The 144,179-nt window shown below is 44.5% G+C and overlaps 1 protein-coding gene and 1 long non-coding RNA gene across 4 annotated transcripts; one reads left to right on the forward strand and one right to left on the reverse strand.

Annotated features, from left to right (window-relative positions):
• Positions 1–19,651: 19,651 nt before the first annotated feature.
• On the reverse strand, positions 19,652–21,294 carry LOC139438736 (uncharacterized). Its single transcript, XR_011648498.1, has 3 exons — positions 21,258–21,294; positions 20,517–20,612; positions 19,652–19,761 (listed from the first exon to the last, which is right to left on the reverse strand). It is a non-coding gene; the product is annotated as an uncharacterized lncRNA (long non-coding RNA).
• MTHFS (methenyltetrahydrofolate synthetase) lies at positions 20,689–62,933 on the forward strand. Of its 3 annotated transcripts, none has more exons than XM_071214386.1 (3): positions 20,689–20,783; positions 24,935–25,196; positions 62,505–62,933. In XM_071214386.1, the coding sequence occupies exons 1-3, from the start codon at positions 20,715–20,717 to the stop codon at positions 62,759–62,761; spliced, it is 588 nt and encodes a 195-aa protein (XP_071070487.1). In that variant the 5' UTR covers positions 20,689–20,714; the 3' UTR covers positions 62,762–62,933. The 3 variants fall into 3 exon arrangements, with proteins under 3 accessions (XP_071070487.1, XP_058150749.1, XP_004480724.1); XM_058294766.2 differs by lacking the exon at positions 20,689–20,783 and adding an exon at positions 20,971–21,215; XM_004480667.5 differs by lacking the exon at positions 20,689–20,783 and adding an exon at positions 23,996–24,103.
• Positions 62,934–144,179: the final 81,246 nt, after the last annotated feature.

The raw sequence follows: 144,179 nt of genomic DNA on the forward strand, positions 1-144,179 counted from the left end.
TAAGGTCCGTGCTACTCTATTAAATTATTTAATGTTGTTTGGTTGGGTAAGACAAAACTATACTCTCTGCTGTAATTGATAAGTACAATGTTTTCTCATGTTAATAAATTTGCAATATTGTTGGAATACTAAAACTCTTTCATCCCTCACTGAGATGTGTAAATTAGGAAATGTCCTTCATAGGAGTAGGAGGTCCTCCAGCAGGCTGCTTTAAAAAATAAAAAATGAGGGAGAAGGTGGATATTGACTTAGCCTGTGAATTGGATGTGACCCCAGGTCCAGTGGAGATGCTAAGAGCACCATACAAACTGGGAAAAATGAGGTATTTTTGACTGAGCACTGGCCTATATAGCCTTGTTGGTTGGGAATATTAAACCCATGAGAAAGTCTATTTATTAAATGTCTGCTGGTTGGAAGTCTTATTGTTTGTTGTTGCAGTCATGGATTACGTATAAAATGCTTTAATATTAATCAGAACTTTAATAATATAACATATTGTGTACTTAAGTGATTTGATGAACTGTAAGTGATCTATAAATGTACCTTGGTTGAATGTATATGTAAATCTCTTGTTTAAAGTTTGAACAATCCTGGAACCAAATGTATTGAGAAAAAATTTAATGAGTATTGTTCAAACTTAAAAGTGAAAATATCATGCAGGAAGCTTTGTTAATCAGTGAACCAATGCCTTATGGGTCAGCACATTCAAGATTCTGGTCAGTTGCTGGTTCAGGACTTCATAGCTTTAGGTTAGATGTTGTAAAGCATTGGAAAAGCATTTTATCTAGCAGAACACTTATTGGAATATATCTAGTTTTTGTGTGACCCCCTATGTGCAAAAACAAAAAGGGGGAAATGTGGGAAAAAGAGTTTAGATGGTATTTGAACTTTGTATGACCTGTTCCTTATTGTAAATGTTACACCTGTTGTATTGTAGATGTTGCAGTTGTTCCCTATTATTGTAGATGATGTTGCAGTTCAGAAGCAAACAATTGCTTGGTAGTTTCCAATAAATATGAGGTGGAAACTAGGGTCAAGGCTCTCAGTTCAAGAAGGTGTGAGTCCTCTGGTTCCAGCTTTATCTCCTCTCTTGTGTCTTTCTTTCTGTCCTTTATTTTGTAAAGTTCTGCATTGCCTTCCCTTTGAGCCAACCTATCACTGAGCTGATCTCAGTAACTGGTACCCAATGTAGGGCCTGAAGGGAAGCTCAGCACAGGTCCTTTGTGGTCACCCCTCGGGCTGAAGTGTGGTTTGCTGGCCTGGCGGGGGAGCGGCCGCGGTAGGCCTAATTCTGCTGCCCCCATAATAGGGTGGTTGGTCGGGCCCACCGCCACCCCTGAAGGAAGCTCGGCATGGGCGCAGAGTGCCCTTGGCTCCCCTTCTCGGCAGCCATGCTTCCACGGCCACCCCTCCTCCCGGGTAGCGCCACACGATGCCTTCTTTCTCCCCCCCCCCCCCCCCCCCCCCCCCCGACAGCAGCAACAGCCAGGCGTGGGCGGAAAAATCCAGTCTGCCCTTTTCCCTCCCCCGACAGCAGCAACAGCCAGGCGTGGGCGGGAAACTCAAGTCTGCCCTCCACCCCAGCAACAGCAGCCACCAATCCCTAAACCCTGCCCCTTCCCCCAGCAACAGTGACAGCCAATCCCTAACCACCACCCCTCCCCCGTCCAGTACCGCCCACTGACCTTTTGCCGGCAACCACCAATCAGAACAGGGCGTGGCTTCGACCAATCAGCCTTCCCCAGCCCCTATAAAACTGTTGCCTCTCCCTCAATAAAGTGGACTTGCGTGTTTACCTTGTCTCCGCGGTAGTTCTTCTGCCATGCGCCCCCCAGTCCTGAGAGCCCCCGACAAGGGCCTGGCCTCCCTTGTCCCCAGTTCATCGCCTGCTTCTCCGGGCGACCCCTTCGTCGCCGGCTTCGCCGGGCGACCCCGTCAGCCGAACCGCGCAACCCCTTGTGAGACCGATCCCTCGTCTGCTGCCGGACCGACCCCTCGTCCCAAGTGGGACCGACCCCTCGTCCCAAGTGGGACCGACCCCTCGTCCCAAGTGGGACCGACCCTTCGTCCCAAACGGGACCGACCCCTCGTCTGCAGCCAGACCCCACCTCTACCGACCGAGCAAGCCGCCGCAGTCCTTTATGGTCTTGGTTAAGTTTATTCCTAAACATTTGGTTCTTTTAGTTGCCATTATAAAAAGAATTTTTTTTCTGACCTTCTCCCTTCTCAGGTTTCTTCAACAGTAATGTATAGAAGAGCTGCTGATTTTTGAGTATTAATCTTATATCCTGCCACTTTGATGAACTTTATTAGTTTTAGTAGCTTTCTTGTAGATTTTTCAGGATTTTCTAGATATAGGATCATGTCATCAGTGAACAGTCAAAGTATTACTTCTTCCTTTTCTACTTAGGTGCCTTTACCTTTTCTTGCCTAATTGCTCTAGCTAGAATTTCTAGCACAATATTGAATAACAGTGGTGACAATGGGCATCCTTTTCTTGTTCCCAATCTCAGTGGGAAAGCTTTCAGTCTTTCACCATTGAGTCCAGTGATAGCTGTGGGTTTTTCATATATGTACTTTATCATGTTGAGAAATCTTCCTTCTATTTCTATCTTTTGGAGTATTTTTATCAAGAGAGGATGCTTTATTTTGACAAATGCCTTTTCTGCATCAATTGAGAGGATGTGATTTTTCTTCTTCAATTTATTAATGCAGTTTATTACACTAATTAATTTTCTTGAATTAGACTGCCATACATACTGTAGCAGTTTGATATTATTATGAATTCCAAAATTAGATACTGGATTATGTTTGTAATCTGGTCTGTAACTGGGTGTGATTAAGTTATGATTAGGGCTTTGATTGGGGCACATCATTAGGGCATTGGGTGGGTGAGGACTCACAGAGAAAAGGCATGGCAAAGGACAGAGTTAAGGTTTCTGATGTTGGAGTTTTGATGTTGGAGTTTGATGCTGAAGTCTTAAGCTGGAGCCCCAGGAAGTTAGCATGCAGAAGAAAGAGAAGCAAGCCCTGGGAAGAGAGGACCTGAGCCAGGAGAAGAACATGGAGGAGTAGAGACAGCTCCTTAGACATGGTAGAAACCCCAGGGAGAGAGGCAGGGCTGTCTACATGATAGTCTACAGCAAACCTTGTGGAAAGAGGCAAAGTCTAGAGAGGCTCATAGTCTATAGCTGACCTTATGGAGAAAAGAGAGGAGCTGAGCCCAGAGGAACCCAGGAAGCCTGAACCCTCACAGACATCAGCAGCCAACTTGCTCCAACACGTGAAAATAGACTTTAGTGAGGGAAGTAGTTTATACTTTATGACCTGGTATCTGTAAGTTCCTACTCCAAATAAATATCCTGTATAAAAACCAACCAATTTCTGGTATTTTACATCAGCACCCCTTGGCTGACTAATACATATACCTAGGCAAAAACCCATTTGATCATGGTGTATAATTCTTTTAATGTGTTTTGGGATTCAGTTTACAATATTTTGTTGAGAATTTTTGGACCTATATTCATTAAAGAAATTGGTTTGTAACTTTTTGTTTCATGGTATCTTTCTTTGGTTTTGGTATTGGGGTGATCTTGGCTTCACAGGACAAGTTTGGTAGCATTTCTTTCTGTTCAATTTTTTGGAAGAGCTTGTGCAGCATTGGTATTAGATCATCTTTGAATGATTGGTAGAATTCACCTGTGAATCCATCTGGTCCTGGGAGGTTTTTGATGGCTGTTTCAATCTCTTGTGACTGGTTTGTTGAGGTCTTCTATTTCCTCTAGGGTCAGTGTAGGTTGTTTATATGTTTCTAGGAATTTGTCCATCTCATCTATGTTGTCTAGTCTGAACAACTGCATACAGTTGTTCAGAGTATCCTTTTATGATCTCTCTTATTTCTGTGGGTTCATGTCTGGTTTTATTTATTTGCATCTACTCTCTACTTTGTCAGTCTAGCTAAGGATTTGTCAATTTTGTTGATCTTCTTGGAAAACCAACTTTTTGGTTTTGGTTTGGGATTACTTTGCTCTTCTTTTCTCATTTCTCCAGGTGTGCATTTAGGTCTCTGATTTTAGCTCTTTCTTTTTTTTTAAATTAAAAAAAAATTTTTATTGAAGTTTTAGATTACATAAATGTTACATAAAAAATATAAGGGATTCTCACATGCCCCATTACCTCCCTTCCACAAATTCCCAAATTAACATCCTTCTTTAGTGTTGCACATTTGTTATAATTGATGAAACCATACTGAAGTGAAGCATTGCTATTAACCATGGGCCACAGTTTATTTTATAGTTTACACTCTGTTCCATACAATTTTGTAAGTTATGACAAAATGTACAATGGTCTGTATCTGTCACTGCGATGTCATGCAGGACAAATCCAATGTCCCCAAAATGCCCCCATATTATACCTATTCTTCCCTCTTCCTTCTCTGAGAACCTGTGGTAACCACTGCCTTTATATCAATGTTAAGAGTTCTTCCATTGCTAGAATAATAATAAGTCTATAGTAGAATAATAAGTCCACTTTAGTCCATTGTTCATTCCCCAATCTTGAAGATTTGGGGATGGTGATGCCCACTTTGCTTCTAATTGAGAGGGAGCTTAGATCTCATGGGGTAGATGGATGGAACTATCTTGCTTGCAGTTGCAGACACTTTCTTTTTCCTTGGGATGGGCATTGTCCATCATCATCACCTTGTTATTTGTCCTGGGTGAGTCCAATGAACTGAAGAGAAGGTGGTGTAACTCTGCTGAAATTCAGGGCTCAACTGGCACATGGACAGAGCAAAGATTTAAATCTCTGGGACATATATTTATCAAGTATGGTGCTAATTATAGGTTCAAATAAAAGGGCAGAAGAGCCATGTGTACAGAACCCTTAAATGAGTCTAACTCTGTTAAACTGGGGAGCATAAATTCCAAAGTAAGGTTGACTGACAGGGTGCCATCTTTCTGAACTGTCTGCCTACTTATAGTTTCTGGATATCTCTAGAGCCCTCAAGAGCTCTCTATTTGAGGCACTGTTTAATGTGGCCATCAATGAAATCCTTCTGAGACTTGCGTTAAGTGTAACCTATGGAATGACCTCCTGACTCACTTTGAAATCTCTTAGCCATAAAAACTCATTTGTATTTACTATTTCCCTCTTTTGGTCAAGGTCTTTTTCCAGATGTATTGCTAGTTGGTGCTTGGTAATAATCCCTCAGTGCCAGAGTGACTCATTCCCAGGAGTCATGTGTCATACTGGGGGAATGTAATGCATTTATATGCTCAGTTTGGCTTAGAGAGAGGCCACATTTGAGCAACAAGGAGGCTTTCAGGAGGTAACTTTTAGGCAGCATCTAATACTTGGCTAAGTTTCAATTCCACAAGAAAAGATTCATAAGTACTATCATCAATGTCAAGGGCTGGCATAATGGTCTGTGTTCCTTCACTAGACATTTCCCTTGCACTCGGGTGATTCTTGCTGTCCAATTAGAGAATGTAGCAGAACTCCCCAGGATGGGAATTCAATATTCTTTTGGTTATTGTGTGGCTCTCCACCCACCGAGACAATGTCCAATTAACACTTGACATTATGCATCTGTCTTAGAGGCATGCCCAGGTGAACCCTTTCCTGTGCATCCCACATCACTGATACCACACACAAATGGTCCTCCCCACCATTGCTGTGACCCATCTGAGATCCAAAACCTCTCCAGGAATGGAGCCAATAAAAAAACTGAATAGAATTAATAAGAAAATGAAATAATTTTTAAAATAACCAATAAAATAAAAAGAATTAAAAGAATTTGAAATAAAAAATAGTTTTAGACATGAGTCCTTCATCACTGTAAGATCTGTTGTCTTGTATACAGTGACATCTTCCGTATAGTCCCCCAGTGTCTTATTTTTAAAATTTTATCTTCAAAAATGCTTTAGGATACAGAAAAGTCACATAGAGAATAAAAGTGATACTCATATACCCAATGTCTTCCCTCTTTTTCCCTCTCCTTTATTAATAACATTTTACATGCAGATGGTACATGTTAAAATTGATGTACAAATATTGAAGCATTGCTACTAACTGTGGTCAATGGTTTATATTATGGTTTATATTTTGGGTCATACACTTTTAAAGGTTTTGACAGATTTTGAAGTTGCCTATATCCATTATTGCAAGATCATGCTGAAAAATTCTAATGCCCTAAAAATGCCCTATGTTCCATCTATTCTATTCCTCCCTTCCCCCCCCCCCCCCCCCCCCCCGGAACTTATGGTGATCACTGTTTCAATTTTTGGAGAATAAGACTGCTAGGGTTTGACATATTGGTCTGTTTTCTATTAGGCACTACATACATATGTTCTGGAAAGATTCTTGTCCCTCTAATTGAGAACATAGCAGGACACCCCACAATGGGAGCTTGATATTTTCTTGATTATTTAGTGGGTCTCCACCCACTGATATAATACACTATGACAAGATGAACACTTACATATTCCACAGAAGCCTGCCCCAGGTGCTCCCTGTCCCACATACCCCACTACATCCAACATCCTACACCAGTAACCTCCCCTGCCATATTTGTCAAAAGAACATTCCCAACATTGTAGTTTTAACCACAGACCTGCAAATCCCCAGAGTTCACCTGCTCATTCCCCCAACTCTCCCCCTAGTTCCATGGATATTCCAACCCAAGCCCCCCCAACCTCCCCCCCCTCACAGACCAGCACTGCTGAATCCAATCACATCACTGAATCACTGTTACCTTCATCCATTGCACAACTACATCCTTCCATCTTATTGTAGTTTTGCCCATATGGGCATCAGTTCACCACCCTCTAGTCCTTTTCTTTCTCTTGTAAACCTGTCTTCCAGACTCTAGCTGTGTGAGTCTGCTCAATTTGCTTAATTCCTATCAGTGACATCATGTAATATTTGTCCTTCAGTGCCTGGCTCACTTCACTCAACATAGGATCTTCAAGATTCATCCATGTTATTCCGTGTGTTAATTCTGCATTGCTTCTTACAGGTGAGTAATATCCCATTGTATACATATACCAGTTTACTTATCCATTCATTTGTTGATGGACATTTAGGTTGCTTTCAACTTTTGGTAATAGTGAATAATGCCCCTGTGAACATTGGTGTGCATGTGTCCATTCATGTTCCTGCTTTCAATTCTTCTTGGTATATATCCAGCAGTGGGATTGCTGGATCATATGGCAGTTCTATAGTTAGCTTCCTGAGGAACCGCCGAACTGTCCTCCACGATGGCTGCACCATTCTACATTCCCACCAGCAGTAGATAAGTGTTCCCTTTCCTCCACATCCTTTCCATCACGTGTAGTCCTCTGTTTTTTAAAAAATAGATGCCAGTGTAATGGGTGTAAGATGATGTTTTATTGTTTTGATTTGGATTTCTCTAATAGCAAGTGATGCTGAGCATCTTTTCATGTACTTTTTAGTTATTTGTATTTCTTCTTTGGAGAGGTGTCTATTCAAATTGCGCATTTTTAAAATGGGTTGTTTGTATTTTGTTTTCAAGATACAGGATTTCTTTAGATATGCTGGATATTAGGCCCCTATCAGATAGATGGATTCCAAATATTTTCCCCCATTGGGTAGGCTGCCTTTTTACTTTCTTGACAAACTCCTTTGAAACAGAAGTCTTTTAATTTTGAGGAGGTCCCATTTATCTATTTTTTCTTTCATTGCATGTGCTTTGGGTGTAAAGTTTATGAAACCATTTCCTACCACAAGATCTTGTAGATGCTTCCCTACATTATCTTCCAGAAGCTTTATGGTCTTTGCGCTTATATTTAGATCTTTGATCCATTTTGAGTTAATTTTGCATAGGGCATGAAATGGCAATCCTCTCTCATTCTTTTGGGTATGGATATCTAGTTCTCCAAGCACCATTTGTTGAAGAGGCCATTCTTTCACAGTTGAGTGGGCTTAATGGCCTTGTTGAATATCAGATGACTGTATATGTGAGGATCTATACCAGATCTTTCAGTTCTGTTCCATTGGTCAGTATGTCTATCCTTGTGTCAATACCATGCAGTTTTTTTTTGTTTTTTTTTTTAAGATTTATTTTTATTTATTTAATTCCCCTCCCCTCCCCCGGTTGTCTGTTTTCTGTGTCTTTTTGCTGCGTCTTGTTTCTTTGTCTGCTTCTGTTGTCGTCAGCGGCACGGGAAGTGTGGGCAGCGCCATTCCTTGGCAGGCTGCTCCTCCTTCGCGCTGGGCGGCTCTCCTTATGGGGGGCACTCCTTGCGTGTGGGGCTCCCCTACGTGGGGGACACCCCTGTGTAGCACGGCGCTCCTTGCGCGCATCAGCACTGCGCATGGGCCAGCTCCACACGGGTCAAGGAGGCCCGGGGCTTGAACCGCGGACCTCCCATGTGGTAGACGGACGCCCTAACCACTGGGCCAAAGTCTGTTTCCCTACCATGCAGTTTTGACCACTGTAGCTTTGTAGTATGTTCTAAAGTCAGGTAGTGTGATTCCTCCAATTTAATTTTTTTCTGTTTCAATGTCTTTGGCTATTCAGGTCCTCTTGCTCTTCCAAATAAATTTCAGTTAGCTTTTCCAATTCAGTAAAAATGATGTAATTTTTATTGGAATTGTGTTAAATCTGTAAATCAGTTTGAGTAGGGTAGATGTCTTAATGATGCTTAATTTGCCTACTTATGAACAGAGAATATTCTTTCATTTATTTAGGTCTTCTTTGATCTCCTTTAACAGTGTTGTGTAGTTTTCTGTGTACAAATTGTTTACATCTTTAGTTTATTCCTAGGTATTTGATTCTTTGGTTGCTATCGTAAATGGAATTTTTTTCTTGATTTCCTCCTCTGATTGCTCGTTACTGGTGTACAGAAATGCTACTGATTTTTGTGCATTGATCTTATCCCCTGCCACTTTACTGAACTCATTTATCAGCTCTAAAAGCTTTGTAGAATCATGTCATCTGCAAATAGTGAAATTTTTACTTCTCCCTTTCCAATTTGGAGATCTTTTACATCTTTTTCTTGTCTAAGTGTTTGAGCAAGTACTTCAAACACAATATTAAATAAGATAAGAGCAGTGACAGTGGCATCCTTGTCTTGCTCCAGATCTTAGAGGGAAAGCTTTTAGCATGTCACCTTTGTATATGATGTTAGCTGTGGGTTTTTCATATAGACCTAGTGCTCATATGTTACTCTTTATTTCTGTGGCATCAGTGGTGATATCCCCTTCTTCATTTCTTATTTTATATACTTACATCTTCTCTTGTTTTGTCTTTGTAAGCCTAGCTAAGGATTTCTCAATTTTATTAATCTTCTCCAAAAACCAGCTTTTAGTTTTGTCATTTTAGTGTTTTATTTTCAATTTCATTTAGCTCTACTCTAATCTTTATTATATCCTTCTTTCTACTTGTTTTGGGATTAATTTGTTGTTCTTTTTCTAATTCCTCCAATTGTGCCATTAGGTCTTTGATTTTAGCTCTTTCTTCTTTTTAAATATAGCCATTATGGCTCTAAATTTCCCTCTTGGCACTGCTTTTGTGGCATCCCATAGATTTTGATATGTTGTGTTGTCATTTTCATTCATTTCACGGTAGTTACTGATTTCTTTTGCAATTTCTTCCTTGACCCGTTGATTGTCTAAGAGTGTGTTGCTCAACTTCCATATCTTTGGAATCTGCTACTCTGCCCTTTACTGATTTCCAGCCTCATTTCACTGTGATCAGAGAAATTACTTCGTATAATTTTAATATTTCCAAATTCAAGGTCTCTGTTTCTTTATTGATCCTCTGTTGAGATGTTCTAATGGTGATAATGGTGTACTAAAGTCCTCCATAAAGTTGAAGAGGCAACTATTTCTTCACTTAGTTTTTCCAGTGTTTGGCTCATGTTATTTGAGGTGCCCTGGTTAGGTGCACCTTTTTGATAGATTATCCCTTTTATTAATAAATAGTGTCCTTCTTTGTCTCTTACAATAGTTTTGCACTTCAAGTCTATTTTGTCCAATATTAATATAACCATTTTTTTGGTTATTGTTTGCAAATAAAATAGTTTTCCTACCATTCTCTTGCAATCTCCTTGTGTCCCTGGGTCTACAGTGAACTTCTTGTAGACAGCATATGAATGGGTCATATTTCTGTATCCATTGTACTAATCTGTTTCTTTTGATTGGAGGGTTTAATCCATTAACGTTCAATGTTATTACTGTCAAGGCATTACTTACCTTAGCCATATTTTCTTTAGGTTTATATATGTCATGTACTGGTTTAATTTCTCTTTTTATCTTTTTAGTTATTCTTTCCAATAATCTTCATTCCTACACTTTCTTCCAACACTCTCTTCTGTGCATTTTTTTTTTCCTTTCAAACTGCAGAACTCCCTTTAGTATTTCTTGGAGAGCAGGTTTCTTGTTGACAAACTCTCTTACTTTCTATTTATTTGTGAACATTTTGAACTCTCCCTCATTTTTGAATGCCAGCTTGCTGGATACAAATTCTTGGCTGACAGTTTTTTCTTTTAGTGCCTTAACTATGTCATGCCACTGCCTTCTTGCCTCCATGGTTTCAGATGAGAAATCAGCACTAATCTTATCAAGTTTCCCTTGTATTTGATGGATCTCTTTTTCTCTTGCTGCTTTCAGTACTCTCTTTTTGTCTTAAGCATTGGAGAATTTGGTTAAGTATATGTCTTGGGGTAGGCCTGTTAGGATTTATACTGTATGGAGTGCAGTGCACTTCTTGGACATGAACATCCATATCTCTCAAAAGAGCTTGGAAATTTTTAGCCATTATTTCCTCCAATACTCCTTCTACCCCATTTCCATTCTCTTCTCCCTTCGGGATGCCTATAATGAGTATGTTTGTGTGTTTCATGCTGTCATTCAAATCCCTAAGTCCCTTCTGGGTTTTTTCTATCTTTTTTATCTATCTGTTCTACTATCTGTCTGATTTCAACTATACTATCTTAGAAATCACTGATTCTTTCCTCTGCCTGTTCAAGTCTGCTGTTATATGCTTCCTGTGTATTTTTTATTTCTTGCATTGTGCCATTCAGCACCATCAGATCTGTTATGTTTTTATGTATGCTTACAATTTCTTCAGTATGTTCCCCCAGAGTCTTCTTAATAAACTTTATCTCTTTCTTCACTTCAATAAGTTGATTCATGATATTTGTTTGGACATCTCTGAGTAGTTGTTCCATGTTCTCCATCTCTTTTTTTACTTTGTTCATTAGACTGGGCCATGTCTTCCTGTTTCTTAGTATGGCTTGTAATTTTTTTGTTGGTGTCTAGGCATCTATTTATCTTGATGGGCTTATTAGATTATTTAACTTTTCTTTCTACTCTAGGGTTCTATTTTGTTGTTTGTGTGTGTGTGTGGTAAGTTTCCTTTTTGACACTTGGTTCACCTTTTTATCCTTGCAGTTGTCTGTGTTCCCTTTAAAAAAATTAGAGGCAGAGAAAAGAGGTAAGAAGAGAAAAAGAATAATAGTGAAGATAATAATAAAAGGTAGAAAAGGAAACATACAAGAAGAATAAATAATATCAGTAAAAAAAGTCATAAAAATACAAAAGAATAAGAATTAACAAGGTGGATAGAAAAAGTGAAACAAGAAACAAAATAGAGAAAAAAATTATAAAATGAATTAAAAGGCCAGAAAATGAGAAGAGTGGCAAAGAAGAAAAAAAAAAAAAAAGAGAGAGAGAAAGAGAGAAAAAAAATGAAGGCCAAACAGGAAGAGATGGAATGAAAGAAAAGCAACAGAAGATAGAAAAATGAAGGCGATAAAAGAATATAAAGTTGGTTGGAAAAATAAGTAAAAGAAGAAAAGGAAAGAGAGAAAGGGGAAAGACAACAAACAAAAAAACAACAACATAACAACAACAACAGAAAACAGCCTAGGGAAAACAGCCTTCCCTCTTAAGTTCCTAAAGAGCTTCTCAGACTGCTGGTACTCATTAATAACCCAGTAGCCTGCCCTCTGCAGGCGATGTACCTGATATTAGCAAATAAAAGAAAGAAAAAGGAAACTGAAAAATAACAGATCCAAGAAGACCTAAAACGAGAAAAAAAAATCTGTCTATATGTTCCAGCTGAGTGCCTGACAACCTGGTGGATTTCCTTCTCTTAGGATTTACCTGGAATCAAACCAGGGACTTTGTATATGTAAGGCAAGAATTCCTCCACTGAGCTACACTGGCTTCTGAAAACTTATCCGGGTCTTCTTGACACCATTCCTGCAGGTGGGTTGGGCTTCTAACAGTTTGCTGAGCTGAGCTGGTTAGGCACCTTTCTTGGCTCCCTTTCTGATCTAGTTCCCCTCTCCCAGGGTGGCTGGGTGTGACAGCCTGCTTGATCAGACCCTCCCTCCCCTCTCCCAGGAGCCACCTCAGTGCTGGGTGTGGTCTCTTTTGAGATTCAAAGGGAGCTCAGCTGGCCAAACTCAATGAAAAGAAACCACTCTATACCCTCTTCCTCTCAGGGAATGCTCCTTCCCACTCACTTCAGCACAGTTAGCCAGGGGTTTTACTGAGGCTTTTTGTCTTGAGGGTGTGGCATACCTGCTGTTTCTAGCCAGGGTGGCTTCTAAGTCAGGGTTTTCCTTTGGCTTCTTTATCTGTATCACTCCCTTCTGTATGATGTGCAGCACCTTCCCATTGTATTGATCTCCAAAGCACCTCCCTTGGGTAGTTTTTTGCCCTTTTTCCACTGTCTTTCCTGAGAGAGTTGAGCTTTACCTATCTACCTCAACGCCATTTTCCCTCTTTTTTAATGTAAGCTTCAAGGGCTATAAATTTCCCTCTCAGCAATGCTTTTACTGTATCTCATAGGTTTTGACATGTTACATTCTTATTTTTATTTGTCTTAAGATATTTATTCATTTCTCTTTCAATTTCTTCTTGACCCACTTATTTAAGAATGTGTTGCTTAATCTCCATATATTTGTGAATTTTCCCCCTTCCATCTGTTATTATTTCCAACTTCATTCTATTATGATCAGTGAAAGTGCTTTGTATAATTTCAATCTTTTTAAATTTATTGAGACCTGTTCTGTGACCCAACATATGGTCTATCCTGGAGAAGATCTATGAGAACTTGAGAAGAATGAATAATCTGTGTTTTGGGGTGTAATAATCTATAAATGTCTATTAGTTCTAGTTCATTTATCACATTATTCAAGCTGTTTCTCTATTTGTCCCCTGTCAAGATGTTCTACCCAATACTGAGAGCAGTGCAGTGAAATCCCCAACTATTATTGTAGAGAATCTATTTCTTCTTTCAGTTTTGCTGGTGTGTGCATCATTTATCTTTGGGCACTCAGCTTAGGGGGCATAAATATTTATCATAGTTATTTCCTCTTGGTAAATTTCCCCTTTTATTAATATATAATGACCTTCTTCATCTCTCATATCAGTTTTGCATTTAAAAATCTATTGTCTGATATTAGTATCACTACTCTCTTTTTGGTTCTATTTGCATGGAATATCTTTTTCCAACTCTTCACTTTCAATCTGATTGGGTCCTTACATCTGTGAGTCTGTAGTTGATAGCCTACAGATGGCTAGTATTTTTAAATTTCACTCCATCAGTCTATGTCTTTTCATTGGGGAATTCAGTTCATTAACATTCATTTACAGTCGTTATTGTAAAGGCATTACTTACTTGATTCATTTTATCCTTTAGCTTTCTGTTGTCCTATCTTATTGTCTGTCTTTTTTACCTCTTAAATTCCCCTTACCTATAATCTTCATTTCTACACTCTTCTCCAAATCTCTTGCCCTTGTTATTTCTTGTATCTCTTCTAATTCTGGCCTTCTGGTAACATACTCTCTCAGGTTTTTGGTTTTTATTTCTGTTAAGATTTTAAACTCACCTTCATTTTTGAAGGGCAGTTTTTGCCAGATACAGGATTCTTAGCTAGCAGTTTTTCTTTCAGTACCTTTAATACACCGTGCCACTTTCTTCTTGCCTCCATGGTTTCTGATGACAGATCAGCACTTAAGCTTATTGAGGTTCTCTTGTATGTGATGCATTGCTTTTCTCTTGCTGCTTTCAGAATCTTCTCTTTATTTCTGATATTTGTCATTCTGAATAATAGGTGCTTTGGAGTATGTCTATTTGGATTTATTCTGTTTGGGGTGTGCTGTCCTTCTTGGATATTGATATTTATATCTTTCACAAGGGTTGGGAAGTTTTTGGTCATTATTTCCTCAAATATTCTCTTTGCCCCTTTTCTGTTCTTTTCCCTTTCTGGAAAACTGAAAACACGTGTGCTTGTGCACTTCACATTGTCATTCGATTCCCTGTTCCATTTTTTCCATTCTTTTCTCTTTCTGTTCTCCTGTGTTTTCAAGTTCAGATGTGCAGTTCTCCAAGTCACTAATTCTATCTTTATCAATTCAAATATGCTGTTTTCTATGTCTAATGTATTTTTTAATTGAACTAATGTATTTTTAATTTCATCCATTCTGTCTTTCCCATAAGCTGTTACTGCAGGCTTTCAAATAGTTGTTTATGCTCACCCAGCATCTTCTTAATATCCTTTATCTCTCTAGTCATATTTTCCTTCAATTCTTTGCATTAACTTAAGACATTTGTATGATTATTACTGATTACTTGTCTTAAATCCTGTGTCTTGTTAAGGTTTTTGGTTTACTCTTTTGGCTGGGCCATTTCTTTCTGTCTCTTAATGTGGCTTGTAATTTTTTGCTGATGTCTAGGCATCTGAATATGCTGGTGAATTTACTGGTGGTCAAGTTCTTTATCTTGCTTAATAGTTTTGTTTCATGGCTCTTCAATTTTTTGGCTCAACTTATTCTAAGGCTTTAAAATTGCCCAGATTAATTTATCAAAATACAACCAGGGATTCGTTAATGGGGTGCAGTTCCTTTCCAAAGTACTGGAACTAGAGACTCCTAAAAGCAGTTAAGTTCTCTACAGTTTCCTGGTTGGCCAGCAAATGGTGCTTGTTGGTGAATCTTTCCATAGAGGTGTCTCTTTCAACCTCCACTTGCCCATGATTCTGGTCTGGCCGGAGGTGAGATTCAGTGTGGACTGTACTGGCCAAGTTCACTGGAGTAAAAGCACTCTCTGCCCTCTGCCTTCTCAGTTGGCTGCCTTCTCAGTGAGCCATGGGCTTTTGTGAGACTGTTTGCCATGATGACTGTTTGCCAGCTGCACAGATTAGCAACTCATGGTTTTCATTTTGGCTTCTTAGTTCCTCTGTCCCTCCCCTCCTAGAGGATATGCAGCACTCTCTTGGTCTGCAGTTCTCCAAAGCAGCTCCCTCAGATACCTTTTTTGTCCTTCCTCCATAGTTTTTGTGAGAGAATTGAGCCCTGCCTACCTTCTCTGATGCCCTGATGGCAGTTTCTAAAGAGATAGTGGTATGATCAGATTTTTTTTTTTTTTTTTTTTTTTTAAGGAGGCTCGGTTTGGCAGTTGTGGTATCAGAGAGTATGAGTGGCTAATGGCTGGGAGATCAGTTAGGAGCCTACTGGAATAAACAGTAAATGTTGTCTGAGTCAACTTGGAGTTAACTAAAATTTCTGTTTCTCAGAGGATTTCTTCTATCCCACACTCCCACAAAGTAATTTACTCACTTTGTTAATTTGTTTCCTAGGGCTGCTATAACAATTTTTTACAAATCAGGGGGCTAAAACATCCGATTTTTTCTCTCAGAGTACGTTTGAAATCAAGGTGTGGGCAGGGCCGGTTCCTTCTGGAGGCTTTGAGGAAGACTCTGCTCCATGCTTCCCTGTAAGCTTCTAGTGGCTTTCAGCAGTTACTAGCAACCCTTGGCTTGTAGACATCTTTCTCCAATCTCTGCCTCTCTTTTCACATAGGGTTTTCCCCTATGTACCTCCCTTGTCTTCATATGGCCTTCTAATAAGGACACCAGACATTAGATTTAGGGCCCACCCTAATCCAGTACAACCTCATATTAATTAAATACACCTACAAAGGTTGTCTTTAATGGTTTGGAGTTCTGTACCCCAGAAAAAAACATTCTTTTTTTTTTTTAAAGATTTATTTATTTATTTAATTTCCCCCGCCTCCCCTGGTTGTCTGTTCTTGGTGTCTATTTGCTGAGTCTTGTTTCTTTGTCTGCTTCTGTTGTCGTCAGCGGCATGGGAACTGTGGGCGGCGCCATTCCTGGGCAGGCTGCTCTTTCTTTTCACGCTGGGCGGCTTTCCTCATGGGCGCACTCCTTGTGCATGGGGCTCCCCCATGCGGGGGACACCCTTGCGTGGCACGGCACTCCTTGCGCACATCAGCGCTGCACGTGGCCAGCTCCACATGGGTCAAGGAGGCCCGGGGTTTGAACCGCGGACCTCCCATATGGTAGACGGACGCCCTAACCACTGGGCCAAAGTCCATTTCCCGAAAAAAACATTCTTAAACTTAATATATTCCTGTGGGTATGAATGCATCATAAGTAGGACTTTTTGATGAAATTACTTAATATTTAAGTTGTGGTCCATTCAATCAGGATGTGTCTTACTTAATGCTATTAAAGGAGTCTTTTAAAAGCAGAATGAAATTCAGACACAAAGAAAGCCACTGGAAGCAAGAGGCTGAGAGTCAACAGAAACTGGAAGAGAAGGGGGAGGTTGCCCTGTGCATTGCCATGTGACAGAGGAGCCAAGGATCACCTGCAGCCAACCCCAGAGTGCCACAGTCTTTGAGGAGAAAACATCACCTTGATGATGCCTTGATTTGGACTTTTCCCTAGCCTCAAAACTGTAAGCCAATAAATTCCCCTTGTTTAAGCCAACTCATTGCATGATATTTGCTTCAGCAGTCAGGAAAACTAATAACACCCTATTTCTAACTAAGATCATATCCTGGAGGTTCTGGGTAGACATGAATTTTAGGGTGCCACTATTCAATCCAGTTAACATTCATTTTATTCTTGAACTTTAATTTTGAAATAATTTTAGTATTACAGAAAAGTTGCAAAAAAGTAGAGTTCTCATATATCCTTCACATAGCTTTTACTAATGTCAACATTTGACATAATCACAGTATAATCACCAAAATGAGGAAATTAAAATAAATACAATGCTATTATCTAATATACATATGTTACTTGAATCTTACCAGTTTTCCTACTTATGTTCTTTTTTTGATTGAGGATCCAATCCAGAGCCCATATTGCATTTAGACATCTCTTAGTGTCCTCCAATCTTTGACAGTTCCTTAGTCTTTGTCTGTCTTGATTTTGAGGTTTTTAAAAATTTATTAAATTGTCTTCTTAAAAAAAATAGATCACAAAAAATGTTACATTAAAAAGTATGTTTTCTACATACCCCACCATCCCACCCCCCCACTCCTCCCACATGAACAACCTTTTTCATCATTGTGGCACATTCATTGCACTTAGTGAGTACATTTTGGAGCACTGCTGCACTGCATGGATTATAGTTTACATTGCAGTTTACACTCTTCTGCAGTCCATTCAGTAGGTTATGGCAGGATATATAATATCCACATCTGTTCCTGCAATATCACTTAGGACAACTCCAACTCCCAAAAAATGCCCCCATATCACATCTCTTCTTCCCTCCCCCTGCCCTCAGCAACTATGGTGGCCACTTTCTCCAGATCAATGCTAGTTTCTTCCATTACTAGTCACAATAGTTCCATAGTAGAATATTAGTAAGTGCAGTCTAATCCATTTTATTCTTCCATCCTGTGGACCCTGGGTTGGTGATATCTACTCCACCTCTATATTGAGAGGGGGCTTAGATCCCATATGGTTGATGGATGTGATTCTCCTGCTTGCAGTTGTAGACTCTCTCAGTTCCCTGGTGTGGTGGCTGATCATCCCCACCTCCGTGTTAGCAGACATGGGCAAGTCCAATGAACCGGACAGTAGGTGCTGCAACTCCGCTGAGGCTTGGGGCCCAGCTAGCACACTGTCAGTTCAGAGATTCAAGTCTCCTGAGCATACACCAACCTCAGAACCAAGCACAGGCTCAGTAAAAGTGACAGAAGAGGCATGTGTAGAGAGATCACATCTCAGTCCAACTCTATCACACTCAGGAGTACAAATTCCAAAGTAGGGCCCAATGGCAAGGCACTGAACTCCAGAGCCATTGGTCATGACCATATGACCTGGGTGTCTCCATAGCCCTCAGGAGCATCACTTCTTGGGGTTTTATCTACTTTGGCTATCTCTGAGATCCTGCTGAGATGTGCATAAGTGCAACCCCTGATGACCTCCTGACTCACTTTTAAGTCTCTTAGCCATATAAACTCATTTGTCTTTACCATTTCCCCTTTTATTATTAAATGTCTTTTTCTAGTTGCATCACCAGCTGATGTTTGGTAAAAATCCCTCGGCACCAGGGAGGCTTATCCCTGGGAGACATGTCCCATGTTGGGGGAAAGGTATTGCATTTACATTCTGAGTTTGTCTTAGAGAGTGGCCACATTTAAACAACATGGAGGTTCTCAGGACATTACTCTGAGGCACTCTGCAGCTCTAGGCCTAATAGAAATTTCCAGCACACAGGTTCCTAAGCATAGTCATCAGCATCAAGGGCCCATCGTTGGACCATCCTTCTTCAATGGTCTTTGCCCTTGCACTTGGAGGATTGTTGCTGCTCCATTCGGAATGCAACAGAGTTCTCCAGAATGGGAACTCAGCATTCTCTCAGTTGTCTCGTGAAACGCTACCCATTATGCCAATACCCAGCAAACATCTGAACATATCTATATACCCTATCTGCATGGGAGAACTCCCTCCCACACTTTGTTCTTTTTCAAGATTGTTTTGGCTATTCTCAGTTCCTTGCATTTCTGTATGAATTATAGGATCAGTTTATCAATTTATGGAAAAAAAAAAAAAAAAAGGCCAGGTGATAGGGATTATGTTCTATCTGTGTATCAACTTGGGAGTATTTTGATTTTAATAGTATTAAATCTAATCCACAAAGATGGGATATCTTCCCATTTATTTAGTTCTTCTGTAATTTCTTTCAATGATGTTTTGTATATTCCACGTATTTTTAAACTTTTGTTAAATTTACTTATTATTTTTGATGCTATTGCAAATAGAACTATATTTTAAATTTCATTTTTAGATTATTCATTGCTAGTCCAAAGAAATGCATTTGATTTTTGTAAGTTGATCTTATATTTTACAACCTTGCTGAACTAATTTTTCAGTTCTAACAGACTTTTTGTTGATTTAAGATTTTCTATCTATAATATCATGTCATCTGCAAAGAGTTTTACTTTTTTTCCAGTCTGGATGACTCTTATTTCTTGTTCTTAACAAATTGTCCTGCACTTCAATTTTAAGAGGACTTCTTTTTTATATTTGGCAGATGAGCCCTTTTCATGTGGTATATGTTGCAAGTATCTTCTCATAGTTTGTCAAATGTTTTGTGAATGTTTTAACGCCATACAAAAAACCAAAATTTTTAATATAATAAACCTTATCAATCTTTTATTTTATTGCCTCTGGATTTTGAGGCCTGGTTAGAAAACTTTCCCTAGATCAAAGTTAAAGACGAATTGTCCTGTTTTCCCTTAGTACTCACAGTTTCATTTTTACCCTTCAATCCCTAATCCATTTGGAATCTTTTCAATTGTGCATGGTACGAAACCTAGATACAATTATATCTTTAAAAAATGGCTACCCAGTTGTCCCAGTATCATTTATTAAGAAGTCGATCATTGGGGAATAGATGTGGCTCACGCACTTGAGCACCTGCTTCCCATGTGGGAAGTCCTGGTTCTGTTCCTGGTGCCCCCTAAAGAACAACAACAAAAATCAAACAAGCAGAAAAAACAACTCAGGGGAGCCCATGTGGCTCAGTGTTTGAGTGCCAGCCTCCCACATACAGAGGTGCCAGGTTCAATCTCCCACCCCTGATACCTAAATAAAACAACTCCATTATTACCTCATTGATTTGAGGGGCCACCTTTAACATATACTAAGTTTCCATATGGACTTGGGTCTATTCCTGGGCTTTCTAATCTTTTTCCCTAGTCTATATGTGTATTCAAGCACCAGTTTTAATTATAGAAGCTTTAGAGTGTGTTTCAATGCCTGGAAGGGCTGATTCCCCCTTGGGATCTTAGTTTTTCAGTGTTGTCCTAGCTGTTCTTAAATGTTTGTCTTTCCACAAAAACTTCGGTAAAGTTGATTCATTCATATAATAATTGTTAAATTTTCACATAATCTTGATATTCTTATCAAATTCTAGTCTGCAATTATTTGAAAGTTTAATTCCTTTACTTATCAAATAATTAACTCTCCGTTTCTCATTGCCCTGTTGGGTAGCAAAGTGTGAAGGGTAAATCTGATCTACAAGAGCCCTTCCCTATAACTGGTCAGCCCTACCATCTTCTTTTCTCCCAATCCACGGCTCTGCAAGCGCAGAAACACCGTTTTCTCATCACCCTTTTCCGAAGAAACGGATCTTTAATAATATGAGCAAGTGCCAGTTACTCTACAGCAACAATATTGCTGGATTCTGAGCCTATAATGAGCAGGGCAACTTACCTTGAGTCTTAAGTTTTTCAGGGGTGAAGATACGTCCTGAACCCACAAGGGAAAATCCCTGCATCAGTGACCAATGAACCAACTCCCTCCCACCAACTGGAAAAGAGAGAGGAAGGTGTTGGCGGAAAAAGGAAGTCATTTTCCGTTTAGCCAGTAGGAATCGAGTTCCCAGACTGCTTTCTTCTGCCTACCATATAGATGTCTCTATTTTGCCCGCCTTTTCCTATGTTTCCAGGCGCACGGAGCCCCAGCACTGTACACTACAAGGCACGTAAAGAATCAGTGAATGCCGTTATAACGCATCTCCCCAGACCTAGAGCCGAGCTGAGGAAGCTGCGGCCCGGGGGCGCGGAGCGTGCGGCGGTCACGGCCACAGACCCGCTAGGGGGTGGACAGACGGCGCGTACTCCCGTTCGCGACAACCAGTCGGGTCGGGGGCGTGGCTGGACCGCCCAGGCCACCGAGGCGAACCCGGGAACCTGCCGCCGGCGGCTCCGCCTCGCGGAGCCGGGCCCTCCCTCAGGTCGGCGGACCCAGCCGTGAGGGCAGGGGCGGGCCGTAGCGGGGGCGGCCGGCATGGCTGCGGTGGCGGCGGCCGTAAGCGGGGCCAAGCGCAGCCTCCGGGCCGAGCTGAAGCAGCGTCTGCGGGAGCTGAGCGCCGAGGAGCGACTGCGCCAGTCCCGCCTGCTGACCCAAAAGGTAACGGGCCCACACAGACCCGACCCGGCCCTGCCGACCTACCGGAAGGCCGAGCGGCGCAGCGCTCGCGCACTCGCGCAGGCGCAGACAGCCGGCACGTGCCCACGTCTTCCCCCGCGCGCTCGTCTCCCCTCGGCACGCGCACGGCTCCGCGTGCGCGCCCGTCTCCCTCCGGCACGCGCCCGTCTCCCCGGCGCGCGCGCACGTCCCTCGCGCGCGCGCACGTTCCGTTGTGAGTGTTGCGAAGCCGCTGGGAGCAATGGCGAGGAGGGGGGCGGGTGCTGGGATTGTATCGCCGGTGAGGGAGACCCCCTCCCTGCGAGGGACCTAGGTTGCCCGGGTGGCACCCGTGGTGCCTGAGGAGGTGCTCCTCATGGGGTAAAGAAGGATGGCGAGGTGAGAGGCCGCCTCGAGCGCGGGGAGAGCGGGAAGATCCGTGCTGGAGAGGCGGGGAGCCCCGGGGCAGAGGTTCCTCAGTGACTGTTAAAGATCCTGCCTCTTGAGACTGGGAGCAGGAAGGCGAGGCGTGGAGGCGCCGCAGGGCGGGCGGCAGAGGGCCACTGCCCTCCACTGAGCGCGTGGCGGGTGGGGGCGTGCCTTCGTAGCCTCAGGGCCCAGCGATTACCTGTCACATAGTAGGTGAACATTAAATTCTCCCCCCCCTCCGAATTGTCATCACTGTTGTTACTTATCTTGGATAATTAAAGAGTTAGAGGTTTTTATTGGTAATAACAGCGGCTGAAACTTGAGGCTTTGCTATGTCCGTAATCATATCATTCGATCCGGTGGCCGAGTACCGTTATTCCCACGTTGTAGCTGAGGAAGTCAGGCTTAAGGAGGTTAAGTAACTTGCCCAGGTCCTACGCATTTCGAACTCAAGCTCCTGATTTCCAGACTTTATTGCTTTGCATTTACTGATGCCCTATTGTGTGCCAAACACTTTGCTGGGAACTGGGGGTGCAAAAGTGAAAGAGATAAGTCCTCTCCCGTTGTTTGAAGGAGCAAGAGACGGAAACGCAAACACCACCTGCGTGAGGCAACTGCAGCCTAAGGAAAGCACTCCGATACCACAGAGAGAAGAGGTTTCTGTCGGGACAACCAGGAAAGGGTGCGCAGCAGAAGAGACGGAGCTGGGAGTTGAAGGAGAAAGGAGGGCTTGCCATCCAGGAGTCAGAGATGAAGGGAAGCCAGGCAGAAGGAACCGTGTATAAAGGAAGGGAAGTGGGGGAAGAAGGCAAAGGGGAAAGGACTACCCAGCGGGGCGTGGGCGGGGTGGGTGGAGGATTGGCAGGCGTTGACCTGGCTCAGACGGGATGGCAGGATCAGGCGTGCAGGCTCAACCTCGGAACTTGACCCTAAAGCTTTCTTTATTTGGCCTAAAGGAATTGCCAGCTTCGAGGCAGTTAAGTCCCCAGTACAGGGGCCCTGCAGTTAATTTGTAACCCCCAAACCCCCGCCATTCTTGCCTTCCTCTCTGCCTCCCTTCTAATTTTAAAAAACTTTTGATTAGGCTGTGGGTTTACAGAACACTCATGCCTAAAAGAGAGGATTCCCCTATACCACCCCACCATCAACAGCTTGCACCGGTGCGGAACATCTGTTACAATTGATGATAACATTTTAAAATAATTTTTTAAAACAGTAGGTAGCTTTGCTAAAATTGAAAGTTTATTAAAATAGTACTATCTACTCTTGTCCATGATTTATACTAGGTGTATTTCCCCCCATTATTATTAATATTATATAATAGTATATAATACCACCCTATTATTAACACCTTGTATTGTGTCATACACTTGTTATAATTTATGGAAAACATTCTTGTACTATTAACTCGAGCCCTCATTTTACAATAGGGTTCACTGTGCTATACAGTTCTATGATTTATCTTTTAATTTTTATTTGAATAACATGTGACCTAAAGTTTCCCCTTTTAACTACATTCACCTTTATAATTCAGTGCTGTTAATTACACTCACATTTTATGTGCTACCATCAGCACCATCTATTTCCAAACCTTTGGAATTAACTTAAATAGAAATTCTGTACAAATTAAGCATCAACTTCTCATTTTTTTAACCCCAACCTATCCCCTTGGTAACCTATTTCTAGATTCTAACACTTTGAGTTTGCTTATTATTGTTAGTTCATATCAGTGATACCATGCAATATTTATCCTTTTGTGTCTGGCTTATTTCATTCAGCATAATGTCCTCAAGGTTCATCCATGTTGTTTCATTCTCAACTGTATCTGTGTTCTCTGACTGTTGGTTGTTTTATCTGCAAATATTGTTTCATCCACCCTGTGTCTCATGAAATTAGTCAAATCTCTATCCTCTTATTCTTGATGCTCTAAGGGATTTTCCTTTTTTGTGCTTCTTTATTGTCAGATAAATAGGATTTGAAGAAGCAAGATAGATGAATGTGTATGCAGTCTCACATTGAATTTTAACTTTTAGCTCTTGATGTTGCACATTAAAGATACTTAATTTTCTCTTACAGTACTTGGGTATCAAAGTCCCAGGTCTGCCTGAGGTCTGTTTCATATTTTCATTTGCTTTGCCTATTTCAGGCCTCTTAACAGCTTTGCCATGGCGCGGAAAGAAAGGGTTAATTTCATTTCTTTGTGCTGGTTTGGTGTGCACTATCTACTTAATTTGTGTGTCCCTTTTTATTAGGAATATCTTGACTTTTCAGTACCTGTATTTCTCTGCCATATTTATAAGCTGTTTTTGCAGTATCGTTTTTTTCTTAACACTGAGTCAGGAAAGAACAAAATAGGAAGCAAAAAAAAAAAAAAAAAAAAAAGGGAGGGTGTGTGCAGAGAGCCAAGGGCAAATTTCTGACTCTGAGTAAGGAGTGCGCTCCTGATGATGTCACTTTTTTTGGTAAGTAAAATTCAGTCTCCTTCTCCTGCTTGATGAATATGAAGGGATTCTTCCACTCAGGCTCACCTCTCACAACTTGGCATCTGCTTTTGGAGGGTCTTTGCTTCTTCAGGATCTCCCACCTCCCATCTTTGTGAACATTTTTACATTCATTTGAACAGAAGAGTTTTAGAAAACAGGATAGGGGTGGGTGGAACTAAGGGAGAATTCAAGGCAAGTTCTCTGCTTCCAAGGAACTCACAGTCTGGTTAGAAATACTGCATTAAATACACAGAAAAAACAATTAGTAATCAACTCATGGTGATACATAATCAAGTGTTAAGTAGAAGTCGATTAAGAGTTCTGTGGAGTCAAGAGAAGTTACAGCTTGGGTTGGGTCTTGAAAGGGTAGAATTTAGGAAGAGAGAGGGCAGACAATCCAAGGAGTGAAGAAGCTTTTGGGATCCAAGGTTCAGAGTTAAACGAAAGAAACTAGGGGAACTGTGTGAGATGACTGAAGGCTACTAAAAATGGGAAGGTGGATACTAAGCCTCTTGGAATTCTTGAGGCAGACAGTGGTTTGGCCAGAGTGACTCTTTCGTGAAATTTTCATGCACACCAGAGTGGGTGTGCCTGAGCTAAAGGGATGAGAGAAGTAAATGTTGGATCAGAACTCGTAGTCAGGCTTTGGGACTCAACATTGAACCACTACATATCTCTTTCTCTCTCTCTCTCTGTCTTGTAGTTTTAGAAGTTAGAGAAGGCTGAGAGAAGGGAGAGATGGTTAAGGGGAGTTGCTAGTTTTAAAAAGTGTAATCTTGGAAAGTTTAATTGTCACCATTTCCTATTTAGGTGATTGCCCATAGTCAGTATCAGAAGTCCAAAAGAATCTCCATCTTTCTGAGCATGCCAGATGAAATTGAGACAGAAGAAATCATCAAGGACATATTCCAAAGAGGGAAAACCTGCTTCATCCCACAGTACCAGTTCCAGAGCAATCACATGGATATGGTGAAATTAGCATCACCTGAGGAAATTTCCTCACTTCCCAAAACATCCTGGAATATTCATCAGCCTGGAGAGAATGACATTCGGGAGGAGGCCCTCTCCACAGGTGAGCATTAGGTGTTAGGACTGGCTCCCTAGGGCTGGTTTTCTCTAGGGAAGAATTTGTGTTCCACCTAGCTTCCAAGGTACCCACATTACCTGGCTTAGGATGTGACACCGTGTGGAAACTGTGAGGTGTAAACTGCAATATATCAAAGTTTTGTTGCCTTATTACCGGCACTTACCCTAACCTCGTGGGTGAAATTATACATTTTCCCTGAACGATTTAATCGTTTCCCATGGCTTCACTGGCAGTCTGTATGTTCCTGAGCCCCACACTTACAGCTCCCCTTCAGACCTGACAGCTGCCTTCTGGACTTCTCTACTTGGAGGTCACATGGGCGTCTCAAACACCACATGACCAGACTGAATCCTCATCCCCTCCTCCCTTACCACTGGCCACCCTCTCTGTCCCTGAGCTGACCATGCCAGAGGACTCAAGGTCATCCTTGACTTCTCTATTCTCTTATGCGTCATGTGTGATCTATTTCCAAGTCCTGATGGTTTTCCCTCCTGGATGTTCATTGAACCCGGCCACTTGGCTCTGACACTGCTGCTTCCGGCAGCCTATGTCACCATGTTCTCTTGCCTGAGTTACTTTAACAGCCTCCTAACTGTTCTTCTCTCCATGTCTTGCATCTTCTCCTCCTTCTCAATCCCTTATCCACATAGCAATTGAATAATACTTCTAAAACTCAAATATGACCCCTTCTCTCCCCTCATTCAGTGACTTCCTGCCGCCCTTGGGTGGAAGTAAACACTCCCTAACAAGCTCTTCCTGACCGTGGCTCGGCTTATCTTTCCAAGCTGTTGTAGAAGTTGCTGATGCAAAGTTTTGATAACCTTTACATTTCACATCCTCCACCCCCCCATGGCCATAGTCTGCGTTCCAGCTGCTCTAAGGTCTCTCGGTTTCCCAGCCGGGCTTTGCTTTCCCCCCCTGCTGGACCTTTATACTTGCTATTCTCTGGCCAGCAGCTGCTTGAGAGATTTTATCATCCTCAAGCAGTTACAGAGATGATAGCAAAACAAGCTTAGGGTACCATTTTGTAGTACAATGCTCAAAATTGTCTTTAGAGATCTATTTTTGACTAAGACGTAAATGATTGCAAAGAAACCCCTTGCCTCAGCCCAGCTATATGTAGTCTTCTCCCAATTTCTTTCCCCTTCTGACAGAACTCCATAACTTATAGAATCAATGCCGTGGGGCGTGGGGGTGGGGCAAGAGGTGTTTAGGAGGAGAGGGCAGCGTCAAGGGCTCGTAGTAGTAGGGGCTTATCTACTTTGCTGTTTTAACCCTCCCCCATAATACCCACTCCTGGGCTTTGCCTGATGTCTAGGCACCAGAAGGACATGTCTATCTGCCTCCCTCGTGCCCTCCATGAGTAGACCAGAGGGATGCCAAAATTTAAAAACTCCTTCATAATTTAAGGGAAAAGATTATGACTATTTTAGGACAATGGGATAATGAGGGAGTACGGTCTGTCTTGGGACTAGCCCAGGTTTATACATTAGGGACTATAGGAAGCTCTGGAATCTGATGTTGCTCATACGTAATGCAGGTACTTCTCCAGACCGGAAGGCTGAAGGGCAGAGCCGGGATATTTCCAGTGCTAACTGGTTCTGCCTTAACAGCCCCTCCAATACTTGCCTCATCTCTATAACATCCCTGCTAACTGAAATTCTGCTTGGTCTCTTGTAGTACCCATTACTTACAGAGGCAGCCCAGTCCTGTGTAGAACAGCCCTGACCCTTCTAGAATGTCCTCCTGAGGTTGTGTCACCTCGGACCATCCATGCTAGCTCTGTTTAAGCGCAGCAGTGGGAAGAGTAAGAAAGAAGCGCGGTCTTTCCCTGTCAACTTAGTGCCCCTCCTGGTGAGGATAAGCTCCGAGCAGATGGATGTGTGTGCGCTTTTTAGCAGGGCACCTGGCACGGTTGCTTTCAGTGAATAGTAACTATTAGTAATTTTAAGCTGGGAAGGCACGCTTATTCCTTATATGATAAACTTATTGCTAGCCAAGTTTTTGAAATTTTGCGTTCATCATTTTAATTCCCAACAAACATTTTCTGAACATCTGGTTTGGGTCAGACAGTGGAAAGTGTGGAAGGAGCAGGCGCTGGACTTGCTGGAGAGGCAGGAGTTGTGTGTAGAATGAATATCCTAACCTGAAGTATGCGTCAAGTACAAGGGCCAATGAAAAGGTACAGGATATTGAGAATAAAGGTGGGCAGGGCTTGGGCCCGCGTACAAAGCCCACCCGTGCCTCGGGAGCTGTTCCCGGGCTGTGCCCGTGAGAACGGTACCACCCCCACGTGCTTTCCTCTGCAGATGCTTGCCCTCTGGGTTGCCAAGGGAAAGGGGTTTTACCTTTGGCTTCTTGTGACTGCATCCTGGGAATCGATGCTCCCCAATGTTTGTAGGAATGTTCCAGTAGGCAGTCTGCTGTTTAGCTTCCCGCTTCTCCCTTTGAAAGGTGGAGTTTTACTAGCATCAGCGGTTAGAATGCGGCGGTTTCGGTGCAGGGGCATAAATGGAGCTTCACAGTGTTTGGGACAAGCTGATCAGAGCTCAGACTCTCCTTGGCGTGCTCTTTGTCGCCTGTTTATCTTTCTGGTGTGCTCACATTACTGCGACTTAGGAAAGAGTGAACTTCAGTGTGTTCAGTGGCAATTATAAGTTCTTATGCAAAAATGCTATGTGGCATATTCTTATATTATGTATACGGCAAAATAAATAGATTGGTGAGTGAAATAGAGGGACACCTCTCTGTTGGCCTTATCCTCAAAGGGAAGACTGCTGGGCCATTAGATTAGCCAGGAGTTTTTCCATCGCAAGTGCAAAATCTGCTTCAGCTTGACTAAGAAAAGAGTGGGATTACATTGGCATGGACCTGAGTGCTGTGGCCTCTGCCTTTTGATGCTGCCTTCTTCTGGGTTGGCGTCTTTCTGTGGGGCCCAGTGGGGGGCCCTGGCCTCTGCCAGCTCCACGACATCTTTTTGGCTAGCATTCCCAGCAGAAAAGAGCAAGTCTGTTTTCTAACAGTACAGTAAAATCCCGGGGCTAACTCTCATGGACCCATTGAGTCAAATGGCCATCCCAAAATTATTGCTGTTTCCAAGGAAAAGGAAGAGGCTGACAGACATGGGCCTGGGTCTTACACGCCCCCCTGGAACCGCTCCCTGGGGCCCGGGAGAAAGGTTAGGCAGATGTAGGCGGAGTCTTTGGCCCGCCTCTGTAACCTCCTCAAACCAGTGAGTCGAGTGTCTCCACGGGAAAACCAGGTCCTGCTTCCAGAAGGGGGAGTGGATACCGACATTGTCTAGAGTATAAGCCTCTGCAGTCCTGACTCTGCTGAATTTTTTATTTTTGTTTCTTCTGGAGGCTCCTTTGGGAAATCATATTTGTGTGTGAGCTCCTGATAGATAATTTACATAATGATCACCAGTGACTTTCTAATCCTCAGCCAAAACATTTTAAAGTTGTCGAATGGGGCGGTGTCAAGGACAGTCTTTGAGCACAGTGTGTGCAGCTTCCTCCTCGGCTGTCCGTGGTCATTACATTTGGGAAGGCTGGTGTGGGTCACTGGCGGTAGCTCACTGCTTTCTGTAATAAGGTTGCATAACAACCTGTGGGAACACTAGAGGCACTTGACAGAGCCTTGATAGTTTTGAAATACACTGAGGATCGCAGCACTTTTTCAGAAAGTGTTAACTGAGCACCTAGTCTGTGCAGTGATGGGGAGATGGCGGCCAACACTGCTACACACTGTTCTCCCGAGGCAGGAGGTGCTGGCATGTCGGGCGTGCTCCTTTGAGCCGTCCTGCTGAGCTTTCTGTTTCTACTTAGCTGCCCCTCTCTCCCCTTAATTTCAACATGTCTCTATTCATTCTTACTATTCTTTTTGTGTTTTTTCATAGTTCTGTTAATGTTAATTCTCTTAGTAGCCAGTTTGTGAATATAGATTTAACCTTTCCACCCATCCTCTTATCAAACATTACCAGGTGTCTTTGTAATGTTTTTCTTTCCGTTTTGGGAAGCCCTTTGTTTATGATTTTAACTCTGTTCCATTCATTTCTTGGTCTGATTAATTTTCCTAAAATACCTTCCCTGCACAGGGCACCTACCCCGTTCAAACATTTCCTTCCACACTGGGTAAGTCGTATACCTGAACAGACCATGATTTCTCTTAGCTAATTGCTGCCAAAAAGAAGGGACATTGGATAAAGTCCAAAACATTCAGTCCGTTGTCCAGGCCTGGCCTGTCTTTCCCCCGAATGCCTCTCCTCCCCTTTAGTCCCTCTGCTTCAGCCAAAGCGCTCTGCTGGAAGATGGTATTTCACAGCAGTGGAGAACATAGACTTGGGAAAAGATGAACCTGGATCCAAATTCTAGTTCTGTTGCTTTCTAACTGCGACTCTGGAAGGTCACTTAATTCCTCTGAGTTTCAGTTCTGGCCTAGAAATGGATGTAATGAAACTTCCCTCTTGGGTCTGTTATGAAGCCCATGTGAGATCATGTCCGTAAAGTGTTTAGCATAGTGGCGCATAGTAGGTGCTCAGAAAGGCGGCCACTCTTGATGCTTCTGTGGCTGCTGCTGTTCTTCCAGCTATGGAGTTGTTGCCTGAGAACATACTGTGTACGTCACTGTGAAAGTGATTTTGCTTATGTTGGAATGTCTTGTGTGTTCCTTCAGAAGAGCGGTGTCTTCTAGTCTAGTGCTTGAGATCATTGGCTTTGGAGCCAGCCTGATTTGAGTTCAAACCTTGGCTTTTCCACTTGGTCAGATTATTTAGCATCTTAAAGTGCAAATTTCCTCCTCTGAAAATTGGAGATAATATAACAGTACCCTCCTACAGTGTCATTGAAAGCATGGAGTAAGGTAACGTGTGTAAAGCCCCTAGCATCGTCCCTCACGTGGTTAGGGGCCCATAAATGGCAGTTATCACTATTAGTAAACAGTGATTATCCTCCCCAGCCGTCCCTGGTTACCTCACTACTCTAGTTCCTTTCTTCTCTAATTCTCACTCCCTTGGCCCTTAACATATGTCCCCATGCTTTATTAATTTGCCTTGGGTGTATATTTCTTTTCTTTCTTTATAGATTTGGACTCTTTAGGAACAGACAGCTTTGCCTAAATCATCTTTGAGCCAGGTGCTAGCATCATGTGGTCTACACCACGGACTTTTTTTTTTAGGTACTGTGGTTTGAACCCTGGACCTCCCATGTGGGAAGCAGGTGTTCAACTGCTTGAGCCACATCTGCTCCTGCGCCATTGACTTTTACAGTAAAATCTTCTTGAGGGGAAGTCAAAATTTATTTGAATTCACAGAATATTTTTCTGTACACTAACGGATGATCAATAACTTACAGCCGTTAAAGGAAACCTGGGTTGTGAAAAATATTACAAACATGTGCAATAGGAGCACTTAAAAAATCCCCATCTTAAAGCAAAATAGAAATAGTTGTTTCATAAGATGCGGTGGCTTTTATATTTGGTGTTTGAGTTAACATCAGTCCTGGGCTGAGCAAGGCCTGCCTGGGGGAATGACCTTGGAACCTATCTTCTCCCTGCCCTGGTTTTAAAACTCTGGAATTTAGACAAAGGTGTTGCTTTGCCGCCTCCGTGGTGAAATATTACACCAGGTCGGGAGCTGTGCTTGGCAGGTGGGCCTTGGGCCTGAGGGAGCCGTTGTTAAAGAAGATTGATGGGAAAGGGCCCTGCACACCTTGGCTCCTGCCGCATCCAGTGGAATCGTGGGCAGGAGCAGCTGTGTGCTGGGGTAGCTGCTGGGCCCTGGGAGTGGGAAGTTGCTGTACCTGCTGCATCTCCTGTTCTGTATCCTTCCATAAAGCTAAGTGAATGTCGTAATAATTCGCTTGGGAGCCTGTCGAGTCCCCTGGTCTGAGTTCCAAGTCAAGCCTGTAACGATGGGCGGGTCAGCTCAGCACACTCAATCCTGTGTGTGGGTATTATCTAGTAATGTTCTGGGGACACTCCAATACCACTGCCAGCACAAACTCTCAAAGTGTGCATGGAACATTTTTTTATTGTTTCATTTTTACTAAACTGAGAAACAAGCAGTTTTGAGATCCTACATGGCTTGATGTTTTACTGTGATTTACTGCAACAGCTCATGCTGTTACTGGAAGTGTGTTTCTAAACCTTTAACACGTCTCGTTTGCTTAACAAAAATCCCCCTCTTTAATTTTATTTGAACTTTCAAAATAAATGACCATGACCAAAAATAAATTGAAACAATTATAGTTTGGAATGTGCTTTTGCAAGTTACATAAGCCTTTGCAGGAGTTTTGGCTGACCTTCCTCCCTGGCCAGCTGAGAACATCATCCCCAGAGGTAGGTGCTGTGGTAGATGGAACGCACCCTTGTGGTCCTTGCTTCATCTTCCTTATTTTCAGATGGGATAATCAAAGCTCAAGGACATCAAGTGACTTCCCCAAGGACACGCAGATAGTTAGACAACCAGTTCTCCCGTTTTCCACTCCAGCGCCTTTAAAGTGCCATTTCCTTTCCTAGCACCTCATTCATTAAGGTGGCTTCAGCACCTGGATTTCCTTTTTCTCTGCTGAGAGCAAACTGCGATGGAACCATTATTCATGGATCAGGCACCTTGGTAATCGTGGTCAGGGGAACATGTTATATGTTCCCCAGGAAAAACCTTCCTGAAGTCAAATGTGACTAAAAGTTCACTGGTCAGGAAGTTAAGCTTTTTTTTTTTGTTTCAACTAAATACACAGGGAGAACAGCCAAGGCTTTTATTTTAATAGGGCCTTTCACTTGAATGATAAGTGCACCCATGATAGACTTTCTTGGAACTGTTCCAGAATTATCTATTTTATCCTTTGCAGCAGCAACTTTAGAATATTTTCTCATTTTGGAGAGTGGTAATTTACTTTTTGTTAACTCCTAGCCCATTAAGATAAAAGATACTTCTTTAGGGGTGATGGCCTGTTATTCTTGCCAAGTTGGATTTCATGCTAAATGTTCTATTCAAGCATAATAATTCATTGAATGTACTGTTGAACATTTAAGTATCATTTAAAGGACTAACCCAGGTGACTTGAAACTCCCTACATATAGAACTTCAGGTGTTTAAAACTGCTTTTCCAATTCAGATTTTAAAATTACTTTTAATAGACATTAAGATGTCTGCTAGCTTTATGTATGCTTCTATACATGTTCAATTCAGAGAAGAGGCAAAATTTTTAAAAGGAGTTTGAATTAGGAAAAAAAATGTTTCTAGTTCTCTAACCCTTAGAGCTCAAGCCAGGGTAGTGAAAATGTGCGTGTAAACTCCACCGTGGGTTTTCATGCCACGAGAGCGTGCTTTTACTTCTCCTTCTCTCTTTATCAGCAAGCCCCCCACCACGTGCCCCCTCCCTTTCTCCAGCAAGAGTTAGTGGAATGTACTGTGGCAGGACATGTTTAAGCCCCAGACACAGGTTCCATTGTCTCATCCCATTCATCGGCTCCATGGGCAGGAGCCAAGAAGATCTATTTCTTTGAAAGCCTTCAGCATTAGAAACATCCATTAGCATTTAAAAATTTAAAAAAAAATTGCAGTAGCATATATACAACAAAAAATGTACCATTTTAACCACTTTCAATTATACAATTCAGTAGTATAATTATAATCACAATAGTGTGCTACCATCTCCACCATCCATTACCAAATCTTCCATCATCCCAAGAAGAAACTCTGTACCCATTTAGCATTAACTCCTTATTCCTTACCTCTTGCCCCCCATCCTGACCCCTGGTAACCTGTAATCTACTTTCTAATTTGGCACATCTAGGTATTTCATGGGTGAATGAAATCATAGAATATTTGAGTTTTGTGTCTGGCTTATTTAACACAACATATCTTCAAGATTTATCCATGTTGTAGCATGTATCAGACTTCATTCTTTTTAGACCTGAATAATATTCCATTAAATGTATATACTACATTTTATTCATCTGTTCATCTGATGGATGCATGGGTTACTTCCACCCTATGACTGTTGTGAGTAATGCAGGTATGAACATGGGTGCACAGTCTGTCTGAGTCCTGCTTTCAAGTCTTTTGGATACATACCTATAAGTGGGATTTCTGGGGAACCATGAAACTGTTTTCCACGTGTGGAGATACAGTTTTCCCAGAATCATTTGGTGAAGTGATGGTTTTTCCCCATTGAGTAGCCTTGGCATCCTTGGACTTAGATGTGTGGTTTTTTTGTTTGTTTGTTTGTTTGTTTATTTCCCACCCCCTGCCTTACGGCTTTTTTTGCTTGCTTTCTGCTTTCTGTTTCCATTCACTGTGTGTTCTTCTGTGTCTGTATTTTTATTTATTTATCCCCGCCCCCTTGAGGCTTACTTGCTGTCTGCTCTCTGTGTCCATTTGCTGCGTGTTCTTCTGTGTTTTTGCTTGTCTTCCTTTTTGTTGCGTCACCTTGCTGTGTTGGCTCTCCGTGGCACTTGCAGGCCAGCGGCCCTCCACGGCCCCCGGGCTGGCAACTCTCTGCAGCGTGCTGGCCAGCCTGCCTTCACAGGGAGTCCCTGGAATGCGAATCCAGGGCCTCGCATATGGTAGATGGCAGCCCAGCTGATTGAGCCATAGCCACTTCCCTGTTTGGTTTATTTCTGAGCTCTCAATTCTGTTCCATTGGTCTTTTTGTCATTATGCCATTACCTCAGTATTTTGATTACTATAGCTTTGTAGTAAATTTTGAAATTGGGAGGTTTCAGTCCTTCAACTTTGTTCTTTTTCAAGATGATTGAGGCTATTCGAGGTCCCTTACTGTGCCATATGATATTGATGATTGGCTTTTTCATTTCTGCAAAGAAGGCTGTTGGAGTTTTGATTGGGATTACATTGAATTTTTAAAATCACAATGGGTAGTACTGTCATTTTAACAATATTAAGTCTTCCAATCCATGAACACGGATACCTTCCTATTTATTTAGGTCTTCTTTAGTGGTTCTTTTTTTAAGTAATAATTTGTAGTTTTTCATGTACAAGTCTTTTACATCCTTGGTTAATTTTTTTCCTAGATACTTGCATTGGATATCAAGTTTTGAGTTATGCCTCTTTTAAACTGCATACAATTAGATTTTTGTATTTATACCCAACTGAAAGTTTTTCTTTTATTAGAAGAATTCGACCTGTCCTTGACCCACCCCCCACCCCCTTTTTTTTCTTTTTGATAACTGGTGTGTTTGACTTTCCTTCTATTACCTCTGCCATCCTGTTTTCGGATTTTGGGGGGAAAAAGGTATTTTGCTATTTCCTTTTCTTTGTATTCATTTTTCCCACTAGAATTTTATAATTAGGCATTCATTTCTACTATTTGGTTACATTAAAATGTTTTTTGAACCTCAAATTATCACTAGCATCATCAGTATAATGTCTTGTGACTTCACCTTCTGTGAGAGATAAGAAACTGAGTGTGCTTTTTCTTCCTAGTTCTTATCAAGATAAACTGGGATTTAAAGCCAATAATAATAATACTTATAAGAGGTCTCTTTTCTTTAGTTACTTGTGTGTGTGTGTGGGGGGGTACGGAGAATGGATTGAACCCTGCACCTTGTATGTGGGAAGCTGGCGCTCAGACACTGAGCCACATTGGCCTCCAGTGGCTTATTTTTAACGTTTGATTATTTTCTTACCATATTAATAAAGAACAGTTATTCAAACTGAACTCTAAATTTGCCTGGGCTCATTGTTCACTGCTTCTGCTTTTATACCTTATCTTCCTCATTCTCTTTTTTTTAACTCTATTTTTAAAGAAGTTTTAGATTACAGAAAAGTTACATCAAAAATGAAAATAAAGGTGTTTCCCATATACTCCACCATGCCTCACACTTTCCCCCTTAACGACATCTTTCATTAGTGTGGTACAATTGATGAACACATACTGAAGCAATGCTACTGACCATGGTCTATGGTTTGCATTATAGTTTATGCTTTGTACAAACAATTTTATAGATTTTGTATAATGGCCTGTATCCATCATTGCAGTACCATACAGGACAATTCCAGTGTCCCCAAAATACCCCATGTTCTATGTATTCTTCCCTCTCCCTCCCCTCAGAACCTGTGGTAACCACTGTCTTTTATCAGTGTTACAAGTTCTTCCATTACTAAAATGATAATAAGTCTACTTTAGTCCATAATTGCACTCCCCCCTTATGTTTAGTCATTCCTCAATCTTGAGGAATTTAGGACGATGTCTGCTCTGACTGCTTCAGGGCTTAGATCCCATGGCACAGATGGAAGGAACTGTCTTGCTTGTTGTTATAGATAGTCTCTGTTTTTTGGGATGGACGTTGTCCATCATCATCCTTTTGTTAGTTGTCCTGGGTGAGTCTGATGAACTGGAGAGTAAGTGTCACAACTCTGCTGAGATTAAGGGCTCTACCCTCATATGAACAGACCAAAGACTTAAGTCTCTGGGAAATATATTTAATGGATATAATACTAATAATAGGTTCATATAAAAGGGGCAGAAGAACCTCGAGTAGGAAAATTGTAAATGAGTCTAACTGTGTTACACTGGAGAAATAGGTTGGCATGTATTCCAAGGTAAGGCCCCCCGAAAGGATGCCGGTTTCCTGGGGTTCTCTTCCTTATTCTTGATTCATGTATTTTGAGTAATTTCTCAGTCAGATGCAGTATTCCCTTAAGCAATTTTTTTTAGGATGGTCTATGGGTGGGATTCTTTTTTATTTTGGAGGCTGTCTTTGCACATATCAGGGAATCCTTAAGTGGAGATAGGATTCTTGAGTCTTTTTTTTTTTTTTTAACTCAAAATTCTAGACCAGAGATTGGCAGACATATTCTTCCAGTGCCAGAGAATAAAGAGTTTAGGCCTAGTGGGCCACAAATGCTCTATCACAACAACTCAGTTGTGCTGTTGTAATGTGAATGCAGCCAGAGAGAGCAAATAATGTGTATGGCTGAGTTCCAATAAAACTTTATTTACAAAAATAGCCAACAAGCCAGTTTGGTTCTGGGGTTGTAGTTTGCTGATTTGTTCTGCACAATTGGCCCATTTTCTTGTGGCATTTAGCATTGTAAATGAGAAGTCTTGTGTCATATCCGTTTTTTCCCTCTGTGAGAAATTTGCTCTTTTTGCTACTTGGCTTCTTTTAGGATTTTTTTTTTGTTGTTGAAATTTAAAAATTTCATATCCATTAATTTTATGAATTAATTGGTACTTAGGGATCTTTTTCATCCTAAAGTTTCTTTCTTTTTCAGCTATAGGAAACTATCTTCAATTATTTTTTGATAATTGCTTCTTTGCTCTGTTTCTGCTTTTGGAAGATGTTATTATATTTACATTGTTTTTCTTGGATTTGTAGTGAAATTTTTCACATTTTCCTATCCCCCATCATTTCACTTCTTAAATCATTTGAGTTCTGATAGAATTTCCCTGTGTTGTGTCCTATTTCATTGATTGGGTTTTTCCCCACCATCTGTTTTGTTATTCCCTGCCATCATTAAATTTTTAAAATTTAACAATTTTTGGAAGTTTCTAGGCAGTTGTTCTAGATCTCAGATTATTCCCTTTTTTGTGGCTAATGACTATGTTCTACAGTTTCACAGAACCGGTGTACTCTCATATCTCACTTTCAAAGCTTTCTGCTCTAATTGTCTACTTTAAATGGAGATATTTGCTCTGATTCTTTAAATTGGTCATTTCCCCCACTGTTATTGTGGCAGGTGTATAATTTAATTTTTAAAATACTAAACATCACCACAAAATAAGGATATTTGCAGAGTTGTTTTCTCTTATAATAAGTACAGTTTCTAAAATTCCTTTGTTTACCAAGAGTCTTTCTTTTTCTTGGTTTTATGAAATCCTGTTGGCATATATTTGTCTCTCTTTATTACTTAAGACTTGATGTAGCCACAGTGCTAAATAAACTATCTATACTCATCATCCTTTTTTTCATGAAAAGAGTGACATTTTATATACCTAGAAATGATTTTTTCATCCAGTACCTCTCCTTTCCCCAAACCCTTCAAAATACAAGTTATCATTATATTTCCTTTTGAATCAAAGAAGATAATTTATAAAGAAGTAAGATACTCTACAGAGAAACCAAGCAGAGAACCCCTTCAGTGATGACTCCTTCTCAACATTGTAAAATTGTATTTGAAGTTTCGGACAATCGACTATTGTGTATTGAATACAGTGTTGAAATGGGAGAGAAAAAGTCAGTAGAAAATAAAAAATAATGACCTTTTTCGTTCTTCCTGATTGTTTTTATTCAGTGGAAATTCCTATTTGTTTAGTTTGCTTACAACAAGCGAGACCCTTGATTCTGCATGTAGCACCCTGCTTATTGCTCACTGTCACCTCCCACTGAGCCGCAGATCGCAAAGTACTTAGAGGACTCATGGATCTCAGTAGGACCAGAAGTCACAAATGCCAGAGGGTTTTACCATGTGCCAGAAAAGCCAAGCACCAGGGAACCGAGGAGCACAGCCAGCCCCAGACCAGATCCCATGGTCTTGGGGGGAAGCATCGCCTTACTGATGCCTAGATTTTGACCTCTGCTAGCTTCAGAACTATGAACCAATAAATTCCTGCTATAAGCCATGCCACGATAGGGCTTAACAGGCAGAAGTGAAAACACCATCGTTTTTTCTATTTATTTCATTTTTCACTAATTTGCATTGAAAAAAAGGTTTGGAAATATTTCTGAATTTGAAGACATAATAAGCTACAAAGGAGGAAAGATTTAGATTACAAGAAAAATCTCTACCTATAAAATATGTGACTAAAAATGATGTTATATATTTGATATTATGTATTTGTCATACTTGACATATAGAAATATACTTAAAGAGACCCACAGAAACTTTGAAGCCCCTTCACCCCCCTTTTTTTTTTTTTTTTTTCACTGTAATCTTATTTCTTTGGAAAGACTGTATTGATTTTACTCTTTTGAGAGTTTGACTTACAGGCACTTCAACACTTAACCTGATGATGGGAATCAACCAAGAATTGCATTGCAGTTGCTAACTTTCAAATTTCTGTTCAGTTGGGAAGGTAGTGATGATAGTTCCTACAGTTTACCTGAACTACCTCTAATAGGAATATTCATAAGTTGTATTAAGCTATTTTTATCCACATAAACTATATTGTAGAAGAGAAGTGAATTAGATGGAGATTGGGGTGAGGTAGAGGAAACTGAGGGAAATAAGCTAAACAGGTGATGTATAAGGTTTTGCAGATTTGCCTTTTTGGGACTTAAGAGAATATTTTTATCACTAGCAGTTCTGGAGGAAACTTGTCTTCAGGGTTGTGTGTTTGCATACAAGTTCTTGGGTGTGCATGTCCACTGAATAGATCTTCAGCCAGAGTCTTGCCTACTGAATAGATCCTGAACCCTAAAGGTTTTATGTAGCTTGCTTGGCACTTCTGTAAAGCTGCTCTCTGTCATCCTATACCAACTCCCTTTTTGTTTTGGGGTTTCACCCAGATCCTCACTTCCTAAAAGTTTTTCGTTGTGCTCTATCCTGGGCTCTCTTTCTCAGAACTGTATTGAATGCCATTGGCTTGCCTCTGGGAAGTATAGATGCAAACTTTCATCTGGGTAAATGTTTGGAAGGCATACCTTACAGGTAAATCTAATACTTGGAAGACAGAAGAAACAGTCAAGGGGAAAACGTAGGATACTAGGAAACTCTCTAACTCAAAACAGTGGTCTTCTGGAACCATGGTCGAGGCATCCCATTTTAAAACAAACATAAATCCTTTTATTCATGAGGATTGCCCATATTTCTTTTGCTGAATTTGCTCTCAGCCTTTATTCTCATATGCCATTTTAGCTATCACACATTCAAAAGGCTTCTTCTATTCTTTTTCCTCCTTAAACAAAACAAAACAAAACAACAAAAACCTTATAAATCCTCAAAGCACAGAGATTTCTCTCTCTTCACTCATTTGAAAGAAGTTTAGATTTGCTCTGTGTTATGCTTCTGATGGACTCTGCTAGATATTCTGCGGTTGTTATTCAGGCCTAGATAGAGGAAGAATTTACATATGATACAATTTAATTTGCTTTTTTAGAGATACAGTAAATTGAGGGGAGAAGGGAACAAACTATTGTTGTAGGCAGTTGCTGGAGAGAGCTTTGTCCTATGAACAGGTTGTTTTCAGTACAGTTGTGATAACCCTGTGCTAAGCACACTGTGCCAAAGACAAGTTGGGATGAGACGCCATCAAACGGTTTTCCACAGTGTTTCACCATTTTACATTCCCACCAGCAACACACGAGAGCTCCAGTTTCTCCACATTCATGTCAACACTTGTTATTTTCCATTTTTAAAAATAATAGCCGTTCTAGTGGGTGTGAAATGGAATCTCATTGTGGTTTTGATTTGCATTTCCCTAATGGCTAATGAGATTCCGCATCTTTGCATGTGCTTATTGGCCGTTTGTATATCTTCTTTGGAGGAAAGTCTATTCAAGGCCTTTGCCCGTTTTTTAATTAGGTTGTTTTTCTTTTTGTTGTTAAGTCTTTGTATAGTCTGGATACAAATCCCTTATCAGATACATGATATGCAACAACTTTCTCCCATTCTGTAGGGTGTCTTTTTGCTTTCCTTATAATGTCCTTTGATCCCCCAAAGTTTTCAGATGATGAAGTCCAGTTTGTCAATTTTTTTTCTTTTGTTGCTCATGCTTTTGGTGTTATATCTAAGAATCCATTGTTTTACACAAGGTCCTAAAGATCTTGCCTGTTTTCTTCTAAGAGTTTTATCATTTTAGCTTTTAAAGTTAGGTCTTTGATCCATTTTAGGTTAAGTTTTTTATATGGTGTGGGGTAGACCTCTACTTTCATTTTATTTGCATGTGGATATCTAGTTTTTCCAGCACTATTTTTGGAAGAGACTGTTCTTTCCCCATTGAGTGGACTTGGCACCCTTGTCAAAAATCAATCGTCCATAAATGTGTCGGTTTATTTCTGAATTCTGAACTCTATTCTATTGGTCTATTTGCCTGTCTTAATGCCACTATCACATTATTTTAATTTCTTTAACTTTGTACTAAACAAAGTCCTCCAACTTTCTTCTTTTTCGAAATGGTTTTAACTATTTGAGGCTTCTTGCCATTCCATATGAATTTGGTGATTGGCTTTTCCATTTCTGCAAAGAAGGCTGCTAGATTTTTAATTGAGATTATATTGATTTTGTAAATCACTTTGGGTAGTGTTGTCATCTTAACAATATTAAACCATCCAGTCTGTAAGCACAGGATATTTTCCCATTTATTTAGACGTCCTTTACTTTCTTTCAGCAATGTGTTATAGTTTTCAATGCACAAGTCTTTTATATCCTTGGTTAAATTTTTCCTGGATATTTTATGCTTTTAGATGCCATTGTAAATAGAATTGCTTTCTTGATTTCTTTTTCAGATTGTTCATTGCTGGTGTACAGAGACACAACTGATTTTTGTGTGTTGATCTTATACCCTAAGACTTTTCTGTATTCCTTTATTAGCTCTAGTAGCTTTCTTGTAGATTCTTTGGGGTTTTCTAAATATAGGATCATGTCATCTGCTAATAGGGATGGTTCTACTTCTTTCCAATTTTGATGTTTTTTATTTCTCTTTCTTCCTGATTGCTCTGGCCAGCACTTTTAGTACACTGTTGAATAACAGTGGTTAAAGTACACATCCTTTTCTTGTTCCTGATCTTAGGGGGAATGCTTTTTGAGTCTTTTTCTCACCTTTTAGTCTGAGTTAGCTGTGGTTTTTTCATATATGCCCATTATCATGTTGAGGAAAATCTTTAACATGTAATTCATTATAACCTGCATGGTGCTTCCCTTTTATTTTATCTTGCAGAAATTCCTCAACATTTCTAGCATAAGTATGGCATCTTTCCTTGGTTTCTAAAACGAACAAATATTTTTTCCCAAGTTTATTTCCTTTGTTCATTTCACTGGGAAAGTAGAAAGTCAAATATGTGAGCTGAGGGCCTTATCTTGAACTTTGACTTATTTCTTAATAATGACTGTTTTACAAGTTCTTTGTCTCCTTGAAATAGAAATTATGTATCTCTTTAAAATGAAGATTTTCTTTGTGACAGGGGGAATCAAATTATTGACGACATTTTGGATATAGCTGCAAAAGATTGCTAAGTATTTTCTTTCATTATGAACTCCCTTCCCTCAAACAAAAAATACATTACAATATTTGGCAATTTGCCTAGACTGAGCAGTGGACTTTTTTGCGTGTGCCAGCCATAAGAACACCCTCTATGCCATTTGCTCAAGGCTGAAGAGAACTTAGGAAGTGAACCCGTGATCAATTATAAACAATCTGCCTTTTTTCTCTTTCTAAATTGTTGTATTTGTTCACTCGTTTATAGAAAAACATTTCCTCTGCCCTACTGTGCGCCAGGCAAGTATGGAATACTTAGGAGCATAAGGCTGGGACTTGCTTCTGGGGGTTGAGTTTCTTAGACTCTAATGGAGGGGCTCAGGTACTGGAGGCTTAATCCCAGTGGATAGAGAGGGCGGTAGTGGTCTCCCCTAGAAATTTATATGCAGAGGGAGTGATACGGTTAAATGATCAGGAGCTGCCATTTATGCTAGTGTTTTTTCATATGTAAGCTAGTCATAATGACAACAATCTTATCCCAGTTGTACAGGTGAGGAAAAGAAGTCTGAGAGAGAACGCTGACTCTGGGCATTTTGTAGTTGAGAGGCAGAGCCAGGAGTTTGTGCCAGGTCCGCTTTACGCAGAGGTGTGCTCTTTGTGGCCTGGCCTCATGCCTTTCCATTCCGTCAAGTGCTGTGGATATGGGTAAGAGGGTGGCATGCTAAGGATACTACCTTCAGTTAGATTTGTCTGCATATGGCAGAAAATCCCAAAGTAGCGATGGGTCACTTGGAAAAGAAATCTTGGCATGAGTATTAGTAGTCTGAGGCTGTCCCCAAGGCCCTAGGCACTAGGGTCAAATCTTGCCGACTCTGCCATATGATCCTGGATGGCATCTCACGCTTCAGCTGTAAAGTCTGCAGGCATTCCAGGCAGCAGGAGGGAAGAGGGAAGGCTGGGGAGAAAAGAGCGCCCTTCCCTTTTAAGGCCCCTGTGCCAGGACTTAGGCACAAGGACATGCCTCACTGCCAGGGAAGCTGAGAAATGGCATCTTGCAGTGGGGTTCGTGTCCTCCTGAGTGAGTCCTGGTTCTGTGGGAGGGAAGCAGCTAGCAGCCTCTGGCACACTCAGCACGGGCAGGCTGTGAGTCTGTGGGTGGTCCTGCCATAGGTGGAGGAGGTGGGCAGGACCCATATCATGCGGGGTGCTGTATGTCTTTATTCTGTAGGTCCCAGGGAGGTACTGAAGGACTTTCATCAGCGTAGTGACATGATTAGTTCTGTGTTTCCGAAGGACGGTTTTGCCATAACTAGGTGGATGGGCTGGGGGAAATGAAGGCCAAGGAGACAAGGAGTGGGGTGTCACGACTCTGATGGAACAGAATGGATGAGAAATGGGGACCACCTGAAGAGGGGGGTGGCTTTAGGAATGGAGAAGAGGGAGTGGGTTCCGACACACACAGCACATAGCATCTCGAGGCCCTGACTCATGACCATTAGAGGTCAGTGAGGCACAGCCTGGCTTTGCCATCTGGGTGTGGAGCTATTAATTAATTGAGATGGGAATGCAGGTTTGGTGGGAAGGGGAGGTGGGGAAGATAATGAATCCAGTGGCTCTGGGGCCCCCAGGAGAGGCTGGTAAGTAGCTAGTTGGATGTGTGGATCTAGAGCTTGGGCAATGGGAGATACTGATGCAGGAGTCTTCAGGATGTGGTTACGGGGCGAATCCTGAGATTACAAACGGGGGTTGTGGGAGCAAGAAGATGAGGCATTGACTAGTACGCGTCAGGCCAGTCTTCATTTCCTTTTCTACATGAGGTTTTCTAGGTCAAATGATTTTGAAAATTATTTCCTAGACTAGTATAATTTATAAAAGTAGAGAGAAACTATAAATATAACTTAGACTTACTAGCAGAATCTTTATGTGGAAATGGGTATTAATAACTTTCTAGAATTAAGAGACCAAATACAGATAAAGGTAGTTTTTTGTGCAAACTCTGCTTTTGCAGTAGAAAGGATGGGATAAAATGAGAAAGGGATTCTGGAATAAGAAATGGTGTCCTTAGGCAAGATAGCCTTTCATTAGGCCGATATGATCGGTGAGAGCAGGAAATTGGAAATAGAAGAACTGCTCTGCTGCTCGCCCATCAGCTTTTCCAGTCTCTTCTTCCAAGGGTAGTTATTAACTTTGTATTTTCAACTACATGTTTAGTGGTAAACTGTCAATAAAAGAAGATTTCAGTAGCTGCTCCCATGAAAGACTTGCCTCTCCTGCACCCTTTGTAGGTTTAACAAATAAATTGAAAAATGTTGAGGGAAAGGCTGATTTTTATTTCTATTGTTTGCTTTTTGTGGGTAGAAAGGAGGCATACATATGTACCAGCCACCAAATATTCAGGTTAAGGGTGTAGTCTTTGAAAAAAAAACTGGTTGTCTCTGGATTGATGGGCATAGCTAGCTATCTGGACCAGTCCAAGTTAATCGCACTTCATCTCTGTCTGCCTTGGCTCCTAAACAAACAAACAAACCCCAAACAGAAGAGTAACAAATTCATATCTTCATAATTTAAGTGGTTTAAAAGGGTATAAAATGAAAGGTAAAGTCCCCTGCCCTTCTTTTGAGCCAATTCCCCAAATGTGACCACTGTTAACCTACTTGTATATCCTTCTGGGTCTATATTTGTATATTCTTTTAAAACTTACGTGGATACAGATAAGTGTTCTGTATAAAACTTATACAGAACAGATATCCTACATTCTGCTTTGCATTTTTCTTTTTCACTTGTTCATAAACCTTAGAATTCTTTTCATAGCAGCACACGTTGACCTACCATGTTGTTTTTAATGGCCGTACAATATTGATAAGCTCTAGTTGATGTAATCAATCCTCTGTTGATGAACATTTGGTTTATTTCCATTTTTTTTCACATTGCAAACAATGACAAAGAACGTCCTGATAGATATATTTTTGCATATTGGTGCAGGTAAGTCCGTATGATTAATTCTCCCATGGGAATGGCTGTGAATTTTAAATTTGTATAGGTATTTCCTTATTGCTTTCTAAAAAAGTCTTTGTCATATCTACCAACAACATATGAGAGTGTGTGAGCTTCCTTGGAATAAAGGAATTAATGAACTAATGAACACACAGTAATTGACCACCACATTGTGATGCCCTGGAAATGGAAAGATGCCTAGGGGTGGTTGGCTCAGGCCACGAGTAAGTCACAGTTTGTTAGGAAAGATGGAGGTGTGGAGAAGAAGGCTGAGGAGTGGTGAAGAGGGAGTTTCGGTCTCAGCCAGTTTTGAGAGGGGTGAGGAACCCCCCTTAATCTCTGAGCCTCTGTTTCTTCATTTGAAAATGGGGATCATAATACTTGCTTCCCTGGATTGTTGTCAAGGTTAGACATTTTATATAAACTTTTAGTACAGTGTCTACCATATTACACCTACCATGTGATGATGATGATGATGATTACTACCACACCTGAATGTAATTTCAATCCCAGTGATATGGACCCCAATGGTACGCCCAGGACGGAGGGTTGTTTGCCACAAAGAGTTTGGAAAGGCTTCAGAAGGCAGTTGTAAGTTGTATCTGAGCCAAGTCTTGACGTTTGAATAGTAGTTGGCCATGGGATTGTATCAGAAATATATTCCTTTTAATAAATTTATCCAGAAAAAGTACATTGTAATAGGACACTCATTAAAATATTGGAAAATTCAATTAACAAGGGTATCCTGTGACCCCTGAAACTTGGGTTTTCAACCTTAGAAGAAACTCAGGGGCGGTGGACTAGGCCCAGTGGTTAGGGTGTCCGTCTACCACATGGGAGGTCTGTGGTTCAAACCCCGGGCCTCCTTGACCTGTGTGGAGCTGGCCCATGCGCAGTGCTGATGCGCGCAAGGAGTGCCCTGCCATGCAGGGGTGTCCCCCGCGTAGGGGAGCCCCACGCGCAAGGAGTGTGCCTGCAAGGAGAGCTGCCCAGCGCGAAAGAAAGTGCAGCCTGCCCAGGAATGGCGCCGCACTCACGGAGAGCTGACACAGCAAGATGATGCAACAAAAAGAAACACAGATTCCTGTGCCGCTGACAACAACAGAAGTGGACAAAGAAGAACACGCAGCAAATAGACACAGGAACAGACAACCAGGGTGGGGGGGGGGAAGGGGAGAGAAATAAATAAATAAATCTTTAAAAAAAAAAAGAAACTCAGTTTTGTCTTACCAGTGTATCTTTCTGGTTTTGTTTTGAAGAATTCGTCAAAAAGAGAATTACTCAATTTTGTTTTAATTTCTTTCTTGCTTCTTTTTAAAATTACTGTGGTAATCTCTGCTCATTTCTACTTCTTTTATAAAATGCCCCATTTCTTCCAGGGAATTTATCTTTGTGTGTGTGTGTGTGTGTGTGTGTGCGTTTTCTTTCTAGTTGATAACAAATACTAACCATTCTGTCATTCATGCTGCAAATATTTTTATCCATTTTGTTATTTTCTCCTTAATTTTTTATATGTTTTTGTTTTTTGGGGGGATACAGATGTTTTAAAATTTTAATAGTGAAATCTATCAGTCTTTCTTTTAGGATTTCTGTCTGGTTTCATTTTAGGAAGTCTTTTTGGAGATTGTATAAAGTCATTTTATCCTAGTATCTTATGTTCTATTTTTTAATATTAAAATATTTAATCCTTTTTAGATTTATGTAGATTTATAGGGAGGGAATCTAACTTTTTATAAGTGATAGCTGGGTATGTTCCGTACTACTGAGTGAATACCTTCTCCCTGCTGGTTTGAAATGTCACCATATTCATGGTCTAAATTTTTGCATATGTTTGGATCTGTTTCTGGACATTTGGTCTTTCTCATTGATCTTTTTGCTTATGCTGACATTAGTGCCATAGTGTATTGATTAATACAGCTTTATAAAAGCTCTTCAGTGCATTTTAATAGCTGGTAGGATAAGTTCTACCCTATTATTCTTATTTTTTAAAAATTTAGCTGCCTGTTTTTAAACATTTATTTTTGGAAATTGTCTTTAAAATCTTTGTTCCTTTCCCTCAAAATCCCATTGAAATCTTGATTGTAATTGTGTTAAATTATAGTAGAGAAATATGTATTTCTCCATTCATTTGTGGAAATGGATTTCTCTACAATATTCGGCCTTCTCCAGGAATGTGGTATACTTCCCCACTTATTCAAGGCTTTTTCTGTGTCTTTGTAAATATTTTCACTTTTTGTCCTATTTTTGCACGTTTCTTGTTAAGTATATTCCTAATTGACTAATATTTGTTGTTGTTACTGTGATTGGAATTTTTTTCCATTATATTTTCTACTTGGTTATTTATAAGAAAGACATGCCTGGGAAGCTTCAGCTGAAATTTCCAAATGGAACCAGAAGTTTAGGTACTGGGGCAGGGATTGAACCTGGGACCTCATGTGTCGGAAGCCAGCTCTCAACCACTGAGCCACATCGGCTCCCCTGTGTTGGTTTTTCCATTTGCTTGTTGTTTGTTTTTTTAACTTTAAGGAGGTACTGGGAACTGAACCTGGGACCTCCCATGTGGGAAGCAGGCACTCAACCACTTGGGCCACATCTGCTCCCGAAACCAGAAGTCTTTGAAATAATTTAAAAGTTATTGTCTTTGAAATTTTCTTAAGTTCAGTAAAGTGAAATATTAGAAAATGTAATCTTATGAGAAACTTTCATCCTTGATAATGTGTTTCTAAAGTCAGGCATCAGTACTAGTTTTTTTTCAGTCAGCTATTAATATTTCTCAGCTGGGTTGAGTAGTTTTCCCAGTTTCCAGCAGATGTCAGTATTTTACAGATTTATTGGTTGGAGGTGGTAGTTTTGCCCCTTTAGTCTCTTTCATGCATATACGTTTTAGTCTTAATTAGCAGACTGGGGTTATTTGAGCTGGAAGGCATTTTGGAGGTTGTCCAGGTTAGACTTTTCATTTTTAGGTGAGGGGACAGGCTAGATGGGAAATGACTTGTCCAAACTCACATAGCTGCAGAGCGAGGCCGACGCCCAGGTTTCCTGAATCTTAGTCCAGTGTTCTTGTTTCTGAAAGACTGTCTGAAAGATGGTTAATAGGTACCAAAATCTGGAAAAGCAGATGCTGTTCAATTTTTTTGTTTAAAAATTCTTTATGAATAAGATGCTAGATTCATAAATCATAATAATAATTGGGCCTATCTGACTGCAAAACAGCTGACTTTTTTTTTTCACTTCACTGTAGAGTTACTGGTTGTGAAAGTGACCTTTGCTATACAGTGTCCTGTTCTGCTCACTGCCCTGGATATAACATCAGGAGCCATAGATGGCCAGAAGAATGACTGCCACCACCTTTCTCCATGGCCCATTTGCTTATGTTTGAGAGAAATAATATAAACCACTCAATTCCACCAATGTCAAAAAATACTAACAAGGAATCCGTAATCTTTTCCAATACGTAATCAAATAATAAAAAAAATTTGTTTATTCTACATTATGGTCAGGGGAATCGGCAAAAAAATTGGGGAAACAGGGATAAAGCTTTAGAAAAAATTATGAAGTGGGCAAAATGCCACTGGCAGAGAAATATCCTTCCATTTAATCACCTGACTCCACCTGTTGGAGCCTGCTCATGCATAGGTGGACGCCTTCTGGGGTGCCTGTGACAAACTCGGGGCTCACTGGAACGGGAGTAGCATAGGCCTGTGTAGGCAGGTGTGAACGTGAGGGAAGTAACTCTGCATTGAGCCTTAAAGCAGGCGTAGAGTTTACCTTGGGCAGGAGCATGGAAGTTGGAAGGAACACCTGCAGGACGCAGGAACTTAGAGTAGTTATGTGTAGAGTTTAAGGTCAGTCAGAGGAGCAGCTAAGACTGAGGGTTGGTTAGGGCTGGTTTAGTTTCAGACTTCTCTGAATTGGAGGTCAGAGTATAGAGACGCTTTTTGAAAGATTTTTAAACTTAAAAAAGTTGCAAAAATAGTACCGAGAGGGTCTGTGTGCCCTGCACCCGGCTTCGCTCGGTAGCAGTGTCTTCCGTAACTGCAGCGCAGCATCCTCACCAGGAAGCTGACGGCGGTGCCATCCAGACAGACCTTACTCAGAGTCACCAGTTTTCACAAGGCCTCGTTCATGTGTGTGTACTTGTGTGCGTATTTCTCTGCAGTCTTGTCACAGGCTTAGGCGGTGTAACCTCTCACAAGACCTAGAACTGTGGCATCACAAGGGAGCTCATTCATGCCGCCCCTTCTATAGACTGAAAAGCTCCAGAGGAAATCCAGTTTTTTTTTGGATGAGAGGGGGTGTGGCCTCTGTCCAGAGTCCAGGGACTTGTTTGCAGCCCAGAGACCTGGCCAGTAGAAGCCCTCCCAGGCTGACCTTCTCACAGATCATGGAGAGCATGTGGGAACGCAGGCAGGTGTGTATAACACGCGCTGTAAGGAGTGAAGCTGCCCAACTAAGGAGTAGTCTACGGAGAGCTTTTAAAAATGGCAGAGAATGGCTCACTGTTTCCTTTTTTTGTTTTGACTCCCCAAGTTCCCTTGTCCTATGACTTCCTTACATCCCCGGGGAATTCTGCTTTTCCTGGAGACTCCGCTCACATGCCGGATGTCCCTGGTCTTCCCCTGACTTTCCACTAGAAGACTGATCCAGGCTTCCCTGGCTCACCCTGAAGATCGAGTCACTGCCTCCCCGGCACGGAGGTTTTCTGAGCACAGCCTTAGGGACCCTGCCAGCCCCCCTGCTCCCCTTTAGATGGTTCTGCCAAGAGAACCAGTCGCGGGCCCTGCCAATGCCCGGGCGCCCGGGGCCGGCCCATGGCTGTGCCTCTGCTCAGCCAGCTTTCCTGTTTTGTTTTGTTTTTCTTCTTGCCGGTCAGTTTCTGTGCCTGGCCTTCCTCCGTGCCTCACCGTCCTCTTCTTCAAGGCCCCCCTCATCCTCTATGACCTTGACACTTAGAGTATTCTATCTTCATGGCATTATTCTACTTTTACAGCTATTTAATTTCCTATTTTTAGGAACTTAGCAGTGAATTTTTATCTGAATAGATTGTTAGATCCTGGAGGGATGGGAGAGTGGTTTAGCTCCATGTCCTCTGTAGTTCCCAGGACCCAGTCTTCCTCATAGTAGTTACTAGAAATGACTATTTTTTTTGAGTTGATAACACTGGATTTCGATTGAAGTGGAAATCTTGAGGAAATTTTTTCTGCTTCCTTTTTCCTGTCAAGCTGAGCAGGTGTTTCACCTATCAGAAGAAGTTTTATTGAAGCAGATAACAAGGGTGGCTGGAGTCAAAAAGGGCTTGGAACTCACTGGAAAAGGACATTATGTAGAAACTAGGTACTATTATTTCAAAATAATTGGTTACTTTATCTTAGGCCTGCAGTAATAGGATTTGTTACAGATGGTTCGAGGCTCATATTAGCCAAGCCCTGAGCCCTCCTAGGCTTAGAAGAAGAAAGCTAGCAGAAGAAATACAATGTACTGAGTACTTTTATTTTAGTTAAATTTACTGAACCAGGAAGGTTGCAGGACTTTCAAGTGCTCATTTAACATCTTGCTAAAACAAATGGTGGAAGCCAGGGATAAGTTTCTATTTCGCTAATCTCTTAAGGCTCAGGAAGCATGCAGCGCTAAAATTATTTAGAATAATGACTTTAAAAGCTCATCTTCCAAAAAGTGAGAAAAATAGTAATAGCTCAAAAAGCACCCTTGTATTACTATATCTGAAGAAACTGTTCTTCATTACTCTCAAGAGTAAGCCAGGTTTTTTTTTTTTCTTTCTTGTCTTCTTGAGTACAAGCCTGTGGTGTAGGATGGGTGGCCCTCCACATTCTTCCCCCAGATCCTAATTTATTTCTTAATTGTCTTACACAGGTAAACAAAACATTGTCCCTAAAATTCTCAGAATCACTAAGCTTTGATTCTAAAGATATATGAAATATTGAAGAGTTCTATCTTCCCATTTTATTGTTCTGTGATTTCTTCTCAGCTTTACTGTCCTTTTTTTTTTTTTTTTTGGTTCATCTGACTATTATTAATTACAGTGAAATTATTCCAAAGCCAACATCAGAATAAATGCAACATTTAAAAATGCCATTTGGTAAAGCTGTTGTTGCAGATCCTATTTTCTTCAAAGCATTTTTTCCATATCTGCAATAAAAGCAGTCTGATTCTTTTTTTCCCAATAAGATTTATTTTGTTAAATATCTGCTAAGATAGGATAAGTTGAACTATAGGTTTTTTAAAAAAATCTTATTGTAGATGCTCTAAAGCATGGTCAGCAAATATTTTTTCTGTAAAGAGCTAGATAGTAAATATTTGGGACTTTGTGTGTCAGAATATTTTTCACAACTACTCAAGTCTGTTTTTGTAGTGTAAAAGCAGGACATGGCTATGTTCCAATGAAACTTTATTTACAGAAGCAGGTAGTGGACCAGATTTGGCCCGTGGGCCATCTTTTGCCTACCTTTGCAGTAAAATATTGGCCCCCCCCTTTTGAAAATTACCATATATACCACACAAAGTTTCCCATACTAACCACTATTGTGTACAATTTAGTGATATTAATACATCCACAATATTGTTACCAACACCACCATCCATTACCAAAACTTTTTCTTCACCCCAAACAGACCCTCTGTGCCCATTAAGAAGTAACTCTCCATTTCCACGTCTCCCACCCCACCCTAACTCCTGGAACCTGTAATCCACTCTCTGTATCTATGTATTTGCTTATTTTTGATATTTCATATAAATGAAATCACACAGTGTCTGTCCTTTTGTGCCTGGCTTATTTTACTCCACATGGTGTGGCATGTGTCAGAACATCATTCGTTTTTGTGGTCAAATAATATTCCATGGTATGGATATGCCACATTGTGTTCATCCATTCATCTGTTGGTGGATACTTGGGTTGCTTCTCCCTTTTGGCTATTGTGAATGATGCTGCTGTGAACGGGAGTGCAGGACCCCCACCCCCACCCCCTCCCTTTTTCACGTCCTCAGCACCTAGCTGGCTCTCTTTCATATAGGAGACAGTTGTACTAGTTGTTGATGGTGATGAGGCTGATTAGGAAAATATAAGCCATTCTTTGGTAAATGAAATTATAATTTCCTCCCTGCTTATAATTTTGGAGTTATTTTCTAGACAATATTCTAACCTTAAGGTATAATAGAAAACACATTTACGACAATAGCTAACATAATTGAAGTATTATACATAATTTTATATTACATTATACATAATTTGAAGTAATACATCTTCAAAAGAAGAATGGCAGTTATTCTGAGTAGTCATAAAATATTTCTTTTTCTAAAAGAAAATAGTTTTGTTCTAATTATAAAGCTATATAGAGAAGTACAAAGCAATATAGAGACGCACAAAGACGAAAATAAAAATAAACTCAAATCCCCAAACCCAGTGGTAAGCACTGATAATAACCACGTTTAAACCTCATGCTGGACCTCTTGGCCCTCCAGGATTCCTGTCTTCCTTTCCCACGTGCCCAGGAAGGTTGAGCGGCATGGAGTACATCACCCGGGGCCCTAGCCTTTTGGTTTCTGGTGGATTCGCCCAAAAGGAGGCGCCGGCAGGAGACAAAGGGTGCGGGAGAATGTGGAGGAGTGTTTGTCCTGGGGACTGCTCCGCCCCTGTGCCTTGGCTACCAGTAGCACAGGTCTTTCGGTGCCTCTGGTACCTTCAGGCTTAGGGGCGGCAGGGCTCTAGCCATTGCTGCCTTTGAGCCCTGACCACTTTTGGTCCATGTATTAAACTTTTCTCACATACCCACTTTGCGGATGCCATCTCTTTCTCAGCACAGTCCTGATCTGATTGATATAAATGCTGTATCAAGTTTTATTCCACCACCAGAGCACATCAGTAGAGCTTTTTCTGTCTGCTTTTATTCTCCAGATAAGAAAGAATTTCATAAGAGTTTTTGCAAGACTGTGCAGTTAGGAGCCAGAAAACCTGAGTTCCAATTCCAGCCCTGGCCTTTACTAGCTTAGGGCTTTGGACAAATTACATCATCTCTTTGAGCTTTGGTTTTCTAATTTGAAATGAGAAGATAAAAATCTCTACCTCATAGGTCTATTTGGAAGATTATGTGAGGTAAAGTTTGTGAAAGTTCTTAGCACAGTGTCTGGCACATGGCTTTTTAAAAAAATCAATTTTATTGATACATATTAATAAAGCATACAATCCATCCGTGTACACTTAGTGGTGTTTGGTCTAATCACCTAGTTGTGCATTCATTACTTCAATCATTATTAGAGCATTTTCATTATTCCAATTAAAAAAAAAAACTCTACCCTTTAATAATCACCTCTTAATCTCTCTATGCTACCCCCGCTGTACATAGCTGCTATTCTGTTTCCTTTTCTCTAGTTTATTTGTATTTATATTCTGTATAGATGGAGTCAAACAATATGTAATACCTAAAATAATAAAGGCTAAAATTTTTATAAACAAATCAGTTTTATTGATTCATATTAATAAAGCACACAATCCATCCAAACTGTGCAATCAATCATTTTTGTTATAATCACATAGTTAGGCATTCAACACCTCATTCATTATTAGAGCATTTTAATTATTTCAATAATAATAATAAATGAAAAAACAGCAGACAAATAGAAAATTCTTCACCTCTCAATCTCTCTATGCTACCCCTGCTGTACATAGCTGCTATTTCTGGCTCTTCTTGCACAATTATTTATCTATTTATTAAGCAGTTTTATTGAGATATAGTCCTATACCATATGATCTATCCAAAGTGTGGAATCAATGGCTTTCAGTATAATCTCAATGTTGTGCGTTCATCACCATAAGAATTTTTTGAATAATTTTATTACTCCAAAAAGAAAAACTCCATACCCCTTAGCAGTCCTTCCCCAGCCCTACATATCCACTAATCTAACTTCATCTTTATAAATTGATTTATATTTACATTTTGTATAAATGGAATCATACAATATGCGGTATTTTGTGTCTGGGTTCTTTCACTTTGTAAAATGTGGGTTTTTTTTGTCTGATATTAACATCTTGCAGTATTAACATACATTTGTTCAGTTTCAAAGAAAAATTGTCTTATATATGCAATTTTATCTATATTCATATTTCACATGTGGTTTAACTATGCTATACAGTCCCATATTGTATTTTTTAGCTTTCCTTTTAGTAATATACATGACCTTAGACTTTCCCTTTAAACCACTTTCAAATGCACATAATAGCACTGCTAGTTACAAACCTTAGGTTGTGCTTTCACCTTTTCTGTTCATTTCCAAAGATTAACACACCTCTTTTTTACCAGTTCTGCACAAGGAAGCCCATTCTCTAACCTCATTCTATTTTGTGGTGACCCATATTCAAGTTATTAACTCCATGAGATTAATAATATATTTCATTATAGTAGTGCATTCATATACTATTTCCCCTTTTGTGTCTGGCTTGCTTCACACAACATAACGTCCTCCAGCTTCATTCATGCTGTTATGTGCTTCACGACTTCATTTCTTTTTACAGCTGCATAATATTCCATTGTGTGAATACACCACAGTTTGTTTATCCATTCTTGATGGACACCTGGGTTGTTTCCATTTTTTGGCAATTGTGAATAATGCCGCTGTGAACATGGGTGTACAGATGTCTGTTCGTGTCACTGCTCTCACTACTTCTAGGTATATACCTGGTTGTGGTATGGCACATGACTTTTAAGTGTTGGAAGAGATTGTAAAAGAGCAACTCCAATTTCCTTGTTTGTAAACGGATAATGCTCCAAATACATGATGACTTCTTTGTAAAGGGAAAGACACTTTGTAATAGGGGGAATCCTTTCCTATCACACCTGTATCTCTCCCTGCATATTTCAGAGAGCCAGCCTCACATCCTGCCCTACTCAGGGGCTGAGCATCTCTTAAGGTCCTCTCCCCTGCACATTTCTGTGTGACAGCAGGTGGTGGTAGAGCACTGGGCCCCCCTTGCAGGTAGTTGGGCTAATAGGTAATCTACATAATAACTGTATTTAGTATTACTGTTGATAGCTCAAAAAGAAATAACTTCCAGAGTCAACAGAAAAAGAAAAGTTACTATTCCTAGCCCTACTATACTAACAGCGTTTCTTAAACACTTACTATAGGGTTTTATGCACTTCCCTTTATTTATTTATGTAGTCATCCTCTAAAGTATAATAGGTTCTAGTGTTATTCCCATCTTAAAGGGAAGAGAGCAAGTTTTAAGGAGAGACTAAGTAACTGGATTCATGTTTGTTAGCTAGTAACTGGGCATATGGGATTCCAACCCTGGCAGTCAGCTCAGCTGCTGTGCTGCTGTGCTGCCTCCGAGCCTCTTGTTCTTGACATGCCAGGAGGCTGATAGTTTTAAAGGATTTCTGAAAAAATTGGTTGTATTTGAACATGGTAGAAAACTAAAACCGTACAAAAGGGTAGAGTGAAAATATAAAGTATCCTTCTCATCCAAGTCCTCCTGTTCCCCAATCCCTTTCTCCAGAAGCAGCCATTGTTTTCCATTTCTTTTATAGCCTCTCTGAGACATCCTTAAAGGAGTGTAGCAGAATTTATAGGTAGCAAGGGGTGATTGGTCTTTATAGTCCATTTTAGCTCAACTTCTCTCCTGTCATCCCTGATAATTTTCTAGGCTTTCTGAGTTATGTAGGAGGAGGGTTTTGGTGGCGAGATCCTCAGGTGCTAAGTCACTGAATGCTAGTCAGGTTTCTTTTTCTTTGCTTTCAATTTTACCTGGAGGAATCTAAGTTCCTGTCATCTCCTACTTGCTTCGTTTAAACACATAGTCACAGAATCGAATAAAAGCCTTGGACTCAAGATGGTTTTAAATATAAGGCATACAGACATTGTATTATATTCAGAATACGTCACTGGTTGATTTAGCAGAATGACCTGCCATTCCCGGGGAGAGTAGGAGATGGACTACCTTCCGTGGCACTGGAAACTTGTCCCCAGCTCTTATGACAAATACAGTCCCTGTATTTTGATGCAAACATTAGTACCTATCTTAAAAGAAAGGATTTTGTAAAAGCAGTGCAGATGCACTCCAACACGTGGTAATCGTCTTTAATAGGTGATTCTTACTGCAGTGTGCTTGGTTCCTCGTGAAGATTCCTAAATGGCAAATATGTTGTGACCAGTCATAGCAAAGGAATAAAGTGCATTTACAATGTAATTTTTTAAAAAGAACTAGTCATCTGTATTAGGTTTCATAGATGACTACTCCTTAAATACGTTGTGGATTTGCAGAGAAATATATATTCTTAAAACCCAATTTTTATATATGGTCAGAAGTTGAATTTATTTTATTACTGCCGTCGTAAAAGTGGTTTTGTTTATTACACTCTGTACTGTTTTACTATGAAGAGTGATCCAAGGGGGTTGTGGTTCAATCTGTTCTTTGAAGACAACCGTAATGCATTCAAAGCACAGAGTATTGATTTTTTGAGAGTTCTGCCACAAGGGCTATCATGAATTTCTGGTTCTATATTTTATGTCAGGATTTCAACTTCTTCAAGCTTTAGAGGTGTGTTGGAGGAGAGTGCCTGTGTCTCTATAATCAGCCACAAGGCCTAAGGAGTTGGCATGTAGAAATTGATTAAGCTGAATTTAGTATTAACAACTTAGAGACTCTGCATCCTAATATTCTTATGCAGGTTGGAGGTGGAGGCAGTTAACCTGATATTTCATAGCTCGTGAGTGGCTGTGCTGGAACTCAGCCTGTCTAGAGGCATGTACACTCAGCTGTGTGCTCTCCCGCCTCCAAGGAGCTTGTCGCCGGCCCTCTGTCCTCCTTCCCTCTGCCTAGCCCACTTGTACCTTTTGGCAGTAGGCAGTCTGCCTTGGTGAATCTTGCACCTGCGGCAGCAGGCCTCAGGCTCAGTGCTTATGAGCTGAATGGTTGACCTCTCTGAGCGTGAGATGATAGTCGGGAAACTCAGAAATGTGTCCTAGGGACCATGCAGTCCATCCTTTACTCACATTCCTCCTTTCATACAAATAGAACTGGGCCCAACGTCTGCTCCCAGAAGACAGAGGAAAGGATTCCCCCTTCTTACTGGGCCGTGGGCGTCCTTAGAGCATAGGAAAAGAGCTGCTCGCCCAAACTGCACGGACAGGGAGGAGTCGATAGGAGTTTAACTGAGGTTTGTTAGGACTGATATGCCTGGACAAGTTAATGAAAAGAGCAGGAGCACCCTACAGTCCTGAGAACTGCAGGCACGGGCCAAGGCTCCCAGGCAGGAGGTAGGGGTGGGGCTGTGGGACAATGGGTCCAACTGTTAGTGGGTATTGTCAGAGCATAGTGAGAGAGTCATTGGAGAGGTGACAGGCATGAGACAGTCATGGGTTCATGTGCCCAGCTAAGGAAATTGGAGATTTTCTTTAAGTGGCTGTGACTGACTGAAAGTTCTGCAGTAAGGGAGCGTCACGATGAAGGCCTCCTGTTAGGGTGGACTGGGAAGGGGGCACTGTGGGTGGGATAACCAGGTGGACCTGCAGGAGAAGTGGCATGGTCACAGTAGCGGTTGGCAGCAGGGCACAGGGGTATTTGGAGAAGTCGCTGCTGAGGCAGGCAGCTTCTGAAGGGAGTCTGGGGGAGACATGGTCATAAAAACAAGTCGGAAGGAAGAAGGAGCACGAAATGGAAGTATGAGCACAGCACATGTGAAAATGGGTTAAGACAGGGGTTCTTCACCTTTTTTGTTCCCTGGATCCCTTTTCCAGTCAGGTGAAAACCAGGGACCCCTTACTAAGTCCACACTGTACTGTGGATTATTTAATAAATATATCACACCCACACCAACACGTCCCCACAAGAATCATGTTGTTGTTTTTTTTTTTAATTTAAATTCAAGCTCACGGACCCCTTGTTAAGAACCCCTGGGTTAGGACAAATATTGTTTGATCTCACCAACATGAAATAATCAGAACAAGCAAATTCACGGAGCCAGAAACTGGAATACGGGTTAGGTCACCAGGCAATAGGGCGGGGCGCGGATGAGGAGTTAAGGCCTCAGATGTCTAGAGGTTCTAGTGTGGATCATAGAAAAGTCTTGGTAGTCGATGGTGGATGGTTGCACAACATTGTGAATGTAATGAATAGTTATGGATTATGTATTTGACTGTGGTTAAAAGGGGGGATTTTTAGGTTGTATATTTGTTAGTAGAATAAAGTTTTTTAAAAATCCGTGAAACAGCTCAAAGTAAACATTCAACCATAAGTTAACCATAAGCTAAACCATGGACTTTTAATAGTACAGCTTTTAAAATGTGCTGTCATCAGTGGTAACACATGTTCCACGCCAGCGCAAGGTTTTAATAAGAGGGTAGTAAATGGGAATTCCGTATTTGATGCGTGATTGTCTCTAAACCCACAACTTCTCTAATAACTTTTTAAAAAGTAGATTAGAAAGCACTACATGACTCCTGGCTTCTGAGGCTCATTATTTTCAACTCTCTCTTCATTATTAGGGCAAGGAGAGTCCACTGGCTGAACTGATTATATTCCAAAAAACTCAGGGTCAGGAGTTTGAAGGCAGGGCCTGTTGAGAGCGTCAGGGGCCTGGTTGCTGCCTTCCTGGCCAGAGTTTAAAAGGATGTTTTGTGAAGGTGAAGGAATCCTCAGTGCCTAGCTCAGCATTTCATTCTCAGAAATAAAGAACAGCATTTATAGAATCTCCTTCCCACATTTTCTTTCAAGGCCTACTTCTTGTCTTTTTTTGGGGGGGGGGATCAGTGAAGATTCTGCAGCTCAAGATCTGTCCCCATCTCTCCTTACCACAGTGCTTCCTTAGTTGCCAAATCTTTTTTTTTTAATTTCTTTCCCCTTCCCTTCCCACCCCGTACCCCCCAGTTGTCTGCTCTCTGTGTCCATTCACTGTGCGTTCTTCTGCATCCACCTGTATTCTTGTCAGCGGCACCGGGAATCTGCATCTCTTTTTGTTGCGTCATCTTGCCGTGTCAGCTCTCCGTGTGTGCGGCACCATTCCTGGGCAGGCTGCACTTTTTTCCGCGCTGGGCGGCTCTCCTTACGGGGCACGCTTCTTGCGCGTGGGGCTCCCCTACGCGGGGGACACCCTGTGTGGCACGGCACTCCTTGTGTGCATCTCTGTTTGAACCCTGGACCTTCCATGTGGTAGGTGGACGCTCTATCCATTGAGCCAAATCTACTTCCCTAGTGCCAAATCTAATAGCTGTTTTACTGTCCTTCCCTTCCTTGTCTTCTCTGCCACTTTTGACGGTTTCCACTCTCCTCTCCTTGAAACTCTCTTGTCTTATATTCTGTGACAGGGGTTAGGAAACTAGGGCCTGCAGGTCCAATCTGGCCCAGTCTGTTTTTGCAAATAAAGTTTTATTGGCATCCAACCACCCCCATTCATTTGGGTTTTGTCTATGGCTGCTCTTGTACTGTGTGTCAGAGCTAAGTAGTGGTGACAGACCATACAGCCTCCAGGGTCTAAATTATTTCCTCATCAGGAAACGTTTGCTCACCCTTGTTCTGTGACATGAACTTTTCCCTGGTTTTCTGCCTCCTGCTTGGCTGTCCCAAACCCTGGAGCAGAGAGAGCAGGGATGATCCAGTTCTAGGGTGAGGTCTTCTAGGGTGAGGTCGTGAAAGCTCTGGTTCAAAATTGCCTGCAGTAACGAAGGATCTCCAGCCCTTTCCCTGCCGGCTCCTTCAGGAAATGGTAAATAACGGTTGTTAATTAAGAAAAAAAATGCTCTTGTAATAAATGTAATTACCATGTACGGGCACTGTGCTGAGGAGTTTACAAGCATTATCTGGTTTAATTTTCATGACCATCCTTGTGAAGTAGGTACTGTTTTTAGCTCTATTTCACAGGTGAGAAAATTAAAGCACAGAGAGGTTAGTAGCTTGCCCATGGCCACACAGTTAAGAGAGAGCCCAGGACCCATGCCCCCACCCACCACACCAGCCCTCCCCCAGAGGGCACTGCTGCTTCAGGGCCAGCAGGAGAAGATGGACGAAGTGGGGCTGGAGGAGTTTTCCAAGGGCAGCCTTGGAGTTTTTGTTTTTTGTTTTTAGCTTTGGTTTTCAAGTGCACAATTCCATTAGAGCCCCAGCAAGGCCTGGAGACAAAAGCGCAGCGAGCCATGACTCTGCAGCACCAGCTGGCAACTTCCAGGGAGCGCTTTCCGAGCAGTGCTGCCGCCTTGATGCAGCAGGGCCTCTCTGATCCGTGTCACCGCCTCTGCTAGCAAGGACCTGGGAAGCAGGGACCCCCGGGAGAGAGGACAGGAAGGACGGCCGCCCTCCTTGACACTGTGCTGATGACAGCGCCCTCCACCAGGGAGCCCTCGGGTGAGAGGCGCGCCAGGCCGCGGGCGTGGACAGGAGGGTGTTTCTCCGCCCGCCTTCCTTTCTGAGCAGACCCTGTGGTCTGGCAGAGCAGGCCTGGCATCTGCCTGCCAGTGAGCGCCGGTTGAGCGCGGGCGGGGCGAGGGACCCACAGGGACGCTGCTCAGCCAGTACGTGGTTTCCAAGCCCTGTCCCCCCCCTTTGGGGAGGGAAGGCGTCCCTACAGTGTTGTGTCAGTGAGGTGCCCCTGGCGTGGGGGGGGGGCGTGCCGGGCACAGGGAGAGCCTGAAGGATGCAAAGATGGGTGCAGTGGAGCCAGACGTGCACTGTCTTCCAGAAAGCACTCGCATTTACCAAATAGCAGGAGCAGACCAAGAATGGGGATCCAAGGACGTGAAGCCGGTGGCAATAGGTGGCGGCCCATGGGTGAAGGGAGCCGTGGTGGCCTGTGGGAAGGGCCCCCCCACCATCCCAGGCACAGAGGCAGGATCCCTCCAGTGAGGGACACTTCTGAGCCCCTCGCTGCTGGACAGCCCCGAAGCCATGCTCTTTCTTGCATCGTAATTGCAGAGCTCACTTAGGCAGCTGTGCAAATGTTGTCTTCTTGTCCCACGGCGTGGCCTCCCTGAGCCCACCCACAACAGCTCTTAAAGCAGGGGGCCGCTCTGCGAGGATCGATGCATGCCGCAGGTAACGCACTGTGCGAGGATCGATGCATGCCGTAGGTAATGCACTGTGTGAGGATCGATGCATGCTGCAGGTAACGAATGCACTGTGCGAGGATCGATGCATGCCACAGGAAATGTCCTGGTCTTCCAGGTTACGTTGGCCTAGACGCCTATTAAAGTCAAGCATGGAAGATAACTTGGGAGAATTGCGGCCCTTGAGGAAATGGGCTGGCTGGTGGGGCCAGCAGAGGCAGGCACAGTCGGCGTAGGACTGCAGTGAGAGCTTCATCAAAGTTCCAGGAGGACTCCAAAGGATTGAGCGAGACGGTTCTATGTAGATGGGCATGGGACCTTTATTTTCTCACCTTTCTGTTTCCTTTCCTCGCTCCTCTCTCCCCACTGCCTAGACGTGGATTCTCTGGAATTCTACTTCTCTCCTGTGTATTGACTCCCGTGAAATCCCCTTGTGCCTCGTGGCCTCCCTTTTGCTTTTTTGCCTTTGCCTCCCAAATCCCCCAGCTGCAGCCTGAGCCACTGCACACGGGTGCCCCCTCTGTGCTCCTGCGCCTCCCCCTTGGTTCTGAAATAGCCTCGGATCCCAATCGGACACATCCTTCAACACCCAGGTCAATTTGACGCCCCTCCCGAGTCCCGTCCCCCCCGCCAGCACCCAGCTGGGGTTCTGTCACCACTGACGCCTCCAGGCCTGCTGTTCGATGGGGTGGGGGCAGCTGGCAGAGGTGCTGCTTTGCCTGGGTGTGGACGCTAGGTGCATGTGTATTTCACATTCACTGCGGGCAGGCGCTGTGGCTCTCCATAGGACTTGGCAGAGCCCCTTGCCTCCCTGCTGAGAGGCTTGATATAGGACAGGGTGTGTGAGTGTGTGTTCTGGGTGTAGGAGAAAAAGCTGAGCTCTGAACCTAGAGGGCCCCCTGGGAACAGGGAGGGGACACGGAGGGAGCCAAGTGCCCGGGCCAATGTCAACACCAGGAGAGGTGGACGACCCAGACAGGGCCAGGCAGGAGAGACCGATGCCAGGGGTGAGGATAGACAAGCAGGTTTCCAGGAAGGCCGTGCTGTAACCGAGATGTGCCCTGGGGACTTTGGCAGGTGGGGCTTGACAGGTGATGCTGGGAGCCCAGGGCAGTGCTGCAGGGAGTCAGGGCAGCTGCTGGCAGCAGGGCCAGCCTCCCCGGCAGCCTGAGCAGCTCCACTCCAGACACCCAGCTCCAGACAACCGACAGCTCCGACCTGTGTGTTCCTGCCGGGGATGCCGTGTGAGGGGTGCATCATGGCTCAGCAGGAGGTCACACATAGCCCCCGGGATAGCCTTTGGGAAGTTGAGGCCGGGGAGAGGAAGCCCCTGCGTAGCACGCCCGGCTGGACGGGGAGCGGGGCCCTTTCCTGGTGCTGGTGTGTCTGTGCCCTGCCCGGGGCTGCGGGCCTGGGCCTCAGGACATTTCTGCAGACCCTCCACCTCTGACCTTGACTGCCTTCTTCAGGGACTCCGCCCACCCTGCGAGGGAGCGGGCTGCGGGGGGCGGGGGGATCCTGTAGCCTTCCACCCTGCGCTGCGGCAGCTTGCTCTGTCCTGCTGATGCCCGGGCCAGTTCCGGTGCCTGTGAAGCTTCTTTCCAGACAGACCCCACCGTGCACCTTTGGCATGTGTCTGAGCAGGTCACAGCCTGCCCCAAGTCGGGGAAAGCTTGAAATCCTGCTGCTGCCTCTCCAGCAGGAGGGGAATGACCAGGGAGCAGGGCGGTCAGTGCCACTCGTCCTCGTACCCTTCCTGCTGGCAGGCTCTGAGGACGGCCCCCCCCTACCCAGCTCCTCCCTGCCCTCCCCTCCCTGGGACATTGGTTCCCAAGCCTGGCAGGTGTTTAGAAGCACCTGGAGGCTTAAAAATGGTTCTTACGGCTTATCCCTGGAGATTCTCCTTAATTAGGTGTGGATGGGAAATTTGGCATTTTTATACACACACGACAGAACTGCTAAAAGGATGGATGATGGAATTACTGAGCTAACTTTTTATTTCCCTTTTTGTGTAACTCTGCACTTACTGGATTTTCTTGAGTGAACATATATTATTTTAGAAACGAGAGTAAGAACCGATGTTATTAAAAAGAGAAGCCAGCTCATGCCAGGAACCAGGCACCTTAACTCTTCGGTTTGCTCCTCTCTCCCACAGGGGGCCTCGATCTCATCTTTGTGCCTGGTCTGGGGTTCGACAAAGAGGGCAACCGGCTGGGGCGGGGCAAGGGCTACTACGACGCCTACCTGAAGCGCTGCCTGCAGCACCAGGGGGTCCGACCCCACACCCTGGCCTTGGCTTTCAAAGAGCAGATTTGCCTGCAGGTCCCAGTGGACGAACATGACATGAAGGTGGACGAAGTCCTCTACGAAGACGCCGCGGCGTCTTCAGTTCAGATGACGGCGGCCAAATAACTCGTGGTTTTCCTTGTCGAAAAATAGCTGCAATTGTACATGAATGTGAATGTGGGCTCCATTTTCTTGCAGTGTAATTATAAAATATCCAACAGAACTGTCTTTAAAAATCAGTACAAGCGTGTATGGCAGAATGTTCATTAAAAGGGAAAATACCATCCTATGGTTTTAACTTCCTGGTGTTATTGTGCCAAGTTGATCTTTCTGCTTTGCAGTTTACATTGAAGTTTTAGGAGGCTGCAGCAGGATCAGAGAGTGTGGGAAGAAGGTAAATTCCTTGGGAGCTGATGCCACTCTCCCGCCTGTCACAGGCCTGGCCAGCCTCTGTGGGGCTTGTGGAGACTGGCTGGCAATTAATTGGTTTGTTGATGTTTGCTCTGAGTACAGAGCTCCCCTACTCTATTATACCACTTTTATGTTTGGAACTTTGTAGCTTTTTTGTTGGTATTTATGATTTAAAGACTTTAATTCAACTGATGGGTCCCCGACTGTCATTCTGCATGTCAACCGCTTAGAGTTTAAGGTCTGATATCCTGTAAGTCAGAAGGGGTTTCCATGTATTGTGGTTTCTGTTTTGGAAATGGAATTTGCTGTGGGCTGAATGTTGGCAGATGGCATCACAGCTAGGGAGTGGTGGTGTTGAGGGGGAAGATTTGGTTATAACCCAGGAGTCTTCCTGGAAGCTTCTCTCCCTCACACGCCGTGTCCAGCCTGCCTGTTGATTTTGCCTCCAGAATGGCCCTTACATCTGTTCTCTCCTTCCATCATCCTGTCCCCATTGCCCTGTCCCCATCGCGCCTTTTGTTCAGGCACTCAGCGTTTCTTAACTGCACCTCCGTGGCATCCCCACCTTCACTGTTGCCTCTCCAGTTCATTCTGAAACTGTAGTTTCAGATCAGCAGGAAGCTGATCACGAAACACCCTGCCTGGACCCTTTGGGTGGTTGTGCAGCGCCAACCAGGTGAAGGCCACATACCCTCCTTTGGGTGCAAAACTCTTGAAGATGGGCTGCCCACCCTTCTTTTTAATATTTTTCTAGCTGCTTCTCCCCCCATTCTGTATTCCCACAGGCATCGCTTATCCAAGCTCACGTCCGGCTCTGTAGGCTTGGCAGCCTCTGCCCCTTGCACTTGTGAGCATGCCTTTTCTCTCTGATTGAAATGCTCTTGGCTCATTTGTTCACCTGGAAAAGTCCCATTTCTCCTCCAGACTCAGCTCATCTCCACTTTCGCATGCAGAGTGAGTGTTTCTCTCATCTAAGCACCGCTGACCATTGTCTTCCTCATCATAGTGTCCTACTTACCTGTCATTAGCTGTCACGCTGTCCCCTTCACCAGACCATGCACTCCAAAGAGCAGGGGTGGTCTTTATACTTCTAATACTTAGCAGACACCCAGGCGTACAGTGAGTGTTCAGTAAATTTCTTTGAATGAATTAATTGAATACATGCAAATGTATCATTTTTATTTTAAAAAAACATGAATCCCTTGTTCTTTGGAGAATAGCATATGATTTGATGTTTTATGCACAAAAGTAAAAATAATTCAAACCTGTCAGTTAGGCTTATAGTGCAATGTGAAATGGGAGTAAAAGAGAATTTCTACAAGCTATAAAACTGCATTACTGTGTTGGCTAAATCGTGAGTGTATTTCAGTTATTAGGTTATGGTGACTTAAGACAGCTGACACCTCAGTCGGCCTGGGGTGGGGAAGCAGTGCATTTCCTAAGCCGCTGCAGATCTGGAACTAGCCCTGCTGCCTTTAGAAACTACCACCCAGCCCCTCAAGTGCGGTCAGAATGCAGTCGACTGGCTGGGAAACCCAGGGTGCCAGGGCCCTGGGGAGTCCCCGGGCCTCAGGGGCTCTCAGCGGGAATGAGAGCCCTTCCCTCCTAACAGGAATAGGTGGTGGTCTCTGGGCGTTAGAGGGAAGAAACCCTGACGACGCAGCGGATGACGGCCTGGGGCCTGGGGCCTGGGCCAGGGCATGAGCGGCGTCTGCAGCCAGGCCTGGCACCCAGGAAGTGGGCCCTCCCGGGCCCAGCGACACGAAGCAGGGATCGTGCGGGTGCCCGTGAGGGAGCGTCTGGGAGAGGAGTGGCAGCTCGGGCTGAACAGGGGCAGACCTGACGAGGAGCCTTTACCAGCTCTTAGTTTTTGGAAGTAGAAATACACCAGAACCCCAACGTACATTTTTCATGTTTGCATTCTATAGAACTGTCCTCAGTTTAGCTAGAAAGGAAACTACGTGAAGCTTCAGTCCATCTAACAGGTATCAATAAAAACAGTGCACATTTCATCAGTCTCAATAATTAATATATTGATCAGTATGTCTAGGTATGGCTGGTTTGGTGCAGAAGTCCAGTTCCTGGTCTGTTCTTTTTTTTTTTTCCTTGCAGAAATCATTGAAATTTAGTTGCTCACATTGCCTTTTAATCGTATATTTACATGCTTATTTCCTCCAATAACCTAAAATTCTAGTTAAAGTAGTCATTCCATCAGGGGCTAGACTTAAATAGCTTTTCCATAAACCAGGTTTTTATTTTAATTTTTAGGAGGTGTTGGGGATTGAACCCAGAACCTTGTATTTGGGAAGCAGGCGCTCAACCACGGAGTGACACCTGCTCCCCTGCTTTTATTTTAAATATCAGATACTTTTGTATCTTCTCTTTAACATCTTCCTTCTTGTAGCATGTAGCAGTTTGATATTGTTTATGAATTCCAAAAACAGATATTGGATTTAATTCCAAAATAGAGATTTTAATTCCAAAAATAGATATTGGTTTGGAAACTGGTCTGTTCCTCCTGGTGTGTTAAATTGTTTTAGGGTCAGAGGTTTCACTTTTACTTGATTAAATAATGGTTAAGGCTTTGATTGGGCCATGGCAGTAGGACATTGAGTCCCTGCCCACCAAAGGGTGGGGGCTCAGAGAAAACACAGGGCAGAGGAGGGAGTTGGAGTTTTGGGTGCTGGAGCCCCAGGAAGTAAGCACACAGAAGAACACAGGAATAGAGACAGTTCCATGACACGGCAGAGGCCAGGGAAGAGAGAGAGCCTGATAGTCCACAGCTGACTTGTGGAGAGACCAGAGCAGCTAAGCCAGGAAGAGAAATGAGCCCAGGGAGGAGCTGAGCCTTGTCCCAGCCTGCAGCTGATGCTGGAAGAGCTGGGACCACAGAGCCTGAAGAGGAAGAGGAAGCCTGAACCCTCGCAGCCGTCGGCAGCCATCTTGCTCCAACGTGGCAACAGACTTCGGTGAGGGAAGTAACGTTTGTTTTATGGCCTGGTAACTATAAGCTTCTTCCCCAGATAAAACCCCTTATAAAAAGCCAGCTGATTTCTGGTACTTTGCATCAGCACCCCTTTGGCTGACTAATACATAGTGATACTGTTGGAAACATCTGTCCTACCCACGCACCCACCCTGAAAAAAATTTGTTCCTGTGTTTATTTCTTGAGATCGTCAGGAATGTTTTCTATATGCCAGCCAGTAGCACTTCCTGACAAAAGGTTGCCTCAGTTATTATTATTTTGTATTGTTTTGCAAGTTTTATTCCATCCAGATTGCTGTGGCAGGAAGAGCTAGTGTTTTCTGAATGGTATTTTTTATCTTTGGCTATGAGGGAGAAAATTTTTAAAAGTTTTCTAAACATTTCTAAACACTTATGATTATATTTAGTGAACACTGTTTTGACAGTATTAGAGTTGGATCTTTTGATTTTAAATATTGCTGAAAACACGTCTAGATGTGTAAGCTCTGTTAATCGTGGTGCCTTCCTACTTCCACGAGCTACTATCACAAGGTGTCATACATATGGAGAACAAGGGTCATCGCTGACCGTGCTGGGTATAAATCCCTACTTCAAGACCTTCATGATAAGTTCAATTTTTTTGGTAGATTCCCAGGAAAATCTTATTCCCCTCCCATGTTATATGATTGAAGAATAGCTTGTACCAGGAGCCAGAGCATCAGCTATGACTGTGCTCGCTGCTCACTTGGGCTTGCATTATTAGAATTATTTTTGGTGTGCTGTTTCTTTGCAGGAATCTTTTTAAGCCACTTGTCCATTTTAAGAGGGTTAGTTTGGTAAAAACGGGGTACTAGAATAGGCAAATCCTTGTGTGCTGGCTTGGAGTTACGTACCCATGTTTACCTCAGGGAAAATGTTCTTAATCTTCATCTGTTCCTGTGTGCATGAACCATGGTAAATGGGACCTTTTGAAGATGTTATTTTTAGGTAAGGTGTGGCCAAGTGAGTCAGGGTGAGTCGTAAGCCTGTTACTGGAGGCGTTATAGAGAAGACCACCAGGGAAGAGCTGTAGAGAAAAGCTGGGGGTCAACAGAACCCAGAAGAGAAAGAAGACACGGCTGTGGCCTTGCCATGTGAGGGAAAGACTGAGGGCCAGGCGCTGGCAGCCAGCCCCAGGACACCAGTTTCCAGGGAGAGCCTCGCCCACCTGGTGCCTGGTGTTTGGTCTTCTCCTAGCCTCAAAACCAGGAGCCAATAAAGTCCTATTAAGCCAACCTGCTGTGTGGTATTTGTTTTAGCAGCTAGGAAACTAAAGTACCATTTAACAGGGAACATATGAAAACTGCAATACCTCTCATTATTCTGAAAGCAAATAAGCACCTCCTCCCACTTGTGTCAGAGTCATTTTCCCCCCAGCACAGCTTGCATATTGGCCCTGACATGGGACCTGCTGACATGCAGATGGAGTAAGGGGCCAGGGTCAGTGTCAATGTACATTTTAACTTTTAGCAAAGCTTAATTTCTTGTCTTTCAAAGATAAAAAGTAAATATACGTTCACCTTGTCCAGCCCCTGGGGTGTTATCCCATTTGAAGACGTGTGTTCCTAACTGGATGGAGAGAGGGTCGAGTGCCTGGGCGCCAGGCTGACCCACCGAGCGACCGCTTGCGCAGCAGGGCCCCTGACGTCAGCAGCGCCTCCTTTCCTGCGTTGACCGTGGATGTGTGTCTGGCCTTGTGCTTGGTTCTGGACTCCCCCGGATTCTCCCGTTCTGGTTCCACGGTCCCAGCACCATCCTCCTTGTCTTCTGCCTGAGAGCTGTGGTCGGGGCTCTTTGTCTTGCCCGCAGTGTTTGAGGAGAGGGAGTAACTACTGGGCGTAGTACCTTAAGAACCCTGTCACCTAGGAAACGGCCGTCCTTCCCTTGGGTCTTTTCCTCAGACTTCCCTAGTGGAATAAGATTCACCCTCTGGACACATCAAAGGACTCCAGACACTAGGTAATTTAGAAACACTTAAGGAAAAAACCCTCTTCTCCCCTTTCCATTTTCTCTTGCTTTCCACTATCATTTGTAGCTGTTTGGGTTTTTTCCCCCACTTAATGTTGTAGCTTATTGTAACAACGACCACCACATCAATACCAGTGAGTAAGAGATCTAAAGGAAAACCCCCTATTTCCCACCGTTTTCATCATTAAGTGCTCTGTGGATGCTGGGGAGCAGGTGTGGCTTGAACAACTGAGCACCTGCCTCCCACATGGGAGGTCCTGAATTTGGTTCCCAGTGCCTCCTAAAGAAACCAAGCAGACGATGAGCAAGAAAAGTGAGCAAAAACAACAAGCAGACAGTGAGAAAAAATACAAAAAATATTAAATTGTACATTTAAAATGTGTGAATTTTAAGGTTTGTGAGCTATATGTCAATAAAATTATTTTTAAAAAAATAATTTAAAAATCCAACAGTTGTGTCAATGGTGGGTTAGAACCCAAAGAGTTCACTCCTGCAAATGTTGAACATGTGGTCTATCACTGACAATCTCTTCAGGGTTGAAATGCAAGAAGCGTTTTTTAATCTCCTCCCAAGGTTAGGGATAGAGTATTTTTCTGAAGGTCTGAGTTGGGATACTTGTGGATAGTGATGCTATAGAATAGCTACATAGCTGTAGGTCCTAAGTATTTGCTTTTCCTCAAATCTAAGGAGAGGATAATAAGTGCTACTACCTATAATTATACTTAATATGAGAACCAAACATTTTTGTGATCTATGTATCTTAAAAAAAGACAAAAAATAAAAAAAAAAAAAGAATCAGTGGATGGTGGAGATTAATTATCTGTGTGACCATAGCCTCCAGTCTGCCCTCTATACTTCCATATGTTATTTTAGTAAAACATAATTCTGACTGTGTCATTTACCTGCTCAACAGCTTTTGATGACTCTTTATTGCCCACAGAATAAAGTCCATCCAAACTGTTAACACACATGTAGGACCTTTTCCAGCCTCTTTCTTGTACATGTGTACGCCCCTTATTCCTTCCAGACCAATCGTGCTGGTTACATCAGAATCCAATATGCTGAATAAGAACTATGTTTCTACAATGGGATTTTAGGACAAGCCTACAACAAGAGAGTTGTTAGCAGATAGTGGGTGGTTCTGGAAAGGGAGGTCTCAGGGTGTTCTATAAAGTGCTTATCAGACTTTACTGGCATACAGGTCACCTGGTGGATCTTGTTTAAATGCAGATTCTGATCCAGTACGTTTACTGTGGTGCTTGACATTCTGCATTGCTCACAGCTCCCGGGAGATGTCAAGGCTGATACTGCAATTCATTGCCCACTTTGAGCAGTAAGGTTCTGAGTTGTGTTGTCCAATATGGTAGTCCCTAGACCCAAGTGTCTATTTCAATTTAAATTAAGTTAAAAACTCAGTTCCTTGGTCACTCTAGACATATTTTGAGTGCTTCATAGGCCCATGTGGCCAGTTGCTTACGCTATTGGATAGCACAGAGATAGAATATATCCATCATCTCAGAAAGTTCTATCAGACTTGCTGCTTTGGAGCTCTGTTTTTCAAACTGTTTTCAAAGACCACCTACTAAATCAAAATCTTGCGGGGATTGGGATCAGGAAATCTGCATTTTAAACACCTCAGGGGATTCTTAGGCATGCTAACTTTAGACTCTGGAACACAAGGTCTTATCTACCTTTCAGATATAAAGAGCAGCTCCATTTTCAGAGATCAAAAATTCAGTCCAATTTTATGTCACAATTTCCCTCTTCTATATAACTATCCCTCTCTTTCCCTTTTAAGGATGGCTTGAGCCCAGTTCCCATTTGAGGTGACCAGTTGGCTAATTAGGAGACTTGCTGTTTCTTTGCCCCACCAAACTCTGGAAATGTTACCTGCTCTCTTGATACCCATTCTTTTTTTTGGTGTTCTTTTTTTTTTTCCCCCTTTATTTTTAAAAAAGCTTTAGATTACATAAATGTTACATCGAAAATACAGGGGATTCTTCAAAGTGAGTCAGGAGGTCATTCCAGAGATTACGCTTGTGCACATCTCAGCAGGGTCTCATTGACTGCCAAAGTAAATATTGCCTCGAATAGCAGGACTCCTAAGGGCTCTGGAAACATCCAGACACTACAGTCAGGGCAGACAGCTGAGGAGTATGGTTCCCTGCCCCTGGGCCCTACTTTGGAATTTATGCTCCCCAGTGTGACAGAGTTGGACTCAGTTATGGTTTCCCTACACACGGCTCTTCTGCCACTTCTATTTGAACCTAGAGTTAGTACTAGAGTTGATAGGTATATGTCCAAGAGACTTAAATCTTTGAGCTGTCCATGTACCAGCTCTGTTGCAACACCTACTCTCTAATTCATTGCATCACCCAGGGCAACTAACAAGGAGATGATGATGGATAACGACCATCTCAAGAAACAGAGAGTCTGCAACTGCAAGTAAGATAGTCCCATCCATCTGCCCCATGGGATCTAAGCCCCCTCTCATTAGAGGTGGAGAGGGCATCGCCATTTCAGAATCCTCAGGATTGGAGAATGAACGATGTACTAGAGTAGACTTAATCTACTATAGAGTTATTGTGCATCTAGCACTGGAAGAACTTTTATCATTGACATGGAGGCAGTGACCATTGGAGGTTCTGAGGGTTAGTGAGAGGGAAAAATAGGTGTAATTTGGGGGCATTTTCGGGACTTGGGAATTGTCCTGAATGGCAGTGCAATGAGATACAGGCCACTATATATCTTGTTATAACTTACGAAAACGTGCGGGAGAGAGTATAAACTACTATGTAAACTATAATACGTGCTTAGTGGCAATGCTCCAAAATGTGTTTATCAATTGTAACAAATGTACCACATTAATGAAGGATGTTGTTAATTTGGGAAAATGTGGAAGGGATAGGAAGTGGGGCTTATGGGACTCCCCTATATATTTTTAAGTAACCTTTATGTAATCTAAGTATCTTTTTAAAAATTATATAAAAACAATATTGGGGATCCCCATGTAATACCCACCCCCCACACACACTTTCTCCCTTTAACATCTTTCATTAACGTGATACATTCGTTAGAACTGATGCTTTGCAATGTCATGCAGAACAACTCTAATGTCCCACGTTACACCAGTTCTTCCCTCTCCCTCCCCTCAGAACCCTGGTGGCCAGTGTCTTTATAGCAGTGCTACAAGTTCTTCCATTCTTGCCTGCAGTTGTAGATACTCTGTTTTTTGGGGTGGGCATTGTCCATCATCCTTTTGCTGGTTGTCCTAGATGAGTCCCATGAACTGGCGAGTAGGTGTTGGCTGCAACTCTGCTGAGATTCAGGGCTCGCCTGGCATATGAGCAGCAGGAAGATTGAAGTCTCTGGGACCCATATTTAATGGGATACCCATTCCTGATCTGCTTTTGAGGACTTACCCAGAATACACACCTTTCAAACCTCTTTCACCTCACAAAGCACCAGAAGCCCCCTGGCAACTGCTCCCAGGAAGTCTTGCTGCCTTCCTCCCAGACTCTGGTAGCGCCAGGGTGCCTGATTCTGCCAGGAAGCAAACTAGCTCTTTTGGCAGACACTTCCATGCTCCTGAAGCAACCTTCACTTGGCTTAAACAGGTTGTTGAGAATCATGGGGAGAGGAAAGAAAATGACACAGAACTCTACTACAAATACCCTCACTGCAAAGACTCTTCTTAATCTCTTGTCCTTCCTAATATAGCCTGGAAGTGGCTGATGATGGTGGCTCATTGAAGGGCCATCCTGGCAACCTGCTGTAAAGTGTGCATTTGTGTGTGTATCGGATACCTCTTGTGCTCCATCAACACCATCTCGGCCTACTTTTTCCTCCAGCTATTACTACAGCAAACTGGCTGCATGCAGGGGAAGCCAGATGGCCCTTCTCTTCACCTGCAAGACCTTGCATCCTGAAATGTCATGTCTGAGTGAAATTCCTGTAGGAAACTTCTCAGTCATCCTGGTGCATGTGCAAACCTAGAAGTGCCAGTAAATTAACACCCTGAGGGGCAAGGCTTGACCAGTGCAGGGCAGGAGCCAGGGTATAAGTTCTCTCCTCTTGAGCCCTCAGTCAAACAATCGAGTTGTGTTCTGCACAGCTCCTCCAAGGGTCAACAGGCCAGAGGAACTGAACTCCAGTTGCCCTCACAGTGGTAATTCGTTAGATTTGCCTTCCCTTCTCTGTTCCACTCTTCCCAGTCCCTCACTCCGATTCTTTGGGATCACGTCCCAAAATACGCTTTGTGTGTATAGGTCCTTGTCCCAGGTTCTGCTTTTTGGGGGGGTCCAGGCTAAAACAGTATGTCTATTTCTTCTCTTTAGAATGTGCAGATACTTGTCAGCTATTGTCCTCTGCTTTGGAGAATGCAAAAACTGAGACAAAAGGAAAGTCCTCCCCTTACTCCCTTTTACATACTGTTTCTGTAAGTGGAAAGTTAACAAGCATAAGCTGATTGTTAAAGCAGAAATCCCCAGTGGCTAACAGCCTGTACAGTTCCTTGCTGACGTGAGTTCATGTTCTTGTTCTGGTTTTTTAATTCATGGTGATGTGAAGTGGACAGAGAAACTCTGATGGAGATTTAGATGTTCGCCTCTCCAAATGCAGGTGGTAGATTGGGGTCTAGAGACTGAAATTATAAATGGGATGATCAGATTTCCAAGCAAAGATCAAATATAAGAAGGAGAGCTATTGGAAGGAACAGTGGATGTTGTGGAATGCCGCTCGGATTCCCCTTCACCCTGAAGTCCCATCTCCTGGCTGCTGTCACCTCACAGCTGAGGCCCAGGAATCACTGACTGAAGAGAGAGAGCCCTTGCCCAAGGTCGCCCCTTGCCTTCTTGGTGGCAGCCTGCCCGCCCATTCTCCGGTCCCTGTGGAGGCACACAGGCCTGGCGCTGCGATGGACTGAACGATGCACCCCATTTTAAGTATTAGGCTGAATTCCCTGCTCACAGAGCCCCCACACTCAACCAGTCCCCAGCTGGCCACTCCATTCTCTTACTGAATTCTGACCCCTTCCCCCAAACTGGGGTTTTCCCTTGATTTCCTCACAGACTCTCTGTCATCCCTCGAGGGCCCCGGCTTTGTTTCCTGCGTGCCAACCGCTGCACGTCCCCTTCCCCTTTCCCTCTGACTTTCTCCCCACCCCACGTCCCTCCCTCCCCCTGCCTCCCTTTCCCTCTCCTCCTCCTTTGCCACCCATTTTCCTCTCCACACCTCTTTTCGGCTCCCTCTCCTCTAATCTTGACGCTGAGGCTAGGCCTGTCTGCAAAGGAAGGGATTTGTCACCCGACGATTAGACCCCAGCACAGTGGGAGGAGACCCTAACCCTAACCTGCCCGTGCACCGTGGGGATGCTGTGCCCGCTGAGGGGCCCTAGGGAAGGCCTGGACGTTAGGGAACGTCGCGTGGGCTGCAGGGTTGGGGGTGGGTGCCAGCGCACGGGGGGGGGGGGGGGGGGGGGGGGGGAGGTGGCAGAGGAGAGGGGGAAGGGGTTTTGTTCTCTTGGCAGTACTAGCCAAAATCTGTGACCACCTGTGAAGGCATTTATCATCTAAGCCATCGGCCCTTTATTAAAACTCAGATAAAAGTTTAAAAAAATCCCAGCGTCCGCCACCAGAAGGGAAGTTTCATAGAGATGATCAGATTTCCAAGTTTATTGAAAACCCGCGCCCGCTGCAGGGCTGCCCGGGCTGTTAAAACAACAGCGACCACCAGGGCGCAGCGGGCCAGGCGTTCCCTGGCGTGGGAAGGGGCCCCCCCCCAGGGCCGAGAGGGGCAGAGGGGCGGCTTCCTCGGGGGCCGCGCGGGTTTTCAGGAAATGAGCCCTGGGCGGGGCGCAGGTGGCCTCATCCCCCGCAGACGCAGAGAGCCCCGGCTGCTGAGCCCACCAGGGCGCGCGCCCCGCGCCCCGGGGCCTCCGGGGGCCTCCGGGCAGCAGAGCCCCGGCCGTCCCTCCCGCACAGCCGCTCCCGTGTTCCCTAGGGACGACCTTTCACAGGCCTCTCACCCCCTCGGCCCTGAGAGATCGTGCTCCTCCCCCCACTTCACGGAAGAAGAAACTGATGGTCCCAGCGCCAGGGGCCGGTGGAGAAGCACAGACGAGGTGGCAGAGCTGGGGATGCCCAGGCTTTCCAACTCCCGGCCGTGGGCTTCTTTGGCTAACCCAGCCTACCCCCACCAAAAATAGTCTGCAGGGGGAGACCCTAGAGAAGCTGCCTTTCTGCCGTGGGGTAAATGTGGGAATTGCTGGGTGGCTTGAGTGGGACAGGGGTTGACCGGAGGCAGGAGAGCACTGGCCTCAGGAGGAGAGCCTCCAAAGCAGGCGTGCTTAACCTTTGTTCCACGGACCCCTGTGCCAGTGGGGTGGAAACCACAGAGCCCCTACTAAGTCCACACTACCCTGTGTACTATTTAATAAATATATCACACCCGCACCAACACATCCCCACAAGAATAATGATTTTTTGGATTTCAGTTCAAGCTCATGGACTCCTGGTTAAGAACCCCTGCCCTAGGGAAGTGGATGTGGCTCGGGCAATCGGCCCGTCTACCATATCGGAGGTCCAGGGTTCGACGCCCAGGGCCCATGTGCTTGCCTTCTCTCTGTGATCTCCATGCCTCAAGGCCTCACCTCGTTTGGTAGCTCTTCGATGCTTTCAAACAGAATTTGTGTCTAAGAATGTTATTTTGTTTAGTTGTCTCTTTGCTTTTGGTAGAAAACATAGTCTGCCAGAGGTGGAAGGGGAACTCTTTGGTGTTGTGTTTATAATCTCTGCAGGTGGATTTCATTTTAATCGCTGGGCAAAATCAGCTAACTCCTGATTGCTCATAAGAACCACTTGAGGCCCTTGTTAAACAGGATTTCTTAGTCCTGCCTTACAGCTCCTGAGCCAGAAGCTCCAGGGGACAATTCAGGGCATTTGTACTTCAATTAAGAGCAAGTGCCCAGGTGATTTTTGCTGCGTGCGCTGGGGCAGCAGTGGGCAAATGGCTTCCTGAGCGCCCTTCTAGCTCTGGATTCCTAAGCCAATTCCAGCGGCCCCCGTGGCCCCGCCCGGCCTGTGAATCCGCAGTGTACTGGTGGGAAAGAACGTGGTTGTTCCGACGTGCAGTGTGCTGCCTGTTAAGGCGATTTCCAGATTTGTTTTCCATTTTGCGGCCCCGTGAGTGGTGGCGTCCTTTGCGGAATAACTTTCCAATTTCTTCCATAGACATTTTAATCTGAGATGAAAAATGGTTGGCTTTTGCCAGCAGGCCAGCCTAAGAGGGAGTCCTTTGCCTCTTAGAGGTGCATTTATTTGACATGGTTTTAGTGTGGAAGGCAGAGGGATGTTGTAGAAAGAGACCTGGGGTCTGGAGATCAGGGATGAGCTCAGGGTGCTGGGGTGGCCCAGGAGGTGCAGGGGCCACTCACCCCCTCTCCCCCTCTCCCCTCATTCCTCCCTCCACCGATGAGGGTTTCCTTGGATGGCTTGAGTGTCTGCTTTTCGCCCCCCAAATCAGGTTCAATGGAAACTACCAGTCCCAAGCCTGGAGCGCCATCCTGCCCCCCCTCTTCTAACCGTGGCGTCTCCTCTCCCCCCCACTGTGGACCCCCGTGCCCTGATGCGGCCCCTGCTAAGACTTTCTGCACTAACTTCCCCCTCTTCTCCCTCCCCCAACCTCCTTTTTCTCCTGCCTTTCTTCTCTCTTCTCTTTACTCCCTCCCTGCTTCTCCTCCTCTTCACTGTCATCCACCCCCCCATTCCTCTTCCATATTCCTCTTGCAGACTCAGAACCGAGGTGAAGTGTCCTCTCTTACGCTCCCTCTCCCACTTCCTGCCCCCCCCCCAGGACCACCTTTCAGCAGACGTGGTGTTCAGACACAGCAGAGGCGAAGTTGGCAAATCCCTTTTCCCCGGGCCATCTGCAAGGCCAGTCCCCCTAGTTCTCTTCAGTTCTGAAGGATGAGTCCGCCTTTGGAGGGCCCTGCTGGCTCCTAATCCGCAGGCTTCCCTGTGAGTGCTGTCCAGATCTATAAAAAGCAATCCAGTAATGTGCCTAGGAGGAAACAGGCCGAGGGCCTCAAAAGGGGATTTCATAAAAGGAGAAGCACAGGTAGCCATAAACACATGAACACTAATTTCACTTATTATCATCAAAGGAATGTAAATTAAAACTATTTGAGTGGTAAAAGTTAATCAGAACAATAATGTCAGATTTTGAGTGGAGTGCAGAGAAATGGGCACTAATATTCTGCTGTGCCCAAGATTTCCAGTCTTTCTGGAGAACAATTTGATGAAATGTCTCAAAAACCTTTTTTTTCCAAAGATTTCTTTTATTTATTTCTCTCTCCTTCCCCCCTGTTGTCTGCTCTCTGTGTCCATTTGCTGCATGTTCTGCGTCTGTGTGTATTATCAGGCAGCACTTGGAATCTGCGTCTCTTTTTTGCTGCGTCAGCTCTCCAGGTGTGCGGCGCTGCTCTTGGACAGGCTGCGCTTCTTTCACATGGGACAGCTCTCCTTGCAGGATGCACTCCTTGCGTGCAGCAGCGCTGCGCGTGGCCAGCTCACCACACAGCCCAGGAGGCCCTGGGGATCGAACCCTGGACCCTCCATGTGGTAGATGGACACTCTATCAGTTGAGCCACATCCGCTTCCCAACAAAAATCTTTTAATTTTCCATGACTTTTGATCCTGCAATTCCGCTTTCATGAATTTTTTATCCCAATGAAATAATGTAAGCTATTTACAAAGATTTATGTATCAGGATGTTCAGCAGGGGGCTATTTTATTAGTGATAATTGATGCTAGCCAATGAAACATAGCCATACAACAATAGGGTACAGGTGCATTTAGTCCATTTGTAAACTACGTGGCCATTGAAAAGATTGTTGACAAATATTTAAAGATGCAGAATGTTCATACTTGAAGGGAAAACAAATGCAGATGGGTTACGAAGCAGTATGCTGCAATAACTGCATTTTGTGAAAACAAAAAGCCTAGAAAAAAAATCATTGAACCAATATATGCCAGAATGTTAATGTGACTATTTCTTTTTGCCTTGTCATATGCACAAATCTAAGAAACATGATTATTACAAAAGGAAAAAAGAAATACCCATCACCAGCATTGCTGTCTGAAGACGGTGGGCAGGTCCCCTGCGCTCTTTGGGGGCAGTTTCCTCATCTGTAAAAGAGAGGTGGCCCCAGCCCCATGTCCTCTCATTTGTCTGTTGAAGGCTTTCCTAATTACAGATGCTCTTTTTAATCCATCATTTCATTTTGTCCTGACTGTTCCACCTTGCAGGACTGTGGCCCAAATCAAAGGAAATCGTGTTGAAACTGTAAAATATAGGCAGTTGCAGATTGTTTATTTTATCATCAGTTAATAATAGAGAAACTCATTTTTACGTGCTGTGATGCAAAGAAAAGCCAGCTTCCCAAGGGTCATGGAGGGCAAGATTGGAAGGTGCCAGAAGGGCCCGGCCTCAGACTTGGAGGGGAGGCCTCGTGAACGCAGGGCGGGGTCTGGCTGGCAGCTGGTCCACAAGGCTGGGCTTGGGACCAGGTCGTACTTGATGAGGATGGAGAGGTCGGGCATAGGCCAAACTAGACCTGGAGCAGACCAAGGAGAAGTGTTGGAAGATCCAGAAAGCAGTGAGCGTGTGGACTGCTCGGGTCGGGGGTGGTCCTGGGAGTGGTGGCTTCCCTGGAGGTCCAGTACAGGGCCCTGGTGGTCAGATAACGGGACCCGGAAGCCCCTAGAGAAGACAGGAGCCAGCCCAGCTGGGCAGGCAGAGGCGGGGGCAGGCACGCCAGGCATTACTGAAGGGCTCGGAGACAAAGATTTGATATGTGCCGACCTGTGTGCCACTGGCAGGTCTGCACTCACGCAAAACAGGCGGCAAAGGAGGGTGTGCTATAGGCGAACCAACCTGGCGATAACCTGGACAAATGAACTCACTGAAGAAGACACGGAGTGGTGGGCTGCCTGCCCACTGCCAGGTCGAAGCCTGATCTTTAAAACTGATGTCCTGATGTCAAGGCCTCCTCACTGACGTGGCAAAGCTTGTCCGTAAACGCTTTTCCTCAAACAAAGAAAATGTAGCTTTCCTGCTCGGGGGCCATTTTTAAAATTCAGAGTGTGTCCCGAGCTGAACTCCCCAGTTATGGAAGAGGCTCAGTACGAAACTACAGATTGAGTCTTATCACAAACCTTTTAATTACTGCACGTACCCAATTTTACTATCCAATTATGGGCAAAATTAAGGTTCTTCAAACTACTTGTTTTATGTGAAATTCCTTCATTTCCAAAAGATCAGTGGAACATTAGAGAACAAATGAAACAGTCAGTTGCAGATTATACAGGTTGATTTATCACTGATCTTCCATAAACAGCAAAACTGGCTCTAATATTTTCCCCGGCATAATAGGTCTACGTATACGGTGTACTATCTGTCTTTTCATTTCAGCCTTGAAAAACTACAATATACCCCCAGTGGGAAACATTGTTTTGCTGCATGTATAGTGCTGAAGGCTCCACGGCACCAGCCAGTTTGTTGCAGCAGATGGATGAGAGCCCACTGCTTCATGAAATTGCTTTTGAGTATTTGCAGACTGACCTTTTCCTCACTCTCTCCCACCAAAATGCATTCACTCTTTCTATCCAAGAAGGTAAAATGCTATGCTGAACCTCTCTCCTGCAAGGTCAGGTTCAAGAAAACCTCACATCCTTTTCTATGAAGCCTTTCCTGACGTCTTCCCCACCATCCAAAACAACTTTTCCTCTTCCCAAAGTTCCCTTCCAGAGAGGAGCATGCAAGGAGCTAAGACACCCTCAGGGTGACATCCCCCAAGGCCAGGCAGCTGGTAGGCGGGAGTGCCAGGATGGCGATTCAGGTCTGGCTGTCTCCAGAGCCTTTGCTACTTCCTCATCCCTGTTTCTGACTCTATTCTATTGTGACTCTACCCTCTTTTTTTCTTCTTCTTTTTTTTTTTTTTTTAAAGATTTATTTATTTAATTCCCCCCCCTCCCCTGGTTGTCTGTTCTTGGTGTCTATTTGCTGCGTCTTGTTTCTTTGTCTGCTTTTGTTTCTTTGTCCGCTTCTGTTGTCGTCAGCGGCACGGGAAGTGTGGGCGGCGCCATTCCTGGGCAGGCTGCTCTTTCTTTTCACGCTGGGCGGCTCTCCTCATGGGTGCACTCCTTGCGCGTGGGGCTCCCCTACGCGGGGGACACCCCTGCGTGGCAGGGCACTCCTTGCGCGCATCAGCACTGCGCATGGCCAGCTCCACACGGGTCAAGGAGGCCCGGGGTTTGAACCGCGGACCTCCCATGTGGTAGACGGACGCCCTAACCACTGGGCCAAAGTCCGTTTCCCTTTTTTTTCCTTCCTTAGAGCAATCCGAGCACAGCTTCCTTCCACTGTAATGTGAGCTCCAGTTACAGTTTCATGCCCAGCCCTCTCCCCCCACCGTTTCAAGCCTGCCTTGCTTTAGTAGATACTCAGTGCATCTGCCAGGGCTTAGTTAGAGAGGCAGAACCCCTTGGAAATTTTATACTGAGGGAGTTAGACTCGTTCCAGATGAGCTAGAGGAAAGGACGTTTGTGTCTGACGCTGGAGCTTGCGGTCCGCAGGCTGGATGGGAAGGGAGGGTGGATGCGAAGTGGAGGGGAGGTGGAGCAGGTGTGGCTCACGGCTGAGCACCTGCTTCGCGTGCACAAGGGCCCAGGTTCAATCCCTGGACCTCCTAGGTGGAGGGGAGGAACCCACGGGCATGAGCTCGAGACCAGAACACGTGTCCGTTCTTCAGCCTCTGACCTTGACGGCGTGGAAGCCAGGGCCCTTCCCCAGAGGGCTAACCACACACACCTGGCCCAGGAGGTGGAGCCGCAGAGGGGGTCCAGGGGACGGTGGAGCAGTTGTAGGCCCTGCCTCTGCCTCACAGAGGTCAGTCAGCACATCAGCGAGCTGCAACACGGCTGCCGCTTCCCCCGTTCTCCAAGCCTCCCATCCTGACTTCTCTTGTGGTCTGCCCCGAAGAGAAACGCACAGGAAGGGCACTCTGGGAAATGTAGTTCAGCCTAATGTAGTTCTCACATTGGATAGCTGCTGTGGTCCCCTCGTGTAAAACTGCCTCCCCCTATGTCTCCTTACCTGACTTCATCTCCCAATAAAGACAGGAACGAAGTTATGTTTCTGCCTGGCATGATACAGCTATCCCACGTACAACTGAAAGACGCGGACATCTTACCCCTTTTCTGCCTTGGGGTAATGTTCACTCATCTCTTAGCTGATGGATGTTCCCCCTTCAATATTTGTAACTTAAACACTGAGCTATAAGGTTACATACTTGTAAAACATCTTAGGTAGAAGATAAAGGCATGAGAGAGGGGGAAATCATTTATTTCGTTTACATACAGAAGCACACACACATATGCAAACATTTATATCAAATAAATAATTCTCTTACAGATTGTAGTTCTCATTTTTGCAGTTGGTCATGTGGTGGTGGCTGGTATTATAACCACCTTCATCCATTGTATCAGTCAGCCAAAAGGGTGCTGATGCAAAGTACCAGAACTCTGCTGGCTTTTATAAAGGGTATTTATTTGGGATAAAAGCTTATAGCCTCAAGGCCCTAAAGAGTCAAACTCAAGGTACCATAAGAGGTGCCTTCTCACCCAAAGTCATTGGCCACGTGTTGAAGTAAGATGGCAGGTGATGTCTGCCAGGGTTCAGCCTCCCTCTTCCTCCTGAGGTCTGTGGTCCCAGCTTTTCCTGACCTCAGCTGCAGGCTGGCATATGCCTTGTCTCTCTTCCTGGGGCTCCCTTCTTTCTGGGTTCAGCTGCTCTGGTCCCTCCACAAGGTCAGCTGTAAACTCTCAGGCTTTCTCTCTTCCAGGGACCTTTGCTGTGTCTATGGAGCTGTCTCTATTCCTCTATGTTCTTCTCCTATGTGTTTACTTCCTGGGGCTCCAGCATCAAAACTCTAAAACTCTCTCCTCTGCCATGTCGTTTTCTCTGTGTGTCCTCACCCACTAAGGGGGCAGGGACGCAATATCCTACTGATGTGGCCAAATCAAAACCCCAATCTTAATTTAATCAAGTAAAAGTGAAACCTCTGAATCTAATACAATCTAATGTGTCCAGAGGAACAGACCAGTTTACAAACATAATCTAATATCTATTTTTGGAGTTAATAAATAATACCAAACAACTGCTACATCCATTAACCATTTACTGTTCCTTTTGCTTTTAGCAAGCACCCCAGGTGGTGGGGCTTGGTCAGGGTTCAGCAAACCTTTTCTATGAAGAGTTACATAGTAAACGTTTACGCTTTGGGCCATATAGTCTGTCACAACTACTTAATTACGCCATTGCAGGGCAAACACCACCACAGACACTATGTAAACAAATGGCTGCTGCTGTTACAATAAAACCTTATTTATAAAAGCAGGTGGTGGGCCACAGTTGGTCTGTGGGCTGCCTAAGGTTTGCAAATCACTGGCCTAGGCCATTAGCAGCCCTTCCTGAATTGGGTCGTTGTAGCTTTCCATTGACTTTAATCACAGGACATGAGAATTAGAGCCACCCAGAGGGTCCCTTACATTCGGGACATGCTTCTCTGTCCACTGGGCAGTAAGAACTCATTCTACCCTTGCTTGCCAGGCACAACCAGCCCAGCTGGGGCAGGGACTCCCTTCCTTGCCTGTTAGGTCAGTGGCTAGAGGACCTGTTGGCAGTCCACTTCGAGGTCAGTGGATTCTTTGTGTCCCCTGGGGGAGGCATTCCTCCCTTTGGAACTAAGGCCTTTAGACCACAGAGCCGAGTCTTGAATTGGGAAACACACATTTTCCTAATGTGTAGAGGTAAAAGTGAGGCAAGTCCATGCTCTCCTTGGGCTGCAGCAGCTCGCCACTGGCTGAAACGAGAGGCTTCAGTCGTGCCCTTCTTTCCATGCAGTCAGCGTACACTTATGAGAGCCTCCTATGTGCCTGGCACTGGGTAGGATAAAATGGTGACCAAGACAGAGATAGCTGAGTCTCTTCTGAAACTCCCAGTCTAGAACAAATGATTCCAAGCGGATACCGCGGCAGAGAATGCCAGAGGGGCCAGGGAAAGCCTCTCTGAGGAAGTGCTTTTCAAGGTGAGACCTGATGGATAAGAAAGACGCGCTGGGGCTAAGGGCGGGCAGTCAGAGCAGCGCCAGGCGAGGCTCTGGCTTGTTCCCATCGGGTTGGCAGGGGTAAGCAGTGAGCCGTGAGGAGCGTGGATGGCTGGAGAGGCAGGCAAGGGCCACCCACGGACAGTACAGGGCCAACGAGTTTGGGTTTTATTTCAGTTCCACGGGGCAGCGTGGAAAGGTGTTGCGCAGGGAGGTGGCAGGCGCTGGTTGCCGGGTGGAGAGCAGATGGTGGGAGGGCAGGAGGGAATGAGGAGGTCAGACAGGAGGCCCGTGCATCTTGACACGGTCAAGTTCATGGTCATGAAAAGAAGTGGGTACTCAAGACATATTCTGGGAGTAGCATTGAGAGGGCTTGCTGATGGTTTGCTTGTGGGGGAAGATGAAAAGCTAGGCATCAAGATGCCTCCCGCGGGAACAGATGGAGCTCAATTGGTTGAGCACCTGCTTCCCATGTATCAGGTCCCAGGTTCGAGCCCTGGGACCTCCTAAAAACAAAGCAGACGAATGAAAAAAAAAAAACAGTTTTCACTGAGGAGCAGCTGTAGCTCAGTGGTTGAGCACCTGCTTCCCATGTACAGGGTCCTGGGTTCAATCCTTGGTACCTCCAAAAAAAATAGAAAAGAGTGACTCTCGGGTGTAGGAAAGTGGGTGCTCCTGCTACTGAAGCACGCGGAGGAGGGTGACGAAGAGGATGAAGCGAGCACGCAAGCTTCATGAGCCGTCTCCTTGGCGGAGCGCGGCAGGCAGGGGACATTGGAGCTGGAGTGCAGGAGCCAGGTGGGGCTTGGGGTTAACGAGTAGGGGCCACCGGCACAAGGGTGCTTCGTCCAGCCGTGGGCTGGCGTGGGGTCCCTGAGCGAGCAGAGGAGGGTCCCCGACTGTGGAGGTCCCCAGACAGAGCTGGGGAGGAAGAGAGAGAAGGAGCCGCTCCCTGGGGCAGGAGGGCCTGCAGGAGGAGGGAAGGCGGGCGCGGGCCTCGGAGGCGGCGAGGACACTGCTTAGGGAGGGCCTGGGGCTGAGGGGCTCGGGTGGCGCCAGGAGACGGGGCCCAGGAGGCGCGCCGTGGGGCCAGAGCCCCTGCGAGCAGTCTTCACTGCTGCCACAGAAGCTTTTGTCCCAGCAGCCACTTCCGAGTCTGGTCGGCAAGCTTCAGGCTGGTGGGGCCGCAGAAGCACCTGCTGTCCCTTCCCGTCTTCAGCTGTGCGTGAAGGATGGCCTTTGGTCAGGCCCCACCTCACACCTTGCTGCCGCCTCCTCCCAGAGCAAAGTGTGGAGCCCCAGAGGAGCTTGCTCAGATCGAAAGACGTGGTGGCTCTGAGAGCTTCTTGATGTCTGGGGAGGTATGTTATTTAGGACTTGCTGTGGCCACATTGGACAGAAAACTCACCTAACAATGGATTGAACACAGAGCAGTTCTTTTTCCACATATAACAAGACTCCTAAAGAAGCCTATCCAGTAGTGGTGCCGCTGCTTATGGAGAAACCAAGAATCCGGCTGTTTCTGGCTTTCTGCTATGCTGAACATGTGGCTTTTATCCTTATGGAACAAAAGGGCTGCTCTTCCTCCAGTCATCACTTCCACATTCCAGGGGGGAAGAAGATAGGAAGGCAGAGGGCACAGGCAGATGCCAGCTGAGTCTGTTTTGTTTTCCAGTGGTCTCACACATGCTCTCGTCTACATTTCATCGGCCAGAATGAATTGGCCTGGCCATCGCTAGCTGCAGTGCCGGTGGGGTGGTGCTTCAGTGGGGTGTATTGCCTCCCTGAACAAAGCAGTGCTCTACTGCTGGAAAGTAATAGCAAGAGAAGGGCATGATGGGTCCTAGCTAATCCACCAGCAGCGTTAACTGCAGCTGGGATGAAGGAGGTACTGGGATGGGACGGGGGGAGGTGGGCAGAGGAGAAGGGGGAGCACGAGAGAGCAAGCCCGCCGATTCCTCTGTAGTGCTCATTAGAAAGCTGAAATGCCGGGTCAGGCGTTTTCAAACAGTGCTTCAACTATTTCCACCTTCTCCTAAATGGATCTCTCTTGACTCAGCAAAAACCCAAAAGATTTCCTGCTATTCTAATTTGTACCCTTATTTGAATCTCCTTTACAAATGCCCAACCCATGAGACCATACATTTTCTTTCATTTATAAACAATTCTTTCTCACTGTTGAGAAAAAAAGAGAGGGATAATTAAAAAATACATAATCACCCACGACTACATTCATTCTACTCCGGTTCCCAGCAGGCGACGCCAGCCCGGAGAATTCATTAGTGTCTGACCTGGAGAAATGTAATAAAAAAAATGTCACGGGGGACCAGCATTGGGAATTATTGATTCGAGGGGGTTTTCCAGGCTCTCCCAGCTTCATTGCACACCGAAAAGGAGGCGAAGCCCACAGAGACAGAGAGGACGGCAGGTGCAGGGATTTCAGGAGGCCGAGAGGTGGCAGCTGCTGTGTGGCATCCCCCCCTTTTTTTTTTGTCTTTATTTTTTTAATGTTACATTAAAAAAATATGAGGTCCCCATATACCCCCCACCCCCTCACCCCACTCCTCCCCCCATAACAACAACCTCCTCCATCATCATGAGACATTCATTGCGCTTGGTGAATACATCTCTGAGCACCGCTGCACCTCATGGTCAATGGTCCACACCATAGCCCACACTCTCCCACAGTCCACCCAGTGGGCTGTAGCTGTGACGCTCTGGCAGTGACCCTAACAGCGGAGGAGGGCCTTGGAGAGGAACCCGGGGTCTCACTAAGAAGAAGCTCTGCCGCTCCTCGATGTCTGATTTCTAGACAGAAGCCCTGGCTCCACCCTGCAAGGCTGGGGGTGGGCTGCAGGGGGCTGCCCTCACCCACCCGCTCACTCCTGGGCTCTCAGCACCCCTGGGACTGTGTCTCCCTGCGGAGTCACTGGGCGGCCCAGGAGAAATGGAAGCGAGGCCTCTGGGTGGCGATCTCAGGTTGGCTGGAGGCTGCCAGCAGCTCCTGGAGAAGCTCCACCGAGGGAGGGGCGGGGGGCCCGTCGCCTGCGGCCCTGCGGCAGCCTCTGGTCGGTGCCAGGCCAGCCCAGGGAGCGGGCCCCGGCTCCCGCCAGGACCGGCCATGCCCCTCGGCCCGACCCTGGCTGAGCCCGTAGCTCCAAAGCACTAGCTGCCTCCCACCCGAGCACTGTCACATGCGCCCCCAGTCCTCCTGGGGTGCTCTCTGCCCCTCCTCACCCCCTTACCTCCTGGGCCTGGTTGGCGCCCCCTCCCCGTCCGTCAGAACCCTGCTCAGATGCAGGCTTCCTCCAGGAAGCCTCCCTGGTGCCCCTTTCCTAGATGAGGTCGAGGCAGCCTGTTACCCTCCTCGAGCTTCTGGTACTTTCCATTCCTAGAATGCACTGCAGTTTGTGTTTAAGCGTTTGTTTGGGGGAGGAGTCGCTTCATGCCAGTCTCTCCCATTAGGCTATTCGCTCCCAGAAGGCGGGAGCCATGCCTGATACGGTTCTATCCCCAAAGCCTCACTCACTGCTTGGCACATAGTAGGCTCTTTAGCTAAATCTTTCCCTCAGTCCTGTAGGGCAGAGCTTCCGATCCCCGCTTTATAGATGAGGCGGCTCAGAGAAGGCAAGTGACTAACCTAAGGCCACACAGCAAGGAGCAGATGGCTGGCAGGGCCAAGACCAGCACACGCCACGCTGGCCGGAGCAGAGAGCACTGAGACCAGCACCAAGGCCTCGCTGTGGTTCCATGGCCTTCGCCCCCGGCCTCTGTCCTTGTCTGCGACATGTCCCCCGAGCCCCCCGGGCTAACGTAGACTGGCAGCCTGCCTGCTGCTGGCGCGCGAGGACGCAGTAGCAGACCCGTTTCCTCCTGCCAGGCTGGGCCTTGGGTGCTGAGCCCGGGCCTCACCTTGCCTCTGTGGTTTGCCTGGGTTCTTAACTCAGTTTACCCTCTGGGCTCAGGACACGTCCGGTGCCAGCACGATACCTTCCCTCACTCACTCTACGTGACCGTTTTGAATTGAGCCTGTGTGACCCGGGCTGGCCCGTGCGCCCCTCCGCGCCCTGCCTTCCGTGGAGACTTCCGTCTCACCTCCCAGCCCCTCTCCCTGCCTAGCAGCTGGGACTGTGTCCCTGGCCCAGACCGTTGTCTGGCTTCTGCTTGCCTAGCGTAGATGCTGGTTGCTTGTGGGCCCCTGCTGCCCGCAGCACCCCCCCCCCCCAGCCGGGGGGAGCCCAAGCAGATGGTGCTGGAGTGTGGTGGGCCCTCGCCCCCACCCGGCGGCGGGAGGAGAGGGCGGCTGCACGTGAGGCTCAGGCGCTATCTGGAGCCACTTTATTCCGCGAGCTGGACCGGTGCCTGCCGAGAGCTCTGGGTAGAGTGACCGCTGCCGCCAGCGGGGGCTGGAGGACACAGGCACAGTTCTGCCGTCTCTTGGCAGTGGAAAGAGGCAGGTGAGGTGGACAGCCCCCGGGGGTGGGCGAGCGGGAGCCAGCGAGAGCACCTGGCTCCTCCTCTCCCCCAGCCTCTGCTCTCCTGGGCGCGCACCTCGTGCGTTGTCGTCTTGGACTCTTCCATGAGTCCATGCGTCTACTATCCCCGGCGCCTGTTGTGTCTCAGGCCAGGCGCTAGGCTCTGCGCCCCGTGGCCTCGACTGGAAGGGACAGGCTGGCAGGGGAGATGCGCTGGAGAGCAAAGCATCAGCCAGCCAGGTGTCAGCCTGCGCTGCGACAGCTGGAGCAGGGCACGGAGCCCTGATGGCTCATCGCGGGGACATTTGACCAAGTCCGGGCGGCGACGCCTCCGCGGGCACCTGAGGGATGAGTGGGCGTTAGCTGGGGGACGAGAGGAGGAGGGTCCAGGCAGGAGCCTCTGGTGGGGCAGATGGCAGGCTCGAGGGTCTTGGGAAGGACAGGTGGCAGGAGGGGAGAGACCGAGGGGGCACAGTGCGCAGTGAGGTCCTCAGCTGCTTCCAAGGTACAATGAAGGGTGGGCGTGGCTCACGGGGGCTTCTTTCTAGCGTGGGGTGGGGGGCACCCATATCCAGGCACAGAGGGGAGGGGAAAGTGGATGGCGAGGGATCGGTGATGACCTTCATCCTTTTCGGCACTGACGGGGTGCCTGGCAGGTGCCGGCACTGTTCCAGGAGCTTCCGGAATTCTGCCCAGAAAGAAAGGGGCAGCGAGGGGCAGGGGGACTCAGAACGACTCCCGGGGCTTTATTTGAGTTTGCACAAAGGGAGTGCCAGCGGCTTCACTCGCACATGCTGTAGATTCCTCCGCGCTCGCTAACATCATCACGTTACAAGTCAGCCCAGAGCACCAAATGCTGGACACGAGCCGAAGCGGTTTCAGAGATTCAACGCCACGAGCACCGAGTGCTTGGCCTTTACCCACAGGCTCCGCGTGCGCTGGAACCCTCCAAACGGCTCTCTTCACGAGCAAAGGAAATTTACTTGTTCGTTTTTCAGGAGTTACTAGTCAGACGGCGGGTTTAGAGCAGAAGCCTTCAGAGAGCAGGTGCGTCGCTTCTTTCAGCAGCGAGTGGAGGAACCACGAAGCGGAGCACTGATCCCGGGCCCGGCAGGCGTTTCCTTTTCCAGGGCCGACTGCATGCGGTTCCCTAACAGACGGTCAGAAATCCGGTAACTGCCCACACGGGAAGGCGCGTTTCACCTCGGGGCCAGCGTTGCTCTCGCTCTTTGAAGGGTTTCGTGGGAAAGCTGCCCCGGCTCTTGCCCTGCCGCGCGACCTTGGCGAAGCTCTTTCCTCCTAGGCGTCGAGGCGTGACGTAGGATTCTAGGAAAAAGAGCCTCTGCGTTCAGCTCTGGCTCTCGTCCCACCCTAGGAAACGGTTCAAACACACGGCTCGCTCGTCCGTAAAGTGGGGGTGACGGTCATCAGCTACTGCCGGGGCCTCTGCGAGGGTTCAGTGGCGCGATGCCCGTGGCGACACAGAGCTCGGGGCCAGCAGCCGCCGAGCGCGGGTCCAGTTCGCAGCACGCTGACGTGGGGGCGCACTCGCGGACACTGGCGATGGGTCTCCACAGGGATCCCTCACACGCCCCGGTGTGCCGAAATTTCCAACCAGAAAACTGCTTGCAGTGGCTCTTGGTTTGCGCTGGGTTTGACAGGTGCGAGGGTACGTTTGCATAAGAGGCGAGTGACCCCACTGCGCAGCCCTCGAAGCACGTGTCCATCTGGGGCTCCCTGCTGACTCCCGGGGCTATAGCTGATCCCCAGCCCAGGCCTGGGTGACCGCGCGCTCAGGGGGTTGGAGCGCCACCCCAGGCGCTTGAGCCATCACTGCAGCCCCCGCGGCACCCGAAGAGCTGAACTTGGTGGCCGCATGGGCCGAGTTGCCGTGCCCCCTTGGCCCCTGCCTGGGCCCGGGGAAGCTGGGAGGACACATGCCTGGTCTGCCTGTGCTCTCTTGGCCCCTCTGCCTGAAATATCCCCTCCATGTCATCCGCCAGGTCCAACTTCACCGGACTCCAAGGCCTGGCCCAAATGCCACCTCCTCCAGGCAGGCTTTCTTGATCCCCCTCTTTCCTGCCTCCAAGCCTTTTGTTTGGACCTCTCTTGTAGAGGTCAGCGTTTTTGCCACATTGCCCAGGTGTGAGCTCCTCCAGGAGGCTGAACTTCCCTGCCCCTCCATGGCACACTGCACCCGGGGTACGCTGGGTGACCAGAGCTGCTCCTGGGACCCCTCTCCACACAGAAGCTCTCTCTGATTCGAATCTGACCAGGTCGCTTGCTTGCTGTAAACTCTTCATCAGCTCTCTGTGGCACTTAGGATGAAATCCACGGTCTCCCTCACACTACATGCCTGTCTGGTTCAACCCCCGACTGTTTTCCCAGCCTCGTTTCCTGTCGTGTTCCTTCTCACCAGGCTGTAGCCACCTCCACAGCACGTGGACAGGGCCAGGCTCTTTCCTGCCTCAGGACCCTTGCACATGCAAAGCCACCTGCCTGGAATCTCCCTCCCCTTTACCTGGCCACTTCTTCTCTTCCTTCAGGTCTGAGCTTAAATGTCATTTACTCGGAGAGGCCTTCCCCTGCCCTCTCCCACCAGCTGGCTGAGCTCCACAAGTACCTGTCATCCACAAGCACATTTCATGTGAGGAATGAAACACACGTATTTGTGTGTTTTTCTCATTTGATTAGAGTCTTTGTCCGCTACCTATTTGGTCATCCCTGCTAGAAGTCCAGGAGGGCAGGTCAAGCCTGCCTTGCTCAGCAGCCTCTCTGTAGCGCTTCAGGTGGGGGCCCAGAAGCAGCTGTCTTTGTGACTCTGGACGACACAGGCACAAGCTCACTAGGCCTGAGAGAGCTCTCTTTTAGGCTCCGCTTCTTCCCAAACTTGCTTTTTCTACTTCCTGCTTTGGAATCCAGGCCTGCCCAGAATGTAGGTCTTTGCTTGAGAACCCTGCTTGGTGGCATTGCCGATCTAGCCCTGAGCCAGATGCCTCCGTCCCCTGCTCGTGTCCCCGGGGCCCTGCGTTCAGCTGCAGCTGGCCCAGCCCCAGCGTCTGCAGCCCTCGACACTTGCTGCAGCAGAGTGGGGCGCTGAGACAGGAGCTCCCCCAGCAGCTCCCACCACTGTGCAGCAGGGTGGGGCGCAGCACTGTCAGCTCCCCTCGATGGAAGAGCAGCCCTTCAGAGTGGTCTACCCGGGGAGCGGATGTGGCTCAAGTGATTGGGCCTCCGCCTACCGTATGGGAGGACCCGGGCTCAATCCCTGGGGCCTCCTGGTGAAAAAAAATCATGCTGCATGGCAAACCAGTGCCTGCACAGTGCCAGCAAGATGATGTCGCAACAAAAGAGAGAAAGGGGAGCGTCAAGGCGAGGCACAACAGGGACCAGGAACAGAGGTGGCACAAGTGACGGAACCTCTCTCCACATCAGAGATCCCCAGGATCGAATCCTGGTGAATCCTTGGGGAGAAACATGAGAAGACAAAAAGAGAAATAGATGCAGAAGATCACACAGTGAATGGACAGACAGCAAAACAGTGGGAGGAAGGGGAGGGAAAAAAAAGAGGGGTGCACTCCATTTCCAGAGCGCCGTCGAGGTCTAGCTGCCAGCGGCAGCAGCGGCTCGCTGACGCAGGGAGCAGCGGCTGCCTCCCCGTCCTGCCTCCCTGCTCTCCTGCAGATATTTCCTTCACACCCCACAGAACCGTCTGCGCTCCCGGCCCTGCCTCAGTCTGCTTGGGGGAACCCGAGCTAAGACAGGCGCTCTGCCGGCGCGTGGCCCCAGCTCACTGTCTCACGACGTCATGAACACTAAGCGGTGTTCCTCCAGGCCGCTCAGCGAGTTCCACATTCCTGCCTTCGTTTTACAGGTAGGATGGCGATGCATCGGGGAGGGAAGGGCGTTTGCCCTTGACGCGGGCCAGCGGGTCCGCTGGCGCCCGGGTCAGCCGCCCGCAGTCCTCTTCCGTCACCAGGACGGCGAGCGCGCGGCGGCGGAGAGATGGCGCTGAGACCAGGGTCCCGGGAACAGGCGCAGACGGTCCCACACGTGTGCCCAGAGGACTCCCGTGCCGCGTGGGTGCCCTCAGACCCATTCACGCCGAAACCCACCCGGCCGGCACCTGCCGGCGGCCAGCGCGGTCTGCTAGTTAGGAACAAACGGCAGGCAGGCGTGGCGCTGAGCCGCGCGCACTCGTGCTCCTGCGGTTCAGGGCCCTGAGTCCCGTCACCCAGCCAGCCTCCTGCTAAACAGTTCACACGCCCGAGCTGGCGCAGTGAGGGCCCATCAGCCACCGAGCGATGCTCGGTACCGGGGGACGATGACGGGCTTCTCGAAAGGAGAGGATTTCTTTGTTTTTTTTTTTGTTTTTAAAGATTTATTTATTTATTTAATTTCCCCCCCTCCCCTGGTTGTCTGTTCTTGGTGTCTGTTTGCTGCGTCTTGTTTCTTTGTCCGCTTCTGTTGTCGTCAGCGGCACGGGAAGTGTGGGCGGCGCCATTCCTCGGCAGGCTGCTCCCTCCTTCGCGCTGGGCGGCTCTCCTTATGGGTGCACTCCTTGCGCGTGGGGCTTCCCTACGTGGGGGACACCCCTGCGTGGCACGGCACTCCTTGCGCGCATCAGCGCTGCCTGTGGGCCAGCTCCACACGGGTCAAGGAGGCCCGGGGCTTGAACCGCGGACCTCCCATGTGGTAGACGGACGCCCTAACCACTGGGCCAAGTCCTCTTCCCAAGAGGAGGATTTCTTTGGGTGACAATCTGCTGTTGACAATTGCATAGTAGAACTAATATGCTCTCTCTGTCTCATAGCTGTGTTTATCTTGATACAAGCACTTAATGTTTGGCCGCTCGTCCTCTTGGACGAAGCTCCCAGCATCTGATGAAATCGCCCTGCCGTGACGAGCTGTTATGCCGTGGCAGGTGACAGTCCCTGCGCGGTGCGCGCTGCCCGGCCCTGCCGTTCTCCGCGGGGTCGACGTGAGCTGGGAATCCGGAGGAGGGCGGTGTTTCCCACGCAGCTGTCCCGTGGGCCCGAGGGCCCGGGCGCCCTGGGGACTCGGCTGGGCCCCGGGCTTCGCTGTCAGCCCTTGGCCGGCCGCATCTAGGGCCAGCGGAAGTGTACGGCCCAAGCAAGGGCTGGAGTGACATCACCCTCCGGGAGAGTCCAGTGCCTTCGACGGAGTAATCACAGAAAATTGAATTTCAAATTGTGTGATTTGTAAGGATGAACACTGAGACCATTTTGCCAGGAACATCTTAATTTCTGGAATCGTTAAAGTGTGAAGAGCTTAGTCCTCAAATGGACTTTGTGGAAGTTGGGTGGCGAATTGCATTGAATATGCATGGAGTGACATTAGGAGGATGGCAAGCCGAAAATTAGCATTCCAGAAGGAATGAAGCCATCAGATTCAATGTCGGAAGAATTTATGATATTATATTTCTGTAGTTTGGACTCGTGAGTTACTTAAGAAATTTAATTCCATTCCTATAAAGAACGATCTTAGTGAGTGCTCTTTTGGTGGCAAATAACAAAAATCAGGGCAAACTTATTTAGGTAAAGGGGGATTTTTTTTTTAAGATTTATTTTTATTTTTAATTGATTTTGTAAAAATATTACATTAAAAAAAAATATATGAGGACCCATTCAACCCCACCACCCCCACCCCACCACTCCCCCCCCCAGCAACACTCATTCCCATCATCATGACACATCCATTGCATTTGGTAAGTACATCTCTGGGCATCGCTGCACCTCATGGTCAATGGTCCACATCATGGCCCATACTCTCCTCCCTTCCATCCAGTGGGCCCTGTGAGGATTTACAATGTCCGGTGATTGCCCCTGAAGCACCATCCAGGGCAACTCCAAGTCCCAAAGACGCCTCCACATCTCGTCTCTTCCTGCCTTTCCCCATACCCATTAGCCACCATGTCCACTTTTCCCACTCCAATGCCACCTTTTCTCTGTGGACATTGGATTGGTTGTGTAAGGGGGATGTTTAATAGGTGAGGCCGGATGACCTGGTAGGGAAATTAGGTGTTTTCTCCTTCCTTCTCTCAAAGGGTGAGCAGAGATTTCTCTTTTGCAGTTCTCTGATCAAGGAGGGAGCTCAGAGGATTTTTAAAAGTCAGGTTTTTTTTAAGGTATAATTTATGTAAGTTAAAACTTACCGATTTTAAAAGTACAATTTTATGAGATTTGACAAAGGTATACAACCGTGCAAACACCATCACAGCCATGACACAAGACATTTCCATCACCTCTGAAAGGTCCCATGTGCCCTGGGCGGGAGTCCCCACTCCACCCCAGGTTCCTGCAATCACTGCTCTGCTTCCTGGCATAGTGTGGTGTTGTGTCGGATTTCATATCAATGGAATCTACAACATGCACTCGTTTGGCTCTGACTTCTTTCCCTTAGCATACTGCTCTTGAGAGTCGTCATTTTCTCCATGTATCAGTAGTTCTTCCTTTTTACTGCTGAGTAGTTTTGTGTCATATTTGTTTATCAACTCACCAGTTGATAGATATGTGGGTTGTTTCCAGTTTTGAATACAGCACATGTCTGTGTGGACTAATGTTTTTGTAACTCATGGGTAAATATCTAGGAGTGGGGTCACTCAGTCATAGAATAAGTGTATACTTAATTTTATAAGGAGCTATCATACTTTTTTCCAAAGTGGGTGAACCATTTCGCATTTTCACCAGCAATGAGAGTTCGCATTGCTCCACACCCTCAGCAGCACTTGGCATTGTCAGTCTTTAATTTTAGCCATTCTTGTTGAGTGTGTAGCAGTAGGTCATTCTTGTGAGTGCATTTCCCTAATGACTAAAGATGTGTTACGTAGATTTTTGTGTGCTTACTTGCCATTTGCTTATCTCTTTTTAGTGAGGTAACTATTCAAACTGTTGGCAATTTTTGAAAAATTTGGGTTGATTGGCTTCTTATATTAAGTCCTGTATCAAATATGTGTTCTGCTAATATTTTCTCCTAGTCTGTGCTTGTCTTTTCATTTTCTTAACTGTCATTTACCTCAAGTGTTTATATTGCTTACATTATTTTTTGACATTTAAAACATTTTTAAACGTAATCCCAGATTTAAAGAAAAGTTGCAAAAATAGTACAAAGAATTCCCAAACTTCCTTCCTTCCTTCCTTCCTTCCTTCCTTCCTTCCTTCCTTCCTTCCTTCCTTTTTTCCTCTTTCCCTCCCTCCCTTTTTCCTTCCCTCCCTTTCTTCTCTCTTGCTTTCCAGCTCTCTTGCTCTCTCTCACTCTCTGTCTCTCTGTCCCTATTGCCTTTCAACCTTGTGTCTCTCTGTGTGTTCACATCACTCCTCTCTCCTTGTAGGCTGGCTTTCCCAGACTCTCTTTGGACATGGCAGAAAACTTTCTCTATTTAAGCACAAACTGACCCTACTAGCAACCCTGAGTGCCCATATCAAATGCCTGGGAGTAAATATAATTGGCCCGCCTTGGGTTGGGTCTCCATCCTGATCAGTCACAGTGATATCATGGTGGGGCCCTTTGAAAATGAATTATGGATTCTCTAAGAATGAATGAAAGGGAAGGAGAAGAAATGCTAAGCATTTGTTCTGTAAAACATTAAATTATTTGAAAAATTACAGGTATATGTAACTCCCCAATGGGCGTTGTTTTTCAGAGTGTTACCTTGGGATGCCAAGTGCCTTTTCCAAAACCCATGTTCTTATCTCCTTGCTCACTTGATCCTTGTCTTTGAGGACCAGCTGTAGGATCAAGGTACTTTCCACTGAAGGAAAATCAGTGTCTCTTCTTGGTAGTCATATCTCCCTCTTGACCAAAATATGATATTTTACACTTTTAATTGCTAGTGACAGAAACACAAGTTGGATGTCCAGGGGTGGAGGTGGCCGAGGGCACAGGCTGAAATCTCTCTCTCCATCTTTCAGCACAGCAGTCCAGGGCTCCTGTTCTCTCCCAGTCCCTCGGGAACAATTGAATCCAGAGACTCACGATGCTGCCTCTTTCCTGTCCTGCTCTCTCCCTCTCTCTTGTTTGCTTCCTTCCACCATTTCTTATAACCAGGCTTTTTTTTTTTTTTCCACATGGCATTTATAGCAACTGGCAGTCTCAAGCCTATACCCTTTTTTTTTCAAGTTAAGTTAATGTAATAGGATGTAGTTTTTTTTTTATGATGGTAACATATATATAACATTTGGCATTATGGCTACTTTTATGTGTACAATTCATTGGCATTAATTTCATTCACAATGTAGTGCTACCATCACCACCATCCATTACCAAAACATTTTCATCCCCCAAACTGAAGCAATAACTCCCCCTTCCTCCCTCCTGCCAGCCCCTGGTAACCTCTGGTCTACTTTCTGGCTCTACAGATTTGCTTATTCTGGGTATTGCATATAAGTGGAATCGCACAATATTCATCCTTATGTGCCTGGTTTATTTTACTCAGCATGTTATCTTCAAGGTTTATCCATGTCCAAACTTATATCCTTTAAATCACAGTCTGAGACAGAGCTCTGAAAGATGCTCGTGCCCTAGGGTCCCAAATCTGTGAATATGTTATTTTCCATGACACAAGGGACTTTGCAGATGTGATTAAGTTAAGGATCTTAAGATGGGAAGATTATCCCAGATCATCTGGGTGGGCCTGATAGGATTGCAAGGTCCTTATAGGAGGGAGGCAAGAGGTTAAAAGGGGAAAACGGAATTGGGAGACAGAAGCAGAGATCTTAGTGATGTGCTTTGAAGGTGGATGGATGGGCCACAAGCCAAGGAATGGTGATCAGCAGCTGGAAAAGGCCAGGAAGTGGAGTTTCCCCTGGAGTCCAGAAGGAATGCTAGCCTGTTGACCCCTTGATTCAAACTAGGGAAACTAAAGTTGGAGTTCTGACTTTGAGAACTCTAAAATAAATTCATGTTGTTTGTTGTTATTTGTTATAGCAGCCAAAGGAAACTAATACATGCTACAAAAGGAGCAGAGACCTTTTTTTCTAAAATTGATATACTAAATCCTATAAAGGGTCTCTGACCTTACTTAAACCCACTTCTTGGACAGACAAAATGGACATGGAGGACAAGGTAGCATGATTGGCCAAGAGACAGGAAGAAGCACTTCCTCCAATGGACAGAAAAAAGGACAGATGGACTCTATGGCCCAGCTTGGTCTTCATTTTGTCCAAAGAGCCTTTGATCCAAATGACTTAAAAAATCAACTCCGTCCTTTGAGGACAAAGCCTTGCCTGCAAGGAGAATATTCAAAAGACTGTGCTTTGGGCTGCAAACTTATCTCTAAGGCAGAATGTTTTGCAGATTCTAGAGGGCACATTTGAATGGAGCAAACTTCATTTGGATATGTAAGGTCTGATATTTTTTGTAAGTGTTGGACCTTTGCAGTCAAAAGGAAGATCTAAGTTTATATTTAGAGTCTGGCATTTACCAGCTCTCAGAGTTTCAGTTTTCTAATCTGTGAAATGGAGATAATAATACCTTCCAAAGGATTGTTGGAAGGATTGAAAAAGATGATTTATATAAAGCCTAGCACTGTTTAAATAAACTTTACAAAACTTAGCACAGCTGTTCAACAATTATCGCTATATTTGTCTTGTTCCATTTATACAGTAAAATGAAATTGGTTTGTGAATGTCAGACCAAGTTGTAAGGGGTCTGAACAGAGATGTTCAAGCTCTGCCTTTTTAGTAAATGGATTAACCATGAGCAGACTGATAAAATGTGTTTGTACCAAATGTATATATTCAGTCCTTTTTTTTTAAAGTTAAAAGTGCTAACATGCTATTCCTTCTCTTTCCTCTTCTGGTACTTGCTCCATCGTCCACTAAATTTTCAGCGTTTAACCTATTACACAGAATTCGAGTGTCAGCCCAATGGAAATCAGTGCGAAGAGCTGAAAGAGAAGAATAAAAGCACCCACTTGTGCAAGGGCAGCCCACAGGCCCTGCTGTGGCGGAGGGAGCCAAGAGGAACAGCAGGTGGCTCGCCGGGGCTCTGCCTGCCTCGGCTGCACTGCCACGCCAGCCTCTCCTGTCCCCACCTGCCCTGGGCCAGCCCCCCTCTCTTCCTGGGCCTTCCCTTTGCCTCCCCTCTGACACCTCTAAATCCACGTCTGTGACTGCAGACTTGGCGTCCTCACACTGCCTGGGCGACCAGCCCTATTTTGACCTCTGGGCCTCAGAAGTCTCCAGCAAGAATTGTCAGGCGTTCCTGGGATTCTCTGGGCTTGACTCCTGTGGTGCTTTCGTTTGAGGGCTGGAAGATGACACGACACCAGGACATACCCGTGACTGCTGGGCAGGCAGGGCTGTGTCCTGAAGTGAACTCTAGCCTGGGTGCCAAACAGGGGACAATAACCATGGAGTATGAATGGGCCAGAAAGGAAAGAAAACTTAGGTCGAGAGAGGAGGAAAGACTTAGGGAAGGGCCTAGGATTCAGGAGAGCTTCCTCTTCCTCGGGATTCGGGTCCCCTTGGCTTCTGCAGTAGATGCTGCTGGTGTCCTCCAGCACCAGATCTCTTTCACGTGCAGGGCACCCTCGCTCCGTGGCTGTGGGTGCTGCTAACGGCTCGCAGCTGCCCCTTCTCGGGAGCACTGCCTTTGGTCAGTGCGAGCTACTTCTCCTGGGAGGTTATGCGTCTCCCCTTCTCATGGGCCACCCGTAGCCAATGGCTGGCTTATACAGGAGTACTAAAGACCTTCCCCCTGCCTCGGTGGGGACCAGCACTGTGGTGTAACTCTCTCCTCAGAGCTCCCCGTGGGATCAGGCTGCCACGAGGCCCCAGCCGAGGCCCCACCTTTGCTTGGCTCCTTCCCCTGCCCTAACCTGCTGCCCTCACCCCTTCTGAGAGCATTTCCTCAATAAACCATGTGTACCCAAGTCCTTGTCTCAGGCTCTGCTTCTAAGGAATGAGACCTGAGATACCTTCCTTCCGACCTCCCCACTCACCATGTTTCCTCCTGCTAAAGGGCCCTTCAACGGTCTCTTCAATTCTGCCTAGAATGTTCTTCCTTGCCCTGTTCTTCAGATCTCGTCAGGTGCCACTTCCTAAGGAGGCCTTTCTTGACTTCTCTTTCTTGACTAGGTCAAATTCCCCAGTGACAGAACACTGCACAGTCTCCCTCTCCAATGGACCAGTCGTTACAGGTAAAATGTGACATTTATTGGGGTGGTTCTTTGATGAATGTCTTTTACTAGTTGATAGGTTCTGAAAGAGTAGGAGTCCTATCTGTTATGGCCAACCTGTTTCAGTTTCCTAACTGCTAAAAGAAGAACCATGCCATAGTTTGGCTTAAACAATGGGAATTTACTAGCTCACGATTTTGAGGCCAGAAGTTCAAAATTCAGGCATCAGCAAAGTGATACTTTTGCCCTGAAGACTGTGGTGTTCCAGGGCTGGCTGCTGGCAATCCTTGGGTCCTTGACTTTTTTGTCATGTGACAACACACATGGCGGCATCTTCTTCTCCAGGTTCTGTTGACTTAACAGCTTCTGGCTGCTTCCCGTGGCTTCTCTTTCCATGTCTAATTCCCTTTGCTAAGGACTTAAGCTATGTTGGAGTAAGGCCCTCCTCATTCACTTTGGGCTCACCTTAACTAATAACATCTCCAAATGTCCTGTTTACAAATGGGTTCACACCCAAAGGACCAGGGGTTGGGACCTGAACATGCCTTTTGTGGGGGACATGATTCAGCTCCAACAACTCCACAACTTTCCCAGTCCCCAACTCAGTGCCTGACACAAGCTAGGTACCCAGTAAAAATTTCTTGAATGAATGATGCGGGGGCATTAAAATAGAGGGTTTATAAGAAACCAAAGAAGAAGATAACTTGGACTGGCCAAGATCACCAGATGCTGCTGAGAAGGTGAATGAGATGAGGACTGGGAAAGTGGGAAAGCATCCTTTGGACTCAGCAACCCAGAGTCCACTGAGCTATCAATGGCAGCAAGTCATGGAGTTATGGAGGCTGAGCAGTGTAAGAAGGACTTGGTGAAAGAGTATAGATGATGCTTCCTAGAATGGCATGTGGCCAACAGTAAGCCACTAAGATGAGTTTTACTCTTCTCCTAGAGAAAAGTTTTTGCTCTGATGTAGTGGGCCATGTGTACAGTTGGATCCATATGGTATTCTTCCCTCACTCCAAACCAAAGTCATTACGCTCTATACACTTATCATCTTACCATGCCTTGAGTAAAAATTTCTAGCTTGCTAAGTAGGATACTCGGGATTGTGTCTCTTCAGCTTTCTCCATGTAGGTTTCCACACATCTGCCATTGACTAACCATATTTCAAAGCTCAGGTTCTTCATGTGTGGGCTCAGCTTTCCTGATGATGATGGCAGGTGGTAGGTGGAGAGCTGTAGGGGCGAGAGGGGCAACGAATTGAAGAGATGGAGAGCTTGGAATCCAACTCTAAAGGTTAATCCTAAGGCAAGAGGCCTGTTCTCTTCACCTCAAAAAGAGATTCCTTTATTTCTTTCTCTTGGGATGGAAACCTTTTTCTATCTTTTGGGCATCACAAAGAAGATTAGCTTCTATTCTCTTTGACCAAGGACCCTTAAAGTATCAGAGAACCTACAAAGCCAGAAGACAGCCACAAGTAGAACCATTATCATTATTACTCTGGTAATAATAATAATAATAATAAAATTATCACAGTAACTACTAGTAGTAACTAGTATTTTTATCATGCAACAGCTTACAAAACATCCATTGTGTAAATTATCTTCATTTACTTTCTTTACCACTTTCAGGTTCTTTGTTCTCCAGATCCACAGATGAATCCACAGAGATAACAGCCTGCAAGGTCAGCAGTTGGTTATTAATTTTATCCACTTATTATGTACAGAAAATATACAGCAGAGGTCTGGTCCCCAAAAAGGATGAATCCACAAAAAATGCATTTAATACACAGGAGGACCTGCATTTCAACCATGCATAGAGCCAGCCTCCATTTAAAATGACCTAAAAGGAAAAAAATAAATCTCTTCAAAGCAAAGTTAGTTTTCTTTCAGGATATAGACATGAGAATTGTTTTCTGTCTGATGCAACAGGATATACTGGCTAGTAACTCACCATCTGAGGCCAATGTGAATATTTAAATCAGGCTAAGGCATATTCATCATATTTTTGCTGTGGGGAGAAAAGTTAAGGTATACTAGTCTATTTGCATATGCATAATATGTATTTGTTGTTCATTATCACTTATGTACAATCAGAAGCCAAGTTTTCTGTTAAAAGGAGCCCGACATTCAGCTTTTGCCAGGCCTGTCATGATCCCTATTATTAAATGAAGGTGAAAACAGTTTCTCTACATGATTGAGATTATCTAGAAGTTTTAAGTCTTTGCAGAGCAAACTGGAAGCTGTGTGTGTTTGTGTGTTTGTTGGGTAGCGAGCCCAAGCTGAAATAATCCACCCCTGGCACCAGAACATCGATGGCAATAATCATATAGGTTCTCTAGTCTGTAAGTCCATGAGATGGGATCCAGAGAGGATTTTTTTGTCACCACTAGGTCCCCTGCCCCTTGGTAGCTGTGGCCTGTGGTCTCCCAGGGTGACCCAGGGAAAGACAAACTGGTTTGACTCATGGCCTATTAGGTCACTTTATAGACTTTAGAGCATCTGCTGGCATCATGGGAGCAGACAGCACGATGTCTCTAGCCCTGGGGAGTACCACGGTGTCCATGAATGAAAATCCTATCATTGAAACGAAATGAAACAAAACAAGGGCAAAATGAAACAAAACAAAACAAAGTACAAAGGGGCTATCCCTCTCAAAAGCCCCACTTCCATTTCTGCAAAATTAAATAAAATTCATATAGAAATGCAAAGAACTCAGAATAGCCAAACCAATCTTGAAAAAGAAGCACAAAGTTGGATAACTTATACTTCCTGATTTCAAAACGTACTGTGAAGCTACAGTAATCCACGCAATGTGGAACTAGCATAATGATAAACATATATAGCAATGGAAAAGAATTGGGACTCCAGAAATGAACAAGTGTGGGTGAGGATGTACAGCATTGGAACCGTCATCCATTGCTGGTGGGAATGTGAAATTGTATAGCTGCTTTGGAAAACAGTTTAGCAGTTCCTAAAGTATTAAACATATAGTTATCAGGTACCATATGACCTAACAAATAAGATTAAAACATATATTCACACAAAAACTTGTGAATGAAAGTACATAGCTGCATTAATCATAATGTCTGAAAAGTAGGAACAATCCAAATATCTATCAAATAATGGATGGATAAACAAAATGTATCTATGTACAATAGAATATTGTTGAGCCCTAAAAAGGAAGGAAATCTTGATACATGCTACTACATGATCGAGCCTTGAAAACATTATGCAATGTTACAGAAGCCAGTCACAAAAGTTCATATATTGCACAATTCCATTTATATGAAATGTCTAGAATTGGCATATCTACACAGACAGAAAATATTTTGTTTAAGGCTGGGGGGCAGCACTTGGAGGGAAATGGGTAGTGACTGCTTATAGTTACGGTATTTCTTTTTGGAGTGATAAAATATTTTAAAATTGATTGTGGTGATGGTTGTGTAACTCTGGCATATACCAAAAACCACTGAATGGTACAATTTAAATTGGTGGGTAATATGGATGTGAATTATATCTGAATAAACTCTTTCTAAAAAGCACAAAGGTAAAGACTCCTTGAATTTCCTCCCCCAGGTTGACCTTGTGATGGCTTGAAGCTGTATATACCCCAGAAAAGGATGTTCTTTAAGTTAATCCATTCCTGTGGATGTGGACCCATTGTAAGTAGCATCTTTTGTTGAGTAGGATCTGAAGTTAAAATGTGACCCATCTCATTCAGTGTGGGTCTTAATCCTCTTACTGGAGTCCTTTGTAAGAGAAAGAAATGTAGGCAAAGAAGGAGAAAGTCACAGAAGCAAGAAGCTGAAAGCAACAAATCCCAGAAGAGACGGGAGAGGCCAGCAGACAGCGCCGTGTGCCTTGCCATGGGACAGAGGGGTCCAGGGTCACTGGCAGCCGGACTCTGGGAAGAAAGCATCGTCTTGATTTGGACATTTCCACATCCCCAGGACTGTAAGCTTGTGAGCTAATAAATCGCCATTGTAAAAGCCAGCCCGTTTCTGATATACTGCCTTTGGCAGCCCAGCAAACCAGAACACTTCTTCTCAGCACTATGAACGGCACCACGTCCAGTTTATACGATTTCTCAGCTGTGATTTGAAAAGTCCCCTAAGACTCCTTTGGGCCAGAGAGACATTTTTATTCACTGGATCACAGGAAGGGCCACCCTTAGGTGAAGCACTGCTACTAGGTGCTCTGGGAAGGGCAAAAATTGAGAAAAAGAGCAGGTGTAAATTTGAAGATGAGACTTCTCACTGGTCATGATCGAAGTTGAGATTTCAGGAATTTGGGACTCTTAGGAGGTCCTGAGATGGTCCCGGGTCTTACGTTGAGGCAAGGTGGGTGTCCCCAGGCACGGCTTTCTGACAGGGGAAGCCCAGACGGCATCAGGGAGGCTGAAAGTCCAGTGCTCTGTCTGGGGCAGGTGACCAGGGAAGAGGGAAATAGGTCAGTGCTGGCGAGGTTATCCCAGAGGTGGGCCCCATCTGTCTCAAGGCACACGTGCCCCATGTGGTGTCCCCTGACTGAGCAAAACCATCTTGAAGGATGAGAGGGGGTTCACCAGGTGGAAAAAGGGGGGAAGGCATTTCAAACCGAATGAGCCACAAGTCCAAACATAGCAACTGGCCTAGGCACGTGGCACCCATCTTCCTCAGAGCCTGCGTCATACCTCTGAACACAGCAGGGCTGTTGCTTAGTTTCTTCTGTCCCCCCTTGCACTGCATTCTTTACTGATCCCATCACCCACATTAGTCCTTTAGCCTGGAGTCCTCAGAAGAGCTGGTCCTTCTCCTCCTTCTCTTTCTTGACCATATTGTCTGACCACGCTTTACCCAGAGTAAGTGCTTAGTAGGCTTTAATGTACTTGTTGGTCGGTCCTGAATGATGACATGGGGTATGACCGTTTTTTGCTTTCTTGAAACAGATGGTTTCACCACAAGAAACACTAAGGAACACTGTTAGGTCTGTGATGATGTGTTTTGATGAGCGCATATCAGCCAAAGAGGATTAAAAATCTCTTGTTTTCTTTATATGGGCTCATCAGTTGATACTTGATTTTTTTCTTTCTTTGTAACCAAAGGGCTGTGCTTGCTTCAGTACCCCCAGAGAGCATCAAACTGGGAGAGGGATGAGAGGCAGAAGATTAGAGAAGATATAAAGGGTGGGTGGATTACTGGTTAGAAGGTATCATAGGCACAGAGAAGGGACATCAGGAATTGGGGGCCAATCAAGCTGACCTAGCCCCTGACATGGTCTGTTTAAGTAGACTAGATACAGCTCTCATCCCCACATGCTGTTCAGTATTGGCCCAGCTGGTTTGGTTGCCACTTTGAGCAATACCAAAGCAGAGACTGACTTAGGATCATGTATCCATCTGGTGACCTAGAGAGTGGCTTGAATTCAGAACCTTCTCTGGAATTAGAGACCAGTTCAGTTTTTGTTCCCATTACTGCAAACAGAAGTCTAACTCTATTCCCCACTGCCCCTCCCCAAGGAGTGATTTGGCAGATGGTTGGAATGAAACGTGGTGGGAGCTGGCTGGCTGGCCTCAGTCATCTATCGGCCAGCTCAGCCTAGAAATTGAAGTGTTCAATTGTGAACACAAATGTAGAGAAGTGCTTCAGACTCTAGCACAGAGAAAATGATAAATAGGCTCATTTCATTCATCCAATTTCATTTTGCTTTTTCATCGAATTTCAAATGATTTCATGGAGGACTCACATTTTATTAATAAATCACAACTTTGGGAATGACAGAAAATAGGATTTGGCAGAGAGATCTTGTCCTCATGTACAACCTACCTTGGAATATAGAAGCAGATATCCAGGGCTCATCTCCTTGGATTGTGAGCATTTTGAGGCTGGCATCCATGTGTCATCTATCTTTGTAATCTCTTCCCCTACAACCCTTCTGCCTGCACCCAGTATCATACCTTACACAAGGTAAAGAGGAGGAAAGCTGAGAGCCGTGGGCTCCCTGTGCCATCAACTGCCAGCTGGCTGCCCTTGGGCAGTTCACCTAGCCATCTAAACCTGTTCTGAGTATTGCAGTGTATGGCAGTATAACACAGGCCCTTTATTTCTATCAAGTGTTACCTGAGCCAGGACTCAGGTGAGGCATGCAACCCTGCACTGGCATGACCTTCAGAGTAAGTACTTCCTCACTGGGTACCTCATTTGACTGAATGAACTGCCCTCAAGGAGATCACGGAGGGGTGGGGCAGATAATTCTGTATACCAGCAGCTCAAGCCAAAGCAGGCAGCAAGAACATTCCTAAGAATAATTCAGGTCCCATACTCTTGGTGTTCAGAGGAAGGAGACATCATTTCTTGCTAAGGAAATCCTGGAAGACTTCAAGGAACAGATGAAATCTGACTGGCATATCTGAAGGATGGCTACGGCAAGAGGCAGAGTGGCATAAATAGTCGCAAAACCATGGGAGCAAGAGCAAGTTCAAGATTTAACTTTGCCATTAACTACATGTGTTACCTTGAAAAAATAAGAAAACGCTGATTTCCTGATGCTTTTTTTTTTTTAAAGATTTATTTATTTATTTTTCTACCCTTTTCCCCCCACCCCCCTGCCCCGGTTGTCTGTTCTCTGTTTCTATTTGCTGCGTCTTCTTTGTCCGCTTCTGTTGTTGTCAGCAGCAAGGGAATCTGTGTTTCTTTTTGTTGCATCATCTTGTTTTTGTCAGCTCTCCGTGTAGGAGGTGCCATTCTTATGCAGGCTGTACTTTCTTTCGCACTGGGCGGCTCTCCTTACGGGGTGCACTCCTTGCATGTGGGGCTCCCCTACGTGGGGGATACCCCTGCATGGCAGGGCACTCCTTGCGCGCATCAGCACTGCGCATGGACCAGCTCCACACAGGTCAAGGAGGCCCAGGGTTTGAATCGCGGACCTCCCATGTGGTAGTGGACGCCCTAACCACTGGGCCAAGTCTGCTTCCCTCCTGATGCTTTTTAAAGTACACCAGTGATCTGCTCCTATAAATAGTGGCACAGAAAGATTGGAAAGGTGCAATGTCTGAAAATGTTGCAGAAACATATAGTGAGTACATCCCCTAAAGTTTCCTGAGGACCAGTGACTGAAAAAGATGATAATTGGGTTGATGGGAATTGATTTAAGTGTTTAGATGGGATACGGGTAGTTTGGGGGCTACTTTAGAGATGGTTAATTCATTAACAATGTTTTCTTATTATACAGACTTTTCCCAATTCATAACCTTGCAACCAAAGGAGCTCATATATACGTACTTGGATAATCATAAATTCTTATATGTATATACAATTTAAAAAGATGGAAGTTACCATTAATACGATTTAAAATTTTTTCACTTCATAATACAGCCTGGAAAGTTTTTCAAATCATTGTATACAGATCTGCATAATTTGTGTGTGTGTGTATGTGTGTGTGTGTGTGTGTAGGGGGGTGCTGCATTGTGATCCAACATACAGTGGTAACAGTTTTTTTTCACTCCAGTCATTTCCATTGTTTTATATATAATTAATTCTGCAATGAATATCCATGTACATAGATCATTGAATATATGGACCAAGATATTGGTAGATCAAATTTTTAGAAGTGGAGTTGAGGAGAGGACATCTTTATTATGGCTTGAGAGATGAGTTTGTCTTATTAACTATTAATAAGTTGTACTGAATGCCTGAATGTGAAAGATGAGCTGGAAGAAGCTGAGACAGAGCAGAGACGGAAGTTAGGCTATGGCCTAGGTGAAAGGTGTTGCAGGGACATACCTGTGAAGTTCCATCTCAGGCCAGCAGTTTCTGGAGCTTAAGTCTTCATGCCCTGTTAATACCAGAACAGACGTAATCATATATGAGTTGGAGAAAAGAGGAGGGATTTGGGTAATGACACAGAGGTAGAATAACAGCACCTTTTTCAGAGGAGCACTGTAGAAATACTCTTCTATGATGACATAGCTTTATTCATTTTGATTAAGAGAAAGTTTCCTAGATGATGATTTCATATTTCACATTTCTCTCTGCTCTCTAACACTCCCTCTCAGTTGATAACCTTGTTTTCTATTTCACTGAGAAACTGCAGGCTATCAGAAGAGAAATTCCAGAAGTTTCCACCACTACCCTTACCTAGTGTTTATGGAGATGGTTATATGACTTTCTCCTTAACTCTATTAGTGTGATGACTTACATAAGTAGTATTGTTGAACCATCCTTGCATTCCTGGAACGATCTTCAGTCATGATGTATTTTTGTTAGTATTTACTTCTATTTACTAATATATTCTTAAGATTTTTTGCATTGTTAAGTGAGATTGGGCTTATTTTGTTCTTTTGTGAAATCTTTACCAGTTTTGGTATCAAAACAGTTTTATGTTTTTCTTCTTCATCTGTGCTCTACAATACTAGCATTATAAATAAACTAATCTTTAACATTTTGGTTAGAATTTTCCTGTGAAGCCATCTGCCCCAGTGATTGGTTTTTGGAGTTGGGAGAGATGCACATTGATAACTTTCTTTATTTCTTCAATGGAAATTGTTCTTTTTGTACTTTATATCTTGATTGAAGTAATTTATATTTTGGTAAATTTTATTTTCCTAGGAAGTTATTCATTTTATCTTTTAATCAAATTTATTTGAATAAGCTTGTACAAAGTAATCTCTTATGATTTTAAAATTTCCTCTCTCAATGGTTAGTTCCTCCTTGACATTTCTTATTTTTTGTATTAATGGTCCACCCTCCTTATTATTGTCCAATTAAAAAAATTTTACTAGTTCTATAGTTTTTTTCTCTTATTATAATTAATTTCTGCATTTATCCATATTGATTCATTCCTTCTGACTTCTTTTGGTTTATTTTGTTTTTCTTTTCTAGTGTTTTTGAGTTGAGCATTTAGTTAATTTGTCTTCATTTTTATCTTTATTGGTATGATTATTTAATGATACATGGATTTTTCCTGTAAGAACCACTTTTATTATATTTCTAGATCTATTTTCATATTTGTTGCCTAAAAAATTATGCACTTTTATTTTGTACTTCTTCCTTGATTTAAGAGTTGTTTAATAAAATGTTTTAAAATTTTTCAGGTGAAAGGGCATTAAAATTTTTCATTAGTAATTTATGGGTTTTATTGTGTTGTGGTTGGAATGCTATTTATAATATTTTTACTTCAGGGATTAATTTAAATTTTCTTTATGGCTTAAGATATGGTCTATTTTTGTGATTGGTCTATATACACTTGAAAGAATATCCTTTGTTATCAGGGCACAGGGCTTGATATATAGCTCTAACATGTTCTTTTTCTTGAGGTACCAGGGGCCGGGGAATGAACCCAGGACCTTGCATGTGGGAAGCCAGCACTCAACCATTGAGCCACATCGGCTTCCCTGAGTTGGTTCTTTTGTTTTGCTTGTTATTTTGTTTTTTGTTTTTTCAGGAGGCACCAGGAACCAAACCCATGACCTCCCATGTGGGAGGTGGCACTCAACGACTTGAACCACATCTGTACCCTAAGGTGTACTTTATTGATTATTTGTTTAGATTAGGTCTAAATTCCATTTAGGCCTATATCCTTGCTAAATATTTTCCCTTTAATCTGCATGGGTTTGAGAGAGGTGTTTTCAATTCTCTTATTAATGTTGGCTTGTCTATTTTTCCTTTTATCAAATATATTCCCTGCTTTATGAAAGTTGCTACTATATTGTTTTTGCAGGGAGATTAATAATAGTCATAATGTCATTATGAATTATGACTTTTAGCATTATAACATGTCCTTCTTTGTCCTGTTTAATGCTTTTAGTCTTGAATTACTTATTTGATACCAAGATTATGTCATCCACCTTCATTTTATTTGCATTTGTGTTTTACCTTTGCCCATTCCTTTATTTTCATCTTTTCGAATTAGTTTTATGTATGCTGAAAAAACATAGAATTGTATTTACTTCGTTAACCAATGCAAAATATGTTTTTTGAATGGGTAAAGATAGCCTATTTACATTTATTATTATCACTGATAGGTTTGATTTTAGTTGTAATATTGTTTTGTGTTGTAGGACTTTTTGGAAGGTCACTGGGACAACTCATGAATGTGAGGTGGTACTAGAAATCAGGGCAGTGAATGAAAGAAATATTAAAAGAAAGTGGAGGTGGGGGTGGAATAGAGCAGATGAGATGGGGTATAGAGAGTGGCTGGTCACTGTGACTGTGTGCTGGGGGGAGGATGGGAAACTGCCAGGGGAGGTTTAAAACTGTTAAAAAAAAATGCCCAGTACTGCGGGCTAAAAAGTATTTAAGAAGACTCTCTTGGGCTGTTTTTAGTTATTGACTGTCCTGGGCTTTCCAAGGCTCCAAACCTTCAGACTGCTAAACACACTAACACCTGAATCATCCAGGACACCTCCCTGTTTCTTAAATTCCATATCCAGTCTTTCAACATAGACTTTTGATTTTATATCTGAAATAGCTTCCTCCACAATCCGTCTACTCCCTCTCCATCTCCACATCACAATGGTTATTTCAGTGGTCTTTTGTCTCTCACTGGGTCTCTTTGTATCTGCTCTTGCCTCCCTGTTATCTGCTGTTTGCACTGCAGTCAGATACAGAAGAGTATATACCATGTAATTCCATTCATATGAAGTCCAAGATAAGGCAAAACTAATCTATGGTGGAGGTTATCAGAACAATGGCAGCTAGGAGGAGAGAGAGAGGAGTTGACTGGAAAGAGTAAGAGGGAACTTCCTGGGCAGATGAGCTGTTGCATATCTCATTTATCAAAACTCATTAAGCCCGTACCTGCCTTTTTCTGTAAGTTGCATCTCAATGAAAGAAATCCAAATCTGACATGCCTTTCAACACTTCCAACTCCACCCCCAGGTTCTCCCTTCCACCAACACTTAAAATATTTTGTCTTCTTTTTGCTATCAGATTAAAGACCACATTTTTATCTTGGCCCGACTTACATCTCCTGCCCGACTCTCACTACTCTTGTCCTATCTTTCTGCAGCATATTCACATAGCATTCTTTTGATTCCTTGGCTCCTTATGCCACAGGACCTTAGGACATGCTGTTCTCTCGGCCTGGTGTTCTCTTTTCCCTCTTCTTTGCTGAGTCAATTCCTATTCGTCCCTCAGAAGTCCGGCCAACAGTCTTTGACCCAGAGAAGTCTTTCCTGACCCTCCAAGCCTCATGGACTATTCCTTCATTGTTCTTATTCTTCTATATTAAGTTGCAGCATTATTTGATTTCTGTTCATCTTCCCTACTATAAGCTCAATGAAAGCATGTTTTATTTTACTCATCAGTTTATCCCAAGTACCTGGCAAGTGACCTGGCACATCCTAAATGGTCAAGAAACATTTGTTTGAAAGACTGAAGGACAGACAAGTGGGAAGGAAGGAAGGAAGGCAAAAAAGAAGGAAGAAAAGAAGGAAAGAAGGAAAACAGAAAGAAAGGAATGATATTCTGGAGGAAGTCAAGACTATGTTCCATGTTTGAGGAGAAAAAATGGGATGTGAGTGAAACAGATACCCAACAAGAGCAGAGCATTTGAGCAGGGATGATCCATAAGAATCTAAGTTGCCAGGAATTCATAGAAATCTTAGAGATTGGCTTCCCCTCTAAGGGTCAGAAATAAGGAGGTTGAACCAATTTTATCTCAGTCTCAAAGGACATGGTGACCCTAGTATGATGTCACACATGCTGACAAAGTTCTTAGTACAGAGTAGGCTCTAAATAAATGCTAATGTCTTCCTACCCCCTTCTCCCTCCTCTGGGGGAAGGTCTTAAACTATATTGAGAATTCTCTTCTCCACCAGAAACAGAGAGAAAGAAAAAGAGAACATGGTAGCTGTAGCAGTTTGAAGTATTGATGAATTCCAAAAAAGAAATATTGGATTATGTTTGTAAACTGGTCTGTACCTGGGCATGATTAAATTATGATTAAGGTTTTGATTGGACCATGTCAGTAGAGTATTGAGTCCCTGCCCCTTGGTGGGTGGGGACTCACAGATAAAAGACATGGCAAAGGACAGAGTTGGAGTTTTGCTGTTGGAGTTTTGATGCTGGAGTCTTGAGCTAGAGCCCCAGGAAGTAAGCACACAGAGAAGCTTGGTCATGAGGAAAGAAAGAAGGCCCCTGGAAGAGAAACAAGCTGTTCAACTAATAGTCTACAGCTGGCCTTGTGGAGATAACAGAGTAGCTGAGTCCAGAGAGAAATGAACCCTGGGAAGAAAGGAATGCAGGAAGCCTGAACCCTGGCAGATATCGGCAGTCATCTTGCTCCAACACGTGGAAATAGACTTTGGTGAGGGAAGTAACTTATGCTCTATGGCCTGGTAACTGTAAGTGTCTACCCCAGATAAAATATCCTTTATAAAAACCAACCAATTTCTGGTATTTTGCATCAGCATCCCTTTGGCTAATAGAGTATCTGACTGTTCTTCTGGACAAAAAACTTGCCACACTTTCTTTCCAAACCAGAAAAAGTCTCAAAATCACCACATTAGCAGATTCAAAATCCTTTGGGCTTTAGGCAGGGCTATTTCCTACCAATAAAACAACATTAGCTAAACTATTAATTATTTTCTATCTTCTTTAAAAAAAAAAAAACAATGACTGCTCTATACTGACTACTTATTTGCTGTCTTCAGTTGTTTATACCTGGCTTTCTGTTGGAGACTTCTTAACAGAGCTGGACGCTTCTTTGGACTTTTATAGTTGAATTTCCTTTGTGCAGGTTGTTCACCGCTGACCTCAAGTCTGAGGGCCCTTTTTAGAGTTCAGTCCTAATATTTGAAAGTTCTTGAGTCAGTCCCTTGACTGCACATTTACTGTGAAAAATAGGAGGTGCTCTCAGGCAGACCTTGATTCTCTAGGCCAGTGCTGCTCATCGGGGGCGATGTTGCCCCCTGGGGGACACCCGGCAATGTTTGGAGACATTTTTGGTTGCTACAATGTGGGGAGGGTGGGCCTGGCACCTAGTGGCCAGTGACCAGGGAAGTTACTAAATATCCTGCACTGCATAGGTAGCTCAACAAAGAATATTCTAGGCCAAAATGTCAACAGCACTGCTGTTGAGAAACCCTGGGTTCGGCTGTAGGGGGGTGTTTTGTGTGTGTGCATGCGTGATCACAGCCAAGAGTCCTGGAGACCTGGAGCTTAGGGCTCCAACATGAGTAAGTGAGTAGGACTGATAAGCATCTTCAAGACAGATGAAGATATTAAAGAGGGAATATGAACCTCTCAGGTCAACATAAAAGTGCTTCCTATTCTTAGTTGAAAACAAAACACTAAAACTATGAAAATCACCACTGGGGCTTAGAGGTAAGTGCATACTGAAAAACAAAACAAACATGATAGTCTGCTCAAATCCATCACCCATCACCCTTTTTTAACTAGGAATTCCTTTGTTTAAAAAGATGTCTAGACAGTTGTGTGTGCAGTGGTTTTTTTCCATTACATGGGACATTTTGGTTCTAAAATAGTGATGTTTAATTACTCTCCAGGCACTGTGCTAATCTCTAAGTGAGGCGCATTGAAAATTTGACTGTTTACAACTGGCAAACATGATTTGCAAGAATTCTCAGTGATGTGAATTCAGACAGGGGCCCATTAAATTCCAGCTGAATAACAGAACTGCCATTGCCACAGAGCCACGTTTCCAATGTTTGATTCATGCAGGTTCTTGATTTACTTAAAAATACATCCATTTAGCCACAAACATCCATATTTGACTTTCCCTTCATAAGTCTGACCAGGTCCCTAGATTTAGAGGTTATCTCTGGCAATGGTAGTTATTATTTTGGTATTTGACCCTGAGTGGATCTCCAGCCCCAAGATGGATCTCCCAATTCACCTGCGCCCTTTGCACAGGTGTTTGGACAGGTGAGTGTGGAGGCTACAGGGTGGGTATCAGGTAGCACCAGTCCTGCATTTTCCCATCAGAACCCCCCCCCCCCAAGCTTTACCACTGCTGTTGGCTTTGTCACCCTCTTCTTGAACATTTGGTGGCCTGATTGGTTGACTGCTTTGTGTCCTGTTTGCTCTGCATGCAAAGAAAGATCAGGACAACTGCTGCCCCTCATGCATTTAGTGTCCATTCTTTCCTCGGCTGCTGCCTTTCTTACAGCTGCCTTCTCACCCACTGCATGGCAGACATCCCCAAAGCCAGAAGATGCCTCTTTAAAGCTAACTACGCGGGCGGCTCGACTTTGGCCAGCTCCTTTCTGTATCGGACTTCAGCTTCCAGCTTGCTCAAGACTGCAAGGTGATCTTAACTGGGAGAGTCGGGGAGAGTCTTGTGCCTGCTGTTTTTCAGAGTGGATCCTCGGTCAGCGTCACTTCATCCGCACTCTTGTTTGGGTCAGTACAGCTCTCTGTGTTCAGCCTTCACTCTGATCTCCAGGGCGGGCTGGTTGATCAACTTCCCCAGTCTAGGGCTTGGCTCTTCCATTGCCTCCTGGCCTCGCTCTTCCTTCTGGGACAGGGCTCGGGGTGCTCTCTGCATTTCCCTAGGAGGACCCCATGGTCTGCAGGAATACTCTCAGTCCAGTTCTAAACCGTATTTTCAGCAAGCTCTGTCCTCCACATCTTCTTCCTCATTCTTCTGCTTCTACCAAGCATCCTACAAATGCATGCTTTTATGAATCTCTGTGAACATGTAGCCTGGGGCTCCAAGAGCCCAGTTTGAGCCAAAACACAACCAGCTGCCACGGGCAATTAAAAAAATGCCATTGTGCTCCTCGAGGTAGGTGTTAACAGGGGTCCGGTTAGTAACCCACAGAAATAGGTCTTATACCTCACCTTTCCTGGAGGTGATGGGTGGTTCCTGGGGTCTGGGGGGCAGATACCTGCACAGGCTTCCCCACCAGCCCGGGATGGCAATGGCTTCGGACTGTTGCAAGACCCAGGCTTTGCGCCTAACCCCTGCCCTCACCTGTGGACGTAGTTCCCCCCATGTCAGCCTCTCTTCCAATCTGCATCATGCAGGCCACGTTTCCTCAGTCTCCTTACATGCCTGTCTTAAGAAGACGGAGTGTCCCCAGGGAAGGTGCAATGTCCTGCTGACCACTCTACCTCTCAGCTAAGCCACTGTAGGAGGAGGTGAGGAGCCCAAACTCTCCTTGGACAGGTCAGAGAGTTCCCAGACAATCTCCCAGGCCTGTTCCATCTCCGAGCTGGGGTCTCCTACAAATCAAGAAGGGGGAGGACAGTCACAGGGAAGTGGGGCCTCGATGGCAGGAGCTGGCGCTGCCACGTGGAGGCCATCCAGGGCGACTCTTGAGCACACTCAGGAGCCGGTGACCTCAATTTGAATCCCACCCCCCTTACTTACTAGCTGTGTGTCTTGGGTAAGTTATTTAATCTTTCTGCACCTAAGTTTCTTCATCTGTAAAATGAGCATAACCATAGTCTCATGATATTCTTTTATTCTTGACCTATCGTGAGTGCACAGTAATCGATAGATTAGAAATGAATAAATTAAGTTATATGGTCCCAGGATAGAGTACATGGGAGCTCTGGAACTTCTGGTTAACTTTGTTGTATCACCTTAAGCAAGTCAACTTGCTTCCGTGGTTTTCAAGGTCCCTTCTAGGACTAACTTTCTTCAGTCTGCTGAACAAGAGTGTATCAGGGCCACTTCTCCCTGCAGTTCTGCCCGTGGAGCCGTCCTTTTCCTCCCCTACGCTCCTGCCCACCAGGAACACGGGAACGGGAGCCTGTGCCTCCTGCCCTGCCTGCACCTCCCGCAGGGACAGGCTCACCTGTCTAAAGGTTGCCTTCGTCCAGGCGTCCCTGCCTCTCCCCCGCCTCTCTCTCTTTTGCCTTCTTTCTTCCGCTCTGCCTCCTGCGTGTGATGAGCAACCCGGGCCAGACTCTGCCGCCTCCGGGTATGGGGGCGGGGGGTGGGGGTGAGGACAAGGAGACAGCCCCCACTTACCCGGACGCTTGCCACGACGTGGGGGAAGGCACACTTGCTCCTTGCCTCCAAGACATGCTTTTTAACCGAGTCCAACTTTACCAGCAACAAAGCAGGTACCCGGAGGGCTTGGAGAGTCACCCCACCACGGAAGGGAGAGGGTGTGATAATCGTCACCCTGAATCGTCAGCATCTGGGGGGCTGGCTGGGAAGCAGCCAGGGTGGAGCCACCAAAGGCCCGCATGTTGGATTTCTGGGGCAGCCGGGTCGGAAGGAGCGCTTGGACCACGGGGCCCTGCTGTTTCCCATCTGCAGAGGCTTATGTCAGCCTCTAGCTGACGTCGGTTTACGCAGGAGCTGGCTGGGGGGCTTCTTCAGTACACGTGGCCCTTGGGGCAGCGGGGAACCCCAGCAGGGCGCCTCAGGACCAGAGGGGCTTGCCTGGGACCTCCCAGGAGCACACGGAGGTCTAGACTGGGGCTGAGCAGAGGCTCCCTCTCGGAGCTGCAGGTAGAGTTTTCTAGGAACAGACATGCGACAATAAGGACCGTTCTTATTCCCATTGGAGAACAGAAGGTTAACTGAGGCTTGGGAAATTTAGGAAAACTGTGGACGGCAAGCCCGTGGCGAGAGCCCCTGGCAGAGGGCCCTGCGCCTCGTCAGGCCTGTGGGGAGGCCCCAGCGTGGGCGGCTGTGCACTGCCCCCCGGTTTGGAGGAGGAGGCCCAGTGCGGGCAGGTGAGGGGTTCCTCCACTGGCGAGTGTCCTTGCCAGAGCTCTGGGCGGCTGGCACGGAGGGGCGGCCCCCTGGGAAGAGCTCTCCTCGCTCTCTTGAGCTTTCCAGGTGTCCCACAGCCGCTAAGGCGCCGCTCCCTCTTTTGCTGACAATAGCAGTGGGGGGCTGGTGGCTATGGGACGGCACCCCATGGTCCTCACGTGCCCCAGGTCCAGGGGTGACTGTGGTTGAGGGCTGGAGCGGTGGTGGCCGCACCCTGCAGACGCCTGGGGTCTGAACTGTCGGCCTCAGGCCTTCAGCCACTCCGGAGAGAGGCAGCGGGTGGGGAGCTGCTGGGAGAAGCCACGCTCTACCCAGACCCGTGCCGCCACATCGAAGGGCGAGCGAGAGCACGTTCCGCGAGAATCTGCACCAACTTTCAGTTGAAATGGAAGTGAGCTTAATGTTTGGACCTCGATGTTTCTTGGGAAATTAGAAATTGGAGGAGAATCAGAACACTGCCCAAATTTAGGGCACTGTTTATGTGATGGGGGAATTCTTAGGCTGCCATGTGTAACTGCTGCGTGGTCTTTGAGGGGGCTCCTCTAGGCTGTGTAGCTGCGTAATTCAGAGTTGGAAGCAGAGAGAGTGCCCATTTGGCCCAGGAATCAGCATGGCTTTTAGTCAATATATTGTTTGCATCCATCCCAAGGCCCTTTGGGGCAAAAGATGGATGCGCCCCCGCTGGTTCCAAAGGAGAGGTATGGTGTACGCAGAGGGGCCTCGTGGAGAGAAGGCCTGTCCTGGCCAGAGCCTGGCCTCCCCGCCTGTCCCCTCTCAGGTGACGCGGACACTCCTGACCGACCTTGGCCTCGGTGCTGAGCCTGTCCTCCAGGAACCTCGGGGGTCTCACAGGCGTCGAGGAGGAAGCGCCACCTTCTCACCGCGCATGACGAGCAGAGGCTCCCCGAGGGTCAGCCTGGCCAGGGGCGCTGCTGCTGCTCAGCCCTTTCCCCCTCTTCTCGGCACTCTTCTCCCCGGCAGGCTGCGGGCATCTTTCCCCCGCCTCGTGACAAGGCCACTGGGGCAAACCGCCCTCGTCGGTGGGAGGAAAGTGTGTGTCCAGCGAGTCTCCTGTGACCAGTGGGCATTTAGTCCACTGGGGAGGAGGAGAAAGCCTGGCTCTCCCACAGGCCTAAGCCCCTCTCTGTTCCAAACCCACCAGCCTTTGGCCGACATGCGGATCCCCGCCCCACTTCTGCGGCTCGGCCTCACTTGGCTAAGGCCCTGGCGGGGCGGGGGATGCTTTGGTATCACTCTCAGCTCCCGCACGTCCCCCCCGTTCTTGACCGGGTCAGGGGCTTCCTGCAGTCGGAACAATGCTAGAACCATGTGGCCGTGGAGCGGCGTCCATCCCGCCCAGCCCTGTGGCCACCCCTGCTCGGGACTGCTTCTGTGCGGGGGCGAGAGCTTCGAGGTCAGGGAAGGCCTGCCTTGCTGATGGGCCATCACCAGAGCCCCTTACCGTGCCTGGCTCTCGGTCGCACTCAAAGGTATTTGTTCAGATTGAAATGTGCCTGGAGAGTGCTAAAGGGGGAGCACGCGTTACTCTCCCCCGAAAACACATTACGAGGCAGTGAATTCTTCCAAAGGCTTAACCTTCAATTTCTAATTATTTGACTCATTTTTTCCCTATTCTGTCAATCTTTAAAGACGTTTTGAGAACTCATGTGCTGTTTAGAGAAGGAACTTCCCAGGTGCAAACATAAAACAGGATCCTAAGCTCCCCTCTCCAAAATGGCAGCCACGGGCCACCCAGTGAACCCTTGACACACGGCTGTGGCTCTTTGAGATGTGTGGAAGTGCAGCCTTTTGATGACTTAGTAGGTAGGAACACACAATATCTCATTAATAATTTTTTGATTGATTACATGTTAAAGTGATCGTTGCTTTGCATGTTGTGTATATTATTAGAGCTCATCTCACTCGTTCTTTTTACTTTTTAAAATGAGGCTACTGGAAAATTTAAAGTTCCGTATGTGGCTTGCATTCGCAGCTTGGGCTATGTTCCCACTCAACAGAGCTGCTCTATGCTGCTCGTCTTCATTCTCTGGCCAGGAAGGGAAACCAAAGGCCGTGACCTACCATGGCTGTTGGAAGACGTGTTTCCCTTTTCCTGGCCCCGCTTTTTAAGCCTGTGAAACGGGGATGGATTCCATGTTCCGTGGGGCCACTTCCAAATCCCAGGTTCATGACTAACTCTAGAAGAAAGGCCAATTGCCCCAAAGACTCTGCCAGCGGGGTAGTCACGTGTTTAATGTGACCTGGACCTGCTACCTTCTCAGCTTTGAGATCTTGGCGGTGGGAATGGGACGGCTGTGACAATGGGCGCCGGCTGCCTATCAGCTGCAATTCCATCCACCAGTTCGAAAACCTCATAAACCAGAAGCAGCAAAATGGGCTTAGATGACCAGTCAGGGAAGGAGTGCAAATGTTCATTTCTCCACTAATTTAGACATTTTGGTTTTTTCACCTTCACAATAGAACTGTATCTTGACAACAATTAGAGGCAAACAGCCAGAAGAGGTGTTTCATATAACACAGGAGAAGGAAGCTGCGTTGGAAATGATGACCCTCTGTGCCCTGCTGTGCCCTAATCATTGTTTCTCCATATTTAAATGGAATACTCAGCACTGGTTATGGAAACAGCAATTTAAATGCTTCAATTTTTCTTCATCAGACTTTGCTTAACACAGACTCATTGAAGCGGAATCTAGTTTGTTCAGAATTATTTACAGTTTGTTGGTTTTTCAAAGAAAGGAGCTGTTTATAAGAAGAAACATAATGGGCTCCACTGAGCCCGACTCTGCTATCGGAATCCTTTCTGCTGGTCTCATCTCATAAACCCTTTGCTAATGTGCTCTCACGTCTTTACCTCGTTCTTTCCGTCTGCCCTGCCTGATGGCCCAATTTCTGAGTTTATGGCCTCACAGTGAGCATTCATTTATTTATTTTTTTCCTGCTGGGCATCTGAACCCTCTTCTTACATGGGCATTGTAGTGGGGGACGGGAGCTACTTCCTCCTAGGGAACAGCTAAACTGGCCAGATACTTGCTGACCCGGGCCCTGGGAGGTGGGCACAGGCCTGCGACGCACGCTTGGCCAAGCAGATGCTCCCACGTGAGGCTTGGAACTAATGGAGCAAATAAGAAGGGCACATAAAATCCCTTTGCCTAGCGATGGTGCCCACTGTCCTGGGGTAGCCCTGGCCCTCGTCGTGTCCAGTGGGTAGCAGAGGTGGTGGCATGGTCAGTGACCTGTGGCAGTGCCGTATTGGCTGGACTCTGCTTAGTGAGACCTCTCTGCCTCCCCTCTCCCAGTAATCACAGTCTCCCTTGCCTTGTTCTACTCTTTTTTTTCCCTGCCTGAGATGCCTCCCTCATCTGCTCATTTTCTTTGCTTGCTGTTTTTTCTCATTGTCTGCTCATTGTTTTTGCTCAGTGTCTGCTTATTGTCTGCTCGTTGTTTGTTTGTTTGTCTTCTTTAGGAGGCATCAGGAACTGAACCTGGGGCTCCCATGTGGGAGGCGGGTGCTCAGCTGCTTGAGCCACATCTGCTTCCCTTCTCTACGTTTTAAAACTACATTTAACATCTTCCAGGATATTCTATTATTTACATTTTTTTACATTTATTGCTTTTCCCCACTAGAATGCAGGCTCTGTGGGGATGGGGACTTGTTTGTTTTGTTTGCTGATATGTCCCAAGAGGCTGGCATACAGTGGGCATTCACTGGATAGTTGCGGGCTTAAATATTTGTTGAAAGAAGGACATCTTCCTCTGGTGGTCTGGGCGATGGTTTGGGTGGCCTGTCCGACCTCAGTCCTTCTTTTCTGAATCTTATTCTCCAGCTTCCCCATTGATTTTTAAGTCATCCGATGTTCCAGTAAGTTCCTTCCCTCTCTTTCTCTCTCTCCCCTTAAGTTAACCAGAATCAGTTTCAGGTGTTTGCAAGCAAGACCTGCAACTGGAAAAGGGTCACGGTCCTTTAGCTCAGCAGCTGTCGGCGGGGATCGTTTTGCCTCCTGGAGACATTTCCCTGTGTCCTGGGAGGTGCTCCTGGCATCCAGGGGACAGAAGTCAAGGATTCTCTAAACGCCCTACAATGCCCAGGACAGCCCCCCACAACTCAGGATCACCTGGCCCATCACTGTTGTCTTGCTGAGGTAGAGAAGCTGCTTCAGTGCCGTCCGGGGAGTGCTCCCGGTGAAATCAGGGAGCTGGCCCCATCCTAGCTCTGCCTGTTCAGCTGCGGGAGGCTGGACAAGTTTCTCTGGCCCTCGGTTTCCTTATCTGTCAAACAAAGACAGTGACGCTACTTCCAAGAGTAGTTTCGAGGGTTAAAAGAGAAGGTGCGTGAGTGCGGTTCACAGACACTGATGAGACGGCTGAGTGTCAGCTCCCCTCTCCTGAGGCCACCAGGCCCAATTCTGTCTGTTTCGGGGAATTTCCAACTCGAAGGCAAATCCACCATCAGCTGTTCCCTGAGAGTGCAGGGGAACGTGTTCCTCCTGCAGGCACAGCCCGGGGTACGGGGCAGCGGGTAGGCCGAGGAGGGCCCAGCTGGCATGTGGGCCCGGCCTCGGCACACGTCCACCAGCTGTCACGTAACTGGCGCCTGGAGGGACCGAGGTTGCAGGGCCAGCCCTCCCGGGACCACGGAATTGGATGGAGATCACCTGGTCAGTGGAGCCTGGCCTCGACCCACGTGCTTTCAAGGTCAAGCTTCCCATGGCTGATAACAGCAGGATCAGAGAGCATGTAGAGCCTTCCGTACCCAAGGATGAGTTTTATCCCTCTGAATATACAATGTTATTAACTTTAACAATGATTTCCGAAGGCCTGTTTTCTTCCCCGGATGAACATAAGAGACGGAGAAGAGTGATCATCTCGGATTTTCATAGGGAAGGCAGACCAGGAACAATTCATATAACTTGGGTCAAGTGATACAAGTAGATTTATGGACAAAAGGCCTTAAGGATGAAAGAGCAATGAACTGTGCCCAGGCGATCTGGGGAGAGAACCCCAGGGATTGTGACACTGGGGCTGAGTCCTGTAGGACGGGTGGACAGAGAGAGCACATGGGAGCTTTTCCCAGAGTGCCCAGCACGTGCAGGGCAGAGAAGCGTGCGCGGCCAGGCATGTGGGGGCAGCCCCCGCGCTTCAGCAAGGGGCTTGGGAAGAGGTGGGAGATGAGCTCCCAGCAGGGGTTCTCACCCTAGGCAGCACCCGAAAACCCCCGGGGCTGTAAAGAACGACCCCTCCCTAGTCCCCAGAGATTCTGATTTAGTGGGTCTGGCCTGGGAGTTGGACATTGGCATTTGTTGGGTGATTCAGGTGTCCAGCCCAGCTGCGCACCCCCGCTCAAGGCCTGAGGGCACCCACGTCCGGGAGGAAGGTGGCAGAGGGTGCTGCGGTCAGCCGGGCCTTGGGCGCTTGTTTGTGCTTAGAGCAGGTGCTTCCCAGTGAACTACCCGATCTGGGTCTGCGTTTCCTCATTGAAAAATTGGAATAACAATAACCCTCCTCTAGAGGGGGTCGTGAAGTTTAAATAAAACCACTTGCGCAAAGGATGGGCACAGAGTGGACTTTCAGCAAGCGTAGCGCCTTTCCCGCCGCCCGCGCATCCCGTCGTTAAGTGTACACATTTTCCTCTCGGTGATGGGGTGCACTGAAGAATAACCCCAGCAGTGACGCCCCTGATGTGGCGCCTCTATTTGAAATGCAGAAGGTGTACTGGAGAGGGGACATCATGTGACGCTCGTGAGAGGCAGACTTCTCATGTCCGAGAATTTCTGCTAAAGCCCCGAAGTTGGGGAAAATAGGTTCTAAACACCCCACAGCAGGAGGTACCTCTGGGTCTTGGGAGAAGGCAGCAGGACTGCTCCCACGACTTGGCAACTCCCCCCACTCTCCCACGCCCAGTCCCACTCCTGAGGCCAGCAGCTGTGCGCCACCAGCTAAACTTCGGTCCGCTTTATCAACATACACTGCCGATTGTTAACAATGTGAATGATGCAACAGTCCTCCCCCCGAAAAAACTTATCTAAGTTTTAACAATTACTGCAGTTACTGAGTTTTAATAATATGCATGTAAGCTGCACACGGGCACATATTATTTCTTACTGAATATTGCATTCTACATGGAAGTTAATTAGAAGAACTTCCAGTTATAGTTGGCTCCCCCAACACCCTCACCTGCTTACATTTATAAGTTTGTAAGGGTTCATTGTCATCCCAGCTTGTTTTAGGAACAATTTGTGTCTCTATCCCTTGTTCTGTACATACTTGCAATTTATACAGTAGATTCAAAATACGTAAGAATGATAGCACAGTGGCTGTAAGGAAGAAACAGAGCTTGAATGACTTCCATTCTGTCATTCTGCGATGGCCAGGAGAAATGACAGAAGATGCTGGTCTTCCCAACCTGAAAAATGGGCCAGGACTTGAACAGACATTTCTCCAAAGAAGATATGCACATGATCAATAAGCACAACGTCATTGGTCATTAGGGAAATGTAACCAGGACCACAGTGAAATACCATTTCATGCAAACTAGGATGGCAGCAGTCAGAAAATGGAAATCAAAAGTGGTTGGGGAGAAATCAGAACCCTGCACATCGTGGTGGGAACGTAAAATGGCACAGCCACCGTGGAAAACAGTTGGGAAGTTTCTCAGAAGGTTAAATGTAGAATTACCATTTGACCTGGCAATACTAATCCTGGGAATATATACAAAAGAAGTGAAAACAGGCATTCTAAAAAATTACTGTACACAAATGTTCATAGTAGCACAATTCACAATAACCAAAAGGTGGAACAACCCAAACATCCGTCAACAGATGAATGGATAAACAGAATACAACATGACCACACAATGGGACATAATTCAGCCATATAAAGGAATGAAGTACTGACAAATGTGACAATATGGATGTACTTCAAAAACACACTAACTGAAACAAGTCAGGCACTGAAGGTTGAAGGTCACATATTCTAGAACTCCATTTATATGAGCTCTCCAGAAGAGGTAAATCCATAAGGACAGATAGCACGAATATGTTTGCCAGGGGAAGAGGGAAGAATGGGAGCAACTGCTTAATGGATGCAGAATTTCCTTGGGGGTAGTGGTGGTGATAATGATTGTAGCTAGACAGAGGTGATGGTTGCACAATATTGTGAGGGTACTAAATGTCATTGAACTGTACACTTTAAAATGATTAATTTTATGTTATATGAATTTCGCCTCAATTTTAAAAAAAACAACCTCTGGGCTAGCTATGCACTTCAAGTTCAATCTCAATTCGTTATTGTAAACTATTCAAAACTCATCGTCCAAGAAGCATGGCCTGCATTATCACTCCTGGAAAGAATGAATGTTATTAAATAACTATTCTACTATCCTTCCTGAAAAACATCTATAAAGTTGGCTACTCTGCCAGCCCACGGACTAAGTCAAGGCTTCACTTAAATTAGTTACTAACGTTATATCCAAAAGGAGGGAAATAAAGCAGCCAGATAACATGGGAAAAAATGATGCTGATCTTTATCGCCAGGAGAAATCAAAAGAATAATTTTTTTCACCAAATGTGGAAAATATTTCTAAAGCAGTGAATCAAATAATGTCAGTAGTGTTTGCTATCATTAACCATTTTTGCAGAAGAAAAACATTTTGTTTTTGTTTTTGTTTTTGTTTTCCAGAAAAAGTTTTTAAGAAATGTAATAGAACTTTCTGATGAGTTTTTGTTGAAAAATTTTCAATTGTAGAAACATTTGAAAGCCTCTAGACTTAAAACCTAAGAAACAATGACACAGACATTATTTTTATTTCTGGAATTTATTGTGAAATGGAATTTTAAACGAATGCCAAACTTATCTTTAAACTTAAGATTTTTTTCCTATTTGTATATTGGTTGTTTCATGTGGAAGAAATTCTTGGAATTTAAAATAATAAAAGTATTCTTTTTACTATGAAGAAATAATATGACAATTATTATATTATATTATATAATAATATGACAAAACGATATATTCTATTGAATGTGAATATGCAAAAAAATCCATTTTAATGAAGTCATTGATAAATTTAGAGAAATTAAGCCTTAAAAAGAGAAACTCCAATGTTATTATTCATTACTGTGATAGGGCAATAGGTAGGTATAAATGTATCCCTTTAAAATAGATTAATTTCAATAAAAACTATTATGCCATCACTTTAGACCTTTTGTACTGTGACATTTTATTTTATTTTCTGCTGGCATGATTATATACAAAGTTCAATAAAAGAACTTTTTCTGGTCCTTACTATCTTCTGTTTCATTTCACAGTTCTTTCTGAAAATTATTTTGTCATATAGAGGATAGGAGTGTTCACAAAATGATTCACCTCTGATATCAAATATGCCAATGAGCAGAAGACTGAAAGTCCAAACATTCATCAGCTCCATGCTTCTAAATCAAGGAAAGGTGACTTCAAGTTAGTCCCTTGTAGAAACTGGAGGTCCCTGCGAGAAAAAGATATTAGGATACCATTCTGTGTTTGGACAGCTGGCTTGATGACATTCCCTACATGCCCTTCAGAGCAGGAAGAAAGGAAGTGGGGGTAAGAGGGCCATGGTTAGCAACAATGAGTCTGTTTACTGTGAGCAAGAACACTGTAGAAGACAGCTGGACTTGGGCTGTTAACTCTTTGCTTGCACAAGGGGGATGCCTGCTAGATGAGGGGACGACAGCAATACAGAGCTTTGGGGTACAAATGGGCAAAAGCAGAGGATGGATCAGAAAAGAGTAGGCTAGAGTTTATTTCTCACATTAGGCAGCTGTGCGATGGAGAATACCCTTTGAAGAGCTTGCATGTGGGCCCCACCTGAGATCCAGCACTTGAGAGCTTGCTATGTGGAAGGGATGGATGATCAGCCAGAGTAGCCAAGAGAGCACTTAGAAGGAGGTGAAAGCAAGACATAAAGAAATGCGTACACCTCAGTAAAATTTTGAAATTTATCATCATAGAGTCGAACACACTATTTTCTTAGAGTTTTCAAATAACCCATATTTGGGAGTCCTGTCTTGTTTGAGATGTAGAAAACTGGAAAGAGAATCATTTCCACCCCCACAACAAAAACAATATTTAAAAAACTATAAATTCACAACTTTTCTTGAAGCTCTCAGAGAGCTGAAGTTGCAAGGTCACCAACTAACCTGAAATCTAAGGAGACAGGCATCACCAAGGAGAGAAAAGACTTGAGCATTTGTTTACCTGGGGTAGATACCACTGGATGCCAGTAAGAAGAAGTTAGCTAAAATTTTTAGCAAAATGTTAAAGGCAGACAATGGATTAGTGAGAGAATGTAGAACCTCTGGAAATCATAGACCCAAGGGGAATTCACAGCCACTTGTGGTTGTTCTCCAGGCACTCAATAGGTACTCATGAGAAAGACTGGGGATGGGTTGAGTCCTAAGACAGTGTCCCTTGTGATGTGGGCTTGGGGGAGGGGACAAGAAAAAATCTTCTACCCATGACAGAGGGTCGGGAATAAGTGCTGGGTTGAGACATAGAGTTGAGGGAAGGGCAGGATCATAAGAATGCCCCACCCTCGAGACTTAAGAATGCAGGACCCTCCCAAGACTGGGGCATAATGGGACAATGAAAGCACTGCCTCTCCCCTTGAAGTCTCACCCCATTCAACTAACAAGTGTCAAGAAACAAGTGACAGTGGACTATCAAACAAGTACTCTTGGAGAGGGACAAGAGCAAGGAAAGAGAACTTCTCTGAGGTTCAGTGCAAAACCCTAAAGTGTGGGTGAAGCAGACATTAAAGCAGCCCCTACTCTAAACAAAAAGTAATAACACTAGAGGATTTTGAGACCTATAGTACACCAAGAATAACTCTAGCAACAACAAATCCCAAGCCCCACTCAACACCTGACTAAATTGATTCAACCCTCCATGTTAAGGACTTAGCAGAAAGAAAGAAATATCCACCATAACAATTATTTAACTCAGTTTCTATTGTCCTACACAAGATGATCAGCTTTCAACAAAAAATTATTAGACATATTAAGAAGCAAGGAAAAAACAACTCACTGTCAAGAAACAAAGAAATCAATAGAATCAGACTCAAGTGTGACACGATGTGGAAATATCAGACAGGAAATTTTAAATAGCAACGAAGAATATGTTAAAGGATCTAGTGAAAAAGATGGACAACATGCATGAACAAATGAGTGGTTTCATCAGAAACATAGAAATTGTAAGAAATAATCAAATGAAAATATTTGAAATGAAAGACACAGTAACAGAGATAAAGAATACTTTCTAAAGGCTCACCAGTAGTTTCAATATAGCCAAGGAAATAATTAGTAGACCTGAAAATAGATCAATAGAAATAACTCAAATGAAAAATTTTAAAAAGAGTGGAAAAAATCATGACAAAATGTCTATGTGCTGTGCAACAATATCAATGGTGTACTAGAGCTGGGTAGCACTAGCTTGTGAGAGCAAACTGCACGTTTCTTTCTAGATATTTTTTCAGTGACAAGAATTGGGTTGAAACTGACCTTGGGAGTAACTGATACCTTCAAAATCAGCAAATACTACAAATTAGGACTTTATTTTTACTCTGGAGAGTTTGTTACTACACAATGACTAGCACACCACTGGACACTATCCAACAGTCCAACATATGTGCAGTTCAAATCCCAAAATGTGAAAAGAAAAAGAATGGGGGCAGAAGAAAGGATGGTCAAGAAGTTTTCAAAATTAACAGATACCAAATAACGGTTCCAAGAAGCTCAGAGAACATCCAGCAAAATGATACAAACCAAAATCAAGCATATTATATTCAAATTACAGAAAACCAAAGATAAAGAAAAAAATCTTGGAAGCATCCAGAGAAACAAGGCACATTACATACAAATAATCAATGTAAAAACATAAGGGGAAACGGACTTAGCCCAGTGGTTAGGGCGTCCGTCTACCACATGGGAGGTCCGCAGTTCAAACCCCGGGCCTCCTTGACCCGTGTGGAGCTGGCCCATGCGCAGTGCTGATGCATGCAAGGAGTGCCACGCCACGCAGGGGTGTCCCCCGTGTAGGGGAGCCCCACGTGCAAGGAGTGCACCCGTAAGGAGAGCCGCCCAGCGTGAAAGAAAAGTGCAGCCTGCCCAGGAATGGCGCCGCCCACACTTCCCGTGCCGTTGACAACAACAGAAGCAGACAAAGAAAGAAGACGCAGCAAATAGACACAGAGAACAGACAACCGGGGGAGGGAGGGGGAATTAAATAAATAAATCTTTAAAAAAAATAAAAAAATAAAAAATAAAAACTTAAGAATTACAGCAGGCTTCTTGTCAGGAATTATGGAAGCCAGGAGACAATGGAGAGACATTTCCTGGTACTGAAAGAAAAAAAAAAATGCTGTCAATTCAGGATGTCATACCCAGCAAAATATCTTTCGAAAATGAAGAACAAATTAAAAACCTTCTGAGAGGAATAAAAACCAAGAGAATACACTGCCATCATACTTTAACTATAAAAAATGTTGAACTTTGTCAGGTAGAAGGAATATGATACCAAACAGAAACTTGAATCTATTTAAAGAAATTAAGGTCACTGGAAGTGGAATAAAATAAGGGAAATCTCACATTCATTTTTCTTATTTTAATTGTTCTAAAAGATAACTGTGTGAAGCAAAAATAGTAGAATTTATTGTATTTATCACATAATAAAAGTGAAATGTATGACAATAACAGTACAAAGGATAAAAAGGAAAAATTAGGAATATAATGTTGTAAGGTCCTTAGATTACATGTATTGTATTGTTTGAAGTTAGATTCTCATTAACCACGATATATTTTATAAATCTTAGGGAAATTGCTGAAAATATATAAAAGGTATAAATAATTAGCCAGCTGTAGAGATAAACTAGAAGGGGAGAGTGTCTCTCGAGAGCATGGGTGGCTCCTGACTGGGGAGGACAGACTAGTGTGTCAAGCCCTCAGCACTGCTGCAGGTATCCATGGATCTTGTCCTTCAGGCAGTGACGCTTGGTTGTCACTGTGGGCTCCAGGGAGGGGGGGAGGAATAGAGTAGATGGAAGAGGGGGTACCTGGTAGGCAAAGGACTTTTTCTGTGTGATCAAGCGGTGACGGATCCAGGTCATGTTAAATTTCACCAAAAATTTGTAGAGATGTATGGTCTAAAATGTAAAGCATAATGTAACCAAAAACTTATAAAAGTGTACAGTCTAAAATGTAAACCATTATGTAACCATGATTGGTAGCTATGTTTCAATATTTGTACATTAGTTATAGCAAATGTAACACCCACATGTAAAAAGATCATTGCTGGGGAGGGGAGAGGAGGGTGAGGATGTTGGGCATGCGGGAAACCCCTGTATTCTATATGTGACTTTACTGTGACCTAAAACTTTTTTGAAGACATAAAAAAAAAGATTTAAGACATTGAGGAAGAAATGGAAGAGATTGCCTTGCCACTGTACATACAGGGCAACACCTATCACAGTGAGGAAAGGCAAAATGTCAAAAAAAGTTTTTATGATTTTTTCATTTTTTTAATACCCTAATTTATTTTTAATTTATTTTAGCTTTTCTAAATTATTATGTGTTTTATTTCCAATCTTTAAACCTATCATTACTGTTTCATTTTCTAATTAATTGAATTTGGAAATATATTAGGCTTCATTTTTTAAGAAGTTTTGGATCACAGAGGGGTTCAACTATGGCAGGGGAGGAGCACTGGAGTGGGGTGTCAGTGATGGGGGATGCATGGGTGGGAGGGATTTTTCCAGGGCATGCATATAGGGCATATAGACATGTTCAGATGTTTATTAAATATTGACATAGTAGGTAGAGTTTCACATGACAACAGAAAGAGTGCTGAGTTCCCACCCTGGGGAGCCCTGTCACAGTCCCCAATGGAACAGCAACAATCCCCCAAATACAAGGGCAAAGACCTGTGAAGAAGGATGGTCCAATGATGGGCCCTTGATACTGATGACTATGCTAATGAGCCTGTGTGCTTAAAATTGCAACTTTGCTTAGAGCTGCAGGGTGCCTAAGAGTTACCTCCTGAGAGCCTCCATGTTGCTCAAATGTGGCCATTCTCTAAGCCAAACTCAGCATGTAAATACATTGCCTTCCCTCCAGTGTGGGACATGACTCCTGGGGATGAACCTCCCTGGGGCTGAGGGATTACTACCAAGCACTGGCTGGTGATGCAACTAGAAAAAGATCTTGAATAAAAAGGGGAAATGGTAAAGACAAATGAGTTTATATGGCTAAGAGACTTCAAAATGAGTCAGCAGGTTATCAGAGGGGTCGCCTTTACATATATCTCAGCAGGAACTCAGAGACAGCCAAAGTAGATACAATCCCAGGTATTGGTGCTCCTGAAGGCTTTGGAGATACCCAACTCCTACAGTCTTGACAGATGGTTCTGGAGTTCAATGCCTTGCCATTGAGCCCTACTTTGGAATTAATGCTCCTGAGTATGATGGCATTGGACTCAGATGTGACTTCTCTACACATGCCTCTTCTGTCACTTTTATTAAACATGTTGTTGGTGCTGGGATTGGTGTATGCCCAGGAGACTTGAGTCTCTGAACTGTTCAGGTGCCAGCTTGGCCCTGAGCCTTAGCAGAGTTGCAATATCTACTCTCAAGTTCATTGGACTTAGCCAGGTCAGCTAACAAGGAGGTGAGGATGGTCAACCATCACATCAAGGAACTGAGAGAGTCTACAACTGCAAGCAGGAGAATCACATCCATCAGCCATGTGAGATCTAAGCCCCTTCTGAATTTAGAGGTGGAGTGGGATCGCCATCCCAGGATCCTCAGGATGGAGAAATAAAATATGGATTAGAGTGGACTTATTGGTATTCTACCATAGAATTATTGTGACTCTAGCAATGGAAGAAATTGTATCATTGATGTGGAGACAGTGGCCATGGGAGTTGCTGAAGGAAGGGGAGGGAAAAAAGGTGTGATATGGGGGCATTTTGGGGACTTGGAGTTGTCCTGAATGATTCAGGACATTATATATCCTGCCATAACCCACTGAATGGTCTGGGAGAGAGTGTAAACTACAATATAAACCATAATCCTTGCTGTGTAACAGGGCTCCAAAATGATTCATCAAGTGCAATGAATGTACCACACTAGTGAAAGAAGTTGTTAATATGGGAGGAGTGGGGAGTGTGGGAAATGGGGTATATGGAAACCTCTTATATCTTTTGATGTAACATTTTGTGTGATCTATGTATCTTTAAAAAAAGATAATAAATAAAAATTTTTAAAAGGAAATAATAAATTCAATTCCATTCATAAGAGCATCAAAATTATAAATTTAGGAATATATAATTTGCATGATTATGTTATATAATAACATCTTTTATGTAACATATTTATATAATATAATATGTAATTATATAAAATACAATTTAGGAATAAATATAACAAAAGAAGTGCAAGACTTATACATTAAAAATTACAAAAATTTCCTGAGGGAGACTAAAGAAGATCTAAGTAAATGGAGAGACATTCCATGCTCATGGATTAGAAGACTGAATTCTTTCCAAATTGATCTATAGATCTAGTATAATCCCCATTGAATTCCAGCAGAATTTTTTTTTTTGCAGAAACTGGCAAACATCCTAAAATTTATGTGGAAATGCAGAACATTTAGAATAGCCAAACATTTTTGAAAAAGAAGAACAAAGTTGGAGGACTTTTTCATTTCCTGATTTTAAAACTAACCATAAAGCTACAATGATCAAGGTAGGTGTGGCACTATCTTGGACAGACATCTAAACAAATGTAACAGAATGAAGAGTCCAGTAATAAATCCCTATGTCTATTGTAAATTCATTTTGAAAATGATGCCTAGGCAATTCACATGGGAAGGTATAGTCTAATCAATAAATTGTGCTGGGACAATTGGATATCCACATGCTGAAAGATGAATTTAGACCTTCATTCATCTCAAATGATATACAAAAATTAACTGAAAAATGACCATAGACTTAAATGTAAAAGTTAAAACAGTAAAATTTCCAGAAGGGAACATAGGAGAAAATTTTCCAATCCTTGGATTAGGCAAAGAAATCTTAGATATGACACCAAAACTACAACCCATAAAAGAAAAAAAATATATGATAAATTGGACTTTATCAAAAACAAAAAAAAATGCACTTAAAAAGACACCATTAAGAAAATGGAACGTCAGCCTACTAAGTGTGAGCTATGAGAACCGCACAGTGCCTCCATTCTATGCTCTGGAACTTTGCAATTTCCTAAGCGGTTAATGGTGTCGAGACTTTTCCCATGCGACTGCATCATGGCCGGCCCTGGCTCAGGTCTTGCTGCTCCAGGTTGGGAGGTGATTGTGTCATACTAGGTTCTAGTTGTTGGTGGATATTTGGGACAGGGAGACTGCTAGAGTCAATCATGTCACAGGGACCGCTTGGGCAAATGGTTTCTTTTCTGTGTTGGTTGGGGCAGCCTATTTAGCTATTCACTAGCCCTCCCTGACATTGGAATCCACTGTGGCTATACCTCCACTTTTCTTAATATTCAAGGAATTCCTTGTTAACTGGGTATGAGAAATATGGTTAACCATTTTGTGCTTGACACAGGGACATGTCTCTCCTTAATTTACAGGAACAGCTTTGCTTCCTTCCTACTCCTACTTGTCTTTAGCCCTACTATTGCCAGTTTAGAACTTTGTATTTCAAATGGGTATCTCCCACCTGCTTTCTACATGAACGTTTTCAACAGATGCTGTCCGGTAGATGTTTGGCAATTTCCCCAACCACATCATTCTACATAAGTTCCATAAATTTCCTAGCCTTTGATGTCATCCTCCATTGCATGAAAGGTATTTTCCTGTTTTCATGTCTTTAGATATTTTCCAAAAATTAAGAGAGTGGGAAGATGAATGCTTGGGTTCCAAGTTCCATCTAGAACCAGGCCAGTAAAGCTCTTCAACAGGAGAGTAACGTTATGTAAATGGCTCTTTTGGAGCCACTTTTCTGCTCTTTCCCTTCACAGACAGACAGGTTTCCCACTTGCCATCCTTGTAAACCTTGTACTGACCATGCTTGCAACTGGTTCACGCCAGAACAGCTCCAGGGCTGAGTCAAAGTACCATCTACCTGCCATAATCTTCTGTGGCCCAAGCTCAGATCATTCCTTAAACCCTCACCTTTATTGTCCAAATCCCTTGCTTGTGTACCCTTTGGCTGCAAAATCTCTCCTTCATTGGACTCTCATTGGAGACGATTCTTGCTCAGTATTTTTTACCACTACCTGCCTACTTGGTGCTTTGGATTTTCCAGTTAAGGACTCTGATTGTCTCTTATTTCCATGGGAGTTTCAGGCCTGAGTATTATAGAGTGATATGGCAGAAAATGCTGTTTTCCTACCCAGTAGCCATTCTACCCCTTTTCCTTACTAACAAAAATCCCAACTTTGTTGAGAATGGTATTGTGCCCAGATCATAAACTACTATTTTACACCCTCATTGAGGGTGTAAGCAAAAACCTTCTGGGGATTCTGGGAAACTTGGTGGTTTTTTTTTGATAACTATCCTTCTTCCTTTTGTTCCATACTCTTTCTTGGAACTCAGATATGATGGCTGGAGCTGAAGCACTGATATTGCCCATATAAGGAAATAGTCAAGATAATTTCAGAGATCTTGGTCCTGACATCCTTGAGCCACCACATCAGTGCCAGCAATCATCTCTCTCCAGATTTACTGTTAAAGGAGAAAAATAAGCTCTTATCTTGTTTAAGCTTCTCTTAATTGAATTTTCTATTATATCCGACTACATTTTTAAAAATTATTATTTATTTATTTCTCTTTCCCCCCCACCCTGGTTGTCTGTTCTCTGTGTCTATTTGCTGCGTCTTCTTTGTCCACTTCTGTTGTTGTCAGTGGCACGGGAATCTGTGTTTCTTTTGGTTGCATCATCTTGTGTCAGCTCTCCATGTGTGTGGCGCCATTCCTGGGCAGACTGCACTTTCCCTCGCACTGGGCGGCTCTCCTTATGGGGCGCACTCCCCGCGCGTGGGGCTCCCCTACACGGGGGACACCCCTGCATGGCAGGGCACTCCTTGCCTGCATCAGCACTGTGCATGGGCCAGCTCCACACGGGTCAAAGAGGCCTAGGGTTTGAACCACGGACCTCCCCTGTGGTAGACGGATGCCCTAACCACTGGGCCAAGTCTACCGCCTCCCCAACTACATTTTTAAAAAGATTTATTATTTTTTATTATTTTTAAAATTTATCCCCACCTCCCCCAGATGGTTCTTTCATCTGTCTGCTCGTTTGCTCCCTTTTCCAGGAGGCACCAGGAACGGAACCTGGGACCTCCCATGTGGTAAATAATACCGGTAGTATATTGTATAGGATGCGATCAGATACAAATAAGCAAGAAACCTACTCAAAATGGCCTAATGAACCGGACAGTTTATTATCTCACATGGTAAGAAGTTTATTGGTAGGACAGGCTTGAAGGGTGGCACTCCAGGGCTCCAGCTATCCTCTGCCTGTCTTTTGGCTCTTCCCTTCTCCACATGTTGCTTTTATCTTCCATTCGACTGCAGCAGTTTCAGGCACCACATCATAACCTGGTCACCTTCTCTTGGAAAAGAAGGACTGTCTCGTCTTGTGCATCTATTTTCATGTCTTAGGACCTCAACACATCTCATTGACTTGCATCGCCCCATGTGGCCACTCCTAAAACAGACCCCAGCAAAAGAGAAGGAGTGCCCTAGCCAGCTTAGAGGAGCCCGTGGTGATGCAAGGGGGTGATTGGATTCCTGGCCCAAATCAGGGATCCTTAGCAAGAAAAAAGAGGTGAACACTGATGACTAGGCAGTCGGCAGTGCCTGCTACAGATGATGGTGGTAGTGCAGGGCTGCTGCCCTTTGGCATTTGGGATGGCATTTTAATTTTCTAGATTTCAACCCATCAGTGATTCCAGAGAAAATCATACTGCACTGACCCAAGGATGTTAAACAGCAGCTCACCTGCTATTTCCTTGACTCTTTACATAGTGATTGTGTATGTTTTATGGCAAGCCAAGTTTCTGAGATGAAATTTGCCCAGGCTGGGGTGAGGCAGGTCTGGGGATGGAGAGAAACCTCTCTCATATACCACACTAGGCAGAGAAAGCTCTTAATCATTCTTCAAAGAATAGAGAAAAGAAAACATTGCTATGTCAGAAGACAAGCTATTATCTAGGGCACACTGACCACACATCTAAGCGAGAATCACTTAGAGATGTTCATTACTGGCCACCATCTCATGTGGCACATGCTGCCTAGACTCAGCCAGGCCACCCTGACAGTTTAAACTCTCAGAGCCTCAAGATTCGCTTCTGTAAACTCAGGATAATAAGAACTGCTCTGCCATAGTCTCCCTACTCAGAAGGCGAGCCAGCTTTATACAAATACATGCTGAGAAAGTGAAGATGAAAACTGAAATCAAATATGGGGCAGCACTTTGGAAACTGGTAGACATTATAGAATTTTAGTTATTTGTACAGAAATCAATTGGGCAAATATTAGTGACTAACCATGCTTTTCAATAGCTGGAGATGCAGAGTTAGGAGAGACCCAGGCCTTTTGCCTGTGAGATACAAGCTAGTGGGGAAAGTGGATGCATAAATAACTGTGCCATATTATAATGTGGTAAGAGCAGCCATGGAATCTCATGCTAGTACAGCTTTTTGAAAAGTTAGACAGCATAAAAAAAAGGAACTACAAATGATATTGAAGGGGCTTGGAGAGCATATTAGTTAGAATAATGTTAACTACAGTAGCAGCAACTAGAACAACAAAAACGAAATTGGAGATTTCAGGGGCTCGCCATTATAAATGTTTTTTCTTACTCATTTAATAGTTGATTTCAGGAGTTCTTTGTGGGGCTTGGGCTTGGAGGTGAGGCAGTGGAGAGATGGATTTCTGCTCCATAGGTTTGGAGACACAGTCTGATGGAGACCCTGTATTTTCATTACGTTGCATCTTCCAGGTCTCCTTGAGTGATGAACTCCAGCCAGCTGACAGGAAAAAAGATAAATTAGGAGAGGTACACTCAGGTTTTAGTTATGTTAGCCTGACACTCATCCTTTTCCCTCACATTTCATTGTTTAGAATCAGTCACATGGCCCTTTCTAGGATTTTGGGGTTGGAAATACAGTCCTTGGCTGGGCAGCTTTTCTCCAAAAACTTCTGTAACCCCTGGAAAGGAAGCCTGAATCTTTGGGTGGGCGATGAACTGGAGGAGGTTGACTCAATGCAGTGTTTAGAAGGATGAATTGGTGTTAGCCTGAAGCTCCAAGTATTGGCACACACATTCCAGCCAGAGGGAAAATATTTACAACAACATTCATTTTGAGAAGATTCGTGAAAATTTAGAAATATTTTTGCCCATTTAAAAGCATTTAGAAGTTTCATATTTGACAGAATGTTCAACAGAGCTGTTTATGATCCATCTGTGTGGGACAAAGATGTGTAAACCAGTTTCTGAGTGAAAAGTGACTCTTCTTGCTAAGACAGCTGTCTGGGTGTGGGACTCCATGATGACTTCATCTGATGTTTAGACATGGTTGGATAGACACCAGGCATGCTCTCTGCGCCGGGGCCTTGAGCTGAGTCAGCTGAGCACAAGCCTGGGGCAAGGAAAGAACCAGCCACGCTGCAGTGCAGGATTGGTTTTGAACTGCAGGAGCAGCTGATGGGGAGGGTCTGACCAGAGGGTCAACTTAACAATTGGCCTTTCTGAATCTTGGTTTCTTCAGCTGTAAGACCATTGCACTTGTAACTGTCCAATCCTGCTCTATTTAACTGACATGTTGGGAAACAATAAACAGCAAATAATGGAAGATTAAAACAAATATTATATATGGAGACATTTGTAAAAGGTTAAGTATGTTCAGAGCTAGAAGCTCATGGAAGTCCATGAATATCAGTTGGAAGAGTTCTGGATGTATTCTACAAGCAGTGGGAAACCACTGACGGTTTTTAGTCATTCAAATGGCCTAATGAAATTTTTCTTTTAGTAAGACAAGCTAATGGGCATGTGAAGACAGGGACCCTATCAATTCTGTTTTCTAAATTGCTCTTGAATTTTTTCCCTCTCCTTCAGCCCTATTGATCCTGCCATAGTTCACACCTTGACATGTCTCATGTAGAAGAAAAATTTCAATAATCCCTAAAATAGTCTTCTTGCTTCTAGCCTTGACTGCTCTGGTTCATTATCCATATGAACCTAGAGAATTTTATTCAATTATTTCTTTGTTTGCAATTTAAACTTTGTTTTATTTTTTAATGATTTATTTCTCTTTCTCTTCCCCTCCCCGCCCCCCCCAGTTGTCTGCCCTCTTGTGTCCATTCTCTGTGTGTCCTTCTGTGTTTGCTTGCATTCTTGTCAAAGGCACCAGGAATCTGTGTCCCTTTTTGTTGCATCATCTTGCTGTGTCAGCTCTCTGTGTGTGTGGCACCACTCCTGGGCAGGTTGCACTTTTTTTGCACTGGACAGCTCTCCTTGTGGGGTGTACTCCTTGCACATGGGGCTCCCCTACGTGGGGGACACCCCTGTGTGGCAGGGCACTCCTTGCGTGCAGCAGCACTGCGTATGCGCCAGCTCACCACATGAGCCAGAAGGCCCTGGGTTTGAACCCTGGACCTCCCATATAGTAGACGGATGCTCTATCAGTTGAGTCACATCCATTTCCCTTAAACTTTATTTTTAGAGAAGTTTTAAATTTACTCTTACAAAAATATTACGACAAAAGTATAGAGAATTCTCATCCCCACCACATGCACACATAGTTTCCCCTATTATTATTATTATTTTTAAAGATTTATTTATTTATTTATTTATTTCTCTCTCCTTCCTACCCCTGCCCCAGTTGTCTGTTCTCTGCGTCTATTTGCTGCGTCTTCTTCTTTGTCTGCAGCACAGGAATCTGTGTTTCTTTTTGTTGCATCATCTTGTTGTGTCAGCTCTCCATGTGTGCGGTGCCATTCCTGGGCAAGCTGTGCTTTCTTTCACACTGGGTGGCTCTCCTTATGGGGTGCACTTCTTGTGCATGGGGCTCCCCTATGCGGGGACACCCCTGCGTGGCAGGGCACTCCTTGTGTGCACCAGCACTGCACAAGGGCCAGCTCCACATGGGTCAAGGAGGCCCAGGGTCTGAACCGCGGACCTCCCATGTGGTAGACGGACGCCCTAACCACTGGGCCAAGTCTGCGTCCCAGTTTCCCCTATTATTAACATGTTAGATTAGTGTGGTATATTTGTTAGATTAATGAACCAATATTGAAGCATTGCTACCAACCAAAGTTTATAGTTTACATTATGGTTTACAGTTAGTGCTGTATAGTTCCCTAGGTCTTGAAAAATGCATAACGTCATGCATCCATCATTGCAGTATCATACAGAAGAATCTCACCACCCCAAATATGCCCTGTGTCCTACCCATTCTTCCCTCCCCCTCCCTCTGAGCCCCTGGCAACCACTGTCTTTATATCAATATTACAAATTCTTCCATTAATACAAGATAATAACTATGAAAAGAATAAATCTACTTTGGTCTGTGGTTACACTCCCCCTTTATGATTGTTTATTCTTCAGTCTTCAGAGATTTGGGATGATGTCTCCTTTGACCACTTCAGGCTAAGAAGGGATGTAGATATATTATGGGGCAAATGGAAGGAATTATTTTGCTTGCAGTTGTAGATACTCTTTGTTTTATAGGATGGAACTTGTCCATGATCATTATTTTGTTGTTTTTCTAGGGCTAGCCCTAAGAACTGGAGTGTAGGAGTTGGCACTACTTTGCTGGGATTCAGGGCTCAACTGGTATAGGAACAATCTGAGAAATATACTTAACAGGTATATTGAAAATTATAAATGAGTGTAACTGTGTTATATTGAGGAAATAGATTATCACATATTCCCAAGTAGAGCCCACCAAAAGGGCATTGATTTCATGGTTCTGTGTGCCTTGCCTCTGATTTACAGACATCCCTAGAGCCTTCAGGAGCACTGTTGTTTGAGGCTTTGTTTACTGTGGCAGTTAGTGAAATCTGCCTGAGACTTGTATAAGCGTAACCTCTGGAATGACCTCCCATAAAACTCTTAGCCATAAAACTCTATTTTATTTAATGTTTACCCCTTTTGGTCAAGACCTTTTCCCAAATGCATTGGTTAGTGCTTGGTAATAATCAGTTGGTACCAGGGAAGCTTATCCCCAGGAGTCATGTCCCTTATCAGGGGGAAGGTAATATGTTTATTTGCTGAGTATGGCTTAGAGAGAGATCACATTTGAGTAACAAGGAGGTTTTCAGGAGACAACTCTTAGGCATTAATTATAATTAGGCCATGTTTCATTTTCACAGGAATAAGGTTCATATGCACAAGCATTAACATCAAGGACTGGGTATATAGGCCTGCTTTCTTTTCTTAGGCATGGCTTACCTATTCCAGATATTTTTACCATTTCATTTGATCTCCTCCACCCATTTCCAGACTGTTACAATCAACAAAATTATAGGTTCTGCACAGATTAAGCATCATCTCACCAATTTCTACTCCCCTTCTGTCTCCTAGTAACCTCTCTTCCAAACTCTACCTCCATGAATCTCCTCACTAGTTCATATCAGTAAGATCATGCAATATTTGTCCTTTCGTGTCCTGCTTATTTCACTCAACATAAGGTCCTCGAGGTTCATCCATGTTGTTGCATGTGTCAAAACTTCATTCCTTCTTACAGCTGAATAATCTCCCATCATACGTATATACCACCTCATATGTTTATCCATTTATCTGTTGATGGACAACTACTGAGTCTCTCCTGATGTATTTCCATTTTGGGGGGTCTATCTGATCTATTACCCGTGCAACTTCAGATGTCCTATCTTCCACTTTGCTAATTCATTCCTCTGCCTGTTCAAATCTGCTGTTGTGTGATGCTAGTGTATTTTTAATTCCTTCCTTTGTGCCTTTCATTACCATAAGATCTGTTATTTTTTGTGTATGTTCACAATTTCTTCTGTATGTCCACTCAGTGTCTTCTTAATATCCTATATCTCTTCCTTCATCTCACTGAATTAATTAAGGATATTTGTTTGGGCATCTTTGATTAGTTCTTCCACATTCTGGGTCTTCTCCTGCTCTTCACTTTGTTCATTTGACTGGGCCATATCTCCCTGTTTCTTAGTATGGCTTGTAATTTTTTTGCTGATGTATAGGCATCTCTTTATCTTGATGGGTTTATTTTGTTGCACAGTTTCTCTTTCTTGTTAAGGGTTTTGTTTTTGTTTGGCTTTGTATTAAGGGTCCTCTTTGACACTTGGTTCCTCTTATTCTAAATCTTTAGAATTGCCCATGCTTAACTGCTTTCCCACAGCTTCTAGAGGAAGGGTTCAGCCTGCTGTCTTCTACTCTTCCATCTTGGAGCTCCTAATCATTTCTTAGTTCATTCATTTATTCATTCACTATTTATTGAGCTCTCTTGTGCACAAGACTTTGGGGAAGTGTGGGTCTTAGCATGCTGTTGCTGCCTATCACCAATACAATAAAATCCAGACCCCTTAGCATGACACACAACACCATTTACAATCAGTACTCAACTTGTCTTACTAGCTTCACCATTCAGCATTCCTTGCACTGCCTTACAAGCTCTCTTATAATGTGTACACAGATATTTTTCTATTGAAGTGGTGGCAAGGACTTTAGGGTAAGGAGTGGGTATGAATCCTGGTTCTGAGAATGACCTTGGATAAGTCAGTTAGGTTTTCAACTTTCTTATTTATAAAGTAGGAATTGTAAAATTATCACTTACACATTTACTGTAAAAATCCAATGCGATAAGGAATGTAAGTTGACTAGCACATTATTCTATATCAGTTAGGTGTGTGTTTAGTTACAAGTAATAGAAAACCTGACTATGGAGACTTAAATAATTGTATAAAAAGAGACTGAAAGTAGATTTTGACTTTGATTTAGTGGCTCAACAATGACAGAGCTTATTTTGTTGATCTTCCCCTCACGCTGGTCATCTCCTGGCCACAAGATGACAGCTCCAGTCCAGACTTCACTTCCACACCCAAGGTGGAAAGAAAGAGGAAGGGAAAATGCCAACCATATCATTCCCCTTTCATCAGGAAAGTAAAGCATTCCTAAACTACATAGCATTAGATCATCTTGACCAGAAGCAGATCACATGGCTTTCTCCAGCTGAAAGGGATGCTGGGAATTTGGTGAACAGGATTATCCTGATTGGTTGAGACCAATCATGAATCATAACTTGGGGATGGGCAAATCCCACCCACAAAAAACCCTGGAGTTCTATTAACAAGAAAAAGAGCCAATGGTATGAGTGTTTTCCAAACTTGCCCTGCTAAAATGCCCATGTGGTCATGTCAGGAAGCATTTGCATATGGTATTTTGTGTTGCCTACAAAACCCTCCTTCCACATTGTACCCACCCAATTGCATATTGTATTTTCTCCAATGACTAATATTATAATCAATTTTCCATTTTGCCACTTACTCATTATCATTTTTAAAGGATGCCTAGAAACCCATTAAATGGGTGCATTGTGGATATATTGATGGATATATTAGTCAGGATTCTCTAGGAAAACAGAACTGACTGGAGATATCCATAAATATTATGAGATTTTATAAAATTGTCTCATGCAACTGTGGTCATGCACAAGTCCAAATTCCACAGGGCAGGCTGCAAGCCGGAACTCTGATGAAGGTTTTTGACGAATTCCCCAGGAGAAGTTGGTTGGCTGAGGTAGAAATGAAAATATTCTTTTCTGACTGCTGAAATCATCTCCTTCCCTTTTAGAGCCTTCAACTGGTTGGATTAGACATCTCCCATTGCTAAAGGCAATCTTCTCAGTTGATTGTAGAAGTAATCAGCCATAGATGCAATCAACTTACTGATGACTTAAGTCCATGAAATGTCCTCACAGTAACAAACAATTAAGCCCGTGCTTGCTTGGCCACTGTTACCTGGCCAACTTGATACATCAACCTAACCATCGCAGTGAATATTTATGTCGTTTTTGAATTTTCATGATAACATAAGAAAGGAATTTAGGTTTGTTAAGTTTGTGTTCAGAGCCATATACATTACATTGATTATTTCATTAGACTCTTGATTTGTTTCCACGAGGCAGGCATTTAATAGATGGAGAAACCTAGGTGCAGAGAATTTAATTATCCCTAAGTCCTATGGCTAGTGAGTGGTAGACTTAAGAGTCACACAGAAGATGATTTAACTGAAAAGCTTGTGCTTCTTATTTGGAAACCACACTGAGATGGCCATCTCTGTGCATGTACCACATACCTCTTACATACCATTTCAGAACCTCTCAATTTCCCAATCTCTTTGACATTTGGGCATATGTTTCAGCTTCAACTGCCACCAAGGCGGCCACCCCTGGAGAGATTCTGGCAACTCCATGTAGGCACAATCTGCTGTACTTACCACATGCTACGGGGTTCGTTGTTGAATCCGAGGTGTGAGACACTGCTCTCTTGGAATCCACATATGTGCAGCCTGGAAGAATGGAGGAATTAATGCCTTATGGGACAAAACTTTGACCAAAGGAAGATGGAAGCCAAGAGATAAATTCTTTGTACTTCCATCCCCTTGAATAGATGGCCATGATGCATAGTCATTATATGGCTTTGTAAAAGACAATCCTGTGAGGTCAAGCAATCAGCGTCACTTGATACCCAGCTGGCTCAGCAAGCATGCTCCAAATTGGTTCTTCTTCTTTTTCTGCCTCAATTCCCTTTTTCCTCACTCTTGCTTCCCTAATAGTATACCCCCTAAGAAACTAATAAACTAAGTAAGTCTTTGCAATTTCAGCTTGGCTTTTGGTGGAGCCCAGGCTAAGATAGAGCCTAAAGTTTTTTGTTATTCAGGATGACTTCCTTTGCTTAAAGAGTCCTGCAGTGAGATGACTGGGTTAAAGAGTATGAATATGCCTATGACTTTGAGAAGATGATAAGAGACTTCAGATCTGGCCCTTAGCTCATCCATAGATCCCTATCTGCTCGTCTCTGAGTCCGACTGCTCCTGCTCATTCCAAAGCTGAGGGTGAAGCTAAGGTCCTGCCAGCAATGACTCACAGGGCTGTAAATAGGAACATTTATGACCACATTTATACAACCAACGTTGGTTCAGTGTTAATGTGTGGAAAAATATAATCTTTGCTGAAAAGGAACTTTAACCATTTGGGTGTTTGTTCCCTAGAGAAAGAATGCCAAGGCACACAACCTTAAGGAGTGCTGGCCCCTGGTAATTGCTCTAATTACCTGTGAGCTAATTAGGGAGCATTATGTATTCAGAAGTGAGATTTTCATCCTTCAAAATTTGCATTTCCAGCGAGAAGCTCATTCTCTATGCATCATAAGGTGAATGTTCCCTGCTGATTTCCTTTCCTCATATATAAGCTGGGCTCACTCTGGGACAGCTATAATCAGAAGTCCATTAGGCAGCACCCAAAGAGCCAGAAAGAGAGCAGGGGCTTCCGGAGCACACAGATGGGTTTGGAGTCTATCAAGCCCCCGAGCATTTGGAGAGAAACCGATATTTGGACAGCTCTTTGCAGGGGCTGCTTTTGAGTTTGTTTAGGCACAATCTCAGGCTTTCCAGAAGAAACCAAATATTAGTTATATCCCTGAGTAAGAAGTGGCCATTGTCTGGGCCATGATAAGAGCCCAGGAGAAGCTTGATAAATACCCAGGCAGGGCCTTTCAACACATGTCTAAAAATAAACATGGAGGCATGGAAAGTTTTGCATGGTGTGTGAGCTGCTTTGCCATTGATTTTCACTTTGTGACTCTGATTTCCTTTTGGTGTCCCAATGGGCTGAAGTCTCCAAGTTCCAGCTTTCTCACTTCTCTCCAGTGTTGTGGCTTGTTTCCATTTTCTTTGAGGAACAGAGGAGAGGAGAAGGAGGAGAGGGCCGGCTCTAACCAAAGATAGTATGTTACAGGACCACAGGTTGCTCTGAGTGGGTTCTGTCCCCAGATGGACTTAGTGCTCATGTTAGACATGAGTTGCTGCTGGGGCCTGTGGGAGTCTTGGGGTGTGAATTAGAATAGGATGAATATTTTACCTCAATTAAAGTAGTAGTCTTTGCATAGTGTAAAGAAAATGGATTTGGGTGCTAGGAGGCTTGGTTTCTGGCCTAATTCTACTTTTTTGTTGACTGTATCTTGCCCTTCCCCTGGATCCCCAAATGACTAGGTTGGACTAGAGTAGAAATTGGCTGTTTGTCATGCGTACCACCACTATCAATTTCTCTGCCTATGGCAGGAATTGCTAATCAAATTCAGATTTATTTCACCCTTGTTTTAGTTTCCTAGGCTGCTTATTTCCATGAAATAGGTTGGTTTTTAACAATGGGACTTTATTAGCTTATAAGCTAACAGTTTTGAGGCCATGAAAATGTCCAAATCAAGGCATCATCAAGGTGATGCTTTTTTCCTGAAGACCCAGAAATCCTGAACTCCTCTGTCACCTGGCAAGGCACATGGCAGCATCAGCTGGCCCCTCCTTTTCTTCTGTGTTTGTTGCTTTCAGCTTCTTACTTATGTGGCTCTCTCTTTCTCTGTATTCATCCCATTTATAAAGGACTCCAGTAAGAGGATTTAGAGCCTCCTGAGTGAGATGGGCCACACCTTATCTGAAGTAGCCTCATCACAAGATCCTACTTACAATGGGTCCTCCCCCACAGGAATGGATTAACTTTAAGAACATGCTTTTCTAGGGTACACATCATTTCAAACCACTGTAATACTGGACCCAGGTTTGGCCTCAGAAGTCCTCTCCACAGGGCACACCTGGCAGTCACACCAGCTGATTAGAGTTGGCTCGAGATGCAACCAGTTTACCCAGAGTCAAATGATCCCCACAGTCTGTTATACAAACTTTCTGAAAACTGATTACTTCTAAATAGATTAACATCAGAATCTGATTTGCTGTAATAATTTTGCAAATTATTCTGCAGGGTACTCTGCTTAGAGCCTCATAGGCTTCCGTTAAGTGTCTGTTGTCCTGGGCTCTTATCTGAAGGTTCTGGGAAAGAAACTCCAGACTTAGCCATGTTGTTGACAGAATTCAGTTCTGTGTGGTTGTAGGACTGAGGTCCCTGTTTGTTTGCAGACTGTTGACCAAGAGTTGTTGTTGGCTTCTAGGGGCTGCTGCATTACCTGATTGTGGCTTCCTCCATCTTTGAGACTGCACTGGTGCATCCAATCTTCCTCATGTTTTGAATCTCTCTGATTTTCCCTTCTGTCCTCCTCTTTTGTACCTAGCCAGAGAAAATCCTCTACTTTTAAGGGCTCATGAGATTAGATTATGTTCACCTGGATAATCTCTCCTTTTATAAAGTCAATTGTACCATATAACATAACCACAGGAGTGATAGGTCATCATATTCATAGGATCTGAGCTTTAGGGTAGAACATCTTCGGGGGGTCATTTTTAGAAATTCTGACTGCCATGCCCCCATTCAGAAACATCTCAGATTCCACATGAACAAATTTGGACTTAACGTGTTTGACATGATGATTCTACTGAGTCAAAAATATTGCTCCATCCATTCAACAAATGATAAAGCATTTACTACTACCTGCCCCTGTATATACAGTGTTTCCTGCTTTCAAGAATTGCACAGCCTTGTGGAGTCAATAATTAGGCCGTGTAATAGGGGTTATTTATAACAGAGGTGATACGTTAGTTTTCCAGGGCTGCCTTAAGAAAGTATCACAATTCCAGAGCTGAAAACAACAAGTTCTGGAGGCTAGAAGTACAAAGCGAGCTGTCAGCTAGGTTGGTTCCTTCTGGCAACTCTGAAACCATTACATGCCTCTGTCCTAACTTCTGGTCACTGTAGGTAAACGTTGGTGTTTCTTGGCTTGTAGAGACATTACTTCAATCTCTGCACCATCTTCACATCACCTTCTTCTCTTTGTGTCTCCTTTCTCTTATAAGGACACCAGTCATAGGATTAAGGGCCCACCCTAAATCTAAAATGACCCCATCTTGAGATCATTTGCACTATTAACTCAATTCCATCTGCACAGACCCTCTTTCCAAGTGAAGTCACATTCACAGGCATGAAGGGTTAAGACTTGTGTGTTTCTTTTGGGGGGACACAACTCAGCACATGATGGGTGGATGCAAAATATCTTGGTAGCAATTAAGAAGAAATAACCAATTTTGCTTGGGACATGGATAGAGGAGGTGATTGCTGGGGAGAAGGTGGTTAAAAAGGTGACATTTTAGTGGGTATTAAAGGATGTGTAATTCTATCTCTGCTTCTCTGGACAGTATCAGGCAAGTACCTTTTCCTCCAAGAATCTCGGTTTCCTCATCCACGTTATGAAAGGCTTATAGAGGATGAGCTCTATAGCCCATCATCACTTCTTAGGATATTTTAATTTTCAATTATAGGTGTGTGCGAGTGTGCAGGAGATAGAAGTGAAGATGGGTGAGGATAGAGAGGGTGAGAGAATCCCTGGACGTGGTATCCTGTCCGCCTGCCTTAATTTTCCGTCACCTGGGTTTCTCTGTCTTCTCAGTAGGGAGGTCACAGATGTGATCCAGCATCAGTTAGGATGGAACAGAAGATGGATTCACACCGACATGA

Source organism: Dasypus novemcinctus, chromosome 3 (genome assembly GCF_030445035.2).
Source record: "Dasypus novemcinctus isolate mDasNov1 chromosome 3, mDasNov1.1.hap2, whole genome shotgun sequence".
Classification (NCBI taxonomy): domain Eukaryota; kingdom Metazoa; phylum Chordata; class Mammalia; order Cingulata; family Dasypodidae; genus Dasypus; species Dasypus novemcinctus.

What these genes read in the sequence shown, in the direction of transcription:
- MTHFS (XM_058294766.2), top strand. Translation starts at nt 21,093, where the DNA reads ATGGCTGCGGTGGCGGCGGCCGTAAGCGGGGCCAAGCGCAGCCTCCGG. An exon ending in CCCGCCTGCTGACCCAAAAG is followed by an intron (nt 21,216 to 24,934) that starts GTAACGGGCCCA and finishes TTTCCTATTTAG; the next exon opens with GTGATTGCCCATAGTCAGTA. An exon ending in GGAGGAGGCCCTCTCCACAG is followed by an intron (nt 25,197 to 62,504) that starts GTGAGCATTAGG and finishes TCTCTCCCACAG; the next exon opens with GGGGCCTCGATCTCATCTTT.